Source organism: Oncorhynchus clarkii, chromosome 28, assembly GCF_045791955.1.
Source record: "Oncorhynchus clarkii lewisi isolate Uvic-CL-2024 chromosome 28, UVic_Ocla_1.0, whole genome shotgun sequence".
Classification (NCBI taxonomy): domain Eukaryota; kingdom Metazoa; phylum Chordata; class Actinopteri; order Salmoniformes; family Salmonidae; genus Oncorhynchus; species Oncorhynchus clarkii.
The window spans coordinates 48,164,604-48,308,782 of record NC_092174.1 but is presented as its reverse complement, the minus strand read 5'-3'; the positions used below and the strand labels follow the sequence as shown (position 1 = coordinate 48,308,782).

The 144,179-nt window shown below is 45.3% G+C and overlaps 3 protein-coding genes across 7 annotated transcripts; 1 reads left to right on the top strand and 2 right to left on the bottom strand.

Annotated features, from left to right (window-relative positions):
• Nucleotides 1-45,006: 45,006 nt before the first annotated feature.
• On the bottom strand, nt 45,007-87,656 carry LOC139387585 (MAP kinase-interacting serine/threonine-protein kinase 2-like). 3 transcript variants are annotated; one of them, XR_011629193.1, is made up of 13 exons: nt 87,537-87,656; nt 86,903-87,124; nt 82,705-82,795; nt 81,127-81,228; nt 78,771-78,868; nt 70,376-70,455; nt 69,370-69,443; nt 67,361-67,521; nt 64,094-64,189; nt 49,711-49,905; nt 47,725-47,889; nt 45,809-46,918; nt 45,007-45,696 (listed from the first exon to the last, which is right to left on the bottom strand). XR_011629193.1 is itself a non-coding variant. In XM_071133927.1 (12 exons), exons 2-12 carry the CDS (start codon nt 86,957-86,959, stop codon nt 46,529-46,531), a joined length of 1,509 nt encoding a protein of 502 aa, XP_070990028.1. In that variant the 5' UTR covers nt 86,960-87,124; nt 87,537-87,656; the 3' UTR covers nt 45,007-46,528. The 3 variants fall into 3 exon arrangements, 2 of the variants coding, with proteins under 2 accessions (XP_070990028.1, XP_070990029.1); XM_071133927.1 differs by having other exon boundaries at nt 45,007-46,918; XM_071133928.1 differs by lacking the exon at nt 81,127-81,228 and having other exon boundaries at nt 45,007-46,918.
• Nucleotides 87,657-91,932: 4,276 nt separating this feature from the next.
• Nucleotides 91,933-107,516, bottom strand: LOC139387475 (zinc finger protein ZFMSA12A-like). 2 transcript variants are annotated; one of them, XM_071133712.1, is made up of 9 exons: nt 107,382-107,516; nt 101,712-101,914; nt 101,260-101,352; nt 100,964-101,059; nt 100,304-100,414; nt 99,996-100,125; nt 98,093-98,966; nt 93,275-93,392; nt 91,933-92,537 (listed from the first exon to the last, which is right to left on the bottom strand). In XM_071133712.1, exons 1-9 carry the CDS (start codon nt 107,383-107,385, stop codon nt 91,953-91,955), a joined length of 2,214 nt encoding a protein of 737 aa, XP_070989813.1. In that variant the 5' UTR covers nt 107,386-107,516; the 3' UTR covers nt 91,933-91,952. The 2 variants fall into 2 exon arrangements, with proteins under 2 accessions (XP_070989813.1, XP_070989812.1); XM_071133711.1 differs by lacking the exon at nt 107,382-107,516 and adding an exon at nt 103,296-103,467.
• Nucleotides 107,517-107,744: 228 nt separating this feature from the next.
• LOC139387273 (Yip1 domain family, member 1) lies at nt 107,745-136,635 on the top strand. Of its 2 annotated transcripts, none has more exons than XM_071133387.1 (10): nt 107,745-107,832; nt 120,552-120,608; nt 126,410-126,576; nt 128,019-128,099; nt 128,738-128,825; nt 130,901-131,017; nt 131,188-131,354; nt 131,535-131,717; nt 134,214-134,328; nt 136,002-136,635. In XM_071133387.1, the coding sequence occupies exons 2-9, from the start codon at nt 120,572-120,574 to the stop codon at nt 134,325-134,327; spliced, it is 954 nt and encodes a 317-aa protein (XP_070989488.1). In that variant the 5' UTR covers nt 107,745-107,832; nt 120,552-120,571; the 3' UTR covers nt 134,328; nt 136,002-136,635. The 2 variants fall into 2 exon arrangements, with proteins under 2 accessions (XP_070989488.1, XP_070989487.1); XM_071133386.1 differs by having other exon boundaries at nt 107,751-107,814.
• Nucleotides 136,636-144,179: the final 7,544 nt, after the last annotated feature.

Sequence of the window (144,179 nt, the reverse complement as noted above, 5' to 3'; positions counted from 1 at the left end):
GTAATGATGTCTGAGTGTTGGTGTGCCCCTGACTATCTGTAATGATGTCTGAGTGTTGGTGTGCCCCTGACTATCTGTAATGATGTCTGAGTGTTGGTGTGCCCCTGGCTATCTGTAATGATGTCTGAGTGTTCCCCTGACTATCTGTAAATGATGTCTGAGTGTTGGTGTGCCCCTGACTATCTGTAATGATGTCTGAGTGTTGGAGTGTGCCCCTGACTATCTGTAATGGTGTCTGAGAGTGCCCCTGACTATCTGTAATGATGTCTGAGTGTGCCCCTGGCTATCTGTAATGATGTCTGAGTGTTGGAGTGTGTCCCTGACTATCTGTAATGATGTCTGAGTGTTGGTGTGCCCCTGACTATCTGTAATGATGTCTGAGTGTGTCCCTGACTATCTGTAATGATGTCTGAGTGTTGGAGTGTGCCCCTGACTATCTGTAATGATGTCTGAGTGTTCCCCTGACTATCTGTAAATGATGTCTGAGTGTTGGTGTGCCCCTGACTATCTGTAATGATGTCTGAGTGTTGGAGTGTGCCCCTGACTATCTGTAATGATGTCTGAGAGTGCCCCTGACTATCTGTAATGATGTCTGAGTGTGCCCCTGGCTATCTGTAATGATGTCTGAGTGTTGGAGTGTGTCCCTGACTATCTGTAATGATGTCTGAGTGTTGGTGTGCCCCTGACTATCTGTAATGATGTCTGAGTGTGTCCCTGACTATCTGTAATGATGTCTGAGTGTGTCCCTGACTATCTGTAATGATGTCTGAGTGTTGGTGTGTGCCCCTGACTATCTGTAATGATGTCTGAGTGTTGGTGTGCCCCTGACTATCTGTAAATGATGTCTGAGTGTTGGTGTGCCCCTGACTATCTGTAATGATGTCTGAGTGTTGGAGTGTGCCCCTGACTATCTGTAATGATGTCTGAGTGTTGGTGTGCCCCTGACTATCTGTAATGATGTCTGAGTGTTGGAGTGTGCCCCTGACTATCTGTAATGATGTCTGAGTGTTGGTGTGCCCCTGGCTATCTGTAATGATGTCTGAGTGTTCCCCTGACTATCTGTAAATGATGTCTGAGTGTTGGTGTGCCCCTGACTATCTGTAATGATGTCTGAGTGTTGGAGTGTGTCCCTGACTATCTGTAATGATGTCTGAGAGTGCCCCTGACTATCTGTAATGATGTCTGAGTGTGCCCCTGGCTATCTGTAATGATGTCTGAGTGTTGGAGTGTGTCCCTGACTATCTGTAATGATGTCTGAGTGTTGGTGTGCCCCTGACTATCTGTAATGATGTCTGAGTGTGTCCCTGACTATCTGTAATGATGTCTGAGTGTTGGTGTGTGCCCCTGACTATCTGTAATGATGTCTGAGTGTTGGTGTGCCCCTGACTATCTGTAATGATGTCTGAGTGTTGGTATGTGCCCCTGACTATCTGTAATGATGTCTGAGTGTTGGTGTGCCCCTGACTATCTGTAAATGATGTCTGAGTGTTGGTGTGCCCCTGACTATCTGTAATGATGTCTGAGTGTTGGAGTGTGCCCCTGACTATCTGTAATGATGTCTGAGTGTTGGTGTGCCCCTGACTATCTGTAATGATGTCTGAGTGTTGGTGTGCCCCTGACTATCTGTAATGATGTCTGAGTGTTGGTGTGCCCCTGACTATCTGTAAATGATGTCTGAGTGTTGGTGTGCCCCTGACTATCTGTAATGATGTCTGAGTGTTGGTGTGCCCCTGACTATCTGTAATGATGTCTGAGTGTTGGTGTGCCCCTGACTATCTGTAATGATGTCTGAGTGTTGGAGTGTTCCCCTGACTATCTGTAATGATGTCTGAGTGTTGGAGTGTGCCCCTGACTATCTGTAATGATGTCTGAGTGTTGGAGTGTTCCCCTGACTATCTGTAAATGATGTCTGAGTGTTGGAGTGTGCCCCTGACTATCTGTAATGATGTCTGAGTGTTCCCCTGACTATCTGTAAATGATGTCTGAGTGTTGGAGTGTGCCCCTGACTATCTGTAATGATGTCTGAGTGTTCCCCTGACTATCTGTAAATGATGTCTGAGTGTTGGTGTGCCCCTGACTATCTGTAATGATGTCTGAGTGTGCCCCTGGCTATCTGTAATGATGTCTGAGTGTTGGAGTGTGTCCCTGACTATCTGTAATGATGTCTGAGTGTTGGTGTGTGCCCCTGACTATCTGTAATGATGTCTGAGTGTTGGAGTGTGCCCCTGACTATCTGTAATGATGTCTGAGTGTGCCCCTGGCTATCTGTAATGATGTCTGAGTGTTGGTGTGTGCCCCTGACTATCTGTAATGATGTCTGAGTGTTGGAGTGTGCCCCTGACTATCTGTAATGATGTCTGAGTGTGCCCCTGACTATCTGTAATGATGTCTGAGTGTTGGAGTGTTCCCCTGGCTATCTGTAATGATGTCTGAGTGTTGGAGTGTGCCCCTGACTATCTGTAATGATGTCTGAGTGTGCCCCTGACTATCTGTAATGATGTCTGAGTGTTGGAGTGTGCCCCTGGCTATCTGTAATGATGTCTGAGTGTTGGAGTGTGCCCCTGGCTATCTGTAATGATGTCTGAGTGTTGGAGTGTGCCCCTGGCTATCTGTAATGATGTCTGAGTGTTGGAGTGTTCCCCTGACTATCTGTAAATGATGTCTGAGTGTTGGAGTGTGCCCCTGACTATCTGTAATGATGTCTGAGTGTTCCCCTGACTATCTGTAAATGATGTCTGAGTGTTGGAGTGTGCCCCTGACTATCTGTAATGATGTCTGAGTGTTGGTGTGCCCCTGGCTATCTGTAATGATGTCTGAGTGTTCCCCTGACTATCTGTAAATTATGTCTGAGTGTTGGTGTGCCCCTGACTATCTGTAATGATGTCTGAGTGTGCCCCTGGCTATCTGTAATGATGTCTGAGTGTTGGAGTGTGTCCCTGACTATCTGTAAGGATGTCTGAGTGTTGGTGTGTGCCCCTGACTATCTGTAATGATGTCTGAGTGTTGGAGTGTGCCCCTGACTATCTGTAATGATGTCTGAGTGTTGGAGTGTTCCCCTGACTATCTGTAAATGATGTCTGAGTGTTGGAGTGTGCCCCTGACTATCTGTAATGATGTCTGAGTGTGCCCCTGGCTATCTGTAATGATGTCTGAGTGTTGGAGTGTTCCCCTGACTATCTGTAATGATGTCTGAGTGTTGGAGTGTTCCCCTGACTATCTGTAAATGATGTCTGAGTGTTGGAGTGTGCCCCTGACTATCTGTAATGATGTCTGAGTGTGCCCCTGGCTATCTGTAATGATGTCTGAGTGTTGGTGTGTGCCCCTGACTATCTGTAATGATGTCTGAGTGTTTGAGTGTGCCCCTGACTATCTGTAATGATGTCTGAGAGTGCCCCTGACTATCTGTAATGATGTCTGAGTGTGCCCCTGGCTATCTGTAATGATGTCTGAGTGTTGGAGTGTGTCCCTGACTATCTGTAATGATGTCTGAGTGTTGGTGTGCCCCTGACTATCTGTAATGATGTCTGAGTGTGTCCCTGACTATCTGTAATGATGTCTGAGTGTTGGAGTGTGCCCCTGACTATCTGTAATGATGTCTGAGTGTTCCCCTGACTATCTGTAAATGATGTCTGAGTGTTGGTGTGCCCCTGACTATCTGTAATGATGTCTGAGTGTTGGTGTGCCCCTGGCTATCTGTAATGATGTCTGAGTGTTGGAGTGTGCCCCTGACTATCTGTAATGATGTCTGAGAGTGCCCCTGACTATCTGTAATGATGTCTGAGTGTGCCCCTGGCTATCTGTAATGATGTCTGAGTGTTGGAGTGTGTCCCTGACTATCTGTAATGATGTCTGAGTGTTGGTGTGCCCCTGACTATCTGTAATGATGTCTGAGTGTGTCCCTGACTATCTGTAATGATGTCTGAGTGTGTCCCTGACTATCTGTAATGATGTCTGAGTGTTGGTGTGTGCCCCTGACTATCTGTAATGATGTCTGAGTGTTGGTGTGCCCCTGATTATCTGTAATGATGTCTGAGTGTTGGTGTGTGCCCCTGACTATCTGTAATGATGTCTGAGTGTTGGTGTGCCCCTGACTATCTGTAAATGATGTCTGAGTGTTGGTGTGCCCCTGACTATCTGTAATGATGTCTGAGTGTTGGAGTGTGCCCCTGACTATCTGTAATGATGTCTGAGTGTTGGTGTGCCCCTGACTATCTGTAATGATGTCTGAGTGTTGGTGTGCCCCTGACTATCTGTAATGATGTCTGAGTGTTGGTGTGCCCCTGGCTATCTGTAATGATGTCTGAGTGTTCCCCTGACTATCTGTAAATGATGTCTGAGTGTTGGTGTGCCCCTGACTATCTGTAATGATGTCTGAGTGTTGGAGTGTGCCCCTGACTATCTGTAATGATGTCTGAGAGTGCCCCTGACTATCTGTAATGATGTCTGAGTGTGCCCCTGGCTATCTGTAATGATGTCTGAGTGTTGGAGTGTGTCCCTGACTATCTGTAATGATGTCTGAGTGTTGGTGTGCCCCTGACTATCTGTAATGATGTCTGAGTGTGTCCCTGACTATCTGTAATGATGTCTGAGTGTGTCCCTGACTATCTGTAATGATGTCTGAGTGTTGGAGTGTTCCCCTGACTATCTGTAAATGATGTCTGAGTGTTGGAGTGTGCCCCTGACTATCTGTAATGATGTCTGAGTGTTCCCCTGACTATCTGTAAATGATGTCTGAGTGTTGGAGTGTGCCCCTGACTATCTGTAATGATGTCTGAGTGTTCCCCTGACTATCTGTAAATGATGTCTGAGTGTTGGTGTGCCCCTGGCTATCTGTAATGATGTCTGAGTGTTCCCCTGACTATCTGTAAATGATGTCTGAGTGTTGGTGTGCCCCTGACTATCTGTAATGATGTCTGAGTGTGCCCCTGACTATCTGTAATGATGTCTGAGTGTTGGAGTGTTCCCCTGACTATCTGTAAATGATGTCTGAGTGTTGGAGTGTGCCCCTGACTATCTGTAATGATGTCTGAGTGTGCCCCTGGCTATCTGTAATGATGTCTGAGTGTTGGTGTGTGCCCCTGACTATCTGTAATGATGTCTGAGTGTTGGAGTGTGCCCCTGACTATCTGTAATGATGTCTGAGTGTGCCCCTGACTATCTGTAATGATGTCTGAGTGTTGGAGTGTTCCCCTGGCTATCTGTAATGATGTCTGAGTGTTGGAGTGTGCCCCTGACTATCTGTAATGATGTCTGAGTGTGCCCCTGACTATCTGTAATGATGTCTGAGTGTTGGAGTGTGCCCCTGGCTATCTGTAATGATGTCTGAGTGTTGGAGTGTGCCCCTGGCTATCTGTAATGATGTCTGAGTGTTGGAGTGTGCCCCTGGCTATCTGTAATGATGTCTGAGTGTTGGAGTGTTCCCCTGACTATCTGTAAATGATGTCTGAGTGTTGGAGTGTGCCCCTGACTATCTGTAATGATGTCTGAGTGTTCCCCTGACTATCTGTAAATGATGTCTGAGTGTTGGAGTGTGCCCCTGACTATCTGTAATGATGTCTGAGTGTTGGTGTGCCCCTGGCTATCTGTAATGATGTCTGAGTGTTCCCCTGACTATCTGTAAATGATGTCTGAGTGTTGGTGTGCCCCTGACTATCTGTAATGATGTCTGAGTGTGCCCCTGGCTATCTGTAATGATGTCTGAGTGTTGGAGTGTGTCCCTGACTATCTGTAAGGATGTCTGAGTGTTGGTGTGTGCCCCTGACTATCTGTAATGATGTCTGAGTGTTGGAGTGTGCCCCTGACTATCTGTAATGATGTCTGAGTGTTGGAGTGTTCCCCTGACTATCTGTAAATGATGTCTGAGTGTTGGAGTGTGCCCCTGACTATCTGTAATGATGTCTGAGTGTGCCCCTGGCTATCTGTAATGATGTCTGAGTGTTGGAGTGTTCCCCTGACTATCTGTAATGATGTCTGAGTGTTGGAGTGTTCCCCTGACTATCTGTAAATGATGTCTGAGTGTTGGAGTGTGCCCCTGACTATCTGTAATGATGTCTGAGTGTGCCCCTGGCTATCTGTAATGATGTCTGAGTGTTGGTGTGTGCCCCTGACTATCTGTAATGATGTCTGAGTGTTGGAGTGTGCCCCTGACTATCTGTAATGATGTCTGAGAGTGCCCCTGACTATCTGTAATGATGTCTGAGTGTGCCCCTGGCTATCTGTAATGATGTCTGAGTGTTGGAGTGTGTCCCTGACTATCTGTAATGATGTCTGAGTGTTGGTGTGCCCCTGACTATCTGTAATGATGTCTGAGTGTGTCCCTGACTATCTGTAATGATGTCTGAGTGTTGGAGTGTGCCCCTGACTATCTGTAATGATGTCTGAGTGTTCCCCTGACTATCTGTAAATGATGTCTGAGTGTTGGTGTGCCCCTGACTATCTGTAATGATGTCTGAGTGTTGGTGTGCCCCTGGCTATCTGTAATGATGTCTGAGTGTTGGAGTGTGCCCCTGACTATCTGTAATGATGTCTGAGAGTGCCCCTGACTATCTGTAATGATGTCTGAGTGTGCCCCTGGCTATCTGTAATGATGTCTGAGTGTTGGAGTGTGTCCCTGACTATCTGTAATGATGTCTGAGTGTTGGTGTGCCCCTGACTATCTGTAATGATGTCTGAGTGTGTCCCTGACTATCTGTAATGATGTCTGAGTGTGTCCCTGACTATCTGTAATGATGTCTGAGTGTTGGTGTGTGCCCCTGACTATCTGTAATGATGTCTGAGTGTTGGTGTGCCCCTGATTATCTGTAATGATGTCTGAGTGTTGGTGTGTGCCCCTGACTATCTGTAATGATGTCTGAGTGTTGGTGTGCCCCTGACTATCTGTAAATGATGTCTGAGTGTTGGTGTGCCCCTGACTATCTGTAATGATGTCTGAGTGTTGGAGTGTGCCCCTGACTATCTGTAATGATGTCTGAGTGTTGGTGTGCCCCTGACTATCTGTAATGATGTCTGAGTGTTGGTGTGCCCCTGACTATCTGTAATGATGTCTGAGTGTTGGTGTGCCCCTGGCTATCTGTAATGATGTCTGAGTGTTCCCCTGACTATCTGTAAATGATGTCTGAGTGTTGGTGTGCCCCTGACTATCTGTAATGATGTCTGAGTGTTGGAGTGTGCCCCTGACTATCTGTAATGATGTCTGAGAGTGCCCCTGACTATCTGTAATGATGTCTGAGTGTGCCCCTGGCTATCTGTAATGATGTCTGAGTGTTGGAGTGTGTCCCTGACTATCTGTAATGATGTCTGAGTGTTGGTGTGCCCCTGACTATCTGTAATGATGTCTGAGTGTGTCCCTGACTATCTGTAATGATGTCTGAGTGTGTCCCTGACTATCTGTAATGATGTCTGAGTGTTGGTGTGTGCCCCTGACTATCTGTAATGATGTCTGAGTGTTGGTGTGCCCCTGACTATCTGTAATGATGTCTGAGTGTTGGTGTGTGCCCCTGACTATCTGTAATGATGTCTGAGTGTTGGTGTGCCCCTGACTATCTGTAATGATGTCTGAGTGTTGGTGTGCCCCTGACTATCTGTAAATGATGTCTGAGTGTTGGTGTGCCCCTGACTATCTGTAATGATGTCTGAGTGTTGGTGTGCCCCTGACTATCTGTAATGATGTCTGAGTGTTGGTGTGCCCCTGACTATCTGTAATGATGTCTGAGTGTTGGAGTGTTCCCCTGACTATCTGTAATGATGTCTGAGTGTTGGAGTGTGCCCCTGACTATCTGTAATGATGTCTGAGTGTTGGAGTGCCCATGGCTATCTGTAATGATGTCTGAGTGTTGGAGTGTGCCCCTGACTATCTGTAAATGATGTCTGAGTGTTGGAGTGTTCCCCTGACTATCTGTAAATGATGTCTGAGTGTTGGAGTGTGCCCCTGACTATCTGTAATGATGTCTGAGTGTTCCCCTGACTATCTGTAAATGATGTCTGAGTGTTGGAGTGTGCCCCTGACTATCTGTAATGATGTCTGAGTGTTCCCCTGACTATCTGTAAATGATGTCTGAGTGTTGGTGTGCCCCTGGCTATCTGTAATGATGTCTGAGTGTTCCCCTGACTATCTGTAAATGATGTCTGAGTGTTGGTGTGCCCCTGACTATCTGTAATGATGTCTGAGTGTGCCCCTGGCTATCTGTAATGATGTCTGAGTGTTGGAGTGTGTCCCTGACTATCTGTAATGATGTCTGAGTGTTGGTGTGTGCCCCTGACTATCTGTAATGATGTCTGAGTGTTGGAGTGTGCCCCTGACTATCTGTAATGATGTCTGAGTGTTGGAGTGTGCCCCTGACTATCTGTAATGATGTCTGAGTGTGCCCCTGGCTATCTGTAATGATGTCTGAGTGTTGGAGTGTGTCCCTGACTATCTGTAATGATGTCTGAGTGTTGGTGTGTGCCCCTGACTATCTGTAATGATGTCTGAGTGTTGGAGTGTGCCCCTGACTATCTGTAATGATGTCTGAGTGTTGGAGTGTGCCCCTGACTATCTGTAATGATGTCTGAGTGTGCCCCTGGCTATCTGTAATGATGTCTGAGTGTTGGTGTGTGCCCCTGACTATCTGTAATGATGTCTGAGTGTTGGAGTGTGCCCCTGACTATCTGTAATTATGTCTGAGTGTGCCCCTGACTATCTGTAATGATGTCTGAGTGTTGGAGTGTTCCCCTGGCTATCTGTAATGATGTCTGAGTGTTGGAGTGTGCCCCTGACTATCTGTAATGATGTCTGAGTGTGCCCCTGACTATCTGTAATGATGTCTGAGTGTTGGAGTGTGCCCCTGGCTATCTGTAATGATGTCTGAGTGTTGGAGTGTGCCCCTGGCTATCTGTAATGATGTCTGAGTGTTGGAGTGTGCCCCTGGCTATCTGTAATGATGTCTGAGTGTTGGAGTGTTCCCCTGACTATCTGTAAATGATGTCTGAGTGTTGGAGTGTGCCCCTGACTATCTGTAATGATGTCTGAGTGTTCCCCTGACTATCTGTAAATGATGTCTGAGTGTTGGAGTGTGCCCCTGACTATCTGTAATGATGTCTGAGTGTTGGTGTGCCCCTGGCTATCTGTAATGATGTCTGAGTGTTCCCCTGACTATCTGTAAATGATGTCTGAGTGTTGGTGTGCCCCTGACTATCTGTAATGATGTCTGAGTGTGCCCCTGGCTATCTGTAATGATGTCTGAGTGTTGGAGTGTGTCCCTGACTATCTGTAAGGATGTCTGAGTGTTGGTGTGTGCCCCTGACTATCTGTAATGATGTCTGAGTGTTGGAGTGTGCCCCTGACTATCTGTAATGATGTCTGAGTGTTGGAGTGTTCCCCTGACTATCTGTAAATGATGTCTGAGTGTTGGAGTGTGCCCCTGACTATCTGTAATGATGTCTGAGTGTGCCCCTGGCTATCTGTAATGATGTCTGAGTGTTGGAGTGTTCCCCTGACTATCTGTAATGATGTCTGAGTGTTGGAGTGTTCCCCTGACTATCTGTAAATGATGTCTGAGTGTTGGAGTGTGCCCCTGACTATCTGTAATGATGTCTGAGTGTGCCCCTGGCTATCTGTAATGATGTCTGAGTGTTGGTGTGTGCCCCTGACTATCTGTAATGATGTCTGAGTGTTGGAGTGTGCCCCTGACTATCTGTAATGATGTCTGAGAGTGCCCCTGACTATCTGTAATGATGTCTGAGTGTGCCCCTGGCTATCTGTAATGATGTCTGAGTGTTGGAGTGTGTCCCTGACTATCTGTAATGATGTCTGAGTGTTGGTGTGCCCCTGACTATCTGTAATGATGTCTGAGTGTGTCCCTGACTATCTGTAATGATGTCTGAGTGTTGGAGTGTGCCCCTGACTATCTGTAATGATGTCTGAGTGTTCCCCTGACTATCTGTAAATGATGTCTGAGTGTTGGTGTGCCCCTGACTATCTGTAATGATGTCTGAGTGTTGGTGTGCCCCTGGCTATCTGTAATGATGTCTGAGTGTTGGAGTGTGCCCCTGACTATCTGTAATGATGTCTGAGTGTTGGTGTGCCCCTGACTATCTGTAATGATGTCTGAGAGTGCCCCTGACTATCTGTAATGATGTCTGAGTGTGCCCCTGGCTATCTGTAATGATGTCTGAGTGTTGGAGTGTGTCCCTGACTATCTGTAATGATGTCTGAGTGTTGGTGTGCCCCTGACTATCTGTAATGATGTCTGAGTGTGTCCCCGACTATCTGTAATGATGTCTGAGTGTGTCCCTGACTATCTGTAATGATGTCTGAGTGTTGGTGTGTGCCCCTGACTATCTGTAATGATGTCTGAGTGTTGGTGTGCCCCTGATTATCTGTAATGATGTCTGAGTGTTGGTGTGTGCCCCTGACTATCTGTAATGATGTCTGAGTGTTGGTGTGCCCCTGACTATCTGTAAATGATGTCTGAGTGTTGGTGTGCCCCTGACTATCTGTAATGATGTCTGAGTGTTGGAGTGTGCCCCTGACTATCTGTAATGATGTCTGAGTGTTGGTGTGCCCCTGACTATCTGTAATGATGTCTGAGTGTTGGAGTGTGCCCCTGACTATCTGTAATGATGTCTGAGAGTGCCCCTGACTATCTGTAATGATGTCTGAGTGTGCCCCTGGCTATCTGTAATGATGTCTGAGTGTTGGAGTGTGTCCCTGACTATCTGTAATGATGTCTGAGTGTTGGTGTGCCCCTGACTATCTGTAATGATGTCTGAGTGTGTCCCTGACTATCTGTAATGATGTCTGAGTGTGTCCCTGACTATCTGTAATGATGTCTGAGTGTTGGTGCGTGCCCCTGACTATCTGTAATGATGTCTGAGTGTTGGTGTGCCCCTGACTATCTGTAATGATGTCTGAGTGTTGGTGTGTGCCCCTGACTATCTGTAATGATGTCTGAGTGTTGGTGTGCCCCTGACTATCTGTAATGATGTCTGAGTGTTGGTGTGCCCCTGACTATCTGTAAATGATGTCTGAGTGTTGGTGTGCCCCTGACTATCTGTAATGATGTCTGAGTGTTGGTGTGCCCCTGACTATCTGTAATGATGTCTGAGTGTTGGTGTGCCCCTGACTATCTGTAATGATGTCTGAGTGTTGGAGTGTTCCCCTGACTATCTGTAATGATGTCTGAGTGTTGGAGTGTGCCCCTGACTATCTGTAATGATGTCTGAGTGTTGGAGTGCCCATGGCTATCTGTAATGATGTCTGAGTGTTGGAGTGTGCCCCTGACTATCTGTAAATGATGTCTGAGTGTTGGAGTGTTCCCCTGACTATCTGTAAATGATGTCTGAGTGTTGGAGTGTGCCCCTGACTATCTGTAATGATGTCTGAGTGTTCCCCTGACTATCTGTAAATGATGTCTGAGTGTTGGAGTGTGCCCCTGACTATCTGTAATGATGTCTGAGAGTGCCCCTGACTATCTGTAATGATGTCTGAGTGTGCCCCTGGCTATCTGTAATGATGTCTGAGTGTTGGAGTGTGTCCCTGACTATCTGTAATGATGTCTGAGTGTTGGTGTGCCCCTGACTATCTGTAATGATGTCTGAGTGTTGGTGTGCCCCTGATTATCTGTAATGATGTCTGAGTGTTGGTGTGTGCCCCTGACTATCTGTAATGATGTCTGAGTGTTGGTGTGCCCCTGACTATCTGTAAATGATGTCTGAGTGTTGGTGTGCCCCTGACTATCTGTAATGATGTCTGAGTGTTGGAGTGTGCCCCTGACTATCTGTAATGATGTCTGAGTGTTGGTGTGCCCCTGACTATCTGTAATGATGTCTGAGTGTTGGTGTGCCCCTGACTATCTGTAATGATGTCTGAGTGTTGGTGTGCCCCTGGCTATCTGTAATGATGTCTGAGTGTTCCCCTGACTATCTGTAAATGATGTCTGAGTGTTGGTGTGCCCCTGACTATCTGTAATGATGTCTGAGTGTTGGAGTGTGCCCCTGACTATCTGTAATGATGTCTGAGAGTGCCCCTGACTATCTGTAATGATGTCTGAGTGTGTCCCTGACTATCTGTAATGATGTCTGAGTGTTGGTGTGTGCCCCTGACTATCTGTAATGATGTCTGAGTGTTGGTGTGCCCCTGACTATCTGTAATGATGTCTGAGTGTTGGTGTGTGCCCCTGACTATCTGTAATGATGTCTGAGTGTTGGTGTGCCCCTGACTATCTGTAATGATGTCTGAGTGTTGGTGTGCCCCTGACTATCTGTAAATGATGTCTGAGTGTTGGTGTGCCCCTGACTATCTGTAATGATGTCTGAGTGTTGGTGTGCCCCTGACTATCTGTAATGATGTCTGAGTGTTGGTGTGCCCCTGACTATCTGTAATGATGTCTGAGTGTTGGAGTGTTCCCCTGACTATCTGTAATGATGTCTGAGTGTTGGAGTGTGCCCCTGACTATCTGTAATGATGTCTGAGTGTTGGAGTGTGCCCCTGACTATCTGTAAATGATGTCTGAGTGTTGGAGTGTTCCCCTGACTATCTGTAAATGATGTCTGAGTGTTGGAGTGTGCCCCTGACTATCTGTAATGATGTCTGAGTGTTCCCCTGACTATCTGTAAATGATGTCTGAGTGTTGGAGTGTGCCCCTGACTATCTGTAATGATGTCTGAGTGTTCCCCTGACTATCTGTAAATGATGTCTGAGTGTTGGTGTGCCCCTGGCTATCTGTAATGATGTCTGAGTGTTCCCCTGACTATCTGTAAATGATGTCTGAGTGTTGGTGTGCCCCTGACTATCTGTAATGATGTCTGAGTGTGCCCCTGGCTATCTGTAATGATGTCTGAGTGTTGGAGTGTGTCCCTGACTATCTGTAATGATGTCTGAGTGTTGGTGTGTGCCCCTGACTATCTGTAATGATGTCTGAGTGTTGGAGTGTGCCCCTGACTATCTGTAATGATGTCTGAGTGTTGGAGTGTGCCCCTGACTATCTGTAATGATGTCTGAGTGTGCCCCTGGCTATCTGTAATGATGTCTGAGTGTTGGAGTGTGTCCCTGACTATCTGTAATGATGTCTGAGTGTTGGTGTGTGCCCCTGACTATCTGTAATGATGTCTGAGTGTTGGAGTGTGCCCCTGACTATCTGTAATGATGTCTGAGTGTTGGAGTGTGCCCCTGACTATCTGTAATGATGTCTGAGTGTGCCCCTGGCTATCTGTAATGATGTCTGAGTGTTGGTGTGTGCCCCTGACTATCTGTAATGATGTCTGAGTGTTGGAGTGTGCCCCTGACTATCTGTAATGATGTCTGAGTGTGCCCCTGACTATCTGTAATGATGTCTGAGTGTTGGAGTGTTCCCCTGGCTATCTGTAATGATGTCTGAGTGTTGGAGTGTGCCCCTGACTATCTGTAATGATGTCTGAGTGTGCCCCTGACTATCTGTAATGATGTCTGAGTGTTGGAGTGTGCCCCTGGCTATCTGTAATGATGTCTGAGTGTTGGAGTGTGCCCCTGGCTATCTGTAATGATGTCTGAGTGTTGGAGTGTGCCCCTGGCTATCTGTAATGATGTCTGAGTGTTGGAGTGTTCCCCTGACTATCTGTAAATGATGTCTGAGTGTTGGAGTGTGCCCCTGACTATCTGTAATGATGTCTGAGTGTTCCCCTGACTATCTGTAAATGATGTCTGAGTGTTGGAGTGTGCCCCTGACTATCTGTAATGATGTCTGAGTGTTGGTGTGCCCCTGGCTATCTGTAATGATGTCTGAGTGTTCCCCTGACTATCTGTAAATGATGTCTGAGTGTTGGTGTGCCCCTGACTATCTGTAATGATGTCTGAGTGTGCCCCTGGCTATCTGTAATGATGTCTGAGTGTTGGAGTGTGTCCCTGACTATCTGTAAGGATGTCTGAGTGTTGGTGTGTGCCCCTGACTATCTGTAATGATGTCTGAGTGTTGGAGTGTGCCCCTGACTATCTGTAATGATGTCTGAGTGTTGGAGTGTTCCCCTGACTATCTGTAAATGATGTCTGAGTGTTGGAGTGTGCCCCTGACTATCTGTAATGATGTCTGAGTGTGCCCCTGGCTATCTGTAATGATGTCTGAGTGTTGGAGTGTTCCCCTGACTATCTGTAATGATGTCTGAGTGTTGGAGTGTTCCCCTGACTATCTGTAAATGATGTCTGAGTGTTGGAGTGTGCCCCTGACTATCTGTAATGATGTCTGAGTGTGCCCCTGGCTATCTGTAATGATGTCTGAGTGTTGGTGTGTGCCCCTGACTATCTGTAATGATGTCTGAGTGTTGGAGTGTGCCCCTGACTATCTGTAATGATGTCTGAGAGTGCCCCTGACTATCTGTAATGATGTCTGAGTGTGCCCCTGGCTATCTGTAATGATGTCTGAGTGTTGGAGTGTGTCCCTGACTATCTGTAATGATGTCTGAGTGTTGGTGTGCCCCTGACTATCTGTAATGATGTCTGAGTGTGTCCCTGACTATCTGTAATGATGTCTGAGTGTTGGAGTGTGCCCCTGACTATCTGTAATGATGTCTGAGTGTTCCCCTGACTATCTGTAAATGATGTCTGAGTGTTGGTGTGCCCCTGACTATCTGTAATGATGTCTGAGTGTTGGAGTGTGTCCCTGACTATCTGTAATGATGTCTGAGTGTTGGTGTGCCCCTGACTATCTGTAATGATGTCTGAGTGTGTCCCTGACTATCTGTAATGATGTCTGAGTGTTGGAGTGTGCCCCTGACTATCTGTAATGATGTCTGAGTGTTCCCCTGACTATCTGTAAATGATGTCTGAGTGTTGGTGTGCCCCTGACTATCTGTAATGATGTCTGAGTGTTGGTGTGCCCCTGGCTATCTGTAATGATGTCTGAGTGTTGGAGTGTGCCCCTGACTATCTGTAATGATGTCTGAGTGTTGGTGTGCCCCTGACTATCTGTAATGATGTCTGAGAGTGCCCCTGACTATCTGTAATGATGTCTGAGTGTGCCCCTGGCTATCTGTAATGATGTCTGAGTGTTGGAGTGTGTCCCTGACTATCTGTAATGATGTCTGAGTGTTGGTGTGCCCCTGACTATCTGTAATGATGTCTGAGTGTGTCCCCGACTATCTGTAATGATGTCTGAGTGTGTCCCTGACTATCTGTAATGATGTCTGAGTGTTGGTGTGTGCCCCTGACTATCTGTAATGATGTCTGAGTGTTGGTGTGCCCCTGATTATCTGTAATGATGTCTGAGTGTTGGTGTGTGCCCCTGACTATCTGTAATGATGTCTGAGTGTTGGTGTGCCCCTGACTATCTGTAAATGATGTCTGAGTGTTGGTGTGCCCCTGACTATCTGTAATGATGTCTGAGTGTTGGAGTGTGCCCCTGACTATCTGTAATGATGTCTGAGTGTTGGTGTGCCCCTGACTATCTGTAATGATGTCTGAGTGTTGGAGTGTGCCCCTGACTATCTGTAATGATGTCTGAGAGTGCCCCTGACTATCTGTAATGATGTCTGAGTGTGCCCCTGGCTATCTGTAATGATGTCTGAGTGTTGGAGTGTGTCCCTGACTATCTGTAATGATGTCTGAGTGTTGGTGTGCCCCTGACTATCTGTAATGATGTCTGAGTGTGTCCCTGACTATCTGTAATGATGTCTGAGTGTGTCCCTGACTATCTGTAATGATGTCTGAGTGTTGGTGCGTGCCCCTGACTATCTGTAATGATGTCTGAGTGTTGGTGTGCCCCTGACTATCTGTAATGATGTCTGAGTGTTGGTGTGTGCCCCTGACTATCTGTAATGATGTCTGAGTGTTGGTGTGCCCCTGACTATCTGTAATGATGTCTGAGTGTTGGTGTGCCCCTGACTATCTGTAAATGATGTCTGAGTGTTGGTGTGCCCCTGACTATCTGTAATGATGTCTGAGTGTTGGTGTGCCCCTGACTATCTGTAATGATGTCTGAGTGTTGGTGTGCCCCTGACTATCTGTAATGATGTCTGAGTGTTGGAGTGTTCCCCTGACTATCTGTAATGATGTCTGAGTGTTGGAGTGTGCCCCTGACTATCTGTAATGATGTCTGAGTGTTGGAGTGCCCATGGCTATCTGTAATGATGTCTGAGTGTTGGAGTGTGCCCCTGACTATCTGTAATGATGTCTGAGTGTTGGAGTGTTCCCCTGACTATCTGTAAATGATGTCTGAGTGTTGGAGTGTGCCCCTGACTATCTGTAATGATGTCTGAGTGTTCCCCTGACTATCTGTAAATGATGTCTGAGTGTTGGAGTGTGCCCCTGACTATCTGTAATGATGTCTGAGTGTTCCCCTGACTATCTGTAAATGATGTCTGAGTGTTGGTGTGCCCCTGGCTATCTGTAATGATGTCTGAGTGTTCCCCTGACTATCTGTAAATGATGTCTGAGTGTTGGTGTGCCCCTGACTATCTGTAATGATGTCTGAGTGTGCCCCTGGCTATCTGTAATGATGTCTGAGTGTTGGAGTGTGTCCCTGACTATCTGTAATGATGTCTGAGTGTTGGTGTGTGCCCCTGACTATCTGTAATGATGTCTGAGTGTTGGAGTGTGCCCCTGACTATCTGTAATGATGTCTGAGTGTTGGAGTGTTCCCCTGACTATCTGTAAATGATGTCTGAGTGTTGGAGTGTGCTCCTGACTATCTGTAATGATGTCTGAGTGTGCCCCTGGCTATCTGTAATGATGTCTGAGTGTTGGTGTGTGCCCCTGACTATCTGTAATGATGTCTGAGTGTTGGAGTGTGCCCCTGACTATCTGTAATGATGTCTGAGTGTGCCCCTGACTATCTGTAATGATGTCTGAGTGTTGGAGTGTTCCCCTGGCTATCTGTAATGATGTCTGAGTGTTGGAGTGTGCGCCTGACTATCTGTAATGATGTCTGAGTGTGCCCCTGACTATCTGTAATGATGTCTGAGTGTTGGAGTGTGCCCCTGGCTATCTGTAATGATGTCTGAGTGTTGGAGTGTGCCCCTGGCTATCTGTAATGATGTCTGAGTGTTGGAGTGTTCCCCTGACTATCTGTAAATGATGTCTGAGTGTTGGAGTGTGCCCCTGACTATCTGTAATGATGTCTGAGTGTTCCCCTGACTATCTGTAAATGATGTCTGAGTGTTGGAGTGTGCCCCTGACTATCTGTAATGATGTCTGAGTGTTGGTGTGCCCCTGGCTATCTGTAATGATGTCTGAGTGTTCCCCTGACTATCTGTAAATGATGTCTGAGTGTTGGTGTGCCCCTGACTATCTGTAATGATGTCTGAGTGTGCCCCTGGCTATCTGTAATGATGTCTGAGTTTTGGAGTGTGTCCCTGACTATCTGTAATGATGTCTGAGTGTTGGTGTGTGCCCCTGACTATCTGTAATGATGTCTGAGTGTTGGAGTGTGCCCCTGACTATCTGTAATGATGTCTGAGTGTTGGAGTGTTCCCCTGACTATCTGTAAATGATGTCTGAGTGTTGGAGTGTGCCCCTGACTATCTGTAATGATGTCTGAGTGTGCCCCTGGCTATCTGTAATGATGTCTGAGTGTTGGAGTGTTCCCCTGACTATCTGTAATGATGTCTGAGTGTTGGAGTGTTCCCCTGACTATCTGTAAATGATGTCTGAGTGTTGGAGTGTGCCCCTGACTATCTGTAATGATGTCTGAGTGTGCCCCTGGCTATCTGTAATGATGTCTGAGTGTTGGTGTGTGCCCCTGGCTATCTGTAATGATGTCTGAGTGTTGGTGTGTGCCCCTGACTATCTGTAATGATGTCTGAGTGTTGGAGTGTGCCCCTGACTATCTGTAATGATGTCTGAGTGTTGGTGTGCCCCTGACTATCTGTAATGATGTCTGAGTGTTGGTGTGCCCCTGACTATCTGTAATGATGTCTGAGTGTTGGTGTGCCCCTGACTATCTGTAAATGATGTCTGAGTGTTGGTGTGCCCCTGACTATCTGTAATGATGTCTGAGTGTTGGTGTGCCCCTGACTATCTGTAATGATGTCTGAGTGTTGGTGTGCCCCTGACTATCTGTAATGATGTCTGAGTGTTGGAGTGTTCCCCTGACTATCTGTAATGATGTCTGAGTGTTGGAGTGTGCCCCTGACTATCTGTAATGATGTCTGAGTGTTGGAGTGCCCATGGCTATCTGTAATGATGTCTGAGTGTTGGAGTGTGCCCCTGACTATCTGTAATGATGTCTGAGTGTTCCCCTGACTATCTGTAAATGATGTCTGAGTGTTGGTGTGCCCCTGGCTATCTGTAATGATGTCTGAGTGTTCCCCTGACTATCTGTAAATGATGTCTGAGTGTTGGTGTGCCCCTGACTATCTGTAATGATGTCTGAGTGTGCCCCTGGCTATCTGTAATGATGTCTGAGTGTTGGTGTGTGCCCCTGACTATCTGTAATGATGTCTGAGTGTTGGAGTGTGTCCCTGACTATCTGTAATGATGTCTGAGTGTTGGTGTGTGCCCCTGACTATCTGTAATGATGTCTGAGTGTTGGAGTGTGCCCCTGACTATCTGTAATGATGTCTGAGTGTTGGAGTGTTCCCCTGACTATCTGTAAATGATGTCTGAGTGTTGGAGTGTGCCCCTGACTATCTGTAATGATGTCTGAGTGTGCCCCTGGCTATCTGTAATGATGTCTGAGTGTTGGTGTGTGCCCCTGACTATCTGTAATGATGTCTGAGTGTTGGAGTGTGCCCCTGACTATCTGTAATGATGTCTGAGTGTGCCCCTGACTATCTGTAATGATGTCTGAGTGTTGGAGTGTTCCCCTGGCTATCTGTAATGATGTCTGAGTGTTGGAGTGTGCCCCTGACTATCTGTAATGATGTCTGAGTGTGCCCCTGACTATCTGTAATGATGTCTGAGTGTTGGAGTGTGCCCCTGGCTATCTGTAATGATGTCTGAGTGTTGGAGTGTGCCCCTGGCTATCTGTAATGATGTCTGAGTGTTGGAGTGTGCCCCTGGCTATCTGTAATGATGTCTGAGTGTTGGAGTGTTCCCCTGACTATCTGTAAATGATGTCTGAGTGTTGGAGTGTGCCCCTGACTATCTGTAATGATGTCTGAGTGTTCCCCTGACTATCTGTAAATGATGTCTGAGTGTTGGAGTGTGCCCCTGACTATCTGTAATGATGTCTGAGTGTTGGTGTGCCCCTGGCTATCTGTAATGATGTCTGAGTGTTCCCCTGACTATCTGTAAATGATGTCTGAGTGTTGGTGTGCCCCTGACTATCTGTAATGATGTCTGAGTGTGCCCCTGGCTATCTGTAATGATGTCTGAGTGTTGGAGTGTGTCCCTGACTATCTGTAAGGATGTCTGAGTGTTGGTGTGTGCCCCTGACTATCTGTAATGATGTCTGAGTGTTGGAGTGTGCCCCTGACTATCTGTAATGATGTCTGAGTGTTGGAGTGTTCCCCTGACTATCTGTAAATGATGTCTGAGTGTTGGAGTGTGCCCCTGACTATCTGTAATGATGTCTGAGTGTGCCCCTGGCTATCTGTAATGATGTCTGAGTGTTGGAGTGTTCCCCTGACTATCTGTAATGATGTCTGAGTGTTGGAGTGTTCCCCTGACTATCTGTAAATGATGTCTGAGTGTTGGAGTGTGCCCCTGACTATCTGTAATGATGTCTGAGTGTGCCCCTGGCTATCTGTAATGATGTCTGAGTGTTGGTGTGTGCCCCTGACTATCTGTAATGATGTCTGAGTGTTGGAGTGTGCCCCTGACTATCTGTAATGATGTCTGAGAGTGCCCCTGACTATCTGTAATGATGTCTGAGTGTGCCCCTGGCTATCTGTAATGATGTCTGAGTGTTGGAGTGTGTCCCTGACTATCTGTAATGATGTCTGAGTGTTGGTGTGCCCCTGACTATCTGTAATGATGTCTGAGTGTGTCCCTGACTATCTGTAATGATGTCTGAGTGTTGGTGTGTGCCCCTGACTATCTGTAATGATGTCTGAGTGTTGGTGTGCCCCTGATTATCTGTAATGATGTCTGAGTGTTGGTGTGTGCCCCTGACTATCTGTAATGATGTCTGAGTTTTGGTGTGCCCCTGACTATCTGTAAATGATGTCTGAGTGTTGGTGTGCCCCTGACTATCTGTAATGATGTCTGAGTGTTGGAGTGTGCCCCTGACTATCTGTAATGATGTCTGAGTGTTGGTGTGCCCCTGACTATCTGTAATGATGTCTGAGTGTTGGTGTGCCCCTGACTATCTGTAATGATGTCTGAGTGTTGGTGTGCCCCTGGCTATCTGTAATGATGTCTGAGTGTTCCCCTGACTATCTGTAAATGATGTCTGAGTGTTGGTGTGCCCCTGACTATCTGTAATGATGTCTGAGTGTTGGAGTGTGCCCCTGACTATCTGTAATGATGTCTGAGTGTTCCCCTGACTATCTGTAAATGATGTCTGAGTGTTGGTGTGCCCCTGACTATCTGTAATGATGTCTGAGTGTTGGAGTGTGCCCCTGACTATCTGTAATGATGTCTGAGAGTGCCCCTGACTATCTGTAATGATGTCTGAGTGTGCCCCTGGCTATCTGTAATGATGTCTGAGTGTTGGAGTGTGTCCCTGACTATCTGTAATGATGTCTGAGTGTTGGTGTGCCCCTGACTATCTGTAATGATGTCTGAGTGTGTCCCTGACTATCTGTAATGATGTCTGAGTGTGTCCCTGACTATCTGTAATGATGTCTGAGTGTTGGAGTGTTCCCCTGACTATCTGTAAATGATGTCTGAGTGTTGGAGTGTGCCCCTGACTATCTGTAATGATGTCTGAGTGTTCCCCTGACTATCTGTAAATGATGTCTGAGTGTTGGAGTGTGCCCCTGACTATCTGTAATGATGTCTGAGTGTTCCCCTGACTATCTGTAAATGATGTCTGAGTGTTGGTGTGCCCCTGGCTATCTGTAATGATGTCTGAGTGTTCCCCTGACTATCTGTAAATGATGTCTGAGTGTTGGTGTGCCCCTGACTATCTGTAATGATGTCTGAGTGTGCCCCTGGCTATCTGTAATGATGTCTGAGTGTTGGAGTGTGTCCCTGACTATCTGTAATGATGTCTGAGTGTTGGTGTGTGCCCCTGACTATCTGTAATGATGTCTGAGTGTTGGAGTGTGCCCCTGACTATCTGTAATGATGTCTGAGTGTTGGAGTGTTCCCCTGACTATCTGTAAATGATGTCTGAGTGTTGGAGTGTGCCCCTGACTATCTGTAATGATGTCTGAGTGTGCCCCTGGCTATCTGTAATGATGTCTGAGTGTTGGTGTGTGCCCCTGACTATCTGTAATGATGTCTGAGTGTTGGAGTGTGCCCCTGACTATCTGTAATGATGTCTGAGTGTGCCCCTGACTATCTGTAATGATGTCTGAGTGTTGGAGTGTTCCCCTGGCTATCTGTAATGATGTCTGAGTGTTGGAGTGTGCCCCTGACTATCTGTAATGATGTCTGAGTGTGCCCCTGACTATCTGTAATGATGTCTGAGTGTTGGAGTGTGCCCCTGGCTATCTGTAATGATGTCTGAGTGTTGGAGTGTGCCCCTGGCTATCTGTAATGATGTCTGAGTGTTGGAGTGTGCCCCTGGCTATCTGTAATGATGTCTGAGTGTTGGAGTGTTCCCCTGACTATCTGTAAATGATGTCTGAGTGTTGGAGTGTGCCCCTGACTATCTGTAATGATGTCTGAGTGTTCCCCTGACTATCTGTAAATGATGTCTGAGTGTTGGAGTGTGCCCCTGACTATCTGTAATGATGTCTGAGTGTTGGTGTGCCCCTGGCTATATGTAATGATGTCTGAGTGTTCCCCTGACTATCTGTAAATGATGTCTGAGTGTTGGTGTGCCCCTGACTATCTGTAATGATGTCTGAGTGTGCCCCTGGCTATCTGTAATGATGTCTGAGTGTTGGAGTGTGTCCCTGACTATCTGTAAGGATGTCTGAGTGTTGGTGTGTGCCCCTGACTATCTGTAATGATGTCTGAGTGTTGGAGTGTGCCCCTGACTATCTGTAATGATGTCTGAGTGTTGGAGTGTTCCCCTGACTATCTGTAAATGATGTCTGAGTGTTGGAGTGTGCCCCTGACTATCTGTAATGATGTCTGAGTGTGCCCCTGGCTATCTGTAATGATGTCTGAGTGTTGGAGTGTTCCCCTGACTATCTGTAATGATGTCTGAGTGTTGGAGTGTTCCCCTGACTATCTGTAAATGATGTCTGAGTGTTGGAGTGTGCCCCTGACTATCTGTAATGATGTCTGAGTGTGCCCCTGGCTATCTGTAATGATGTCTGAGTGTTGGTGTGTGCCCCTGACTATCTGTAATGATGTCTGAGTGTTGGAGTGTGCCCCTGACTATCTGTAATGATGTCTGAGAGTGCCCCTGACTATCTGTAATGATGTCTGAGTGTGCCCCTGGCTATCTGTAATGATGTCTGAGTGTTGGAGTGTGTCCCTGACTATCTGTAATGATGTCTGAGTGTTGGTGTGCCCCTGACTATCTGTAATGATGTCTGAGTGTGTCCCTGACTATCTGTAATGATGTCTGAGTGTTGGAGTGTGCCCCTGGCTATCTGTAATGATGTCTGAGTGTTGGAGTGTGTCCCTGACTATCTGTAAGGATGTCTGAGTGTTGGTGTGTGCCCCTGACTATCTGTAATGATGTCTGAGTGTTGGAGTGTGCCCCTGACTATCTGTAATGATGTCTGAGTGTTGGAGTGTTCCCCTGACTATCTGTAAATGATGTCTGAGTGTTGGAGTGTGCCCCTGACTATCTGTAATGATGTCTGAGTGTGCCCCTGGCTATCTGTAATGATGTCTGAGTGTTGGAGTGTTCCCCTGACTATCTGTAATGATGTCTGAGTGTTGGAGTGTTCCCCTGACTATCTGTAAATGATGTCTGAGTGTTGGAGTGTGCCCCTGACTATCTGTAATGATGTCTGAGTGTGCCCCTGGCTATCTGTAATGATGTCTGAGTGTTGGTGTGTGCCCCTGACTATCTGTAATGATGTCTGAGTGTTGGAGTGTGCCCCTGACTATCTGTAATGATGTCTGAGAGTGCCCCTGACTATCTGTAATGATGTCTGAGTGTGCCCCTGGCTATCTGTAATGATGTCTGAGTGTTGGAGTGTGTCCCTGACTATCTGTAATGATGTCTGAGTGTTGGTGTGCCCCTGACTATCTGTAATGATGTCTGAGTGTGTCCCTGACTATCTGTAATGATGTCTGAGTGTTGGAGTGTGCCCCTGACTATCTGTAATGATGTCTGAGTGTTCCCCTGACTATCTGTAAATGATGTCTGAGTGTTGGTGTGCCCCTGACTATCTGTAATGATGTCTGAGTGTTGGTGTGCCCCTGGCTATCTGTAATGATGTTTGAGTGTTGGAGTGTGCCCCTGACTATCTGTAATGATGTCTGAGAGTGCCCCTGACTATCTGTAATGATGTCTGAGTGTGCCCCTGGCTATCTGTAATGATGTCTGAGTGTTGGAGTGTGTCCCTGACTATCTGTAATGATGTCTGAGTGTTGGTGTGCCCCTGACTATCTGTAATGATGTCTGAGTGTGTCCCTGACTATCTGTAATGATGTCTGAGTGTGTCCCTGACTATCTGTAATGATGTCTGAGTGTTGGTGTGTGCCCCTGACTATCTGTAATGATGTCTGAGTGTTGGTGTGCCCCTGATTATCTGTAATGATGTCTGAGTGTTGGTGTGTGCCCCTGACTATCTGTAATGATGTCTGAGTGTTGGTGTGCCCCTGACTATCTGTAAATGATGTCTGAGTGTTGGTGTGCCCCTGACTATCTGTAATGATGTCTGAGTGTTGGAGTGTGCCCCTGACTATCTGTAATGATGTCTGAGTGTTGGTGTGCCCCTGACTATCTGTAATGATGTCTGAGTGTTGGTGTGCCCCTGACTATCTGTAATGATGTCTGAGTGTTGGTGTGCCCCTGGCTATCTGTAATGATGTCTGAGTGTTCCCCTGACTATCTGTAAATGATGTCTGAGTGTTGGTGTGCCCCTGACTATCTGTAATGATGTCTGAGAGTGCCCCTGACTATCTGTAATGATGTCTGAGTGTGCCCCTGGCTATCTGTAATGATGTCTGAGTGTTGGAGTGTGTCCCTGACTATCTGTAATGATGTCTGAGTGTTGGTGTGCCCCTGACTATCTGTAATGATGTCTGAGTGTGTCCCTGACTATCTGTAATGATGTCTGAGTGTGTCCCTGACTATCTGTAATGATGTCTGAGTGTTGGTGTGTGCCCCTGACTATCTGTAATGATGTCTGAGTGTTGGTGTGCCCCTGACTATCTGTAATGATGTCTGAGTGTTGGTGTGTGCCCCTGACTATCTGTAATGATGTCTGAGTGTTGGTGTGCCCCTGACTATCTGTAGTGATGTCTGAGTGTTGGTGTGCCCCTGACTATCTGTAAATGATGTCTGAGTGTTGGTGTGCCCCTGACTATCTGTAATGATGTCTGAGTGTTGGTGTGCCCCTGACTATCTGTAATGATGTCTGAGTGTTGGTGTGCCCCTGACTATCTGTAATGATGTCTGAGTGTTGGAGTGTTCCCCTGACTATCTGTAATGATGTCTGAGTGTTGGAGTGTGCCCCTGACTATCTGTAATGATGTCTGAGTGTTGGAGTGCCCATGGCTATCTGTAATGATGTCTGAGTGTTGGAGTGTGCCCCTGACTATCTGTAAATGATGCCTGAGTGTTGGAGTGTTCCCCTGACTATCTGTAAATGATGTCTGAGTGTTGGAGTGTGCCCCTGACTATCTGTAATGATGTCTGAGTGTTCCCCTGACTATCTGTAAATGATGTCTGAGTGTTGGAGTGTGCCCCTGACTATCTGTAATGATGTCTGAGTGTTCCCCTGACTATCTGTAAATGATGTCTGAGTGTTGGTGTGCCCCTGGCTATCTGTAATGATGTCTGAGTGTTCCCCTGACTATCTGTAAATGATGTCTGAGTGTTGGTGTGCCCCTGACTATCTGTAATGATGTCTGAGTGTGCCCCTGGCTATCTGTAATGATGTCTGAGTGTTGGAGTGTGTCCCTGACTATCTGTAATGATGTCTGAGTGTTGGTGTGTGCCCCTGACTATCTGTAATGATGTCTGAGTGTTGGAGTGTGCCCCTGACTATCTGTAATGATGTCTGAGTGTTGGAGTGTGCCCCTGACTATCTGTAATGATGTCTGAGTGTGCCCCTGGCTATCTGTAATGATGTCTGAGTGTTGGTGTGCCCCTGACTATCTGTAATGATGTCTGAGTGTTGGAGTGTTCCCCTGACTATCTGTAATGATGTCTGAGTGTTGGAGTGTGCCCCTGACTATCTGTAATGATGTCTGAGTGTTGGAGTGCCCATGGCTATCTGTAATGATGTCTGAGTGTTGGAGTGTGCCCCTGACTATCTGTAAATGATGCCTGAGTGTTGGAGTGTTCCCCTGACTATCTGTAAATGATGTCTGAGTGTTGGAGTGTGCCCCTGACTATCTGTAATGATGTCTGAGTGTTCCCCTGACTATCTGTAAATGATGTCTGAGTGTTGGAGTGTGCCCCTGACTATCTGTAATGATGTCTGAGTGTTCCCCTGACTATCTGTAAATGATGTCTGAGTGTTGGTGTGCCCCTGGCTATCTGTAATGATGTCTGAGTGTTCCCCTGACTATCTGTAAATGATGTCTGAGTGTTGGTGTGCCCCTGACTATCTGTAATGATGTCTGAGTGTGCCCCTGGCTATCTGTAATGATGTCTGAGTGTTGGAGTGTGTCCCTGACTATCTGTAATGATGTCTGAGTGTTGGTGTGTGCCCCTGACTATCTGTAATGATGTCTGAGTGTTGGAGTGTGCCCCTGACTATCTGTAATGATGTCTGAGTGTTGGAGTGTGCCCCTGACTATCTGTAATGATGTCTGAGTGTGCCCCTGGCTATCTGTAATGATGTCTGAGTGTTGGAGTGTGTCCCTGACTATCTGTAATGATGTCTGAGTGTTGGTGTGTGCCCCTGACTATCTGTAATGATGTCTGAGTGTTGGAGTGTGCCCCTGACTATCTGTAATGATGTCTGAGTGTTGGAGTGTGCCCCTGACTATCTGTAATGATGTCTGAGTGTGCCCCTGGCTATCTGTAATGATGTCTGAGTGTTGGTGTGTGCCCCTGACTATCTGTAATGATGTCTGAGTGTTGGAGTGTGCCCCTGACTATCTGTAATGATGTCTGAGTGTGCCCCTGACTATCTGTAATGATGTCTGAGTGTTGGAGTGTTCCCCTGGCTATCTGTAATGATGTCTGAGTGTTGGAGTGTGCCCCTGACTATCTGTAATGATGTCTGAGTGTGCCCCTGACTATCTGTAATGATGTCTGAGTGTTGGAGTGTGCCCCTGGCTATCTGTAATGATGTCTGAGTGTTGGAGTGTGCCCCTGGCTATCTGTAATGATGTCTGAGTGTTGGAGTGTGCCCCTGGCTATCTGTAATGATGTCTGAGTGTTGGAGTGTTCCCCTGACTATCTGTAAATGATGTCTGAGTGTTGGAGTGTGCCCCTGACTATCTGTAATGATGTCTGAGTGTTCCCCTGACTATCTGTAAATGATGTCTGAGTGTTGGAGTGTGCCCCTGACTATCTGTAATGATGTCTGAGTGTTGGTGTGCCCCTGGCTATCTGTAATGATGTCTGAGTGTTCCCCTGACTATCTGTAAATGATGTCTGAGTGTTGGTGTGCCCCTGACTATCTGTAATGATGTCTGAGTGTGCCCCTGGCTATCTGTAATGATGTCTGAGTGTTGGAGTGTGTCCCTGACTATCTGTAAGGATGTCTGAGTGTTGGTGTGTGCCCCTGACTATCTGTAATGATGTCTGAGTGTTGGAGTGTGCCCCTGACTATCTGTAATGATGTCTGAGTGTTGGAGTGTTCCCCTGACTATCTGTAAATGATGTCTGAGTGTTGGAGTGTGCCCCTGACTATCTGTAATGATGTCTGAGTGTGCCCCTGGCTGTCTGTAATGATGTCTGAGTGTTGGAGTGTTCCCCTGACTATCTGTAATGATGTCTGAGTGTTGGAGTGTTCCCCTGACTATCTGTAAATGATGTCTGAGTGTTGGAGTGTGCCCCTGACTATCTGTAATGATGTCTGAGTGTGCCCCTGGCTATCTGTAATGATGTCTGAGTGTTGGTGTGTGCCCCTGACTATCTGTAATGATGTCTGAGTGTTGGAGTGTGCCCCTGACTATCTGTAATGATGTCTGAGAGTGCCCCTGACTATCTGTAATGATGTCTGAGTGTGCCCCTGGCTATCTGTAATGATGTCTGAGTGTTGGAGTGTGTCCCTGACTATCTGTAATGATGTCTGAGTGTTGGTGTGCCCCTGACTATCTGTAATGATGTCTGAGTGTGTCCCTGACTATCTGTAATGATGTCTGAGTGTTGGAGTGTGCCCCTGACTATCTGTAATGATGTCTGAGTGTTCCCCTGACTATCTGTAAATGATGTCTGAGTGTTGGTGTGCCCCTGACTATCTGTAATGATGTCTGAGTGTTGGTGTGCCCCTGGCTATCTGTAATGATGTCTGAGTGTTGGAGTGTGCCCCTGACTATCTGTAATGATGTCTGAGTGTTGGTGTGCCCCTGACTATCTGTAATGATGTCTGAGAGTGCCCCTGACTATCTGTAATGATGTCTGAGTGTGCCCCTGGCTATCTGTAATGATGTCTGAGTGTTGGAGTGTGTCCCTGACTATCTGTAATGATGTCTGAGTGTTGGTGTGCCCCTGATTATCTGTAATGATGTCTGAGTGTTGGTGTGTGCCCCTGACTATCTGTAATGATGTCTGAGTGTTGGTGTGCCCCTGACTATCTGTAAATGATGTCTGAGTGTTGGTGTGCCCCTGACTATCTGTAATGATGTCTGAGTGTTGGAGTGTGCCCCTGACTATCTGTAATGATGTCTGAGTGTTGGTGTGCCCCTGACTATCTGTAATGATGTCTGAGTGTTGGTGTGCCCCTGACTATCTGTAATGATGTCTGAGTGTTGGTGTGCCCCTGGCTATCTGTAATGATGTCTGAGTGTTCCCCTGACTATCTGTAAATGATGTCTGAGTGTTGGTGTGCCCCTGACTATCTGTAATGATGTCTGAGTGTTGGAGTGTGCCCCTGACTATCTGTAATGATGTCTGAGAGTGCCCCTGACTATCTGTAATGATGTCTGAGTGTGCCCCTGGCTATCTGTAATGATGTCTGAGTGTTGGAGTGTGTCCCTGACTATCTGTAATGATGTCTGAGTGTTGGTGTGCCCCTGACTATCTGTAATGATGTCTGAGTGTGTCCCTGACTATCTGTAATGATGTCTGAGTGTGTCCCTGACTATCTGTAATGATGTCTGAGTGTTGGTGTGTGCCCCTGACTATCTGTAATGATGTCTGAGTGTTGGTGTGCCCCTGACTATCTGTAATGATGTCTGAGTGTTGGTGTGTGCCCCTGACTATCTGTAATGATGTCTGAGTGTTGGTGTGCCCCTGACTATCTGTAATGATGTCTGAGTGTTGGTGTGCCCCTGACTATCTGTAAATGATGTCTGAGTGTTGGTGTGCCCCTGACTATCTGTAATGATGTCTGAGTGTTGGTGTGCCCCTGACTATCTGTAATGATGTCTGAGTGTTGGTGTGCCCCTGACTATCTGTAATGATGTCTGAGTGTTGGAGTGTTCCCCTGACTATCTGTAATGATGTCTGAGTGTTGGAGTGTGCCCCTGACTATCTGTAATGATGTCTGAGTGTTGGAGTGCCCATGGCTATCTGTAATGATGTCTGAGTGTTGGAGTGTGCCCCTGACTATCTGTAATGATGTCTGAGTGTTGGAGTGTTCCCCTGACTATCTGTAAATGATGTCTGAGTGTTGGAGTGTGCCCCTGACTATCTGTAATGATGTCTGAGTGTTCCCCTGACTATCTGTAAATGATGTCTGAGTGTTGGAGTGTGCCCCTGACTATCTGTAATGATGTCTGAGTGTTCCCCTGACTATCTGTAAATGATGTCTGAGTGTTGGTGTGCCCCTGGCTATCTGTAATGATGTCTGAGTGTTCCCCTGACTATCTGTAAATGATGTCTGAGTGTTGGTGTGCCCCTGACTATCTGTAATGATGTCTGAGTGTGCCCCTGGCTATCTGTAATGATGTCTGAGTGTTGGAGTGTGTCCCTGACTATCTGTAATGATGTCTGAGTGTTGGTGTGTGCCCCTGACTATCTGTAATGATGTCTGAGTGTTGGAGTGTGCCCCTGACTATCTGTAATGATGTCTGAGTGTTGGAGTGTTCCCCTGACTATCTGTAAATGATGTCTGAGTGTTGGAGTGTGCCCCTGACTATCTGTAATGATGTCTGAGTGTGCCCCTGGCTATCTGTAATGATGTCTGAGTGTTGGTGTGTGCCCCTGACTATCTGTAATGATGTCTGAGTGTTGGAGTGTGCCCCTGACTATCTGTAATGATGTCTGAGTGTGCCCCTGACTATCTGTAATGATGTCTGAGTGTTGGAGTGTTCCCCTGGCTATCTGTAATGATGTCTGAGTGTTGGAGTGTGCCCCTGACTATCTGTAATGATGTCTGAGTGTGCCCCTGACTATCTGTAATGATGTCTGAGTGTTGGAGTGTGCCCCTGGCTATCTGTAATGATGTCTGAGTGTTGGAGTGTGCCCCTGGCTATCTGTAATGATGTCTGAGTGTTGGAGTGTGCCCCTGACTATCTGTAATGATGTCTGAGTGTTCCCCTGACTATCTGTAAATGATGTCTGAGTGTTGGAGTGTGCCCCTGACTATCTGTAATGATGTCTGAGTGTTGGTGTGCCCCTGGCTATCTGTAATGATGTCTGAGTGTTCCCCTGACTATCTGTAAATGATGTCTGAGTGTTGGTGTGCCCCTGACTATCTGTAATGATGTCTGAGTGTGCCCCTGGCTATCTGTAATGATGTCTGAGTGTTGGAGTGTGTCCCTGACTATCTGTAATGATGTCTGAGTGTTGGTGTGTGCCCCTGACTATCTGTAATGATGTCTGAGTGTTGGAGTGTGCCCCTGACTATCTGTAATGATGTCTGAGTGTTGGAGTGTTCCCCTGACTATCTGTAAATGATGTCTGAGTGTTGGAGTGTGCCCCTGACTATCTGTAATGATGTCTGAGTGTGCCCCTGGCTATCTGTAATGATGTCTGAGTGTTGGAGTGTTCCCCTGACTATCTGTAATGATGTCTGAGTGTTGGAGTGTTCCCCTGACTATCTGTAAATGATGTCTGAGTGTTGGAGTGTGCCCCTGACTATCTGTAATGATGTCTGAGTGTGCCCCTGGCTATCTGTAATGATGTCTGAGTGTTGGTGTGTGCCCCTGGCTATCTGTAATGATGTCTGAGTGTTGGTGTGTGCCCCTGACTATCTGTAATGATGTCTGAGTGTTGGAGTGTGCCCCTGACTATCTGTAATGATGTCTGAGTGTTGGTGTGCCCCTGACTATCTGTAATGATGTCTGAGTGTTGGTGTGCCCCTGACTATCTGTAATGATGTCTGAGTGTTGGTGTGCCCCTGACTATCTGTAAATGATGTCTGAGTGTTGGTGTGCCCCTGACTATCTGTAATGATGTCTGAGTGTTGGTGTGCCCCTGACTATCTGTAATGATGTCTGAGTGTTGGTGTGCCCCTGACTATCTGTAATGATGTCTGAGTGTTGGAGTGTTCCCCTGACTATCTGTAATGATGTCTGAGTGTTGGAGTGTGCCCCTGACTATCTGTAATGATGTCTGAGTGTTGGAGTGCCCATGGCTATCTGTAATGATGTCTGAGTGTTGGAGTGTGCCCCTGACTATCTGTAATGATGTCTGAGTGTTGGAGTGTTCCCCTGACTATCTGTAAATGATGTCTGAGTGTTGGAGTGTGCCCCTGACTATCTGTAATGATGTCTGAGTGTTCCCCTGACTATCTGTAAATGATGTCTGAGTGTTGGAGTGTGCCCCTGACTATCTGTAATGATGTCTGAGTGTTCCCCTGACTATCTGTAAATGATGTCTGAGTGTTGGTGTGCCCCTGGCTATCTGTAATGATGTCTGAGTGTTCCCCTGACTATCTGTAAATGATGTCTGAGTGTTGGTGTGCCCCTGACTATCTGTAATGATGTCTGAGTGTGCCCCTGGCTATCTGTAATGATGTCTGAGTGTTGGAGTGTGTCCCTGACTATCTGTAATGATGTCTGAGTGTTGGTGTGTGCCCCTGACTATCTGTAATGATGTCTGAGTGTTGGAGTGTGCCCCTGACTATCTGTAATGATGTCTGAGTGTTGGAGTGTTCCCCTGACTATCTGTAAATGATGTCTGAGTGTTGGAGTGTGCCCCTGACTATCTGTAATGATGTCTGAGTGTGCCCCTGGCTATCTGTAATGATGTCTGAGTGTTGGTGTGTGCCCCTGACTATCTGTAATGATGTCTGAGTGTTGGAGTGTGCCCCTGACTATCTGTAATGATGTCTGAGTGTGCCCCTGACTATCTGTAATGATGTCTGAGTGTTGGAGTGTTCCCCTGGCTATCTGTAATGATGTCTGAGTGTTGGAGTGTGCCCCTGACTATCTGTAATGATGTCTGAGTGTGCCCCTGACTATCTGTAATGATGTCTGAGTGTTGGAGTGTGCCCCTGGCTATCTGTAATGATGTCTGAGTGTTGGAGTGTGCCCCTGGCTATCTGTAATGATGTCTGAGTGTTGGAGTGTGCCCCTGGCTATCTGTAATGATGTCTGAGTGTTGGAGTGTTCCCCTGACTATCTGTAAATGATGTCTGAGTGTTGGAGTGTGCCCCTGACTATCTGTAATGATGTCTGAGTGTTCCCCTGACTATCTGTAAATGATGTCTGAGTGTTGGAGTGTGCCCCTGACTATCTGTAATGATGTCTGAGTGTTGGTGTGCCCCTGGCTATCTGTAATGATGTCTGAGTGTTCCCCTGACTATCTGTAAATGATGTCTGAGTGTTGGTGTGCCCCTTACTATCTGTAATGATGTCTGAGTGTGCCCCTGGCTATCTGTAATGATGTCTGAGTGTTGGAGTGTGTCCCTGACTATCTGTAAGGATGTCTGAGTGTTGGTGTGTGCCCCTGACTATCTGTAATGATGTCTGAGTGTTGGAGTGTGCCCCTGACTATCTGTAATGATGTCTGAGTGTTGGAGTGTTCCCCTGACTATCTGTAAATGATGTCTGAGTGTTGGAGTGTGCCCCTGACTATCTGTAATGATGTCTGAGTGTGCCCCTGGCTATCTGTAATGATGTCTGAGTGTTGGAGTGTTCCCCTGACTATCTGTAATGATGTCTGAGTGTTGGAGTGTTCCCCTGACTATCTGTAAATGATGTCTGAGTGTTGGAGTGTGCCCCTGACTATCTGTAATGATGTCTGAGTGTGCCCCTGGCTATCTGTAATGATGTCTGAGTGTTGGTGTGTGCCCCTGACTATCTGTAATGATGTCTGAGTGTTGGAGTGTGCCCCTGACTATCTGTAATGATGTCTGAGAGTGCCCCTGACTATCTGTAATGATGTCTGAGTGTGCCCCTGGCTATCTGTAATGATGTCTGAGTGTTGGAGTGTGTCCCTGACTATCTGTAATGATGTCTGAGTGTTGGTGTGCCCCTGACTATCTGTAATGATGTCTGAGTGTGTCCCTGACTATCTGTAATGATGTCTGAGTGTTGGAGTGTGCCCCTGACTATCTGTAATGATGTCTGAGTGTTCCCTTGACTATCTGTAAATGATGTCTGAGTGTTGGTGTGCCCCTGACTATCTGTAATGATGTCTGAGTGTTGGTGTGCCCCTGGCTATCTGTAATGATGTCTGAGTGTTGGAGTGTGCCCCTGACTATCTGTAATGATGTCTGAGAGTGCCCCTGACTATCTGTAATGATGTCTGAGTGTGCCCTTGGCTATCTGTAATGATGTCTGAGTGTTGGAGTGTGTCCCTGACTATCTGTAATGATGTCTGAGTGTTGGTGTGCCCCTGACTATCTGTAATGATGTCTGAGTGTGTCCCTGACTATCTGTAATGATGTCTGAGTGTGTCCCTGACTATCTGTAATGATGTCTGAGTGTTGGTGTGTGCCCCTGACTATCTGTAATGATGTCTGAGTGTTGGTGTGCCCCTGATTATCTGTAATGATGTCTGAGTGTTGGTGTGTGCCCCTGACTATCTGTAATGATGTCTGAGTGTTGGTGTGCCCCTGACTATCTGTAAATGATGTCTGAGTGTTGGTGTGCCCCTGACTATCTGTAATGATGTCTGAGTGTTGGAGTGTGCCCCTGACTATCTGTAATGATGTCTGAGTGTTGGTGTGCCCCTGACTATCTGTAATGATGTCTGAGTGTTGGTGTGCCCCTGACTATCTGTAATGATGTCTGAGTGTTGGTGTGCCCCTGGCTATCTGTAATGATGTCTGAGTGTTCCCCTGACTATCTGTAAATGATGTCTGAGTGTTGGTGTGCCCCTGACTATCTGTAATGATGTCTGAGTGTTGGAGTGTGCCCCTGACTATCTGTAATGATGTCTGAGATTGCCCCTGACTATCTGTAATGATGTCTGAGTGTGCCCCTGGCTATCTGTAATGATGTCTGAGTGTTGGAGTGTGTCCCTGACTATCTGTAATGATGTCTGAGTGTTGGAGTGTGCACCTGACTATCTGTAATGATGTCTGAGTGTGTCCCTGACTATCTGTAATGATGTCTGAGTGTGTCCCTGACTATCTGTAATGATGTCTGAGTGTTGGTGTGCCCCTGACTATCTGTAATGATGTCTGAGTGTTGGTGTGCCCCTGACTATCTGTAATGATGTCTGAGTGTTGGTGTGTGCCCCTGACTATCTGTAATGATGTCTGAGTGTTGGTGTGCCCCTGACTATCTGTAATGATGTCTGAGTGTTGGTGTGCCCCTGACTATCTGTAAATGATGTCTGAGTGTTGGTGTGCCCCTGACTATCTGTAATGATGTCTGAGTGTTGGTGTGCCCCTGACTATCTGTAATGATGTCTGAGTGTTGGTGTGCCCCTGACTATCTGTAATGATGTCTGAGTGTTGGAGTGTTCCCCTGACTATCTGTAATGATGTCTGAGTGTTGGAGTGTGCCCCTGACTATCTGTAATGATATCTGAGTGTTGGAGTGCCCATGGCTATCTGTAATGATGTCTGAGTGTTGGAGTGTGCCCCTGACTATCTGTAATGATGTCTGAGTGTTGGAGTGTTCCCCTGACTATCTGTAAATGATGTCTGAGTGTTGGAGTGTGCCCCTGACTATCTGTAATGATGTCTGAGTGTTCCCCTGACTATCTGTAAATGATGTCTGAGTGTTGGAGTGTGCCCCTGACTATCTGTAATGATGTCTGAGTGTTCCCCTGACTATCTGTAAATGATGTCTGAGTGTTGGTGTGCCCCTGGCTATCTGTAATGATGTCTGAGTGTTCCCCTGACTATCTGTAAATGATGTCTGAGTGTTGGTGTGCCCCTGACTATCTGTAATGATCTCTGAGTGTGCCCCTGGCTATCTGTAATGATGTCTGAGTGTTGGAGTGTGTCCCTGACTATCTGTAATGATGTCTGAGTGTTGGTGTGTGCCCCTGACTATCTGTAATGATGTCTGAGTGTTGGAGTGTGCCCCTGACTATCTGTAATGATGTCTGAGTGTTGGAGTGTTCCCCTGACTATCTGTAAATGATGTCTGAGTGTTGGAGTGTGCCCCTGACTATCTGTAATGATGTCTGAGTGTGCCCCTGACTATCTGTAATGATGTCTGAGTGTTGGAGTGTTCCCCTGGCTATCTGTAATGATGTCTGAGTGTTGGAGTGTGCCCCTGACTATCTGTAATGATGTCTGAGTGTGCCCCTGACTATCTGTAATGATGTCTGAGTGTTGGAGTGTGCCCCTGGCTATCTGTAATGATGTCTGAGTGTTGGAGTGTGCCCCTGGCTATCTGTAATGATGTCTGAGTGTTGGAGTGTTCCCCTGACTATCTGTAAATGATGTCTGAGTGTTGGAGTGTGCCCCTGACTATCTGTAATGATGTCTGAGTGTTCCCCTGACTATCTGTAAATGATGTCTGAGTGTTGGAGTGTGCCCCTGACTATCTGTAATGATGTCTGAGTGTTGGTGTGCCCCTGGCTATCTGTAATGATGTCTGAGTGTTCCCCTGACTATCTGTAAATGATGTCTGAGTGTTGGTGTGCCCCTGACTATCTGTAATGATGTCTGAGTGTGCCCCTGGCTATCTGTAATGATGTCTGAGTGTTGGTGTGTGCCCCTGACTATCTGTAATGATGTCTGAGTGTTGGAGTGTGCCCCTGACTATCTGTAATGATGTCTGAGTGTTGGAGTGTTCCCCTGACTATCTGTAAATGATGTTGGAGTGTGCCCCTGACTATCTGTAATGATGTCTGAGTGTGCCCCTGGCTATCTGTAATGATGTCTGAGTGTTGGAGTGTGCCCCTGACTATCTGTAATGATGTCTGAGTGTGCCCCTGGCTATCTGTAATGATGTCTGAGTGTTGGTGTGTGCCCCTGACTATCTGTAATGATGTCTGAGTGTTGGAGTGTGCCCCTGACTATCTGTAATGATGTCTGAGAGTGCCCCTGACTATCTGTAATGATGTCTGAGTGTGCCCCTGGCTATCTGTAATGATGTCTGAGTGTTGGTGTGTGCCCCTGACTATCTGTAATGATGTCTGAGTGTTGGAGTGTGCCCCTGACTATCTGTAATGATGTCTGAGTGTTGGAGTGTTCCCCTGGCTATCTGTAATGATGTCTGCGTGTTAGAGTGTGCCCCTGACTATCTGTAATGATGTCTGAGTGTGCCCCTGACTATCTGTAATGATGTCTGAGTGTTGGAGTGTTCCCCTGGCTATCTGTAATGATGTCTGAGTGTTGGAGTGTGCCCCTGGCTATCTGTAATGATGTCTGAGTGTTGGAGTGTGCCCCTGGCTATCTGTAATGATGTCTGAGTGTTGGAGTGTGCCCCTGGCTATCTTAAAATATAAAAAAAACAAGGAAACTGGTTTGCTTAATAAAATGAATTTTTAATTATTTATACTTTTACTTTTGATACTTATAAATGTAATTCCTAAAATATGTTTGTTAGTATATTTAAAACCAAAATACTTTTAGATTTGTATTCATGTAGTATTTTACTGGGTGACTTTCACTTTCACGCTTACTTTACTTTACTTTTATGCAAGTAGGACACCACTAGTATGACGACACTGGCAGGACGACACTGGTATGACATCTGTGGTAGGACACCACTGGTATGACACCCCTGGTAGGACGACACTGGCAGGACGACACTGGTATGACATCTGTGGTAGGACACCACTGGTATGACACCCCTGGTAGGACGACACTGGCAGGACGACACTGGTAGGACGACACTGGCAGGACGACACTGGTAGGACGACACTGGCAGGACGACACTGGTATGACATCTGTGGTAGGACACCACTGGTATGACACCCCTGGTAGGACGACACTGGCAGGACGACACTGGTAGGACGACACTGGCAGGACGACACTGGTATGACATCTGTGGTAGGACACCACTGGTATGACATCTGTGGTAGGACACCACTGGTATGACATCTGTGGTAGGACACCACTGGTATGACATCTGTGGTAGGACACCACTGGTATGACATCTGTGGTAGGACACCACTGGTATGACATCTGTGGTAGGACACCACTGGTATGACATCTGTGGTAGGACACCACTGGTAGGACACCACTGGTATGACACCACTGGTATGACATCTGTGGTAGGACACCACTGGTAGGACACCGTCACAGAAAAGCTTTACACAATAAATCTACATGGACTATTCAGAACTGATTTAATTTCTTTACCAAAATAAAATGTTTTGCATTTCACATGGGTTGACTAAGACTTGATCTCGTAATCTAGACAAAGATTAGTTGTTAAAAGGTATCAACGTGTAATAAGGTATAATAATGCATTATAATAATTTTTTGCTACTAACATGTAAAACGTAACTGTTAGGAGAAAGTTAAACTGGTTGAAAACACATGGTTGGTGCAGGATCACATTGTGAACGCCAGAGGGCGCCAGAGCCTAACAGTCAACCACCATGAAGTACTGAACAGCCAGACGGAGCAACCGAACCTACAGACATATTTACTGATCACTGAGTGAGGACAACATGGGAAGCATCACAGACGCAGGATTCCATCGTAGCTCAGTGGATACACACAGGGAGCATCTAAGATGGCACCCTATTCCCTCTGTAGGCCTATAACACCCTATTCCCTAGATGTAGTCCTATAGCACCCTATTCCCTAGATGTAGTCCTATAACACCCTATTCCCTAGATGTAGTCCTATAGCACCCTATTCCCTAGATGTAGTCCTATAGCACCCTATTCCCTAGATGTAGTCCTATAGCACCCTATTCCCTAGATGTAGTCCTATAGCACCCTATTCCCTAGATGTAGTCCTATAGCACCCTATTCCCTAGATGTAGTCCTATAGCACCCTATTCCCTAGATGTAGTCCTATAGCACCCTATTCCCTAGATGTAGTCCTATAGCACCCTATTCCGTAGATGTAGTCCTATAGCACCCCATTCCCTCTGTAGTCCTATAGCACCCTATTCCTTAGATGTAGTCCTATAGCACCCTATTCCCTCTGTAGTCCTATAGCACCCTATTCCCTAGATGTAGTCCTATAGCACCCTATTCCCTAGATGTAGAGAAGAATTCCAGTGGCCGGCAGTGGGAGAAGGGGAAGCGAGATTTTGGCATCAATTTATTAAAAATATGTATATTTTGTCCGATTTCGATCTGGTCTCATCACTGCAACTCCCCAACGGGCTCTGGAGGCGAAGGTCGAGTCATGCGTCCTCCAAAACACCAAACCGCACTTCTTTAACACCCACCCCCTTAACCCGGAAGCCAGCTGCACCAATGTGTCAGAGGAAACATCGTTCACCTGACGACCGAGGTCAGCCTGCAGGCCCCCGACCCGCCACAAGGAGTCACTAGAGCGAGATGAGCAAAACCCCCCCGGCCAAACCCTCCCCTAACCCGTCCTCCATACAATTCTGTTCCCAGAACTACACTGAACAAAAATATCAAACGCAACACCCAACAATTTCAAAGACTTTACTGAGTTACAGTTCATAAGGAAATCAGTCAATTGAAATAAATGCATTATATATGTCACATGACTGGGAATACAGATCTGCATATGTTGTTCACAGATACCTTAATAAAGAGGTAGGGTGTGGATCAGAACCAGTCAGTATCTGGTGTGACCATTTTCCTAATGCAGCACAACACATCTCCTTCACATAGAGTTAATCAGGCTGTTGATTGTGGCCTGTGGAATGTTGTTCCACTCCTCTTCAATGGCTGTGAGAAGTTGCTGGATATTGGCGGGAACTGGAACATGCTGTCAATCCAGAGCATCCCAAACATGCTCAATTTGTGATGTGTCTGAGTATGCAGGCCATGGAAGAACTGGGACATTTTCAGCTTTCAGGAATTGTCCAGATCCTTGTGACATGGGGTGATGGTGGCAGAGAGAGAGCAACAGCAGAAGGGTGTGAATCCTCATGCCAAGTACAGGGGTGAGGAGAGGGGTGAGGAAGGGTGAGGAGAGGGGTGAGGAGAGGGGTGAGGAGAGGGGTGAGGAGAGGGGTGAGGAGAGGGGTGAGGAGAGGGGTGAGGAGAGGGGTGAGGAGAGGGGTGAGGAGAGGGGTGAGGAGAGGGGTGAGGAGAGGGGCCATGAATAACCATGAGTACTCTGTATTTCTGTCATCACTATTCTAATGGATGAAAGGATGCATCGTCAGTAATTCTCCAGGACCAGAGTTGGAGCCCTACGTTGTTAGTTAATACACTAAAACCCAAATCAATTCCCTATGAGGCTACACACTACAATACTGCAGCGCACATTAAATGATAAAGCTGTGTGCCGGCAGTTGAAAAAGAGCTGTTAGCTACATCTGGTACAGCACATCTTAACCACCTGTTGTACATTGTACCTGGATAAATAAACTCAACTCGGTAAGAAAGGTTAGTTCACACTCATTAAGATTACAATAATAGATATGGATAGGTTTGCTCAGCATTTGATATCATTGAAGACCAGTGGCACATCACGTTATACTTCCCCAACAGTTTCCAGGTGGAGGACTGGGCTGGTGTTACTCGTCAATAAGGTAAACCGTTCAAACCTCCACGTCTGATAAGTCTGGAGCAGGAGTCAATATGTTGGGAGTCAGCAACGACTATGATCCAGTAGGAAGGTAAGTGATTGATCAATGACAATGATGGAGCACAACGAGGTTGTGGTGCAGCTGATTGAACAGGAAACACACGAGGAAGAGCCTGGTTAGAAGGGTGGGTGACAGGATATCAGTAGCTACCTCGCACACAGAAACACAGGTTCCTTCTGCTCCATGAACGTCATGCGTGGGAAGCAGTGTTAATTACCACAGATGTAGTTCTTACTATCCAGAGACGCGTGAAGCCGGGCCAGCTAGCAGACAGGAAATACATCGACTGACAGCGGAGATGAGCGTTTGAGAGAGTTCTGAAGGCCGACATGTGAGTTGCAGGAAGTGAATTTCAGAGTCAAAGGACGACAGAACAAGACAATCTTTTTTTCTGTGGATTAAATTTATTTCAATTTTTTTCCCCAAAAAAGAATTGTACAATACAAAATAGTTTTTGCAACAGCTTGGAGAAAATGGTTTGAGTTGAAGTCTGTCATGACAAAGTGCTTTTTAACATCCATTGTTCTGCTGCTTTGCAGTTTTCATTCCCTCCCCACATTACAGGCTGCTGAGGGAACCAAGCACACAGTGGACCAAACAGAAAGATCAAAATGACTGACTGACGAGCCCCAGAACAGACTGGGGGCCACGACAACTGAACGTCAGTGAGGGTCATAACCAGAACAGACTGGGGGCCACGACAACTGAACGTCAGTGAGGGTCATAACCAGAACAGACTGGGGGCCACGACAACTGAACGTCAGTGAGGGTCATAACCAGAACAGACTGGGGGCCACGACAACTGAACGTCAGTGAGGGTCATAACCAGAACAGACTGGGGGCCACGACAACAGAACGTCAGTGAGGGTCATAACTAAAAATGCATTGTGCCAAAATAAAGTAAGAAAGACATCTGGATAGATCTGCTAGTTCCATTTTCAGATGGAAAAAATGAATTCAGGTTCAATTCAATCGAGGCGTTAATTTCAGGGACTTGTTCAAAACATAATTTAAAAGTGTTTCACGTTCATTCTGACAATATTTGTGGTTTTGAACGGTTTCCAACAGTCTGACCGACACGTAGCCTGAAATCCAGTAATCTTTGTGCTAACATTCCACTCCTTGCCAATCCTTGTCATGCCAAACAGTGGCAAGGAGTGGAATGTTAACACATCCTGGATTCCAGGCTACCCATCAGGCAGGCTGACAGAACAGTGAGGGTGTATCTTAGCAACGAGGGAACATGAACTGAATTATACCATTTTATTACTAAAAACAAAAGGCTTCATCGTGTGTCATCTGAAAACAGGCTTTACATGAGCCTACCCACACGTTAGAAAAATAGAGTTGCAGTTAGGAATATGATGGATATCATAGCAAAAATATACGTGGACCTTTCTCTGTAGGGGGCGGCAGGGTAGCCTCGTGGTTAGCGCGTTGAGCTAGTCACCGAAAGGTTACAAGTTCAAATCCCTGAGCTGACAAGGTACAAATCTGTCGTTCTGCCCCCTGAACAAGGCAGTTAACCCACTGTTCCCCGGTAGGCCGTCATTGAAAATAAGAATTTGTTCTTAACTGACCTTGTTAAACAGAGGTAATAAAAAAAAATGGGTCCTACTTCTCAGGGCTCAGAGGTCAGTCCTACTTCTCAGGGCTCAGAGGTCAGTCCTACTTCTCAGGGCTCAGTCCTATTTCTCAGGGTCAACATACTGCCATCTAACAGGCTCTGTCCAACACACAACATACTGCCATCTATCCTGACAGGCTCTGTCCAACACACAACATACTGCCATCTATCCTGACAGGCTCTGTCCAACACACAACATACTGCCATCTATCCTGACAGGCTCTGTCCAACACACAACATACTGCCATCTATCCTGACAGGCTCTGTCCAACGCACAGCATACTGCCATCTATCCTGACAGGATCTGCCCAACACACAACATACTGCCATCTATCCTGACAGGATCTGCCCAACACACAACATACTGCCATCTATCCTGACAGGCTCTGTCCAACACACAACATACTGCCATCTATCCTGACAGGCTCTGTCCAACACACAACATACTGCCATCTATCCTGACAGGCTCTGTCCAACACACAACATACTGCCATCTATCCTGACAGGCTCTGTCCAACACACAACATACTGCCATCTATCCTGACAGGCTCTGTCCAACACAACATACTGCCATCTATCCTGACAGGATCTGCCCAACACACAACATACTGCCATCTATCCTGACAGGATCTGCCCAACACACAACATACTGCCATCTATCCTGACAGGCTCTGTCCAACACACAACATACTGCCATCTATCCTGACAGGCTCTGTCCAACACACAACATACTGCCATCTATCCTGACAGGCTCTGTCCAACACACAACATACTGCCATCTATCCTGACAGGATCTGCCCAACACACAACATACTGCCATCTATCCTGACAGGCTCTGTCCAACACACAACATACTGCCATCTATCCTGACAGGCTCTGTCCAACACACAACATACTGCCATCTATCCTGACAGGCTCTGTCCAACACACAACATACTGCCATCTATCCTGACAGGCTCTGTCCAACACACAACATACTGCCATCTATCCTGACAGGCTCTGCCCAACACACAACATACTGCCATCTATCCTGACAGGCTCTGTCCAACGCACAGCATACTGCCATCTATCCTGACAGGCTCTGTCCAACGCACAGCATACTGCCATCTATCCTGACAGGCTCTGTCCAACACACAACATACTGCCATCTATCCTGACAGGCTCTGCCCAACACACAACATACTGCCATCTATCCTGACAGGATCTGCCCAACACACAACATACTGCCATCTATCCTGACAGGCTCTGTCCAACGCACAACATACTGCCATCTATCCTGACAGGCTCTGTCCAACACAACATACTGCCATCTATCCTGACAGGATCTGCCCAACACACAACATACTGCCATCTATCCTGACAGGCTCTGTCCAACACACAACATACTGCCATCTATCCTGACAGGCTCTGTCCAACACACAACCTACTGCCATCTATCCTGACAGGCTCTGTCCAACACACAACATACTGCCATCTATCCTGACAGGCTCTGTCCAACACACAACATACTGCCATCTATCCTGACAGGCTCTGTCCAACACACAACATACTGCCATCTATCCTGACAGGCTCTGTCCAACACACAGAGGGGTGTTTTTCTACTGCTTATGAAGCTGCTGGTGACTGGTTGTAGCCTTGGATTCTACATGAAATGCTTCACTTTAGGCTAGACTGGTCTGTGTTAGAGCAGAAACGGTGTGGCAGTGTTTACTAGGGTCTTCCCAGACATACTGTAGTAGATTCATTTTGTGGTCCACATTCAGGATTAAACAGAAGTCCTATCAAACGGATGGATCTGGCTTAAGATGGCACTACGCTAGATTTCTGAGACACACAATTATTCAAGGACGTTACCAGCACAAAGAAACAACTAAAACAAACGGTTTGTAGTTTGATCTGAACAAGATAGACAGAAACACAAGTTAAATAACCATATTCATCTCATTTAGCTCTCCCTCCTCAACATACTGTTCCATCAACCACAGAGTTCAACAACAGAACTATTCTCTGGACCGGGACACAGAACCACTGTCTGTTCCATCAACCAGAGTTCAATAACATAACTATTCTCTGGACCGGGACACAGAACCACTGTCTGTTCCATCAACCACAGAGTTCAACAACAGAACTATTCTCTGGACCGGGACACAGAACCACTGTCTGTTCCATCAACCACAGAGTTCAACAACAGAACTATTCTCTGGACCGGGACACAGAACCACTGTCTGTTCCATCAACCAGAGTTCAACAACAGAACTATTCTCTGGACCGGGACACAGAACCAGTCTGTCTGTTCCCATCAACCAGAGTTCAATAACAGAACTATTCTCTGGACCGGGACACAGAACCACTCTGTCTGTTCCCATCAACCAGAGTTCAATAACAGAACTATTCTCTGGACCGGGACACAGAACCACTCTGTCGGTTCCCATCAACCAGAGTTCAATAACAGAACTATTCTCTGGACCGGGACACAGAACCACACTGTCTGTTCCCATCAACCAGAGTTCAATAACAGAACTATTCTCTGGACCGGGACACAGAACCACTGTCTGTTCCATCAACAATGTAGAAACTTTAAAACAGTAAAACAGAAGCTTAACAGCCGGAGAAACAGCAGCCTGGCACAGTATAGTAGAGAAACATCCCAAACGGTACCCTATTTCCTGTATAGTGCACATAGAGCCCAATGGGCCCTGGTCTGAAGTAGTGCACTATGTAGGGAATAGGGTTCCATAGGGCTCTGGTCTAAAGTAGTGCACTATATAGGGAATAGGGTTCCATAGGGCTCTGGTCTAAAGTAGTGCACTATATAGGGGAATAGGGTGCCTTTGGGACACAGCCCTAGGAGTTCTTGGGAGTGAACCCACCTAAAAATAAAAAGTATGGGTTTATCATTCACATCTGCTTCATATCCTTTAAGATCTGTTGTTTGGAATGCTTTCCCTAATTGGCCCCAAAATTAATCATTTAGATTTTGAGAAATACTGCTGAGAATTTCAAATAACGTATCGTTGTTGCTTTAGGTCCTGCGATAGTAACCTTTATTTTATAGCAACATGTGACATTCCTATACAAAAGTTAATCGGAGCTACGCTGATCTGGGCAGCTGGTTATAACCACAGTACTAGACTGATCTGGGCAGCTGGTTATAGCCACAGTACTAGACTGATCTGGGCAGCTGGTTATAGCCACAGCACTAGACTGATCTGGGCAGCTGGTTATAGCCACAGTACTAGACTGATCTGGGCAGCTGGTTATAGCCACAGTACTAGACTGATCTGGGCAGCTGGTTATAGCCACAGCACTAGACTGATCTGGGCAGCTGGTTATAGCCACAGTCCTAGACTGATCTGGGCAGCTGGTTATAACCACAGCACTAGACTGATCTGGGCAGCTGGTTATAGCCACAGTACTAGACTGATCTGGGCAGCTGGTTATAACCACAGTACTAGACTGATCTGGGCAGCTGGTTATAGCCACAGTACTAGACTGATCTGGGCAGCTGGTTATAACCACAGTACTAGACTGATCTGGGCAGCTGGTTATAGCCACAGTACTAGACTGATCTGGGCTGGGCAGCTGGTTATAGCCAGGGTACTAGACTGATCTGGGCAGGTGGTTATAGCCACAGTACTAGACTGATCTGGGCAGGTGGTTATAACCACAGTACTAGACTGATATGGGACGAAAGCACATGGCCCTGGGCATTCCTTCTACAAGTGGTTAATTTGGTCTTCTTGGAATACCACCAGCTAGCTAGCCATGCTGGAGCCTCGTCTGAACACACTGAAAAGCCAGTCAACCAAGGCCTTGATTATACATTAAATGACTTGTCATCAACATGACAGATGATGACCATTGTCAGGTGTTACCAAGGCCTTTAAAACGTCTTAATTAGGATCTTAGAATGTAGATCGTTTGATCGTGTGATTTGAAGAAAAGAAACTGAGGATCTCTCCCCTCGTCTTTCTTTGACTTCTGTTGATACCTGGAAGGTCAATAACAGTTCTCTTACCTGGCTGATACCTGGCGAGTCAATAACAGTTGTATTGATACCTGGTGACCCACCCCAGCTCTCTCTATATATTTCTAGGTCCTGAGGTATCTGCTGGAAAATAGTTTGTGTTAAAGTTTTAAGTTTCTTCATTGCTGGGACTCCTTCTTGGGTTCAGACCAATTTAAGGCCCGTTTCCCAGACACAGATTAATTAAGCCGTTGCTGGGACTCCCTCTTGGGTTCAGACCAATTTAAGGCCCGTTTCCCAGACACAGATTAATTAAGCCGTTGCTGGGACTCTCTTGGGTTCAGACCAATTTAAGGCCTGTTTCCCAGACACAGATTAATTAAGCCTAGTCCTGGACTAAGAAACATGACTAAAGGATTCTCCATTGAAAGTGATCTTTAGTCCAGGTCTAGGCTAAGCTTAACTTCAGCTCAGGCTACTTTGGCAGGGTCCATGTCTCCCTATTAGTCAGCAACAATGACTGCATCAAACGGCACCCTATTCCCTATATGCCACTTGTGATGCAGCCAGTCAGTGAGCACAACATGTCAATCAGAACGCCTCAGATCTCAGATAATGGATCGATAGTACCACCACAACAGCAGTGGTTCAAGGGGCAGAAATAATGATAACAGACGAGATGTTGTTTGGACTTTGTTAAATCCCAGCAATGAGGAGGTACTACATAGTCAGAGTTGGCTAGCCTAGCGGCCTCGTAAAGAGTTGGCTAGCCTAGCGGCCTCGTAAAGAGTTGGCTAGCCTAGCGGCCTCGTAAAGAGTTGGCTAGCCTAGCTGCCTCGTAAAGAGTTGGCTAGCCTAGCGGCCTCGTAAAGAGTTGGCTAGCCTAGCGGCCTCGTAAAGAGTTGGCTAGCCTAGCGGCCTCGTAAAGAGTTGGCTAGCCTAGCTGCCTCGTAAAGAGTTGGCTAGCCTATCGGCCGGGCCCGGTTATCAGGCCACCCGAGCTCCCACTACAACAAGCAGGAAGGGTTTGAGTGAGCCACTCAGTGAAACTGACAAAGGTCTCAGTTTGGATAAGTGCGTTACAACACTGCTGCTAGCTGGATAGCTGGGCCATCCCGCCCTCGTAGACTGAAGCAGAGGGAAGGTCCTGAGGGGTATACTATAAAGGAGTTAGCCAGCTAACGTGCCTACATATTCTGATACGTTTTATTTTGTAGAAAGATAAGCTTGAAAAACGGCATGTCGAATTGATTTAACAAAAAAACATATCCAAGTTGAGCTTTTTTTTTTATATTAACAATAAAATCAATGTCTATTTCGACTTGTTATCTGGCCAACTCATTGAACCCACTTGGCCTCTAGTATATCTGATGAAGCTGGTTGATGAAGTTTTCAATTCAGAGCGGGAAGACCCACTCTTCAAAATCCCTTTCCCCTCCCTCCCCCACCCCAAGAGTAGAAGAGTCTTCGAATTAGGCAGAGGGTCAATGTGCTTCTTTAAGTGCTGCGAAGACCACATCCCCATCATCCAAGCCACTGAGGTATTGCAGGTGTGGCTTAGTGATGAGAAAGATGATGGGAGGGGGTAGAGAGGAAAAGAGGTGGGAGGAGGAGATGAGCAGTGAATTTTCAGGAGCATTAACAGGTTAGGTTTGCAGTTGGTCGGTCAGTTTAACGGTTAGAGGTTTCAGGCACAGTCCTCCATGATGACCAGGGGTGCAAGGAGCTGCCGGAGCTCCGAGGCACACACTGGCCCTGTGTGGGGGGGCCCTCTCCTCTTTTGCCGGGCCAGCCGAGAGGACAAGGGGGAGAGGGGGCGCAGGGAGCTCTGGGGGCTGAGGCTGCAGCTAGCAGTGGTGCTGGTAGCCATGTGGTGGGGCGAGGGGGACAGAGAGAGGGACCCCAACGACCCTTCTTCCTCAGAATCTTCGTTGCGGTCCTCTCTCTCCTGACGGTCGCTCTCGTCCTGCTCAGCTAGCTGGCGGGTGACGGCCACTGCCTGGCCAGCGAAGAAGGTCAGGTCCTGGGCTCTGCTGCCTCTGTGGTTCAGCCTGGAGGGCACGGTGTTGGGAGCACACTGAGGGAAGAGACAGATGCGGAATGATTAGGTCATGAATTCTAGGCAGCTACCTTTTGTCCCTTCCATTGGAGGTCAAAGTTGCTCCATCTTATAGTTAACCAGAAAGCTGAACTGAGAGATGGAGGGAGAGATCAAAATAAAGATTGAGAGAGACAGACAAGTGAGAGAAAGAGAGCCAGACAGAATGAGAGCCTTCTAACAGTCAAAGCGTCAATACATTACTACGCTGGCTCTGACGCTCCTTGGATGTGGCAGGGCTTTGCAAACTATCATGGCTTACAACAAAGGGAAACCCAGCCACAAGCTGCCCAGTGCCTACCAGATGAGCTAAATTTGAGGCAAGCAACACTGAACCACGCATTTGAGCACCAGCTGTTCCAGACGACTGATCTTGCTCTCCATAGCCGATGTGAATAAGACCTTTAATAAACAGGTCAACTTTCACAAGGCACAGGGGCCAGATGGATTATCAGGACACCTACTTAGAGCATGCCCCGATCAGCTGGCAAGTGTCTTCACTAACATTTTCACCTCTCCCTGACCCAGTGTGTAATACCTACATGTTTCATGCAGACCACCATAGTGCCTGTGCCCAAGAACAGAGACACAGAGAGAGACACAGAGAGAGACACAGAGAGAGACACAGAGAGAGACACAGAGAGACACAGAGAGAGACACAGAGAGAGACACAGAGAGAGACACAGAGAGAGACACAGAGAGAGACACAGAGAGAGCCACAGAGAGAGACACAGAGAGAGACACAGAGAGAGACACAGAGAGAGACAAACAGATAAGAACCGTACCCCTTGGACCCAGGGGTGCTGCAGGACCTGAGCAGCACTGAGGCGGTTCTTGGCGTCTCTGACCAGAAGCCTGGTGATGAGGTCTTTAGCTCCAGAGGAGATCTGCTTCCAGTCCTTCTCAGGGAACTCGTACTTCCCCTCCTGGATGCTCTCAAACAGCATGTTCTGGAGAGAAGCCAAGAGAGAGACTGGGTTTGGGGACAGTTCTGGATTTAAGAAGATGCTCTCAAACAGCATGTTCTGGAGATGTGACAAAAGACATACTGTTGAAGAATTGTTCTTGTTGGTTGTTTTGGTCTGGCCAAACTGGCTTTAAGATCACTAACTGACTGGCAGGATGTAAGATCCCTAACTGACTGGCAGGATGTAAGATCCCTAACTGACGGGCAGGATGTAAGATCCCTAACTGACGGGCAGGATGTAAGATCCCTAACTGACTGGCAGGATGTAAGATCCCTAACTGACGGGCAGGATGTAAGATCCCTAACTGACTGGCAGGATGTAAGATCCCTAACTGACGGGCAGGATGTAAGATCCCTAACTGACTGGCAGGATGTAAGATCCCTAACTGACTGGCAGGATGTAAGATCCCTAACTGACTGACAGGATGTAAGATCCCTAACTGACTGGCAGGATGTAAGATCCCTAACTGACGGGCAGGATGTAAGATCCCTAACTGACGGGCAGGATGTAAGATCCCTAACTGACGGGCAGGATGTAAGATCCCTAACTGACGGGCAGGATGTAAGATCCCTAACTGACGGGCAGGATGTAAGATCCCTAACTGACGGGCAGGATGTAAGATCCCTAACTGACGGGCAGGATGTAAGATCCCTAACTGACGGGCAGGATGTAAGATCCCTAACTGACGGGCAGGATGTAAGATCCCTAACTGACTGGCAGGATGTAAGATCCCTAATTGACTGGCAGGATGTAAGATCCCTAACTGACTGGCAGGATGTAAGATCCCTAACTGACGGGCAGGATGTAAGATCCCTAACTGACGGGCAGGATGTAAGATCCCTAACTGACGGGCAGGATGTAAGATCCCTAACTGACTGGCAGGATGTAAGATCCCTAACTGACTGGCAGGATGTAAGATCCCTAACTGACTGGCAGGATGTAAGATCCCTAACTGACTGGCAGGATGTAAGATCCCTAACTGACTGGCAGGATGTAAGATCCCTAACTGACTGGCAGGATGTAAGATCCCTAACTGACGGGCAGGATGTAAGATCACTACTACTAGTAGCAGTAGTAGTGGTATTAGTGTGTTGTAGTAGTAGTAGTAGTAGTAGTAGTAGTAGTAGTAGTAGTAGTAGTGGTATTAGTGTGTTGTAGTAGTAGTAGTAGTAGTAGTAGTTGTAGTAGTAGTAGTAGCAGTAGCAGTAGTAGTGATATTAGTGTGTTGTAGTAGTAGTAGTAGTAGTGGTATTAGTGTGTTGTAGTAGTAGTCGTAGTAGTGGTATTAGTGTGTTGTAGTAGTAGTTGTAGTAGTGGTATTAGTGTGTTGTAGTAGTAGTAGTAGTGGTGGTAGTAGTAGTAGTAGTAGTAGTTGTAGTAGTAGTAGTGGTATTAGTGTGTTGTAGTAGTAGTAGTAGTAGTAGTAGTAGTAGTAGCAGTAGCAGTAGCAGTAGTAGTGATATTAGTGTGTTGTAGTAGTAGTCGTAGTAGTGGTATTAGTGTGTTGTAGTAGTCGTAGTAGTGGTATTAGTGTGTTGTAGTAGTAGTCGTAGTAGTGGTATTAGTGTGTTGTTGTAGTAGTAGTGATATTAGTGTTGTAGTAGTAGTCGTAGTAGTGGTATTAGTGTGTTGTAGTAGTAGTAGTGGTATTAGTGTGTTGTAGTAGTAGTAGTAGTAGTGGTATTAGTGTGTTGTAGTAGTAGTAGTAGTAGTGGTATTAGTGTGTTGTAGTAGTAGTCGTAGTAGTGGTATTAGTGTGTTGTTGTAGTAGTAGACAACTGTTTGTGGTAGCTCGTATCTTACCTGGCATTCCTGGCAGGGCTCTCCCCAGTCCCAGCCACAGTTGGTGCCACAGCGCCCTACGAAGGGAGGGTACCCACTCAGCATAATGTACAGGATGACCCCCAGACTCCACAGGTCACAGCGCTTATCATAGATCGTAGCCTCCTCACTGAAGGCCACCACCACCTCCGGAGCCATGTACTCTGCTGAACCACACTGGGGAGAGACCAGAGACAGATGTATACTGTTAGTCTGCATTTACACATGCAGCCCAACTGGGACCTTTTTTACATTAGTCTTTTCACAACAGATCAGGAGACGAGGTGAGGAGACGGGGAGACGAGACGGGGTGAGGAGACGAGACGGGTTGAGGAGACGAGACGGGTTGAGGAGACGAGACGGGGCGAGGAGACGAGACGGGGCGAGGAGACGGGGCGAGGAGACGGGGCGAGGAGACGGGGCGAGGAGACGGGGCGAGGAGACGGGGCGAGGAGACGGGGCGAGGAGACGAGGTGAGGAGACGAGGTGAGGAGACAAGGTGAGGAGAAGAGGGGTGTTGCTGTGTTGTAGCGATGGTGTTGTAGTCTCTTCAAGAAGATGATAATGCTAGTCAAATTAGCAACCCATGCTAGTTGATAATCCTAGTCATATTAGCATCCCATGCTAGTTGATGATAATCCTAGTCATATTAGCATCCCATGCTAGTTGATGATAATCCTAGTCATATTAGCATCCCATGCTAGTTGATGATAATCCTAGTCATATTAGCATCCCATGCTAATTGATGATAATCCTAGTCATATTAGCATCCCATGCTAGTTGTTGATAATCCTAGTCATATTAGCATCCCATGCTAGTTGTAGCATATTATCTCTTTCTAAATGTCAAACAGATATTCTCATCTCTGCTACATGTGTTTCCCCACTAATTGCATTCATACAAGTAGCTTTGCTGCGCTTATAATATGAAGAAATAATAATTTATCAACATTCTAAGCTAAACATTTTGATCTGTTGCATCAGACTCATGTAACCCAGGTCTACTGGTTGTATGAATTTGGGATCTACCGTCCCACAACTGTCCCAGGATCTGTTTGGAATAGGCCATTTCTTTCTCACACAGCACAACAAACTGACCAATAGAATAGTTCAATTTTTCTACTATGGGGGATAGTAGATTGACAGGCTAGTGATTCTGCTGTTCGTTACTGGTCTTGTTGGCTAGTGATTGTGCTGTTCGTTACTGGTCTTGTTGGCTAGTCATTGTGCTGTTCGTTACTGGTCTTGTTGACTAGTGATTCTGCTGTTCGTTACTGGTCTTGTTGGCTAGTGATTCTGCTGTTCGTTACTGGTCTTGTTGCTAGTGATTGTGCTGTTCGTTACTGGTCTTGTTGGCTAGTCATTGTGCTGTTCGTTACTGGTCTTGTTGACTAGTGATTCTGCTGTTCGTTACTGGTCTTGTTGACTAGTGATTGTGCTGTTCGTTACTGGTCTTGTTGGCTAGTCATTGTGCTGTTCGTTACTGGTCTTGTTGACTAGTGATTGTGCTGTTCGTTACTGGTCTTGTTGGCTAGTCATTGTGCTGTTCGTTACTGGTCTTGTTGGCTAGTGATTCTGCTGTTCGTTACTGGTCTTGTTGGCTAGTGATTCTGCTGTTCGTTACTGGTCTTGTTGGCTAGTGATTCTGCTGTTCGTTACTGGTCTTGTTGGCTAGTGATTCTGCTGTTCGTTACTGGTCTTGTTGCTAGTGATTGTGCTGTTCGTTACTGGTCTTGTTGGCTAGTCATTGTGCTGTTCGTTACTGGTCTTGTTGGCTAGTGATTCTGCTGTTCGTTACTGGTCTTGTTGACTAGTGATTCTGCTGTTCGTTACTGGTCTTGTTGACTAGTGATTCTGCTGTTCGTTACTGGTCTTGTTGGCTAGTGATTCTGCGGTCACATGGCAATGCTACTAAATACTAAGTGAGTGTATGTAAACTTCTGACCCACTGGGAATGTCATGAAAGAAATAAAAGCTGAAATAATTCTCTCTACTATTATTCTGACATTTCACATTCTTAAAATAAAGTGGTGATCCTAACTGACCAAAGAGAGGGAATTTTTACAACGATTAAATACCAGGAATTGTGAGAAACCGAGTTTAAATGTACACTGCTCAAAAAAATAAAGGGAACACTAAAATAACACTTCCTAGATCTGAATCAATGAAATATTCTTATTAAATACTTTTTTCTTTAAATAGTTGAATGTGCTGACAACAAAAATCACGCAAAAATTATCAATGGAAATCAAATTTATCAACCCATGGAGGTCTGGATTGATACATTTCCTCATGTCAGCATCAGTCTGGATATGATGAGGCTGTAGCCACTGTCAGTCTCATCATACTGTTGAACTGGTCCACCTGAATATGTCAGTCTGTCATCATACTGTTGAACTGGTCCACCTGAATATGTCAGTCTGTCATCATACTGTTGAACTGGTCCACCTGAATATGTCAGTCTGTCATCATACTGTTGAACTGGTCCACCTGAATATGTCAGTCTGTCATCATACTGTTGAACTGGTCCACCTGAATATGTCAGTCTGTCATCATACTGTTGAACTGGTCCACCTGAATATGTCAGTCTGTCATCATACTGTTGAACTGGTCCACCTGAATATGTCAGTCTGTCATCATACTGTTGAACTGGTCCACCTGAATATGTCAGTCTGTCATCATACTGTTGAACTGGTCCACCTGAATATGTCAGTCTGTCATCATACTGTTGAACTGGTCCACCTGAATATGTCAGTCTGTCATCATACTGTTGAACTGGTCCACCTGAATATGTCCGTCTGTCATCATACTGTTGAACTGGTCCACCTGAATATGTCAGTCTGTCATCATACTGTTGAACTGGTCCACCTGAATATGTCAGTCTGTCATCATACTGTTGAACTGGTCCACCTGAATATGTCCGTCTGTCATCATACTGTTGAACTGGTCCACCTGAATATGTCAGTCTGTCATCATACTGTTGAACTGGTCCACCTGAATATGTCAGTCTGTCATCATACTGTTGAACTGGTCCACCTGAATATGTCAGTCTGTCATCATACTGTTGAACTGGTCCACCTGAATATGTCCGTCTGTCATCATACTGTTGAACTGGTCCACCTGAATATGTCCGTCTGTCATCATACTGTTGAACTGGTCCACCTGAATATGTCAGTCTGTCATCATACTGTTGAACTGGTCCACCTGAATATGTCAGTCTGTCATCATACTGTTGAACTGGTCCACCTGAATATGTCCGTCTGTCATCATACTGTTGAACTGGTCCACCTGAATATGTCAGTCTGTCATCATTCTGTTGAACTGGTCCACCTGAATATGTCAGTCTGTCATCATACTGTTGAACTGGTCCACCTGAATATGTCCGTCTGTCATCATACTGTTGAACTGGTCCACCTGAATATGTCAGTCTGTCATCATACTGTTGAACTGGTCCACCTGAATATGTCAGTCTGTCATCATACTGTTGAACTGGTCCACCTGAATATGTCAGTCTGTCATCATACTGTTGAACTGGTCCACCTGAATATGTCAGTCTGTCATCATACTGTTGAACTGGTCCACCTGAATATGTCAGTCTGTCATCATACTGTTGAACTGGTCCACCTGAATATGTCAGTCTGTCATCATACTGTTGAACTGGTCCACCTGAATATGTCAGTCTGTCATCATACTGTTGAACTGGTCCACCTGAATATGTCCGTCTGTCATCATACTGTTGAACTGGTCCACCTGAATATGTCAGTCTGTCATCATACTGTTGAACTGGTCCACCTGAATATGTCAGTCTGTCATCATACTGTTGAACTGGTCCACCTGAATATGTCCGTCTGTCATCATACTGTTGAACTGGTCCACCTGAATATGTCAGTCTGTCATCATACTGTTGAACTGGTCCACCTGAATATGTCAGTCTGTCATCATACTGTTGAACTGGTCCACCTGAATATGTCAGTCTGTCATCATACTGTTGAACTGGTCCACCTGAATATGTCCGTCTGTCATCATACTGTTGAACTGGTCCACCTGAATATGTCCGTCTGTCATCATACTGTTGAACTGGTCCACCTGAATATGTCAGTCTGTCATCATACTGTTGAACTGGTCCACCTGAATATGTCAGTCTGTCATCATACTGTTGAACTGGTCCACCTGAATATGTCCGTCTGTCATCATACTGTTGAACTGGTCCACCTGAATATGTCAGTCTGTCATCATTCTGTTGAACTGGTCCACCTGAATATGTCAGTCTGTCATCATACTGTTGAACTGGTCCACCTGAATATGTCCGTCTGTCATCATACTGTTGAACTGGTCCACCTGAATATGTCAGTCTGTCATCATACTGTTGAACTGGTCCACCTGAATATGTCAGTCTGTCATCATACTGTTGAACTGGTCCACCTGAATATGTCAGTCTGTCATCATACTGTTGAACTGGTCCACCTGAATATGTCCGTCTGTCATCATACTGTTGAACTGGTCCACCTGAATATGTCAGTCTGTCATCATACTGTTGAACTGGTCCACCTGAATATGTCAGTCTGTCATCATACTGTTGAACTGGTCCACCTGAATATGTCAGTCTGTCATCATACTGTTGAACTGGTCCACCTGAATATGTCAGTCTGTCATCATACTGTTGAACTGGTCCACCTGAATATGTCAGTCTGTCATCATACTGTTGAACTGGTCCACCTGAATATGTCAGTCTGTCATCATACTGTTGAACTGGTCCACCTGAATATGTCCGTCTGTCATCATACTGTTGAACTGGTCCACCTGAATATGTCAGTCTGTCATCATACTGTTGAACTGGTCCACCTGAATATGTCCGTCTGTCATCATACTGTTGAACTGGTCCACCTGAATATGTCAGTCTGTCATCATACTGTTGAACTGGTCCACCTGAATATGTCAGTCTGCCATCATACTGTTGAACTGGTCCACCTGAATATGTCCGTCTGTCATCATACTGTTGAACTGGTCCACCTGAATATGTCAGTCTGTCATCATACTGTTGAACTGGTCCACCTGAATATGTCAGTCTGTCATCATACTGTTGAACTGGTCCACCTGAATATGTCCGTCTGTCATCATACTGTTGAACTGGTCCACCTGAATATGTCCGTCTGAACAGCTGTTCAGGACCCCCACTCGGGGAGTGATGCACGTTTTGTTCTAGCCCTGCACTATGATACCCTGACTCAACGAATCGTCATGGCCGTGTGTTAGGGTTGCAAAATTCTGGAACTTAGTGTTTTAAAAACGTTACTAAAGGTTAGGTTAGGTTTTTCTGAAAATCTTGGTTGGAGGATTCCTGGAATCAGGAGGGAATAAGCTCCCACAACAACCAGTAACCACTAGCAGTGGGCTGAAGGGAGGAGTAGATTCTAGCTAGCTACTACCCCCAGGGCCCAGAACATGAAGCTAGACACCACAAACAACTTTAAAAAAACAACTACAGCAGAAACTAAGCCCGTCTCTGTTGTCATTATACTAATCCCCCTTGGCTTTGCTGGAACATGGTGGAATGCCTGGCACACTGTGTGTGTGTGTGTGTGGTTGTGGGCCAAGAAAGTTCTGGAACCCCTGTGATAGTTCTAGGATGAGAATAAAAATACCATAGCTTTGGTGCAGGTACAGCTGACCTGGGCTAGCTAACGCCACCTAGAGTAAAAACCTCCCTTTTAATAGATACTTACGTCAAATAGCAATATATCGTCAAAAAATGAAGTTGTTCTATTGGCTGCAGGCATCAACATTGTCCAACAGTAATAACCTGCCTGTACACTACACTCTAGAATCCACAACAGTCCAACAGTAATAACCTGCCTGTACACTACACTCTAGAATCCACAACAGTAATAACCTGCCTGTACACTACACTCTAGAATCCACAACAGTCCCAACAGTAATAACCTGCCTGTACACTACACTCTAGAATCCACAACAGTAATAACCTGCCTGTACACTACACTCTAGAATCCACAACAGTCCCAACAGTAATAACCTGCCTGTACACTACACTCTAGAATCCAAAACAGTAATAACCTGCCTGTACACTACACTCTAGAATCCACAACAGTAATAACCTGCCTGTACACTACACTCTAGAATCCACAACAGTAATAACCTGCCTGTACACTACACTCTAGAATCTACAACAGTAATAACCTGCCTGTACACTACACTCTAGAATCCACAACAGTAATAACCTGCCTGTACACTACACTCTAGAATCCACAACAGTAATAACCTGCCTGTACACTACACTCTAGAATCCACAACAGTCCAACAGTAATAACCTGCCTGTGCACTACACTCTAGAATCTACAACAGTAATAACATGCCTGTACACTACACTCTAGAATCCACAACAGTAATAACCTGCCTGTACACTACACTCTAGTATCCACAACAGTCCAACAGTAATAACCTGACTGTACACTACACTCTAGAATCCACAACAGTCCAACAGTAATAACCTGCCTGTACACTACACTCTAGAATCCACAACAGTAATAACCTGCCTGTACACTACACTCTAGAATCCACAACAGTAATAACCTGCCTGTACACTACACTCTAGAATCCACAACAGTAATAACCTGCCTGTACACTACACTCTAGAATCCACAACAGTCCAACAGTAATAACCTGCCTGTGCACTACACTCTAGAATCTACAACAGTAATAACATGCCTGTACACTACACTCTAGAATCCACAACAGTAATAACCTGCCTGTACACTACACTCTAGTATCCACAACAGTCCAACAGTAATAACCTGACTGTACACTACACTCTAGAATCCACAACAGTCCAACAGTAATAACCTGCCTGTACACTACACTCTAGAATCCACAACAGTAATAACCTGCCTGTACACTACACTCTAGAATCCACAACAGTAATAACCTGCCTGTACACTACACTCTAGAATCCACAACAGTAATAACCTGCCTGTACACTACACTCTAGAATCCACAACAGTAATAACCTGCCTGTACACTACACTCTAGAATCCACAACAGTAATAACCTGCCTGTACACTACACTCTAGAATCCACAACAGTAATAACCTGCCTGTACACTACACTCTAGAATCCACAACAGTAATAACCTGCCTGTACACTACACTCTAGAATCCACAACAGTAATAACCTGCCTGTACACTACACTCTAGTATCCACAACAGTCCAACAGTAATAACCTGACTGTACACTACACTCTAGAATCCACAACAGTCCAACAGTAATAACCTGCCTGTACACTACACTCTAGAATCCACAAACATCAGTAGAGTCCTGTGACTGGATTCGTCCCAAAGGGAACCTTAAATAATGCACAACTTTTGACCAGGGCCTATAGTGAATAGGGTGTAATTTGGAACACAGCTTCTGAACCAAATCCATCTGGTAAAAAAATAAATCATTAGAGATCAGCTGACACGCCCACTCCCTCCCACTGGCCCAGCCAATCAAAATGTGGTTTCTACATTAAGGTAGGGGCCTTGGAATGAAGCCCAGAACTGGTTTTGTAACAGCAGGAGAAATAAAATATGGATTCTGCTCAAATAAAGGGAGGAGAGGGGGACAGAAGAGAGGGGTGGAGGGTGGTTCGCTAGATGTAACCCCCATGCCAGAGTGAATCCACAGTTTACGGTATCTGGTGGGAAAAAAATTATAATAATATCCAGCACGCTTCCTTTCTCTGGGAACATTCTTCAAGTCTCCAGGCGATAGGGAAGGAAGAGTTTAATTTAGATGTGGTGAAAAAAATACCTCCCTCTCCTCCAGGCTTAGACAGAGGTTATATCTCCCTCTCCTCCAGGCTTAGACAGAGGTTATATCTCCCTCTCCTCCAGGCTTAGACAGAGGTTATATCTCCCTCTCCTCCCGGCTTAGACAGAGGTTATATCTCCCTTTCCTCCAGACTTAGACAGGTCTACACTACACAATTCTGGCCTCGATTTAGCTGTCCCAGACAAGTTTGAGATGAGACAAATTCCCCATGACGTTGCTTACTCTGGGAGAGCGGCCCTGACGACACTAGTTTAACGTGAGCGGGACAGAGACACAATCCGAGGGCTACCGATCCAGCCTGAGCCATCCCAATATTTTCAAACAATTTTAAAAATTGGCACAAAATCTGCAAGACTTAGTGTAGTGCCACCCGGGCATTAGGGGCCCAGTCAGAAACGTGTAGTGTCACAGGGATGTTACATGTTACAGGGAAAGCCTAGAGACCCAGCCATGTTACAGGGAAAGCCTAGAGACCCAGCCATGTTACAGGGAAAGCCTAGAGACCCAGCCATGTTACAGGGAAAGCCTAGAGACCCAGCCATGTTACAGGGAAAGCCTAGAGACCCAGCCATGTTACAGGGAAAGCCTAGAGACCCAGCCATGTTACAGGGAAAGCCTAGAGACCCAGCCATGTTACAGGGAAAGCCTAGAGACCCAGCCATGTTACAGGGAAAGCCTAGAGACCCAGCCATGTTACAGGGAAAGCCTAGAGACCCAGCCATGTTACAGGGAAAGCCTAGAGACCCAGCCATGTTACAGGGAAAGCCTAGAGACACGGCTGCGTTACAGGGAAAGCCAAGGCTGGTTGTTACTTATAGATACAGAATGACTCACAGAACTGCGTGGTCTGAAGGTATATTGTATATTATTAGGGGTCCAGAAGTCAGGCTGCTGTGGAGGAGAATCTAGGCTTTAGAACACCTAAAAAGCTGTGCTGTCCACATCTAAAAAGCTGAGCTAGTGTTCCTGTATGTGTAGCAGAAGAGGAGAATGCAGGAGCTGATTGATAAATATAGACATGACTCACTTAAACAACACTGCTGCATGTTTTATTTAAGTCACTTCAATGCTGGCTTCATACTAGAACTGATAGGCCTTTAAAAAGCCATTTAGACCCTGAAAGAAAAACACGGAGGCTGATTTATAAGTAGAGGACCAGTTTCTGGCTATAAACACGATCATGACTGGTCCTCAGCCCTAAATCAACACGATCATGGCTGGTCCTCAGCCCTAAATCAACACGATCATGGCTGGTCCTCAGCCCTAAATCAACACGATCATGGCTGGTCCTCAGCCCTAAATCAACACGATCATGGCTGGTCCTTTGCCCTAAATCAACACGATCATGGCTGGTCCTCTGCCCTAAATCAACACGGTCATGGCTGGTCCTCAGCCCTAAATCAACACGGTCATGGCTGGTCCTCAGCCCTAAATCAACACGGTCATGGCCGGTCCTTTGCCCTAAATCAACACGGTCATGGCCGGTCCTTTGCCCTAAATCAACACGGTCATGGCCGGTCCTTTGCCCTAAATCAACACGGTCATGGCCGGTCCTTTGCCCTAAATCAACACGGTCATGGCCGGTCCTTTGCCCTAAATCAACACGATCATGGCCGGTCCTTTGCCCTAAATCAACACGATCATGGCTGGTCCTTTGCCCTAAATCAACACGATCATGGCTGGTCCTTTGCCCTAAATCAACACGATCATGGCTGGTCCTTTGCCCTAAATCAACACGATCATGGCTGGTCCTTTGCCCTAAATCAACATGATCATGGCTGGCCCTCAGCCCTAAATCAACATGATCATGGCTGGCTCTCAGCCCTAAATCAACATGATCATGGCTGGCTCTCAGCCCTAAGACAAGTGATGAGCAAGGAGAGGATATCTATTCCCTTTCTGAAACACACTCAGCTGTTTCCAAGTTTTAAAATAAGTTTTCCTGAGGCATTTACTGACTATAGCCATAACTACAGATGTAATTCATACCAACCAATATCACATTCTCCCTGCCTGCGAGGGAAAACCCAATGAGGTAAGGAGCAAGCTGGTCCACAAATTAGCCTGAAAGCTAAACAGCTACCTAGTGGACTGCTGTGGTTAGCTAAAAATAAAAAAAATGTTTTATAAACAATACGAAAACATACACATGACATCACACCTGCCCAGAACTACCTGCTCCCCCCTCCCCCTCCAGCGCCCACATCACTCTCCGCCACATGGCCTCAAACTGCACCATGTAGTTTCTCTCTGTCACCCACACACGTTCAACATTTAGATAATAAACCAGTTCACCTTTCCGTTGTGTTAATGATGGAGGATTGGTTGATTTCCAGTTTTAAGTATATGTTGTTGTTTTTTAAAGATTACTGATGAGAACAGTATCAGCCAACCCAGCAGTTCTCACCACACCATCATATGTCGTGTAATATGGAGACAGATTAAAAGTACATTTCAGTATTCCAAAACTGATTTGAGCATTAAGGCCTGTAGTGTAAATCACAGTTATATATATACATATCTACCCCAATTACCTGGTACTGGACCCTGTGTATGTATCTACCCCAATTACCTGGTACTGGACCCTGTGTATGTATATACCCCAATTACCTGGTACTGGACCCTGTGTATGTATATACCCCAATTACCTGGTACTGGACCCCTGTGTATATATCTACCCCAAGTACCTGGTACTGGACCCCTGTGTATATATCTACCCCAATTACCTGGTAACATGGACCTGGAACCCTGTGTATATATCTACCCCAATTACCTGGTAACATGGACCTGGTACTGGACCCTGTGTATATATCTACCCCAATTACCTGGTACTGGAACCCTGTGTATATATCTACCCCAATTACCTGGTACTGGAACCCTGTGTATATATCTACCCCAATTACCTGGTAACATGGGCCTGGTACTGGAACCCTGTGTATATATCTACCCCAATTACCTGGTAACATGGGCCTGATACCCTGTGTATATATCTACCACAATTACCTGGTACTGGAACCCTGTGTATATATCTACCCCAATTACCTGGTACTGGAACCCTGTGTATATATCTACCCCAATTACCTGGTAACATGGGCCTGGAACCCTGTGTATACATCTACCCCAATTACCTGGTAACATGGGCCTGGTACTGGAACCCTGTGTATATATCTACCCCAATTACCTGGAAAACGGGCCTGGAACCCTGTGTATATATCTACCCCAACTACCTGGTAACATGGGCCTGGAACCCTGTGTATATATCTACCCCAATTACCTGGTAACATGGGCCTGGTACTGGAACCCTGTGTATATATTTTCCCCAATGACCTGGTAACATGGGCCTGGTACTGGAACCCTGTGTATATATCTACCCCAATTACCTGGTAACACGGGCCTGGAACCCTGTGTATATATCTACCCCAATTATCTGGTAACATGGGCCTGGAACCCTGTGTATATATCTACCCCAATTACCTGGAAAACGGGCCTGGAACCCTGTGTATATATCTACCCCAATTACCTGGTACTGGAACCCTGTGTATATATCTACCCCAATTATCTGGTAACATGGGCCTGGAACCCTGTGTATATATCTACCCCAATTACCTGGTACTGGAACCCTGTGTATATATCTACCCCAATTACCTGGTAACATGGGCCTGGTACTGGAACCCTGTGTATATATCTACCCCAATTACCTGGAAAACGGGCCTGGAACCCTGTGTATATATCTACCCCAATTACCTGGTAACATGGGCCTGGTACTGGCACCCTGTGTATATATCTACCCCAATTACCTGGTAACATGGGCCTGGTACTGGAACCCTGTGTACATATCTACCCCAATTACCTGGTAACATGGGCCTGGAACCCTAAGTATATATCTACCCCAATTACCTGGTACTGGAACCCTGTGATATATCTACCCCAATTACCTGGTAACACGGGCCTGGAACCCTGTGTATACATCTACCCCAATTACCTGGTAACATGGGCCTGGTACTGGAACCCTGTGTATATATCTATCCCAGTTACCTGGTAACACGGGCCTGGAACCCTGTGAATATATCTACCCCAATTACCTGGGAACACGGGCCTGGAACCCTGTGTATATATCTACCCCAGTTACCTGGTAACACGGGCCTGGAACCCTGTGAATATATCTACCCCAATTACCTGGTAACACGGGCCTGGAACCCTGTGTATATATCTACCCCATTTACCTGGTAACACGGGCCTGGAACCCTGTGAATATATCTACCCCAATTACCTGGTAACACGGGCCTGGAACCCTGTGTATATATCTACCCCAATTACCTGGTACTGGAACCCTGTGTATATATCTACCCCAATTACCTGGTAACATGGGCCTGGTACTGGAACCCTGTGTATATATTTTCCCCAATTACATGGTAACATGGGTCTGGTACTGGAACCCTGTGTATATATCTACCCCAATTACCTGGTAACATGGGCCTGGTACTGGAACCCTGTGTATATATTTTCCCCAATTACCTGGTAACATGGGCCTGGTACTGGAACCCTGTGTATATATCTACCCCAATTACCTGGTAACACAGGCCTGGAACCCTGTGTATATATCTACCCCAATTACCTGGTAACATGGGCATGGTACTGGAACCCTGTGTATATACAGTGCCTTGCGAAAGTATTCGGCCCCCTTGAACTTTGCGACCTTTTGCCACATTTCAGGCTTCAAACATAAAGATATAAAACTGTATTTTTTTGTGAAGAATCAACAACAAGTGGGACACAATCATGAAGTGGAATGACATTTATTGGATATTTCAAACTTTTTTAACAAATCAAAAACTGAAAAGTTGGGCGTGCAAAATTATTCAGCCCCCTTAAGTTAATACTTTGTAGCGCCACCTTTTGCTGCGATTACAGCTGTAAGTCGCTTGGGGTATGTCTCTATCAGTTTTGCACATCGAGAGACTGACATTTTTTCCCATTCCTCCTTGCAAAACAGCTCGAGCTCAGTGAGGTTGGATGGAGAGCATTTGTGAACAGCAGTTTTCAGTACTTTCCACAGATTCTCGATTGGATTCAGGTCTGGACTTTGACTTGGCCATTCTAACACCTGGATATGTTTATTTTTGAACCATTCCATTGTAGATTTTGCTTTATGTTTTGGATCATTGTCTTGTTGGAAGACAAATCTCCGTCCCAGTCTCAGGTCTTTTGCAGACTCCATCAGGTTTTCTTCCAGAATGGTCCTGTATTTGGCTCCATCCATCTTCCCATCAATTTTAACCATCTTCCCTGTCCCTGCTGAAGAAAAGCAGGCCCAAACCATGATGCTGCCACCACCATGTTTGACAGTGGGGATGGTGTGTTCAGGGTGATGAGCTGTGTTGCTTTTACGCCAAACATAACGTTTTTCATTGTTGCCAAAAAGTTACATTTTGGTTTCATCTGACCAGAGCACCTTCTTCCACATGTTTGGTGTGTCTCCCAGGTGGCTTGTGGCAAACTTTAAACGACACTTTTTATGGATATCTTTAAGAAATGGCTTTCTTCTTGCCACTCTTCCATAAAGGCCAGATTTGTGCAATATACGACTGATTGTTGTCCTATGGACAGAGTCTCCCACCTCAGCTGTAGATCTCTGCAGTTCATCCAGAGTGATCATGGGCCTCTTGGCTGCATCTCTGATCAGTCTTCTCCTTGTATGAGCTGAAAGTTTAGAGGGACGGCCAGGTCTTGGTAGATTTGCAGTGGTCTGATACTCCTTCCATTTCAATATTATCGCTTGCACAGTGCTCCTTGGGATGTTTAAAGCTTGGGAAATATTTTTGTATCCAAATCCGGCTTTAAACTTCTTCACAACAGTATCTCGGACCTGCCTGGTGTGTTCCTTGTTCTTCATGATGCTCTCTGCGCTTTTGACGGACCTCTGAGACTATCACAGTGCAGGTGCATTTATACGGAGACTTGATTACACACAGGTGGATTGTATTTATCATCATTAGTCATTTAGGTCAACATTGGATCATTCAGAGATCCTCACTGAACTTCTGGAGAGAGTTTGCTGCACTGAAAGTAAAGGGGCTGAATAATTTTGCACGCCCAATTTTTCAGTTTTTGATTTGTTAAAAAAGTTTGAAATATCCAATAAATGTCGTTCCACTTCATGATTGTGTCCCACTTGTTGTTGATTCTTCACAAAAAAATACAGTTTTATATCTTTATGTTTGAAGCCTGAAATGTGGCAAAAGGTCGCAAAGTTCAAGGGGGCCGAATACTTTCGCAAGGCACTGTATCTACCCCAATTACCTGGTACTGGAACCCTGTGTATATATCTACCCCAATTACATTGTTGAGAAGGACCCGTTAGTAAGCATTTCACTGTTAGTCTACACCTGTTGTTAACCAAGCATTTCACTGTTAGTCTACCTACACCTGTTGTTTATCAAGCATGTGATGAATAAAAAGGTGCATTTGACAGACGCAGAGAAGAGATGGGAGGAGTGGATCAACAAAGAGACAGAGATCTGAACGTTACGAGGACTCACCGGAGTGATGAGTTCAGGAGTAGAGATAGGGGAGCTGTCACTGTTCAGCCGGATGCCACTGCCCAGGTCAAAATCACAGATCTTCACCGGTGACATCTAGGAGGTTAAAACACACAGCGTAGTCATTTAGACCCCGGACCTTCTCCACAGCATTCAACTAAAGTAGACCCCTGACCTTCTCCACAGCATTCAACTAAAGTAGACCCGTGACCTTCTCCACAGCATTCAACTAAAGTAGACCCCTGACCTTCTTATCCACAGCATTCAACTAAAGTAGACCCCTGACCTTCTCCACAGCATTCAACTAAAGTAGACCCCTGACCTTCTTATCCACAGCATTCAACTAAAGTAGGCCACTGACCTTCTTATCCACAGCATTCAACTAAAGTAGACCACTGACCTTATCCACAGCATTCAACTAAAGTAGGCCACTGACCTTTTTATCCACAGCATTCAACTAAAGTAGGCCCCTGACCTTCTCCACAGCATTCAACTAAAGTAGTCCCCTGACCTTCTCCACAGCATTCAACTAAAGTAGACCACTGACCTTCTCCACAGCATTCAACTAAAGTAGACCCCTGACCTCCACAGCATTCAACTAAAGTAGACCACTGACCTTCTTATCCACAGCATTCAACTAAAGTAGTCCACTGACCTTCTTATCCACCTCATTCAACTAAAGTAGACCCCTGACCTTCTCCACAGCATTCAACTAAAGTAGACCCCTGACCTTCTCCACAGCATTCAACTAAAGTAGGCCACTGACCTTCTCCACAGCATTCAAGTAAAGTAGTCCCCTGACCTTCTTATCCACCTCATTCAACTAAAGTAGACCCCTGACCTTCTTATCCACAGCATTCAACTAAAGTAGTCCACTGACCATCTTATCCACAGCATTCAACTAAAGTAGTCCACTGACCTCCTTATCCACAGCATTCAACTAAAGTAGGCCACTGACCTTTTTATCCACAGCATTCAACTAAAGTAGGCCACTGACCTTTTTATCCACAGCATTCAACTAAAGTAGGCCACTGACCTTTTTATCCACAGCATTCAACTAAAGTAGGCCACTGACCTTTTTATCCACAGCATTCAACTAAAGTAGGCCACTGACCTTTTTATCCACAGCATTCAACTAAAGTAGGTCACTGACCTTCGTATCCACAGCATTCAACTAAAGTAGACCACTGAACTTCTTATCCACAGGATTCAACTAAAGTAGACCGCTGACCTTCTTATCCACAGCATTCAACTAAAGTAGTCCACTGACCTTCTTATCCACAGCATTCAACTAACGTAGGCCACTGACCTTCTTATCCACAGCATTCAACCAAAGGCCACTGACCTTCTTATCCACAGCATTCAACTAAAGTAGTCCCCTGACCTTCTTATCCACAGCATTCAACTAAAGTAGACCACTGACCTTATCCACAGCATTCAACTAAAGTAGGCCACTGACCTTTTTATCCACAGCATTCAACTAAAGTAGACCACTGACCTTTTTATCCACAGCATTCAACTAAAGTAGGCCACTGACCTTTTTATCCACAGCATTCAACTAAAGTTGGCCACTGACCTTTTTATCCACAGCATTCAACTAAAGTAGGCCACTGACCTTTTTATCCACAGCATTCAACTAAAGTAGGCCACTGACCTTTTTATCCACACCATTCAACTAAAGTAGACCCCTGACCTTCTCCACAGCATTCAACTAAAGTAGGCCACTGACCTTTTTATCCACAGCATTCAACTAAAGTAGACCACTGACCTTATCCACAGCATTCAACTAAAGTAGACCACTAACCTTATCCACAGCATTCAACTAAAGTAGGCCACTGACCTTTTTATCCACAGCATTCAACTAAAGTAGACCACTGATCTTCTTATCCACAACATTCAACTAAAGTAGACCACTGACCTTCTTATCCACAGCATTCAACTAATGTAGGCCAGTCAGGTCCATAACACATATCACTAAAACTACTGCCAAGCAAGGTTTTCTACATGGTTATTAAGTTATCCTTATCGTGTCACAGTAATAAACTGCATTAGGATGTAACCAACCATTATTCTATTTACCATAACTATCTATCCAGGTTAGGGCCTGAGTGAACAGATTTGAAGTCTCACTGCTCGTGCAAAACGCATAATACTGTCTGGGTTTTTGTATTTGGCACGTTTTACATCTGGATAACATTTTGGAACTGTGTCAACAGTGGACTAATGAAACAAACAGCAAATATATAAACATTTAGTGGAATTTTCCTTGAAGTCTGGCTCGCCTGTATAATCTGTGCCTGTTCATGGGTGCTTGCAGCAGTGTAGTGTGTTTGGCGTGCACCCTGACTCACCATGCTCTCTCACACTGTTTTCAGGGCCTGAATGACTGACTCACCATGCTCTCTCACTGTTTTCAGGGCCTGAATGACTGACTCACCATGCTCTCTCACACTGTTTTCAGGGCCTGAATGACTGACTCACCATGCTCTCTCACACTGTTTTCAGGGCCTGAATGACTGACTCACCATGCTCTCTCACTGTTTTCAGGGCCTGAATGACTGACTCACCATGCTCTCTCACACTGTTTTCAGGGCCTGAATGACTGACTCACCATGCTCTCTCACTGTTTTCAGGGCCTGAATGACTGACTCACCATGCTCTCTCACTGTTTTCAGGGCCTGAATGACTGACTCACCATGCTCTCTCACACTGTTTTCAGGGCCTGAATGACTGACTCACCCAATCACCATGCTCTCTCACACGGTTCAGGGCCTGAATGACTGACTCACCCAATCACCATGCTCTCTCACACGGTTCAGGGCCTGAATGACTGACTCACCCAATCACCGTGCTCTCTCACGGCCTGAATGACTGACTCACCCAATCACCATGCTCTCTCACACGGTTCAGGGCCTGAATGACTGACTCACCCAATCACCATGCTCTCTCACACTGTTTTCAGGGCCTGAATGACTGACTCACCATGCTCTCTCACTGTTTTCAGGGCCTGAATGACTGACTCACCCAATCACCATGCTCTCTCACACGGTTCAGGGCCTGAATGACTGACTCACCCAATCACCATGCTCTCTCACACTGTTTTCAGGGCCTGAATGACGGCTCTCTCACACTGTTTTCAGGGCCTGAATGACGGGATTAAAAGTCCTACCACTAGTATTTTAGACTGGGCTCAACTCTGGCTCTCCTTCGTCCCCATCAGGAGCCTGTGACGCGATGGGAGGAGTGTTCACGTGCACTCTGACTCACCCGGTCCACGTGCTCACACAGGATGTTTTCAGGCTTCAGGTCCCTGTGTGCCATTCCCTTGTTGTGGAGGTAGTTTAGAGCACTGGCGATGTCCTGCACCACATAACTGGCCTCCTGCTCACTAAAGTGTTGTCTACGATGGATGTGGGTCAACACTGACCCTGCAGGAGGAGAGAGGGAGGGATGGAGAGGTTGATACGGAACAAAACAATGTCACCTTTTAATGAAGACACTGCCTCAAGTTGCTGCATTTCAGAGACTCCAGGGGGGAGAAGATGTGAGACGATTGAACTTGATATATGCACTGAAGACACTGCCTCAAGCGGTCGCATCTTCTGATATAAAACTGACTGACCATAAGTCCAAAACTGGGTGAATTTGAACCATCATTTTCTATGGATGGGAGAGTGAATCATCATTTTCTATGGATGGGAGAGTGAATCATAATTTCCTACGGATGGGAGAGTGAACCATCATTTTCTATGGATGGGAGAGTGAACCATCATTTTCTATGGATGGGAGAGTGAACCATCATTTTCTATGGATGGGAGAGTGAACCATCATTTTCTATGGATGGGAGAGTGAACCATCATTTTCTATGGATGGGAGAGTGAACCATCATTTTCTATGGATGGGAGAGTGAACCATCATTTTCTATGGATGGGAGAGTGAACCATCATTTTCTACGGATGGGAGAGTGAACCATCATTTTCTACAGATGGGAGAGTGAACCATCATTTTCTACGGATGGGAGTGTGAACCATCATTTTCTACGGATGGGAGTGTGAACCATCATTTCCTATGGATGAGAGAGGTTGAACCATCATTTTCTATGGATGGGAGAGTGAACCATCATTTCCTACAGATGGGAGAGGTTGAACCATCATTTCCTACGGATGGGAGAGTGAACCATCATTTTCTATGGATGGGAGAGTGAACCATCATTTTCTACAGATGGGAGAGTGAACCATCATTTTCTACGGATGGGAGTGTGAACCATCATTTCCTATGGATGGGAGAGGTTGAACCATCATTTTCTATGGATGGGAGAGTGAACCATCATTTCCTACGGATGGGAGAGGTTGAACCATCATTTCCTATGGATGGGAGAGGTTGAACCATCATTTTCTATGGATGGGAGAGTGAACCATCATTTCCTACGGATGGGAGAGGTTGAACCATCATTTCCTATGGATGGGAGAGTGAACCATCATTTCCTACGGATGGGAGTGTGAACCATCATTTCCTATGGATGGGAGAGGTTGAACCATAATTTTCTATGGATGGGAGAGTGAACCATAATTTCCTATGGATGGGAGAGTGAACCATCATTTCCTACGGATGGGAGAGGTTGAACCATCATTTCCTATGGATGGGAGAGGTTGAACCATCATTTCCTACGGATGGGAGAGGTTGAACCATCATTTTCTATGGATGGGAGAGTGAACCATCATTTCCTACGGATGGGAGAGTGAACCATAATTTCCTATGGATGGGAGAGGTTGAACCATCATTTTCTACGGATGGGAGAGTGAACCATCATTTCCTACGGATGGGAGAGTGAACCATCATTTCCTATGGATGGGAGAGGTTGAACCATCATTTTCTATGGATGGGAGAGTGAACCATCATTTCCTACGGATGGGAGAGTGAACCATCATTTCCTATGGATGGGAGAGGTTGAACCATCATTTTCTACGGATGGGAGTGTGAACCATAATTTTCTACAGATGGGAGAGGTTGAACCATCATTTCCTATGGATGGGAGAGTGAACCATCATTTCCTATGGATGGGAGAGGTTGAACCATCATTTTCTATGGATGGGAGAGTGAACCATCATTTCCTACGGATGGGAGAGGTTGAACCATCATTTCCTACGGATGGGAGAGGTTGAACCATCATTTCCTATGGATGGGAGAGGTTGAACCATCATTTTCTACGGATGGGAGTGTGAACCATCATTTTCTACAGATGGGAGAGTTTGCAATTAAGATTGATATCCACTAACCTCCTCTTAGTTTCTCAAAAACCAAGTAGAATTTGTCTTCTTCCTCAAAGAACTCGACCAGCTCCAGAATGTTTCTGTGAACAAGAGAGAAATGGTTATAAACAGTGTGAAGGTAATGCCTATATCTATACAGTAGTGAATCTCAGCAGTCCATATTCCTGCTCTGTGTCCCCCCAGTGAGCCTGCTGTACCTGTATCCCCCCACAGTGAGCCTGCTGTACCCCCCCCAGTGAGCCTGCTGTACCTGTATCCCCCCACAGTGAGCCTGCTGTACCCCCCCCCCCCAGTGAGCCTGCTGTACCTGTATCCCCCCACAGTGAGCCTGCTGTACCCCCCCCAGTGAGCCTGCTGTACCTGTATCCCCCCACAGTGAGCCTGCTGTACCCCCCCCCCCCAGTGAGCCTGCTGTACCTGTATCCCCCCACAGTGAGCCTGCTGTACCCCCCCCAGTGAGCCTGCTGTACCTGTATCCCCCCACAGTGAGCCTGCTGTACCCCCCCCCCCAGTGAGCCTGCTGTACCTGTATCCCCCCACAGTGAGCCTGCTGTACCCCCCCCAGTGAGCCTGCTGTACCTGTATCCCCCCACAGTGAGCCTGCTGTACCCCCCCCCCAGTGAGCCTGCTGTACCTGTATCCCCCCACAGTGAGCCTGCTGTACCCCCCCCAGTGAGCCTGCTGTACCTGTATCCCCCCACAGTGAGCCTGCTGTACCCCCCCCAGTGAGCCTGCTGTACCTGTATCCCCCCACAGTGAGCCTGCTGTACCCCCCCCCCCAGTGAGCCTGCTGTACCTGTATCCCCCCACAGTGAGCCTGCTGTACCCCCCCCAGTGAGCCTGCTGTACCTGTATCCCCCCACAGTGAGCCTGCTGTACCCCCCCCCAGTGAGCCTGCTGTACCTGTATCCCCCCACAGTGAGCCTGCTGTACCCCCCCCCCCCCCAGTGAGCCTGCTGTACCTGTGTCCCTCCCCCCCCCCCCCCCCCCCCCCCCAGTGAGCCTGCTGTACCTGTGTCCCTGGCACTGATAGAGCATCTCCACTTCCCTGAAGACTCGGCTCCGACTGAGACCCGCACGCTTCTCGACGATCTGGACAATAAACAAGATTGAACGATGTGTTACTCATTCGTCATTTTCATATTAGAGAATAATGGGCTCTAATTGAAGGAATGAGCCAAGCAGAGCCATCCTACTGTGTCTAGAAAGTCGATCATCAGTGCAGGGTTCTCCCCAAAGGAATGCCAGCATCAAATGTATAGAGATGTTACTTTCCCATTCTTGAATTGCCCTCATGTAACGGATGTGAAACGGCTAGCTTAGTTAGCGTGGGCGCTAAATAGCGTTTCAATCAGTGACGTCACTTGCTCTGAGACCTTGAAGTAGTAGTTCCCCTTGCTCTGCAAGGGCCGCGGCTTTTGTGGAGCGATGGGTAACGAAGCTTCGAGGGTGACTGTTGATGTTTGCAGAAGGTCCCTGGTTCGCGCCCGGGTATGGGCGAGGGGACGGTTTAAAGTTATACTGTTACACTCATACCTATGGGCCCTGTTCTACTGACCATTGAAAAATTAAATACTAGGAAATTACAGGAAAAACTAAAATATTACAATATTAATGCAATAAATCTGTGTTTGCTACTTTATTGATGACTTAAGGCTCAGGCAGAAAATGGGAGCTCCACTGGTTACAGACGTTGAAATATATCCTCAGTCCTCCGGGCCAACCCTTGACTGACTCATGAGCACCACCTTGTTAACGATGAATGGGGCCAACGGTCCCAGAGCAGTCTGACTCCACATCTATCAGAGGAAGACATGGTGGCCTTCCCTGACCAGCTACTGAGGCAGCTGCAGGGAGCCTAGTGGTTAGAGGGGGGGGCAGGGAGCCAAGTGGATAGAGGGGGGGGCAGGGAGCCTAGTGGTTAGAGGGGGGGCAGGTAGTCTCGTGGTTAGAGGGGGGGCCGGGGAGCCTAGTGGTTAGAGGGGGGGCCGGGGAGCCTAGTGGTTAGAGGGGGGGCCGGGGAGCCTAGTGGTTAGAGGGGGGGCCGGGGAGCCTAGTGGTTAGAGGGGGGGCCGGGGAGCCTAGTGGTTAGAGGGGGCAGGTAGTCTCGTGGTTAGAGAGGGGGGGGGGGGGGCAGGGAGCCAAGTGGTTAGGGGGGGGGGGCAGGGAGCCTAGTGGTTAGAGGGGGGGGGGGGGCAGGGAGCCTAGTGGTTAGAGGCGGGGGGGCAGGCAGCCTAGTGGTTAGAGGCGGGGGGCAGGGAGCCTAGTGGTTAGAGGGGGCAGGTAGTCTCGTGGTTAGAGGGGGCAGGTAGTCTCGTGGTTAGAGGGGGCAGGTAGTCTCGTGGTTAGAGGGGGCAGGTAGTCTCGTGGTTAGAGGGGGGGGCCGGGGAGCCTAGTGGTTAGAGGGGGGGGCCGGGGAGCCTAGTGGTTAGAGGGGGGGCCGGGGAGCCTAGTGGTTAGAGGGGGGGCCGGGGAGCCTAGTGGTTAGAGGGGGGGGCCGGGGAGCCTAGTGGTTAGAGGGGGGGCCGGGGAGCCTAGTGGTTAGAGGGGGGGCCGGGGAGCCTAGTGGTTAGAGGGGGGGCCGGGGAGCCTAGTGGTTAGAGGGGGTGCAGGAAACTGAGGGCCAAGAATGCTTTAAACAATGTTGCAAATTTGCTAGGGCTTCGGGCCTGACCATCAATGTTATAAATGTTTCTGGTTCGTTGCAGACAGGCCATGCGTAGCGAATGTGATTTAAAGGACATTTATTTTCTTCAAGATCATTTTCACCTGCAGGCTGTAATGCTTATTGCATCATGATTGCAAGGTGTCCCGACATCTTCTCCAACTGTACCGTTGGTTATCTGGTTATAATGTCCATTCTAGAATGCCCTTCTAACCAATCACAAACGAGAATTCAACAATGCTGTGGTGTAATATAAATTAAATACTACATGAAAATGTGGTTACGAAAAACATACCTGGCACGCAGATCGGGAGAAATGGCCAGAAGAATTGGCATTCCACATGAGGAAAAGTTGCAGACTTCTCGTGTAGCCTATTAACGGCCTGAGTGACCTGCCGGCTGCCATTTGGGGGGGGGGGGGGGGGCTTTCTATTGTGGGCTGAAAGGGTTGTCAGGAAGTAGTACAGACAGCAGTCCACTGCTCGCTCACACAAGCACACCGCATCAGGGGCCTGAGTCAGCAGCGAGTTGAAACTCATTTGTTGCCTAACCATGCACTCCATATGCTCCTGCTTCTAATCCATTTTCCAATTGTATCAACACATAATTACACGAACACCAAGTTACTAGTGGGCCACACTTAGGCAAACAGACGCAGTCAGCTGATGTCTCTAGGGACTGTCTGACTGGAAGAGAAGGTTACCATGGAGCCTTCCCTTTCTTCAAACTACCAGCCATCTGCCTGAGGAAACAGAATGACAGCAGGAGCTAACTAACAAAAGCTGCAATTACTTGTTCAAAACAGTAACAAGTCTTGATACAGAGAAGTACGTCACAAATGGGGAGGCAGGTAGCCTGGCCGGTAGCCTGGAGGGTAGCCTGGAGGGTAGCCTGTCCGGTAGGAGCATCGGGCCCAGTAACCGCAAGGTTGCTCCCGCACCTCTGATTCAGAGGGGTTGGGTTAAATGCAGGAATACTATAATATACTATAATTAGGCTTCTTCGCCTGATGCTTTAATTAAAAATCAAGACAAAATGACTCAAGAGGGAGCCAGAGATCAATATAGCTGCTGTTGCTGGCCTTGGCAGATTCTGCCATGATGTTCCTGACGTTACCAGTAACCGACTACACCAGCGGTCTACAACCTTCTCCATTTGAAGTGCCAAGTTATCCTACCATTTCTACTGATCTGCAAGCCAGTTATGATTTTCATGTGCACATTTTCGTGGAAGTTTTATTTAATTCATAATAAAGTCTTCATAGCTCAAAAATCAATGTCATGTGGTTAATCAAAATGATATCTAAATAATAATATACAAATCTAAAAGATAACTTCTGTTGGCAATATGTAAAAATAGCCTACATAAATGCAACAAATAAGGGCCTCCCGAGTGGTGCAGCGGTCTAAGGCACTGCATCGCAGTGGAAGAGGCATCACTACAGACCCGGGTTTGATCCCGGGCTGTAGCACAACAGGCCGTGATCGGAAGTCCCATAGGGCGGTGTAAAAATTGGCTCAGCGTCGTCCGGGTTTGAGGACTGTTTGTCCAAGGGGGGGCTTTACTTGGCTCATCGCGCTCTAGCGACTACTTGTGGCGGGTCGGGCTCCTGCAGGCGGACCCCGGTAGCCAGTTGAACTGTGTTTCATCTGACACCTTAGTTCCGGGTTAAGTGGGCGTAGTTTAGTGGGTTCATGTTTCGAGGACGCATGACTCGACCTTCGCCTCCCAAGCCCGTTAAGGAGTCGCAGCAATGAGACCATATCGAAATTGGGGAGGAGGAGGTAAAATACAACAAGTTATAAAAATATATATAAAAAAATTGCAGCCCGCAGGTAGAACATTTCCGGATAAAAATAAATATCACATTGGCTATGCATGGTCTGTCTGCAAGGAACTTGAAACATTTGGGTCTGGCCTGAAGCTTGCTAGCAAACCGGCATAAAAAATATTCTGGGCCCTCAGCATTCCCACGACAGAGACACGGCTATAGGCTATTTGAGCAAGGGATAAGAAGTAAACAGGAAGGTCTATTTTATGACATTTCCACTGGATCAGAGAATTAACATTTTTCACTTTTCATGCTGAATGGTTATGGAAAGGGAGCCTGCTAGAACGATTTTTCTAATAGGCTACGTTGATGAACTGTTGGCATTCTCAATGGATGTAAAAAAAATAAACAGTTTGTTTACTAGCTTTTTGAGGCGAAGAAGTGACTGAGACGCGCCACAGTGATAGTGTTTCTGATCAGATCTCCATATGGACACATTCACAGGCCTACAATCACGGGCCTACAGTCACCCCACGGGCCTACAGTCACCCCACGGGCCTACAGTCACCCCACGGGCCTACAGTCACCCCACGGGCCTACAGTCACCCCACGGGCCTACAGTCACCCCACGGGCCTACAGTCACCCACAGGCCAGGTAACCTAGGCATAGTTCTAAGTGTAATCAGGTGCGTGTCCTCACTCGTGATTGACAGGAGCGCAGAACAACAAAAGACAATTAATGAATTGACAACTCGTAAATGGAATGAACTAAACCAAAACATTTTCCTCACAAGTGTAGCCTTGGTTGTGCGCTCTGCCAACGCGTGTCCACTCCTACAATGAGAACAGCAAGACTGTAATAATAATATATTGAATGAATTAACAGAAATTACAGCAACCAAACAAATATGGTAGATTATGGTAATTAATGGTCAATGTACTACTGGTGATACTGGTGGGCCATCCCAGCGTCCTCCACAATGGATTAGTCCACTCACACAGCCGTGAACCAGACGGCCGTGAACCAGACGGCCGTGAACCAGACGGCCGTGAACCAGACGGCCGTGAACCAGACGGCCGTGAACCAGACTGCCGTCTCGTGTGCCACTGCTCAACAACAACAACAAAATCTGTTGACCAACTGCCTATCAACTAAACAATCGTCCAGTCGAATAAATGGGGTAGGACCTACAGAATGGAAACACATGAAGGGATTTAGTCCCCATAGCAGGTGACAACATTTGGAAAGATGGATACATTATCAAGTTTTAAACCCACTAAGGTCAATGTCCTCATCGCCACAGAAATGGAATAAGCATCATTTTAAAAAATCCCCATAAAAATCAGTCAGTTTAAGCTGGTGATTGGTTTGTTTTTCCACCGGCTGGGTCTCAATCCATCACATCTGCCGATGTCGCGTGGTGATTGGTTTGTTTTTCCACCGGCTGGGTCTCAATCCATCACATCTGCCGATGTCGCATGGTGATTGGTTTGTTTTTCCACCGGCTGGGTCTCAATCCATCACATCTGCCGATGTCGCATGGTGATTGGTTTGTTTTTCCACCGGCTGGGTCTCAATCCATCACATCTGCCGATGTCGCATGGTGATTGGTTTGTTTTTCCACCGGCTGGGTCTCAATCCATCACATCTGCCGATGTCGCATGGTGATTGGTTTGTTTTTCCACCGGCTGGGTCTCAATCCATCACATCTGCCGATGTCGCATGGTGATTGGTTTGTTTTTCCACCGGCTGGGTCTCAATCCATCACATCTGCCGATGTCGCATGGTGATTGGTTTGTTTTTCCACCGGCTGGGTCTCAATCCATCACATCTGCCAATGTCGCACTTCAGCAGCGGAAGCTAGAGCGGTGTTTATCAGACCAAAATCATCTGGTTTTATTTGACCTATGAAGAAATGTTTTTTCTCTCTAGAGGACAAGTCAGGGATGTGATCTGAACTTGTTGTTGAACTGCTTTAGTAGAGGACATTTCATAATAGCAGAGAAACTGCCAGAGGGAGTCAGTTGGTTGAATCAACTTATGTAACCCTACCAGCAGCAGCCTGCATGAGGACAAAGGCCTGTTTCAAATTCCCTGGCCCAGTAAGAGACATGCAGAACATGGCAAGATCCCAAATAGCACCCTATTCCCTACATAGTGCACTACTTCTGACCACAGCCCTATGGAAGCCTATTCCCTACTTCTGACCACAGCCCTATGGAACCCTATTCCCTACTTCTGACCAGAGCCCTATGGAACCCTATTCCCTACTTCTGACCAGAGCCCTATGGAACCCTATTCCCTACTTCTGACCAGAGCCCTATATCCCTGGCTCCCTGTTCCTCTCAACACCACCCCTCCCTGATCCTCCCTCTCAACACCACCCCTCCCTGATCCTCCCTCTCAACACCACCCCTCCCTGATCCTCCCTCTCAACACCACCCCTCCCTGATCCTCCCTCTCAACACCACCCCTCCCTGATCCTCCCTCTCAACACCACCCCTCCCTGATCCTCCCTCTCAACACCACCCCTCCCTGATCCTCCCTCTCAACACCACCCCTCCCTGATCCTCCCTCTCAACACCACCCCTCCCTGATCCTCCCTCTCAACACCACCCCTCCCTGATCCTCCCTCTCAACACCACCCCTCCCTGTTCCTCCCTCTCAACACCACCCCTCCCTGTTCCTCCCTCTTAACACCAACCCTTCCCTGTTCCTCCCTCTCAACACCACCCCTCCCTGTTCCTCCCTCTCAACACCACCCCTCCCTGTTCCTCCCTCTCAACACCACCCCTCCCTGATCCTCTCAACACCACCCCTCTCTGATCCTCTCAACACCACCCCTCTCTGATCCTCTCAACACCACCCCTCTCTGATCCTCTCAACACCACCCCTCTCTGATCCTCCCTCTTAACACCAACCCTTCCCTGTTCCTCCCTCTCAACACCACCCCTCCCTGTTCCTCCCTCTCAACACCACCCCTCCCTGTTCCTCCCTCTCAACACCACCCCTCCCTGATCCTCTCAACACCACCCCTCTCTGATCCTCTCAACACCACCCCTCTCTGATCCTCTCAACACCACCCCTCTCTGATCCTCTCAACACCACCCCTCTCTGATCCTCTCAACACCACCCCTCTCTGATCCTCTCAACACCACCCCTCTCTGATCCTCTCAACACCACCCCTCTCTGATCCTCTCAACACCACCCCTCCCTGGCTCCGTTCCTCCCTCTGCAGGTTGTACATTCTGTTCCATGTCATTGGAAGCCTTGACAGCGAATGGGAGGGGATGAAAAAGGAGAAAATGATCACCCACCCTTGGCTGTGATTGGCTGAAAGACAAGGCCTGAGGTTCAGAACAATCACAAGAGGAAGTTAGTGCTGAGTTAGCAGCAGCTGCAGGACAACAGACTATAGCAACAACACTACTGGAGGGCTTGATAACACACTGGCTATAGGGCACCCCACACAGTGATGACCACATCTCACAGCTACCATTTAAATAACATACTGGCTACAGAGCACACCATGCAGTGATGACCACATCTCACAGCTACCATTTAAATAACATACTGGCTACAGAGCACACCATGCAGTGATGACCACATCTCACAGCTACCATGTAAATAACACACTGGCTACAGGGCACACCATGCAGTGATGACCACATCTCACAGCTACCATGTAAATAACACACTGGCTACAGGGCACACCATGCAGTGATGACCACATCTCACAGCTACCATGTAAATAACACACTGGCTACAGGGCACACCACGCAGTGATGACCACATCTCACAGCTACCATGTAAATAACACACTGGCTACAGGGCACACCATGCAGTGATGACCACATCTCACAGCTACCATTTAAATAACATACTGGCTACAGAGCACACCACGCAGTGATGACCACATCTCACAGCTACCATGTAAATAACACACTGGCTACAGGGCACACCATGCAGTGATGACCACATCTCACAGCTACCATGTAAATAACACACTGGCTACAGGGCACACCATGCAGTGATGACCACATCTCACAGCTACCATGTAAATAACACACTGGCTACAGAGCACACCATGCAGTGATGACCACATCTCACAGCTACCATGTAAATAACACACTGGCTACAGGGCACACCATGCAGTGATGACCACATCTCACAGCTACCATGTAAATAACACACTGGCTACAGGGCACACCACGCAGTGATGACCACATCTCACAGCTACCATGTAAATAACACACTGGCTACAGGGCACACCATGCAGTGATGACCACATCTCACAGCTACCATGTAAATAACACACTGGCTACAGGGCACACCACGCACATCTCACAGCTACCATGTAAATAACACACTGGCTACAGGGCACACCACGCACATCTCACAGCTACCACAAAAAAAACATACCTAACCACTTCAAATCTGCACCGAGTCTTCCCACACGGCCTAGATATTCCCCAACAGTCTGAAGGAAGTTTGTGTACATGTTTGATGAAACACAGGGAGTATCTAGAGTTGCATCCCAACTGCCCTCCCCCCATTCACTACATAGTGAGTAGTGTACTGAATGGGATACCATTTGGGACACAGCTCAGGGCTAGTTTTCCAGGTAGCAGAGAATGAAAAGTCACATGGTATCCAGTCCCTAGTTCAGTTCCAGACGAAGGTAAGAGCAGTGCGCAACACGTGGCCCGGCAGCAGTCTAAGCCTTGTGTTGATATCCAAACCTCTGACGTCTTACAACATGAACAAGGTGCTGTAGACTAACAGATACCAACCGTGGGGAAATAAAGTAGCACACTGTCATTTATACTTTATTCATGTCTGAGGCCGAGAGAGGGAGAGGCAGAGAGAGGGTGAGGCAGAGAGAGGGTGAGGCAGAGAGAGGGTGAGGCAGAGAGAGGGTGAGGCAGAGAGAGGGTGAGGCAGAGAGAGGGTGAGGCAGAGAACAGTACCTTGACAGCATATTCCTTCTGGGTGATGAGGTTGATGCAGGTCTGGACGACAGCATAGGCCCCCTCGCCCAGCACCTCCGTCTGCAGCACGTATACATCTGATGACAGAATATTAACATGCTATCAAAATACAGGAGCGTCACTATGTACAGTGCATTTGGAACGTATTCAGACCAATTACAAACTTTGTTACGTTACAGCCTTATTCAAAAATGATATTATTTTTCCCCCTCACCAATCCACACACAATACCCCATAATGATTCATGTTAATTTATTACAAATACAAAACCTTATTTAAATAAGTATTCAGACCCTTTGCTATGAGACTATAAATTGAGCTCAGGACCTTTTGAACCTTTCGTCCGACGTGACCTGAACGCGCTTTTGGATTTGTTGACCAAACGCCCTAACAAAAGAAGATAGTTGGACATAACTGATGGACATTATCGAACAAATCAAACATTTAAGGTGGAACTGGGATTCCTGGGAGTGCATTCTGATGAAGATAATCAAAGGTAAGTGAATATTTAAAATGCTATTTCTGAATAATGTTGACTACCCAACATAGCGGGTATCTTTTTGGCTGCTTTGTTGTCTAAAGGCTGTACTCAGATTATTGCATGGTTTGCTTTCTCTGTAAAGTTTTTTTGAAATCTGACAGCGGTTGCATTAAGAAGTTTATCTAAAGTCCCATGTATAATAGTCGTATCTTTATCAATGTTAATTATGAGTATTTCTGTAAATTGACGTGGCTCTCTGCACAATCTCCGCATGTTTTAGAACTACCTAATGTAACGCGCCAATGTACACTTAGATTTTTTTATATAAATATGAACTTTATCAAACAAAACACACATGTATTGTGTAACAATGAAGTCCTATGAGTGTCATCTGATGAAGATCATCAAAAGTCAGTGATTAATTTTCTATTTCTGCTTTTCGTGAGTCCTCTCTTTGGCTGGAAAAATGGCTGTGTTTTTCTCTGAGTTGGTGGCGACCTAGCAATCGTTTGTGGTGCTTTCGCTGTAAATCATTTTTGAAATTAGACACTGTGGCTGGATTAACGAGAATTGTAATCTTTAAAATGGTGTCAAATACTTGTATTTTGAGGAATTTTAATTAGGAGATTTTTGTTGTTTTGAATTTGGCGCCCTGCACTTTCACTGGCTGTTGCGGGGGGGGGTTCTGCCAGCCCTAGACAGGTTAAGGTCATTTTTCTGAACTGCATTGTTGGTTAAGGGCTTGTTTTCAGCAATTCACTGTAAGGTCTACCTACACCTGTTGTATTCCGCATCGGCCTCGCGGCCTCCGTCAGAGCTTTCCGCATCGGCCTCGCGGCCTCCGTCAGAGCTTTCCGCATCGGCCTCGCGGCCTCCGTCAGAGCTTTCCGCATCGGCCTCGCGGCCTCCGTCAGAGCTTTCCGCATCGGCCTCGCGGCCTCCGTCAGAGCTTTCCGCATCGGCCTCGCGGCCTCCGTCAGAGCTTTCCGCATCGGCCTCGCGGCCTCCGTCAGAGCTTTCCGCATCGGCCTCGCGGCCTCCGTCAGAGCTTTCCGCATCGGCCTCGCGGCCTCCGTCAGAGCTTTCCGCATCGGCCTCGCGGCCTCCGTCAGAGCTTTCCGCATCGGCCTCGCGGCCTCCGTCAGAGCTTTCCGCATCGGCCTCGCGGCCTCCGTCAGAGCTTTCCGCATCGGCCTCGCGGCCTCCGTCAGAGCTTTCCGCATCGGCCTCGCGGCCTCCGTCAGAGCTTTCCGCATCGGCCTCGCGGCCTCCGTCAGAGCTTTCCGCATCGGCCTCGCGGCCTCCGTCAGAGCTTTCCGCATCGGCCTCGCGGCCTCCGTCAGAGCTTTCCGCATCGGCCACGCGGCCTCCGTCAGAGCTTTCCGCATCGGCCTCGCGGCCTCCGTCAGAGCTTTCCGCATCGGCCTCGCGGCCTCCGTCAGAGCTTTCCGCATCGGCCTCGCGGCCTCCGTCAGAGCTTTCCGCATCGGCCTCGCGGCCTCCGTCAGAGCTTTCCGCATCGGCCTCGCGGCCTCCGTCAGAGCTTTCCGCATCGGCCTCGCGGCCTCCGTCAGAGCTTTCCGCATCGGCCTCGCGGCCTCCGTCAGAGCTTTCCGCATCGGCCTCGCGGCCTCCGTCAGAGCTTTCCGCATCGGCCTCGCGGCCTCCGTCAGAGCTTTCCGCATCGGCCTCGCGGCCTCCGTCAGAGCTTTCCGCATCGGCCTCGCGGCCTCCGTCAGAGCTTTCCGCATCGGCCTCGCGGCCTCCGTCAGAGCTTTCCGTATCGGACTCACGGCCTTCGTCAAGAGCTTTTGTAAAAAAAAAATATATATAAATAATTTTCTATTGACTTGCCTTGGAATCGTCCTGTGAAGCTGTCGGTGGCCCTGCATCTCTTCTTCTTCTTGGTCCTCTTCTTGGCATCTGGGATGTTAATCGGCTGGCTGGCTGGCATGTCTAAGGAGGGAGGAGGATAGGAGATGAGGGACATTGTGCAAACGGGGGGACAGTTGATGGCATTCATCCAGAGTCACAGGCCAGCTGGTTGAGTGTCTTCAGAAGAGAGCGGGAGAGAGAGGACAGAATGGAGATGGCACAACAACACATCCTGGGTACAGAATGGGAGGATGGTCACTAAGTGGGTCGTTGCAGAAGTTCCAGGATCGAAAAGAAACGGCACACTGCTCTCGGATCAGCTTTTCTCCATCCCCGCCCACAGCCTACCGCCATCCCCGCCTACTTCCATCCCCTGCCCACAGCCTACCGCCATCCCCGCCCACAGCCTACCGCCATCCCCACCCACACTCTACCGCCATCCCCGCCTACCGCCATCCCCGCCAACAGCCTACCGCCATCCCCGCCTACCGCCATCCCCGCCAACAGCCTACCGCCATCCCCGCCCACAGCCTACCGCCATCCCCGCCCACAGCCTACCGCCATCCCCACCCACACTCTACCGCCATCCCCGCCTACCGCCATCCCCGCCCACAGCCTACCGCCATCCCCGCCTACCGCCATCCCCGCCAACAGCCTACCGCCATCCCCACCCACACTCTACCGCCATCCCGCCTACCGCCATCCCCGCCAACAGCCTACCGCCATCCCCGCCCACAGCCTACCGCCATCCCCACCCACACTCTACCGCCATCCCCGCCTACCGCCATCCCCGCCAACAGCCTACCGCCATCCCCGCCTACTTCCATCCCCGCCCACAGCCTACCTCCATCCCCGCCCACAGCCTACCGCCATCCCCGCCTACCGCCATCCCCGCCCACAGCCTACCGCCATCCCCGCCCACAGCCTACCGCCATCCCCGCCCACAGCCATCCCCGCCTACCGCCATCCCCGCCCACAGCCTACCGCCATCCCCGCCTACCGCCATCCCCGCCCACAGCCTACCGCCATCCCCGCCTACTGTCATCTCGTTTTGCATCAATTGTGCGGTGATATGACAACTTTGTATTTGTAGGCAACTTTGTTCTGAAGTAATCGCTGGTCACAGAGACAGACTTCTAATGACCGACTACGCTGTTCTACGAGTGGTATGGGGCAGGCGTTAGATTACAAGCCTTTTCAAGTGCAATGTTAATAACGATTATTTTGGGAACCAAGGCAGAGATAACGATGCTCCTATGAAGACTAGCGATGAATTCAGCCTTAAGATGGTTTTGGGAAACCGGGCCCGGGGAGAGTTGTGACGGTAGTTCTGTTATCAGGCAGATGAAAGCAGCAGAGGTAGGATATGATATGCCAGCGTCACCCATCTAATCAGGACTGAACTTTGACTGACAGACATAGTGATGATATCCTCAGAGCAAGGTTACTACGAGTCAGATGGCCGGTGTGCGTGTGTGTGTGTGTGTGCCTGTGTGTGAAAATCAAATCAGAAACAGTAAATCCCAAATCAAAGGGACTTTGATGCCAGGAACTTACCAGGTCTTGGGGGACAATCTAAATGTAAGTTTGACTCGTGGAGACTGGAGTCTGTTTTGGTATAATCTTCAGAATTGAACGGGTTTTGGACCTAAGGGAGGAACAGAAACAGACCAGGCTTTGAGTTTGACACAGCCTAGAGGAGAGTCATTCACATCACAAGGCCATTTGAAGCAGCAGGAATGGCTAATCATTGCTCCACGGGTCAAGACACCGATTTAGTCCAAACCAACTCTTCAGACCCTGGCTGACCTCCAGATTAAACTGAACATATCCTTCTCCTGAAGCCCGGGCCATATTTAGGTTGTCATAGCCAAGAGTGGCCTGTAGAAGAAGCAGAGGTGTCATTAAGAGCAATAGAGCTCTATGACAAAACATTAAACCAATATTAGACCTCTGAATAATTTATTAAAAAGGGCATTTGATAGGAACAGGGGGGGTATATGGTCCAATGACTACCCTACCCGCTAAACGGTTCTGTGACAGGGGGGTGGGGGGGTGGTATATGGTCCAATGACTACCCTACCTGTTAAACGGTTCTGTGACAGGGTGGGGGGGGGGGGGGGTATATGGTCCATTGACCAACCTACATGCTAAATGGTTCTGTGACAGGGTGGGGTGGGGGAGGTATGGTCCATTGACCAACCTACCTGCTAAACAGTTCTGTGACAGGGTGGGGGGGGGGGGTGGGGGGGGGGGGGGGTGTATATGGTCCAATGACCAACCTACCTGCTAAACGGTTCTGTGACAGGGGGGTGGGGGGGGGGGGGGGTATATGGTCCAATGACTACCCTACCTGCTAAATGGTTCTGTGACAGGGTAGGGTGGGGGAGGTATGGTCCAATGACTAACCTACCTGCTAAACGGTTCTGTGACAGGGGGGTGGGGGAGGTATGGTCCAATGACTAACCTACCTGCTAAACGGTTCTGTGACAGGGGGGTGGGGTGGGGGGGGGGGGTATATGGTCCAATGACCAACCTACCTGCTAAACGGTTCTGTGACAGGGTGGGGGGGGTATATGGTCCAATGACTAACCTACCTGCTAAATGGTTCTGTGACAGGGTAGGGTGGGGGGTATATGGTCCAATGACTAACCTACCTGCTAAATGGTTCTGTGACAGGGTGGGGGGGGGGGGTGTATATGGTCCAGAGGCACAGAAACTCACAGCAATACCTTTGTCAGAAAGCATAAATTCTTAATCTAACAGTTATTGTTAGCAGTCAAGAGGAAACTGACCGAACGACTCAAGCTCCCAGCTTATGCTGTCCAAATGGACTTTCGCTGTGAGGGCTGAAATGCCCATGCATTGACTTTTGTTTTCTCTGCAGTGCCTTCACAAGGTATTCAGCCCCCTTGACTTTTACAGCCTTATTCTAAAATACATTTGTTTTTTCCCTCATCAATCTACACACAACTCCATAATAACAAAGCAAAAACCGATTCAGACATTTTTGTCAAATTAGAAAGACAACTGAAAAAAAAAAACACTATTCAGACTCTTTACTCAGTACTTTGTTGAAGCACCTTTGGCAGCGATTACAGCCTCAAGTCTTCTTGGGTATGACGCTACAAGCTTGGCACACCTGTATTTGCGGAGTGTCTCCCATTCTTCTCTGCAGATCCTCTCAAGTTCCCCCAGGTTGGATGGGGAGCGTCGCTGCACAGCTATTTTCAAGTCTCTCCAGAGATGTTAGTTCGGGTTCAAGTCCGGGCTCTGGCTGGGCCACTCAAAGACATTCAGAGACGTGTCCCATAGCCACGCCTGCGTGGTCTTGGCTGTGTGCTTAGGGTTGTAACAAAATGTGGAAAGGGTCTGAAAACCCTTTCTGGGGCACAGTAAATGTTGAGGGGGATGCTCTTTTACGAGGCCACAGTACATGTTGAGGGGGATGCTCTTCACGAGGGCACAGTACATGTTGAGGGGGATGCTCTTCACGAGGGCACAGTACATGTTGAGGGGGATGCTACACAGAGAGCAACTGGCGGCAAAAGAGCTGAGCACAGAAATCCGATATCCTCTTGATACTACCCATCCCGGGTCCGGGAGCGTTGTCATCAACTGACACTAATTAGCATAACGCAACCGACATAGATATTACTAGAAAATATTCCTATTCATGAAATCACAAGTGAAATATATTGAAACACAGCTTAGCCTTTTGTTAATCACCCTGTCATCTCAGATTTTGAAAATATGCTTTACAGCCAAAGCAAGACAAGCATTTGTGTAAGTTTATTGAAAAATATTCCAAATTAGCTCCATAATATCGACAGAAACATGGCAAACGTTGTTTATAATCAATCCTCAAGGTATTTTTCAAATATCTATTCGATAATATATCAACCGGAACTGGTGGCTTCTTGGTAGGAGAGAGAGAAACAATGGCCGCATTTGTCCTTTACGCACAAAACACAGACTTCAGCTGACCACTGACGCAATGTTGACGTTCAGGCTCATTTTTCAAAATAAAAGCCTGAAACTATGTATTGTGACACTAGACACATTAGGGAAGCCATAGAAAAAGGAATCTGATTGATATCCCTTTCACTGCTCAATAGGGCAGGAACGCAGAGGTTTCTAAATAAGAGTCACTTCCTGATTGGATTTTTCTCAGGCTTTCGCCTGCAATATCAGTTCTGTTATACTCACAGACAACATTTTTACAGTTTTGGAAACTTTAGAGTGTTTTCTATCCTAAGCTGTCAATTATATGCATATTCTAGCATCTTGTCCTGACAAAATAGCCCGTTTACCTTGGAGACGTTTTTTTCCCAAAAATGAAAATAGTGCCCCCTAGATTCAGGAGGATAATATACTGAGGCAGGTAATTTGGATTGTAAACTACATCTAAACACATCCACTGCGCGCCTGTTTGCAAAACTATGTGGCCATATGGGATTAGAGCATGACCATATTCCATTTCACAGAGGCTTGGTGGTTATCGACGAGGAGACTTGGAAAAATGTTCACATTGCTAGAGGAACTGTTGTCATTCACAATAGATGTTTTTAAAGAAATATATTTTAAAAACTTGCTTGACTTTCTGTGTAATGAAAAGAGAGTGTCCCCTTGCCTATGTAACAGGGATATTTGGGGACCTGAACAAACGCAACGCAAGCACGCAGGGGAAATTCAAAAACATTCTACAGATGAGTGACCGAATCAGTGGATTCAGAGGATAAAATTCTTATAGGAGAGACTCTTTCAAAAGCAAACAATGCCTCCTTCCCTCGGCTGTGTACGTTTCGGTTTGCCTCCTTCCCTCGGCTGTGCACGTTTCGGTTTGCCTCCTTCCCTCGGCTGTGCACGTTTCGGTTTGCCTCCTTCCCTCGGCTGTGCATGTTTCTAACAGAAAACAACATCGGTACGTGTCCCACACCAGTGATGACTGCTCACCTCCAAGGCTTGGAAGAGCACATTGGGACCTTCTTCCCAATCCGTTTGACTGTGATCCTGGCTCGGTTGACATCCCTGTAAGTAAAATCGAACAGCTGGTCGAGCTGTGATGAGACCGAATGCATTTACTTGTCACTATGGAGGAGTTTAGTTCCTGACTCAAAGGCACCTCTAAACATTAATGCAGACTACTGTGAACCCCCGAAGACAAACAAGCTCCAACTGGGAATATACTTTTTGTCATCCAACTCGGGCCTCTTTCTAGACCGCCGACTTTCCGACCTGAAGATCACTGACACCATGATTTGACCTCGTATTTTTTTTAAATGTTTTTCAATTGCCTGCCATAGCCCCAAATATAAAAGTAAACATGGGCTGTTAATTACAATTTTTTTTTTTACATGGTTAGGGTCACAAGAACTTTCAGATATGAAAATGGGTTTGTGGGGCAAAACAAATTGGAACCCCTGTCTAATACCCTGTCTCAATTAATTAGGAGGTCTAATATTGGGCTAGGGCCAACGTGAGACACCACAGTTACACTTCTGCTCTCTCCCCAAGAAAGTATACATACCTAGCTGTCACTGACTGAAATAGCTTTTTCTTGGATACCGACTGACTGGGCTAAAATTAACACAGAAGACGTGCAATGACTGAGCAACATCCGTTCACAATAATGCGATGCATGTTCCTCCAGCCTTTGAATCAGGTCGGTTCTTCAATACTTTTAATCAATTAAGAAACACATTTGGCTAACGACTTTTAGAAGCAGTAATTACAAACAAAAACAGCAACTCACATTAAAAGAGCGGTGGAAGCCAGTGACTTCTGGGGTGTTATTCTTATTCTGAACCATTCTGGACGTCGGTCTTGGTTAAACCGATACTCTGCTTTAGATTAGGTATGCACTGTCACTGTGGTCCAATGCGAGACAGAAGACACGGCAGCTAGATGTGGTCCGTTGGCAGTCTTGACATAGATGTTTGTTGGATGGTTAAGTGCTCATTTATAAACGGGATTCCTGTGTGAGACAGTAAAACATTGGTCACTAGCTGATATAACCGAGTCAAGTGGACACGGTAGAGCATTCAAATTTTACTTGAGTGTACTAACGTTACAGTTGAAATGAAACAAAAGTTAACACAAACGCTTGATATTTTCAACAACAAAAATTGTAAAAGCGCATTGATAATGTCTACATTACCCAAAGAGGTATCGAGACTGAACTAGGTCTAACGTCCATTGAGCTTCCATTGTTTTTAAAAACACGTCAGGTTCACCAACAGTAACTTTAGCTAGCCAGGCTAACCGCGTTAACTAGACTACAATAGGGTTGAAGTTGACTCAACTCTTGACAACTGGAACATATTCGTCACGGTCGATAACCCAAACTTTATGTCATATAATAAAACCAGATATTTCATTTAGCTTACCCCGTTATTGTCCGTGTTAGTCCAGCCTTGACGCCGTTTCGATGCCTTTGTTGAACGGATGTTGATTATTTCGGGAAGCAGCGAACGTCTATGAGGGCTGGCATTTTATAACCTCTGCTGATCCCCCGCCCACTCTGGTCCGGTTCATCCAATCAGCTCGCAGTAAACGCGGACCAATATAACATTAGGACACACATGATAGGATAGTTTACCGAGGAGGGCGGAGCACCGTTTTTCATACGCAACTGCAATGCAACCGAGTGCAACCCAAGCTGCACGTATCTATAGCCTAGTTTCATCCGTGGCATGTTTTCGAATAAGCTGTAGGGTCATTAGGCAATCTGATACGAGTTTCCATAAGTGGGTGCCTGTTTTCTTACTTTTTAACCTCTGCATTGTTGTTAAAGGGCTCAGGAACACGTCGTTTGTTTTGCTCTAGGATTATTATTTATTCAACGAGGCAACGAACCAATTCTTATTTTCAATGACGGCCTAGTGGGTTAACTGCCTGTTCAGGGGCAGAATGACAGATTTGTACCTTGTCAGCTCGGGGATTTGAACTTGCAACCTTTCGGGTACTAGTCCAACACTCTAACCACTAGGCTACCCTGCCCAAAAGCTTCACAAGACTCGTCTGAAGGTCCCAGGTACCAGTTGAAAAAAAAACGGTACCTGCAGAGAAGCATTCACACAGACCCGGTACCTGCAGAGAAGCATTCACACAGACCCGGTACCTGCAGAGGTACCGTCTGTCTGAAGTGTTTTAGTAGAGGTCTGTCTGGAGGGTTTTAGTAGAGAGTTCTGTCTGAAGTGTTTTAGTAGAGAGGTCTGTCTGAAGTGTTTTAGTAGAGAGGTCTGTCTGGAGGGTTTTAGTAGAGAGGTCTGTCTGAAGTGTTTTAGTAGAGGTCTGTCTGGAGGGTTTTAGTAGAGGTCAGTCTAGTGTGGCTTCACTGTGTTTCTGGTTGCTGTTATTCCTCTGTTGAATCGTGTTCACCAGCCTTCACTTTGTCCCTTGTCAATAACCTTGATCTGTTTGTTTAGGTTGTACATGCTTTGACCCAAATTAGAACTACTTGCCACTGTCCTAATGATACTACATGTACCCTAACCCTCGAGTCGTGTCCCAATTACCTGTCCTTCTTCAAAGTGTGCACTTCTCCTCACTGATTTGAAAGCAAACGACTGGTATCGGAGATATGGTGGAAACTGCCACAAGCTCAAGCCTCCACCAATACAATGCTTTTATATTTGTGGGAAGTAGTGAATACACTTCAGGAGATAATTGGGACTCACCCCCCTTGTTCATCCTCCCCTCCACCCCAGGTCGTTCCTTCGACAGCTGCATTCTGTGGAAGCACACCAGGGGGCGCTACCAGCTGTGTCCAGTGTGTTCCCTACCCACAACAGGAAGGAGATGATGTCCAACGAGCCCTGACACAAAATCCAGCACGGACAACGACTAAAACTGCCCTGCTAGCTGTCTGATGTCTAGAGCAGGGTCTCTCAACCCCCCTGGGGGGCCTTCAGGAATGGAGTGAGAAACAAATCTGTAAATTGGGGGGGGGGGATCTCAATTGCATACTCCTTGAGTCCTCTCTCCTCAACCTCATTCTCAAAACTCATTGGAGGGGATGGTCAGAGGGGAGGGACCTCTCTCACTGAACCCTCTCTCTCCTCAACCTCGTTCTCAAAACTCATTGGAGGAGATGGTCAGAGGGGGAGGGACCTCTGGCTTTCTCATCTAATGGGTTTTGAGAAGGAGGCGAGGATTCTGAAAAGGATTTTCTCACGTAGTCTTTCTCTCACTGAACCCTCTCTCCTCAACCTCGTTCTCAAAACTCATTGGAGGAGATGGTCAGAGGGGAGGGACCTCTCTTACTGAACCCTCTCTCTCCTCAACCTCGTTCTCAAAACTCATTGGAGGAGATGGTCAGAGGGGAGGGACCTCTCTCACTGAACCCTCTCTCTCCTCAACCTCGTTCTCAAAACTCATTGGAGGAGATGGTCAGAGGGGAGGGACCTCTCTCCTCAAAGACCAATGCCTCATCAGACACAGTGGCTTCCACCTACACCCACCTCTGCGTTCGACTTGCCATCCAATGGGAGTGGAGACAGAAGCTGAGGATAAAGAACTTATTTTTCTACATTGATATTGGACTCTGTTAAACAGTATTATACTATAGTAGCCTTATGTAAGAAGCTTAATATAAATGCCAATAGTCAAGAAATCATTTAATATTTTCATTTCAATTAACATATTCAAAACAATCATACGTCCTTTCTTTGTAAAATACATTTTGACCAAGATCAAGTCAGTGTGAAATTGAGTTTAAGTGAGTTATTTTTTTCTGCAGAAAATGTGGTTATTGGAAAAATAGGGTCAAACATGATTGCATACCCTCTAATTAAGGTGGGTTGGGAGAGACCTTCATGCATCTCCTCACAACTAAGAGTTCCATTAGTCAACAAACCACTTTCCATTGCTGATTAACTTGGCATCTGAGATGAACAGACATGGATTAATTTGGCATGTGATGGGGTCAAATTGGGGTCATGATAGGGGCTGCACCAAATGAGTGATGTATTATAATAATTGATTATGCTTATGTTGTATTAATAGAAGGGGAGGGGCTATTGGACCCCACCTCCTCTACATTTATAGGATCCTAGACTACAGATTAACAATATTTATATATTCATTATAATGTTTTAAAATTGTTCCAAAGTCTTTCAGGGGAGTAGAAGAGATAAGAGTCTAGTCAGACAGACCTCTATAAATCAACTTGGGGACATTTACTGCTGAGGCCTTAGAAAACACTGGAACTATTGTATCTCTCTTGCAAGTTTGTATAGCTGTGTATGCATAGGCTTGGTCTGATGAGTAGCAGGTAATGACGTATGCAGTGACATCACAAGGGGGTTGACTACAAGCATGACAAAAGCAACTTGGACTTTTCCTATGGGGCAGAACTCAGGAGAGACATCAGTTGTATGTGTGATGTTTGATCTTGGACTTCTGTCTACAGATGTATTTTTTGATTAAAATTGTTAATGAGTTATAAGTGCACACATGTTGAGTATTCCTTATTTGTTAAGTAAACAGAACCAACACATGTGAGATGAACAGAAATGGCTTAACTCGGCATGTGAGATGAACAGAAATGGCTTAACACGGCATGTGAGATGAACAGAAATGGCTTAACACGGCATGTGAGATGAACAGAAATGGCTTAACTCGGCATGTGAGATGAACAGAAATGGCTTAACTCGGCATGTGAGATGAACAGAAATGGATTAACTCGGCATGTGAGATGAACAGACACGGATTAACTCGGCATGTGAGATTTACAGACACGGATTAACTCGGCATGTGAGATGAACAGACACGGATTAACTTGGCATGTGAGATGAACAGAAACACTAGCTACTGCAACTATCCAAAAGCCTCAATCTAAGACATGATCAAAAGGATTATAAAAACGCCTAGAACTGCAACAAAGAAACATTTATTGTTCTAGAAGCAACACTCGTCTTGTTCTAGAAGCAACACTCGTCTTGTTCTAGAAGCAACACTCGTCTTGTTCTAGAAGCAACACTCGTCTTGTTCTAGAAGCAACACTCGTCTTGTTCTAGAAGCAACACTCGTCTTGTTCTAGAAGCAACACTCGTCTTGTTCTAGAAGCAACACTCGTCTTGTTCTAGAAGCAACACTCGTCTTGATCTAGAAGCAACACTCGTCTTGTTCTAGAAGCAACACTCGTCTTGTTCTAGAAGCAACACTCGTCTTGTTCTAGAAGCAACACTCGTCTTGTTCTAGAAGCAACACTCGTCTTGTTCTAGAAGCAACACTCGTCTTGTTCTAGAAGCAACACTCGTCTTGTTCTAGAAGCAACACTCGTCTTGTTCTAGAAGCAACACTCGTCTTGTTCTAGAAGCAACACTCGTCTTGTTCTAGAAGCAACACTCGTCTTGTTCTAGAAGCAACACTCGTCTTGTTCTAGAAGCAACACTCGTCTTGTTCTAGAAGCAACACTCGTCTTGTTCTAGAAGCAACACTCGTCTTGTTCTAGAAGCAACACTCGTCTTGTTCTAGAAGCAACACTCGTCTTGTTCTAGAAGCAACACTCGTCTTGTTCTAGAAGCAACACTCGTCTTGTTCTAGAAGCAACACTCGTCTTGTTCTAGAAGCAACACTCGTCTTGTTCTAGAAGCAACACTCGTCTTGTTCTAGAAGCAACACTCGTCTTGTTCTAGAAGCAACAGTCTTAGTCCTGATAGTAGCAATAAGCAAACATGGCGATGATCCTTACGGAGTTCAGTCAACCTCTTAATATAAGTAGCCGTCAGAAAATGAAATATGCACCTTATTATATTGACAGCACGGTGTTAAAAGGTGTTTTCTATTCAAGTGGTTTATTATACAGCAGATACAGACAACTCACTGCTCATATCCACCGACTGGTCCCCGTGAGTCTTCAAATGTCTTTTCAGGTGACTAAGGCAGGTGTAGGTCTTGGAACAGAGACGACAGGGGTACGGTCTCACCCCACTGTGATTCAGGATGTGTGTCTTCAGCTCCGCACCACGACGAAATGCCTTTCCACACTCATGACACACGTAGGGACGTTCCCCCGTGTGTACCCGCATGTGAAGAGTCACCTGACTAGCCATGGTAAAGCCTTTCTCACAGACGGTGCATTTGTACGGCCTCTCCCCAGTGTGTGTTCTCCTGTGGATCTGCAGCTCTCCTGCAGAGCAGAAGGCCTTGCCGCAGTCAGAGCAGAGGAAAGGTTTCTCCCCTGTGTGAGTCCTGATGTGTATCGTCAGGTTTCCGTTCACAGAGAACCGCTTGGTGCAGTAGGTACACTGGTACGGCCTCTCGCCGGTGTGAGTCCGCATGTGGAGCTTCAGGTCTCCTTTGCACCGGAAGGCCTTTCCACAGCTGGGGCAGATCTTGGACCTCTCTTGGGAGTGGCGCTGCTCGTGGCCATGGAGCCAGCCCTAAATACATTTTATAAGACATATTTAAGCTGAACGCAACAGAATACCTAGGAGATGAATACAATAGAATACCTAGGAGATGAATACAACAGAATACCTGGGAGATGAATACAACAGAATACCTGGGAGATGAATACAATAGAATACCTGGGAGATGAATACAATAGAATACCTGGGAGATGAATACAACAGAATACCTGGGAGATGAATACAACAGAATACCTGGGAGATGAATACAACAGAATACCTGGGAGATGAATACAATAGAATACCTGGGAGATGAATACCTGGGAGATGACTATCTGGGAGATGAATACAACAGAATACCTGGGAGATGAATACCTGGGAGATGACTATCTGGGAGATGAATACAACAGAATACCTGGGAGATGAATACAACAGAATACCTGGGAGATGAATACAACAGAATACCTGGGAGATGAATACAACAGAATACCTGGGAGATGAATACCTGGGAGATGAATACAACAGAATACCTGGGAGATGAATACAACAGAATACCTGGGAGATGAATACAACAGAATACCTGGGAGATGAATACAACAGAATACCTGGGAGATGAATACAACAGAATACCTGGGAGATGAATACAACAGAATACCTGGGAGATGAATACAATAGAATACCTGGGAGATGAATACCTGGGAGATGAATACAACAGAATACCTGGGAGATGAATACAACAGAATACCTGGGATATGAATACAACAGAATACCTGGGAGCTGAAGCCCTTCCCACACTGTTCACACTTGTAGGGCTTCTCTTCTCCATCATGGACCTTCTGGTGGGTCCTCAGCTCAGCGATACCTGGGAACGGCCCCTCACCACAGTACCTTAGAATACATAGGATAGCGCTTTATGGAAGATAGCCTTTATCGGCCGTGTCCCAAGTGACTTCCTGTTCCCCTTTTTAGTGCACTACTGTTGACCTGGGCCCATAGAGCTCTATAAAAGGTACTAGGCTGCTATCTGGGCCACAGCTATAGTCTTTTCAAAGATATTTGCTTTTCCATTACAGGACATTAAATATAAAACATGATTTACATGAGTCACCAATCATGAATCACAGTGTAGCTTCCCAAATGCCATACCATTCCCTATATAGTGCACTACTTTTGACCAAATTCCTATGGGACCTGGTCATAAGTATACTGAAAAATATACATAAAACGCAAGATGTTAAGTGTTGGTCCCATGTTTCATGAGCTGAAAAAAAAAAAAATCACAGAAATGTTGCATACTCACAAAAAGATGATTAAAAGAAAAATGGCACAATTTGTTTACACCCCCGTTATTTAGAATTTATATTTCGCCAAGATAATCCATCCACCTGACAGGTGTGGCATATCAAGAAGCTGATTAAACAGCATGATCATAACACAGGTGCACCTTGTGCTGGGGACAATAAAAGGCCACTCTAAAATGTGCAGTTTTGTCTCAACACAATGCCACAGATGTCTCAAGTTGAGGGAGCGTGCAATTGGCATGAATGTTAATTTCTCTACCATAAGCCGCCTCCAACATCGTTTTACAGAATTTGGCAGTACGTCCAACCGGCCTCACAACCGCAGACCACGTGTCACCACGCCAGCCCAGGACCTCCACATCCGGCCTCTGAGACCAGCCACCCAGACAGCTGATGAAACTGAGGAGTATTTCTGTCTGTAATAAAGCCCTTTTGTGAAAAAAAAACTAATTCTGATTGGCTGTGCCCCTGCCCAGTCATGTGAAATCCATAGATTAGGGCCTAATGAATTTATTTAAATGGACTGATTTCCTCATATGAACTGTAACATTTCTTTCTGGAGAGAGAGAGGGGAGAAATAGCTCAAGGAGTAGTTCTGTGTGAATGGGACCAGTGGACTCAATAGGCCAAGGAGTAGTTGTGTGTGAATGGGACCAGTGGACTCAATAGGTCAAGGAGTAGTTGTGTGTGAATGGGACCAGTGGACTCAATAGGCCAAGGAGTAGTTGTGTGTGAATGGGACCAGTGGACTCAATAGGTCAAGGAGTAGTTCTGTGTGAATGGGACCAGTGGACTCAATAGGCCAAGGAGTAGTTCTGTGTGAATGGGACCAGTGGACTCAATAGGCCAAGGAGTAGTTCTGTGTGAATGGGACCAGTGGACTCAATAGGTCAAGGAGTAGTTCTGTGTGAATGGGACCAGTGGACTCAATAGGTCAAGGAGTAGTTCTGTGTGAATGGGACCAGTGGACTCAATAGGCCAAGGAGTAGTTGTGTGTGAATGGGACCAGTGGACTCAATAGGCCAAGCAGTAGTTCTGTGTGAATGGGACCAGTGGACTCAATAGGCCAAGGAGTAGTTCTGTGTGAATGGGACCAGTGGACTCAATAGGTCAAGGAGTAGTTCTGTGTGAATGGGACCAGTGGACTCAATAGGCCAAGGAGTAGTTCTGTGTGAATGGGACCAGTGGACTCAATAGGTCAAGGAGTAGTTCTGTGTGAATGGGACCAGTGGACTCAATAGGTCAAGGAGTAGTTCTGTGTGAATGGGACCAGTGGACTCAATAGGCCAAGGAGTAGTTGTGTGTGAATGGGACCAGTGGACTCAATAGGCCAAGCAGTAGTTCTGTGTGAATGGGACCAGTGGACTCAATAGGCCAAGGAGTAGTTCTGTGTGAATGGGACCAGTGGACTCAATAGACTGAGTGAATGAGGAGCGGATGTCGCCAACCTTCTTTTTGAAGTGGTTGGCAAGGCAGACATTTCAGAGTGATAGAAAGTGGCTTTAGCAGCAGACACAGAGGAAGAGAAGGTAAAGAGGAGAGAGTGAAAGGATGATAGGTCCTCCGAAAGTTTAGTTTTTCTCCATTTTAGCTCAGCTGTCCGCAGCCCTGTTCTGTAAGCAATGAGTCACTCAGCCACGGAGCAGGAGGTGAGGGTCTAGCAGGCCGGTAGGAAAGGGGACAGTGAAAGTCGAAGGATGTGGAAAGGAAAAAGAGTAAGGTTGAAGAGGCAGAATCAGGAGACAGGAGGGAAAAATGATAGAGGGAGACAGAAAAGGAAACTAAGTAGTGATCAGAGACCTGGAGGGGGTTGCAGTGAGATTAGTAGGGGAACAACCTCCAGTAAAGATGAGGTCAAGCATATGGCAAGGAGGGGAAAGAAAGAGGTGGAAAGAAAGTCAAAGTCAGAAGGTTGAAGTCGCCCAGTACGAAGAGCAGCGAGCCTTCGTCAGGAAATGAGCTCAACAAATCCGGTGGCGATTTTATTAATTGTTCAGCAATCTTATGGCTTGGAGGTAGAAGCTATTGAGGAGCCTTTTGGCCCTAAACTTGGCGCTCCGGTACCGCTTGCCGTGCGGAAGCAGAGAAAACTTGGGTGACTGGAGTCTGACGATTTTATGGGCTTTCCTCTGGCACCGCCTATTATATAGGTCCTGGATGGCAGGAAGCTTGGCCCCAGTGATGTACTGGGCCGTTTGCACTGTAGTGCCTTACGGTCAGATGCAGAGCAGTTGCCATACCAGGCGGTGATGCAACCGGTCAGGATGCTCCTGATGGTGCAGCTGTAGAACCTTTTAAGGATCTGGGGACACGTGCCAAGTCTTTTCTATCTCCTGAGGGGAAAAGGTTTTGTCGTGCCCTATCATGTTTGGACCATGATAGATTGTTGGTGATGTGGACACCAAGGAACTTGAAACTCTCGACTAATGTACATACCCCTGAGGGGCCCCAGTGTTGAGGATCAGTGTGGCAGACATGTTGCCTACCCTTAGCACCTGGGGGCAGGCCATCAGGAAGTCCAGGATCCAGTTGCAGAGGGAGGTGTTTAGTCCCAGAGTCCTCAGCTTGTGTGATGAGCTTCGTGGGCACTATGGTGTTGAATGCTGAGCTGAAGTCAATGAACAGCATTCTCACATAGGTGTTCCTTTTGTCCAGGTGTGAAAGGGCAGTGTGGAGTGCGATTGAGATTGCGTCATCTGTGGATCTGTTGGGGCAGTATACGAATTGGAGTGGGTCTAGGGTGTCCGGGAGGATGCTGTTGATGTGAGCCATGACCAGCCTTTCAAAGCACTTCATGGCTACCGACGTGAGTGCTATGGGGCGGTAATCATTTAGGCAGGTTACCTTCACTTCCTTGGGCACAAGGACTATTATGGTGGTCTACTTGAAACATGTAGGTATTACAGACTCAGTCAGGGACAGGTTGAAAATGTCAGTGAAGACACTTGCCAGTTGGTCAGCGCATGCACCGAGTACACGTCCTGGTAATCTGTCTGGCCCTGCGGCCTTGTGAATGTTGACCTGTTTAAAGGTTCAGGTGTCAAGCTCATTGAGGAACTCTAAGGGCAACATGGTGGGCGATAAATAACAACGATGTTAAGCTTGAGTGGTCAAGAGACAGTGACAACATGGAATTGAAATGAGGAGATGGACAGGTGAGAGAGGGAGAATAGAGAATCTCCAGTCAGGAGAAATGAGAAGCCCTGTGCCATCACTGTGACGACCAGATGCTCTCGGACTATGAGAGAAAACATAGTCAGATGAAGACAGGGCAAATGGAGTAGCAGTGTTCTCTGGGGTGATCAATGTCTGTGTCAGGGCCAAAAAGTATAGGGACTGAAGGAGAAACCAGTCCCCCTCCAATACAGCCACTGATTATCTAGGAGAGGAGAAACCAGTCCCCCTTCAATACAGCCACTGATTACCTAGGAGAGGAGAAACCACTCCCCCTTCAATACAGCCACTGATTACCTAGGAGAGGAGAAACCACTCCCCCTCCAATACAGCCACTGATTACCTAGGAGAGGAGAAACCACTCCCCCTTCAATACAGCCACTGATTACCTAGGAGAGGAGAAACCACTCCCCCTTCAATACAGCCACTGATTACCTAGGAGAGGAGAAACCACTCCCCCTTCAATACAGCCACTGATTACCTAGGAGAGGAGAAACCACTCCCCCTCCAATACAGCCACTGATTACCTAGGAGAGGAGAAACCACTCCCCCTTCAATACAGCCACTGATTACCTAGGAGAGGAGAAACCACTCCCCCTTCAATACAGCCACTGGGAGTGATTTCTCCTCTCTAGAACCAGTCCTGGAGATATCAGGAGTCCTCTAGCTCTAGAACCAGTCCTGGAGATATCAGGAGTCCTCTAGCTCTAGAACCAGTCCTGGAGATATCAGGAGTCCTCTAGCTCTAGAACCAGTCCTGGAGATATCAGGAGTCCTCTAGCTACAGCAGGTAGCCTAGTGGTTAGAGTGTTGGGCCTGAGCTGACAAGGGAAAAATATGTTGTTCTGTCAATGAGCAAGGCAGTTAACCCACTGTTCCCCACTGTTCCCCGCGTGCTGAAGACGTGGATGTCGATTAAGGCAGCCCCCCCCCCCCCCCCCGCTCCTCTCTGATTCAGAGGGGTTGGGTTAAATGCGGAAGACACATTTCAGTTGAAGGCATTCAGTTCTCCAACTGACTAGGTATCCCCCTTTCCCCTTATAGAATGAAGCACTATATAGGGAATACGGTGTCATTAGGGAAGATAATCGTGTCATGTTAATGTTAACGTACCTGCAATTGAAGCCCTTCTTCCTGGTGTGGGTTACCAGGTGTTTCTTTAACGAGTTGTGCCACTTGAAGTTCTTCCCACACTGCGGACATTCAAACTTCGGCGCCGCCGCCGCTTTGCTACCACAACACCGGTGGCTGACCCGCTCTCTGACCGACCCGAAACTGCTTCCACATTTAATACAGACATAGGCAGCGTTGGAGCACTGCGTTCTGCGGTGGGTGGACATCTCCGAGGACCTTCTGAAGGTCTTACCACACTGGGAACACTTGTAAGGGTTCTCCCCTGTGTGGAGTCTCTGGTGCTCCAGCATCTTGTAGCGGTAGATGAAACAGCGGCCGCACTGGGGGCACCTGTGGGCCACGCGCCGCCGCGGCTGCTCGGGTGACACACCGGAGGAGGACGACAGGGTGCCCGAGGTGGATGTTGAGGTGGTGTCCTGGGCAGAGACTGAGGTGGAGGCTGAGGCAGCTTGTTGGCTGGCTGATGGTGCCGTGTCTTGGTCAGCAGTTTGAGGAGCAGTATTGGTGCTCAGACAGTATTGGTGCTCCGTGTCTACTGCTTTCCTTCCTGCACTTTGTCTTTCCACATCTTTCTCCTTCACGTCCTTCTGGTTGTCCGTTCTTTGAGAACCTCCTTGGTTTTCTACTGAATCTGTTCCAATCACGTTTTGATCTATACTTGTTTTGGACTCATCCCATTGGCCACTCAAATTGTCAGTCATAGTCCCCTGGTTATCTCTGACCTGCAGGGGCGGGTTCTCACAGTCAGGGAAGGCTTTGGATTCGCTGGCGCTGTGGTGCGAGGCATTGCCCAGTCTCAGTGAGGGAGGAAGGGATAAGGAGAAGAGGAGATGGTCCTCTATCTGCGAAGGAGCTGAACAGTGACAACCAGGACCAATGGAAAGAAGATGGGAAACAATTGTGAGATTATTATATAGATTATTAGATGATTAAGGTTATATTGTGAGATTATTATATAGATTATTAGATGATTACGGTTATGTGGGGGGTGTGTACCGGGTGGTTGGTGTGTGTACCGGGTGGGGGGTGTGTACCGGGTGGGGGGTGTGTACCGGGTGGGGGGTGTGTACCGGGTGGGGGGTGTGTACCGGGCGGGGTGTGTGTACCGGGCGGGGGGTGTGTACCGGGTGGTGTGTGTACCGGGTGGGGGGTGTGTTCCGGGCGGGGTGTGTGTACCAGACGGGGGGTGTACCGGGTGGGGTGTGTTCCGGGCGGGGTGTGTGTACCAGACGGGGGGGGTGTGTTCCGGGCGGGGTGTGTGTACCAGACAGAGGATGTGTACCGGGTGGGGTGTGTGTACCGGGCAGGGTGTGTGTACCGGGTGGGGTGTGTGTACCAGACTGGGGGTGTACCGGGTGGGGTGTGTTCCGGGCGGGGGGTGTGTTCCGGGCGGGGGGTGTGTTCCGGGCGGGGTGTGTGTACCAGACGGGGGGGGTGTACCGGGTGGGGTGTGTTCCGGGCGGGGTGTGTGTACCAGACAGGGGGGGTGTGTTCCGGGCGGGGTGTGTGTACCAGACAGAGGATGTGTACCGGGTGGGGTGTGTGTACCAGACGGGGGGGGTGTACCGGGTGGGGTGTGTACCGGGTGGGGTGTGTGTACCTAATGGCAGCGGATTCCCTCCATCAAAGGTGTCAAACTATTCCATGGTGGGCCCGGTCTTCCACTCCTCCCTTGTACTCCATTGATCTATTAAGGTCACTGATTAGCTACCCTCACCTGCATGTCAAAATTCATTGGACACAAACTGAAAGGAAATAACAAAGACCAGCACTGTCAGCCCTCCATGGAATGAGTTTGACACCCCTTCCCTATAGAGAACACTACTTTTAAGCAGAGGCGCTAAGGGAAGAGAGCCATTTGGAACTCAGACAAGAGGCTTACCGCTCTTGGGCAGCTTGAGTTTCCCGTGGCACTGTGGGTTCTGTAGCAGGGACTTCAGATCCTCTGCATGGGAGACACTGCACATGAAGTCCTCCAGGACAGATGGGGCACCACTGATCAACAGAGCAGTCTAGAGACAGCAGAGAGAACGGTGGTGAAAATGACAGTATTGTGATGACAAAGATTTACATATATGCAATTTTCCTTAAATGTTTTACTTTCGTGAACCCAGTTGACTGTTCAGAACTAGAAATAGCTATTGTTTCTCTATCTCACTGTGGTTCTGGGTCAGCTCAGTCTGTCTGTACCTGTTTGAAGTCAGGGACGGGCAGCAGCTCCTCCAGTCTGGACAGCAAATGACACACCAGAGTCTGCAGCGCCGAGTCAAAGCTCGGTCCATACTCCACGGGGAACACAACCTATTGTACAAGAGAGACAGCCTGTTTCAATAGTCTAAAACTGCATACGTCCTTGTATTTAGGTTAGCACTAAACATGAGGTCAACTTGATCTGATTATGTGCAGTGCATCAGTTGGGGATTTGTATCGGTGTGACTTGGAGAAGCATCTTACCTTGGAAGTGTTCCCTCCTATCTGGGTCTTCCACTAGGCTCTATCATACCTTGAAGAAGTGTTCCCTCCTATCTGGGTCTTCCACTAGGCTCTATCATACCTTGGAGAAGTGTTCCCTCCTATCTGGGTCTTCCACTAGGCTCTATCTTACCTTGAAGTGTTCCCTCCTATCTGGGTCTTCCACTAGGCTCTATCATACCTTGGAGAAGTGTTCCCTCCTATCTGGGTCTTCCACTAGGCTCTATCTTACCTTGAAGTGTTCCCTCCTATCTGGGTCTTCCACTAGGCTCTATCATACCTTGAAGAAGTGTTCCCTCCTATCTGGTCTTCCACGAGGCTCTATAATACCTTGAAGTGTTCCCTCCTATCTGGGTCTTCCACTAGGCTCTATCATACCTTGAAGAAGTGTTCCCTCCTATCTGGGTCTTCCACTAGGCTCTGGATCAGCTTCAGGAAGTTGGATTCAGCAAATTCAATCGCGGCATCGTTTGACTGCAACACATAAGAGTCCAGACAAACATCACAAGCTGCACAGTGGCGGTTTCTAGGACACAGACTGACCCTCGTCCTGGAGAATCTCCTTTGAAAGTGCTTTTTAGGCTTAGTCTGTGTCTGGGAAACCGGCCCTTACTGCTTACTGTTTAAGAGAGCAGGCTTGTCAGAATTACGCACCAGTTGATTAAAACCCTCACCTGTTTGAGACCAGATGCTGTGATTCTATCCAGGTGGGTTTGAACAGCCTTGAGGTCATCAGGATGTCCAGACCCTAATAGCTGTAGACTCACCTGAGACAAGAACCAAACAGCTACCAACTGTTACATGAATTCAACCCATATGTAGCCTCCAATCACACAACCTTAATAAACCATAAGTGATACTAGCAAGAGCAGTGGGTATTTATTCTATCCCCATACACCCGCAACAAGCAAACTTATATGTGCAACCTCCTATTTTTAGCCTCCAATCACAAACAGAACCTTCCAGGTGATTGGCCGGAGCAAACTGCTAATCTGGACCCCAGATTGAATTTGAGTGAGTTTGTTATTTAGGGTGCAAGCTCAGTGATTCTGCACTGAGCCTTGCTGAAACCTAGACTCTCGAAACATGCTGGGAATCTCTTACAATCTATCAGGGAGTCTCTTACCCGTCCTCTGAGTGCCAGGGTCAGCAGCCACCTCTGTCTGTTGGACAGGAGATCTGGAACCGCCTCTGTGACCATGGAAACAAACTCCTCCAATTTCCCATACTGACTTATGTTGCCCAGGCGCACCACCTGCCACATGAGTGCTGACATCATCCGGAGAGGAGGGACCAGGACACCCAGGGAGAGCAGAGGAAATGGGGGTTCTGCCAGGAGGGGGAAAGAGATGAGAGAGATGGAGGAGGTTGGGTCACAATTAGAGGTCGACCGATTATGATTTTTCAACGGCGATACCGATTATTGGAGAACCAAAAAAAAGCAGATACCGATTAATCGGCCGATTGTTATATATATTTATATTTGTAATAATGACAATTACAACAATACTGAATGAACACATTTATTTTACCTTAATATAATACATCAATAAAATCTATTTAGTCTCAAATAAATAATGACATGTTCAATTTGGTTTAAATAATGCAAAAACTAAGTTTTGGATAAGAAAGTAAAAGTGCAATATGTGTCATGTAAGAAAGCTAACGTTTCAGTTCCTTGCTCAGAACATGAGAACATATGAAAGCTGGTGGTTCCTTTTAACATGAGTCTTCAATATTCCCAGGTAAGAAGTGTTAGGTTGTAGTTATTATAGGAATTATAGGACTATTTCCCTCTCTACCATTTGTATTTCATATACCTTTGACTATTGGATGTTCTAATAGGTACTTTAGTATTGCCAGTCTAATCTCAGGAGTTGATAGGCTTGAAGTCATAAACAGTGCAATGCTTGTAGCACAGCGAAGAGCTGGTGGCAAATGCAGGAAAGTGCTGTTTGAATGAATGCTTACGGGCCTGCTGCTGCCTACCACCGCTCAGTCAGACTGCTCTATCAAATATCAAATCATAGACTTAATTATAACATAATAACACACAGAAATACGAGCCTTAGGTCATTATGGTCAAATCCGGAAACTATCATTTCGAAAACAAAATGTTTATTCTTTCAGTGAAATACGGAACCGTTCGGTATTTTATCTAACGGGTGGCATCCCGAAGTCTAAATATTGCTGTTACATTGTACAACCTTCAATGTTATGTCATAATTACGTACAATTCTGGCAAATTAATTACTGTCTTTGTTTGGAAGAAATGGTCTTCACACAATTCGCAACGAGCCAGGCGGCCCAAACTGCTGCATATACCCTGACTGCTTGCACAGAATGCAAGAGAAGTGACACAATTGCCCTAGTTAAAATAAATTAATGTTAACAGGCAATATTAACTAAATATGCAGGTTTAAAAATATATACTTGTGTATTGATTTTAAGAAAGGCATTGATGGTTATGGTTAGGTACACATTGGTGCAACGACAGTGCTTTTTTCGCAAATGCGCTTGTTAAATCATCATCGTCACCCGTTTGGCGAAGTCGAAGTAGGCTGTGATTCGATGGTAAATTAACAGGCACCGCATCGATTATGTGCAACGCAGGACAAGCTACATAAACTGGTAATATACAGTGTAGTTAACTAGTGATTATGATTGATTGATTTTTATAAGATACGTTTAATGCTAGCTAGCAACTTACCTTGGCTCCTTGCTGCACTCTCATACGCAGTCTCCTCGTGGAGTGCAATGTAATCGGCCATAATCGGTTTCCAAAAATGCTGATTACCGATTGTTATGAAAACTTGAAATCGGCCCTAATTAATCAGCAATTCCGATTAATCGGGCCACCTCTAGTTGACACTCATCTTTTCACATTGGCACCCCAAAGCCTGCTGGGAGCATAGCCAATTGACAAATGTATCAATTGTTTGATTCTAAACTATTTGCAAAAATGTGACAGGATGACATTTTCCTATGATATCATGTTGGCAGAACATACTGTAGCGACATTTTCCTATGATATCATAGGAAAACGTCATCCTGTCACATTTTATACGCGTTTATAAACACGGATAAATTGTTACCACTGTTGTTCAATGGAATATGCACGTTGCTGCTCACTGAAACCCTTTTGTCTTGAACAACACACATGTAGTTTGGCTACTGTAGCTAGCGAGAAGTGTGAAATTGCAGCCCATAATTTGGGGCTTTCCTGCATGTGGGCATTCCTGCATCTGCAGGAACCCCTCTCTATTCTTCTATTGGTCCATTTTTTAGCTAGGACTCCGGTACAGATGTGGGGGCGCTCCAGTACAGAAGGAGGCAGTAATGTACCATAGCGTTGGATGCCAACAGACCCCACAGAAGAAGAGGCGGGTGCGACAATGGTAGCGTGTACTTAGTGTACTTCGCCCCCGCCCGCTGAGTACCGGAGAACTCCTAGCTAGGACAGTGTACTTCGTCCCCGCCCGCTGAGTACCGGAGTCCTCCTAGCTAGGACAGTGTACTTCGTCCCCGCCAGCTGAGTACCGGAGTCCTCCTAGCTAGGACAGTGTACTTCGTCCCCGCCCGCTGAGTACCGGAGTCCTCCTAGCTAGGACAGTGTACTTCGTCCCCGCCCGCTGAGTACAGGAGCCCTCCTAGCTAGGACAGTGTACTTCGCCCCCGCCCGCTGAGTACCGGAGTCCTCCTAGCTAGGACAGTGTACTTCGCCCCCGCCCGCTGAGTACAGGAGTCCTCCTAGCTAGGACAGTGTACTTCGCCCCCGCCCGCTGAGTACAGGAGTCCTCCTAGCTAGGACAGTGTACTTCGCCCCCGCCCGCTGAGTACAGGAGTCCTCCTAGCTAGGACAGTGTACTTCGCCCCCGCCCGCTGAGTACAGGAGTTCTCCTAGCTAGGACAGTGTACTTCGCCCCCGCCTGTGGGGTACAGTTCTGTTAACGACGGTGAGGACAGGTGTTCGGGAGGCGTTAGCAAAGGACTCTGGGTGCTAGCAAGCTAGAACTCTGGTAAACAGCAGGTGGGAGGCAGGATAAGTAGCTAGCCAGCTAGGACACCAGTAGATAGTTTCCTTTACCCCAGCCTGTCGGGCACTGCTTTTCTGTTAATGTTATTGAGGGCAGGCGGGAGTGAAGGTCACTGTGCTAGCTAGGAGAACTCCGGTACACAGCAGGCGGGAACGAAGGCCACTGTGCTAGCTAGGAGGACTCCGGTACTCAGCGGGCAGAAGCGAAGGCCACTGTGCTAGCTAGGAGGACTCCGGTACTCAGCGGGCAGAAGCGAAGGCCACTGTGCTAGCTAGGAGGACTCCGGTACTGTTACACTAATTTAATTATGCCAATGTGCTTTCATCAATTGAAAGCCCTTAATCTGTTTTATGAGAATTTGTAAGATTTCTTGTTTGCATAAAATAGACGCAGACCAGTCTTTCAATAATAGGTCATATAATTTATTCCCGGAGCACGCTCCCGCTTAATCACGTGCAGCAGTTTATATACAGATCATGACGTCATTTCATTGCTTTAACAGAATCCCCTCCTCTCGACCGGGACAAAGTAAGGTGAAAAGTTCATTCTAACTTACTAACACACTCCCAGATACCTTTTGACCCCTCAACATTATCGATCACCACTGAACTGACAGTTTTAATTAACAGAAAAGGCAGTGAGTGCATTCCTAGGTTATCTAAAAACCCCAGAGCTAAGTTTCTGTAGGGTCAACTATAGGCTAACGACCTTCTGTTTTCACAGTCCACAACCCATTTGTTTCTTCCTAGTTGGAATGGTGTTCATTAACTAGATATAATAAAACAGAGTATAAGTTGACTTAGTTACAGTTCCATTTAAAATGATTTGTTCAGTCATTTAATCATAATTTCCTAACAGGTGCACAGCAGGCGGAAGCGAAGGCCAATGTGCTAGCTAGGAGGACTCCAGTACACAGCAGGCGGAAGCGAAGGCCAATGTGCTAGCTATGAGGACTCCGGTACTCAGCAGGCGGAAGCGAAGGCCAATGTGCTAGCTATGAGGACTCCGGTACTCAGCAGGCGGAAGCGAAGGCCAATGTGCTAGCTATGAGGACTCCGGTACTCAGCAGGCGGAAGCGAAGGCCAATGTGCTAGCTATGAGGACTCCGGTACTCAGCAGGCGGAAGCGAAGGCCAATGTGCTAGCTAGGATGACTCCGGTACTCAGCAGGCGGAAGCGAAGGCCAATGTGCTAGCTAGGAGGACTCCGGTACTCAGCAGGCGGAAGCGAAGGCCAATGTGCTAGCTATGAGGACTCCGGTACTCAGCAGGCGGAAGTGAAGGCCAATGTGCTAGCTAGGAGGACTCCAGTACACAGCAGGCGGAAGCGAAGGCCAATGAGCTAGCTATGGGGACTCCGGTACTCAGCAGGTGGAAGCGAAGGCCAATGTGCTAGCTATGAGGACTCCGGTACGCAGCAGGCGGAAGCGAAGGCCAATGTGCTAGCTATGAGGACTCCGGTACTCAGCAGGCGGAAGCGAAGGCCAATGTGCTAGCTATGAGGACTCCGGTACTCAGCAGGCGGAAGCGAAGGCCAATGTGCTAGCTATGAGGACTCCGGTACTCAGCAGGCGGAAGCGAAGGCCAATGTGCTAGCTAGGATGACTCCGGTACACAGCAGGCGGAAGCGAAGGCCAATGTGCTAGCTAGGAGGACTCCGGTACACAGCAGGCGGAAGCGAAGGCCAATGTGCTAGCTAGGAGGACTCCGGTACTCAGCAGGCGCAAGCGAAGGCCAATGTGCTAGCTAGGAGGACTCCGGTACTCAGCAGGCGGAAGCGAAGGCCAATGTGCTAGCTAGGAGGACTCCAGGACTCAGCGGGCGGAAGCGAAGGCCAATGTGCTAGCTATGAGGACTCCAGGACTCAGCGGGTGGGGGGCAGGGGCAATATATGTAGCTTGCTAGGACACCGGTAGTCAAGTGTCATTCGCCCCCCGAAAAACTCACATAGTACTTTTATTTCCTTTTTGACCCACATTTTAAATCACATAGACAATGGGGAAATCCATCATATCAAAAGTGTAACACAAGCATGATGATGGCGTGCTCGAGGGCGGTGTTCATACAGGAACCAATGGAATGCTCGGGGGGGGGGGGGGGGGCAGTAATCATGCAAGGAACGCCCAAATTGTTGGCAGTAATCACACACTATTGTCACAGATAGAACAATGAGGCAGATATTTCACCGGATGTACAAATGTAAAGCGTCCTGTTGGCGATTCCACTTACTACAAAATAAGGTGCTGAGAGGAAGCCCAGTGGCTGGCAGTAGGAAACGATGAAGCGAGATTAATTATGGCCAACATTCTGCTAATTTTCTCATCGATAAAACATTTGGATCTCCATACAGTTTTGTGTTTCCAAAACTTAAATCTGTAACAAACTGATTTTTTGTAGACTTTACCCTTCGCTTTGCCAAAGTTTCAAAAAATATATATTTCCAAGGAGCGCAAGGACGAATTGAGTTACCGCACATGCGCACTTCACAGCGTAGGCGTTCCCTAACGGAAATATACAAATAAATGCTAGAATGCGCCAATAGGATGTCAGTAGGTCGTCCTTGGCTCAGCCCACCTCCTTGCTTGTCCTGCCCATTATGATTAGTTTGCTCCCATTGGAAACAACAGGCTCTGGTCAATCTTGGGTTAGTTATAAACATATGTCCTATTGTAGCTAGCTAACACAAGCCTTGGCTTGAGGGCCGAAGCAACTGATAGTTACCAAAAAAAACTATGCAATGTGTACATCAGCTAATACATACCCATATTTCACCTCCAAAGAACTTCTTGCTTCGGATTTTTATGAAGAGAAAGGGAAGGAATTACTTATCTAATAAATATACTAGCTAGTTAGCTATCCTAGCAGGCAAAGAAAACACCTTTTCGGCTTCTTCTTCATTCGGCGAAGAACGCGTATTTCCGTAAACGGTCCTGCTGCTTCATGTCAAAATAAAAGTCCCATGTTTCTTTAGGAGGTATTTTCTCTATGATAAAGAACATTTCTCCACCTTCAATCATTTTATTTCAAATCATAATCAGGAATACAATATTTATAAAATGAGAATATGCGATGATTTTTATGTACTGTTTCGAGATCAGATCATTTGACTATTATTTAGAAAAACGAAAATGCGACCGGAAAAGGGAGCTGAGTTTACCTTACACATATTTTCTTACTTCTTAACTGCTGAGAGGGTAAAGTATATATTGATGGTAATTTGGTTATTTAATAGTTAGTGGAGTTATTATTCACAATGTAGCTAATGAAATGCAATGCCTTCCTTGTATTTGGCATAGGATTAGAGAGTGAACGTTATTTATATTAAGCGTTACATCGGGCCTCTGAAATGAAAATGGATGGCCCTCCACACACATTGTATAAAGAAAAGTTTCACTTTTGAATACCCTCAAACACGAAGTTAAGCATAAGCTACCTAATTTCTAAATAGACCATCATCACTGAGTACGGTTACATGCACACAATAATGGTGTTATTGTTTATCGTCAGATTAATATAATAGTTAAATTGAAACGTTTACATGCATTGCAACGAACGATAACCCCTAATAATTATGTCTACAACTGACGGTACTCTGATAAATACAGACTATCGCCAATCAAAATAAACGTTCTACCACAGTAAACATGTTATTTATGCGAACCATATTTTCTTCTGAGTTCGGACATAGAAAGTTTTTATGTGAAAACTACTTCTACTTCGCATACATTCAGTTGTTCTGGACTCGTTCGGCTGCTCGCAGGTGCGCAGATCAAATCCACCGCTGCAACGCGATGTTGTTGAATTAAAGAAGGAGACTCGTTTAACTCGCTGTGATAACAACTCGTACTTCCCGAGGTTTTACAGTTCAAAGCCATTTTCATTATCTAGTTCTAGTCACGTCTTCATCACTATAACAGGTAGGTAGTCTTGCAATAGTACTATACTACCTCCCTTCCCTTGCAATAGTACTTACTATACTACCTCCCTTCCCTTGCAATAGTACTATACTACCTCCCTTCCCTTGCAATAGTACTATACTACCTCCCTTCCCTTGCAATAGTACTATACTACCTCCCTTCCCTTGCAATAGTACTATACTACCTCCCTTCCCTTGCAATAGTACTATACCACCTCCCTTCCCTTGCAATAGTACTATACCACCTCCCTTCCCTTGCAATAGTACTATACTACCTCCCTTCCCTTGCAATAGTACTATACTACCTCCCTTCCCTTGCAATAGTACTATACTACCTCCCTTCCCTTGCAATAGTACTATACTACCTCCCTTCCCTTGCAATAGTACTATACTACCTCCCTTCCCTTGCAATAGTACTATACTACCTCCCTTCCCTTGCAATAGTACTATACCACCTCCCTTCCCTTGCAATAGTACTATACTACCTCCCTTCCCTTGCAATAATACTATACTACCTCCCTTCCCTTGTTAGATTTAAAGTGCACAACTTTAACAATCAAATTGAATTACCGTTTCTAACATTGTTGTTACAATAGCTTACACATTAAATATGGTTTTCTTTTACATTCAAAAAGTACTTTTTTTTTCACATAAATAAAAGTTAAAACTGCAATTTTTCAGTGCTTCCATATATAAAAAAAATAATCACCTTCATTTAACCAGGTAAGCCAGTTGAGAACAAGTTCTCATTTACAACTGCGACCTGGCCAAGATAAAGCAAAGCAGTGCGACACATACAACAACACAGAGTTACACATGGAATAAACAAAACCTACAGTCAATAATACAGTAGAAGAAAGTCTATATACAGCATGTGGATTGGAGGTAGGATAAGAGAGGTAAGGCAATAAATAGGCCATGGTGGTGAAGTAATTACAATATACCAATTAGACACTAGAGTGATTGATGTGCAGAAGATTAATGTGCAAGTAGAGATACAGGGGTGCAAAGGAGCAAGATAAATAAATACAGTATGGGGATGAGGTAGTTGGATGGGCTATTTACAGATGGGCTATGTACAGGTGCTATGAGCTGGTGCTTAAAGCTAGTGAGGGAGGTAAGAGTCTCCAGCTTCAGAGATTTTTGCAGTTAGTTCCAGTCATTGGCAGCAGAGAACTGGAAGGAAAGGCGGCCAGAGGAGGAATTGGCTTTGGGGGTGACCAGTGAAATATACCTGCTGGAGCACGTGCTACAGGTGGGTGCTGCTATGGTGACCAGTGAGCTGAGATAAGGCGGGGCCTTCCCTATCAGAGACTTGTAGATGACCTGAAAACAGTGGGTTTGGTGAGGAGTATGAAGCGAGTGCCAGCCAACGAGAGCGTACAGGTCGCAGTGGTGGGTAGTATATGGGGCTTTGGTGACAAAACGGATGGCACTGTGATAGACTGCATCCAATTTGTTGAGTAGCGTGTTGGAGGCTATTTTGTAAATTACATCGCCGAAGTCGAGGATCGGTAGGATGGTCAGTTTTACGAGGGTATGTTTGGCAACGTGAGTGAAGCAGGCTTTGTTGTGAAATAGGAAGCCGATTCTAGATTTAATTTGGGATTGGAGATGCTTATTGTGAGTCTGGAAGGAGAGTTTACAGTCTAACCACCTAGGTATTTGTAGTTGTCCACATATTCTAAGTCTGAACCGTCCAGAGTAGTGATGCTGGGCGGGCGGGCAGGTGTGGGCAGCGATTGTTTGAAGAGCATGCATTGAGTTTTACTTGTATTTAAGAGCAATTGGAGGCCACGGAAGGAGAGTTGTATGGCATTGAAGCTCGTCTGGAGGTTAGTTAACAGTGTCCAAAGAAGGGCCAGAAGTATACAGCATGGTGTCGTCTGCGTAGAGGTGGATCACCAGTACCAAGAGCGACATCATTGATGTATACAGAGAAGAGAGTCAGCCCGAGAATTGAACCCTGTGGCACCCCCATAGAGACTGCCAGATGTCTGGAGAACAGGCCCTCCGATTTGACATACTGAACTCTATCAGAGAAGTAGTTGGTGAACCAGGCGAGGCAGTCATTTGAGAAACCAAGGCTGTTTAGTCTGCCGATGAGAATGTGGTGATTGACAGAGTCGAAAGCCTTGGTCAGGTCGATGAATACGGCTGCACAGTAATGTCTCTTATCGATGGCAGTTATGATATCGTTTAGGACCTTAAGCGTGGCTGAGGAGCACCCATGACCAGCTCTGAAACCAGATTGCATAGCGGAGAAGGTACGGTGGGATTCGAAATGGTCAGTAATCTGTTTGTTAACTTGGCTTTCAAATACCTTAGAAAGACAGGATTGGATAGATATAGGTCTGTAACAGTTTGGGTCTAGAGTGTCTCCCCCTTTGAGGCAGCTTTCCAATCTTTGGGGTTCTCAGACGATACGAAAGAGAGGTTGAACAGGCTAGTAATAGGGGTTGCAACAATTTCGGCAGATCATTTTAGAAAGAGAGGGTCCAGATTGTCTAGCCCGGCTGAATTGTAGGGGGTCCAGATTCTACAGCTCTTTCAGAACATCAGCTGACTGGATTTGGGAGAAGGAGAAATGGGGAAGGCTTGTGCGGTTTGCTGTGGAGGGTGCCGGGCAGTTGACCGGGGTAGGGGTTGCCAGGTGGAAAGCATGGCCAGCTGTAGAGAAATGCTTATTTATTTTATTTATTTATCGGTGGTGACAGTGTTTCCTAGCCTCAGTGCAGTGGGCAGCTGGGAGGAGGTGCTCTTATTCTCCATCATTATTCAACAGTCAAATTGAACATTTCAGGAACCCTTGATACAAATCTTCTTTTATATCAGTTATTTTGATTTCAGACCTTTTTACATTACCATGTCCCTAAACCATGCTGGCTTTCTAGATCCATCTTCTGTGCTCACTACTTTAAATGAGGTTTGTCACAGTAACACTGTGTCTCGGAACGTGGCAACTTTCCATTCTCCATGTTTACAATGTACACAATTATATCCAATAGAGGTCGACCAATATAATATATATATATAATATAATATCCAACATCAAAGTTGTGTTCTTTGGCTCTGTTTGTTTTGTCAGCGTATTGTTTCATTTTCTGTTTGTGGGTTTTGTGGTGATTTTGTCTATTTCCTTTTACGTCTCAATACTTGCCAACTTTGTTTGAATGTCTCTTCCAAACATGAGAAAGGCTGGTGTTTCCCCTGAAGCACGTTGAGGCGATTAGCAAGGGTAATCATTTTTGGTAGCTCCTCTTTCCGGCTTTTCCCCTCACTGTTGGCTGTTCTTCTGCTTTCTTCACATATCAATGGAATCGCTCAGTTTTTCCATTGCTCTTAGGATAATATGGCGATGCTCTAATGTCAACAAGTTTTCAAAAGTCTGTCCAACGAATTGTCTGGCATTATCTATAACCACCTCTAGGGGGTACCCAACACCTACAAAGACACCGTACTTGAAGACATGTCAGATATGACAACGGCTTCTGGATAACAGGTGTAATAGTCAGTTACGGTAATGATGCATTCATTATGGATCCCACTAAGTCAATACCTAGTTTAATGCAGTGTCTTGGTGGTTGGTCTTCGTGCAGTGGCTGGTTTAGCACAGATGCCGTACAATTTCTTATCAGTCTTTCAGCATCAAAGTGCTGCTTCTTTGCTACTGTTTTGTACAAACCATTCCTTGATGAGTTTTGTGTGCGATGTCTATGTTTTTGGTAACACAATCCTGTGTCCTCTTAGAATACGTCATGTGTTGTCCATTCTGTTGTATGTAGATCCTCTGGAACTGAATTTGGCCATTTTTCCTTTCCACAGTTTGAATCAACTTTGTCAAATTTTTATCCTGTTTTGTTGCTTCTTTCAGATCCTTGATTGTCAATGCAGGTAGGTTGCTAACTGAAAGCACTCTCTGCACATAATCATCAACATATCCATTTTCTTCAGTTTCAGGATAGGGAAAGCGAGATAGGGAATCTGCAACGTTTGTTTTTCCCTTGATGTGCTCAATCTTGTGGTCCAAGTCTTTGAATTCTCAGACATAGCGTAAGTGTCAAAGGCTTTCATTGACAATTACATGAAGTTGATGCAAAGAGTCAATATTTGCAGTGTTGACCCTTCTTTTTCAAGACCTCTGCAATCTGCCCTGGCACTCTGTCAATTAACTTCTGGGCCACATCCTGACTGCATAATCAATGCTTGGAGTTTGTCAGAATTTAGTTTGTCCACCCGCCTCTTGAGGATTGACCACAAGTTCTCAATGGGATTATGGTCTGGGGAGTTTCCTGGCCATGGACCCAAAATATCGATGTTTTGTTCCCCGAGCCACTTAGTTATCACTTTTGCCTAATGTCAAGATGCTCCATCGTGCTGGAAAAGGCATTATTCATAAACCAAACTGTTCCTGGATGGTTGGGAGAAGTTGCTTTCGGAGGATGTGTTGGTACCATTCTTTATTCATGGCTGTGTTCTGAGGCAAAATTGTGAGTGAGCCCACTCCCTTGGTTGAGAAGCAACCCCACACATGAATGGTCTCGGGATGCTTTCTGTTGGCATGACACAGGACTGATGGTAGCGCTCACCTTGTCTTCTCCGGACAAGCTTTTTTCCAGATGCCCCAAACAATCGGAAAGGGGATTCATCAGAGAAAATGACTTTACCTCAGTCCTCAGCAGTCCAATCCCTTTACCTTTTGGAGAATATCAGTCTGTCCCTGATGTTTTTCCTGGAGAGAAGTGGCTTCTTTGCTACCCTTCTTGACACCAGGCCATCCTCCAAAAGTCTTCACCTCACTGTGCATGCAGATGCATTCACACCTGCCTGCTGCCATTCCTGAGCAAGCTCTGTACTAGTGATGCCCCGATCCTGCAGCTGAATCAACTTTAGGAGACGGTCCTGGCGCTTGCTGGATTTTCTTGGGCGCCCTGAAGCCTTCTTCACAACAATTGAACCGCTCTCCTTGAAGTTCTTGATGATCCGATTAATGGTTGATTTAGGTGCAATCTTACTTGCAGCAATATCCTTGCCTGTGAAGCCCTTTTTGTGTAAAGCAATGATGACGGCACGTGTTTCCTTGCAGGTAACCATGGTTGACAGAGGAAGAACAATGATTCCAAGCACCACCCTCCTTTTGAAGCTTCCAGTCTTTTATTCAAACTCAATCAGCATGACAGAATGATCTCCAGCCTTGTCCTCATCAACACTCACACCTGTGTTAACGAGAGAATCACTGACATTATGTCAGCTGGTCCTTTTGTGGCAGGGTTGAAATGCAGTGGAAATGTTTTTGGGGGATTCAGTTCATTTGCATGGCAAAGAGGGACTTTGCAATTAATTGTAATTCATCTGATCACTCTTCATAACATTCTGGAGTATATGCAAATTGCCATCATACAAACTGAGGCAGCAGACTTTGTGAAAATTTATATTTGTGTCATTCTCAAAACTTTTGTCCACGACTTGCCTCCAAATCCAACATGTAGATCAGTGGTTTGGGATCAGTTTGTAGTACAAACTGGCCTCCATATATAAAAGTTATGAAGTGTTCTATTGCCCTTACGCACCCAAGAGCTTCTCACTCGATCTGAGAATATCTTGTCTCTCTAGAGGTCAGTGAACGACTTGCATAAGCAATTGGCTTGTTCTGTTAATTTTCTCTTGCTGTAGCAATATATCTTCAAGTCCTACTGGGTTTGTGTCAATAATCACTACTGTTAAAAATGGTGCCGATAGAGATGGCAGCTCCGCTTCTAGTCCTTAGGAAACTGTGCAGTATTTTTCTCTATTTTTTCATGTATTATTTCTTGCATTGTATTGCCCAGAAAACCTTAAGTGTTATAACATACAGCCGGGAAGAACTATTGGATATCAGAGAGACGTCAACTTACCAGCACAATGACCAGGTTTACGACTTTCCCAAAGTGAATCCTTTGTCTGTACCACCCAGGGTATTTGAACTGATTCCAGAGGCCAACCCAAAACAACACCGTCGGAGGAGAGGGTGCCGGAGCGGTCTTCTAGTGAGGCTTCGGAAGCGCACACACCACCCACCGCTTCCCAGTATATTACTCGCTAATGTCCAGTCCCCAGTTAACAAAGTCGCTGAAATCAGTGCAAGAGTTACTTCCCAAAGAGATATCTGGGATTGGGATTCTGTTTCACGGAAACATGGCTAGCTTGGGACATGCTGTCAGAATTCGGATTTTCAGTGAATCGCTCCGACAGGAATAAACATCTCTCCGGTAAGACGAAGGGCGGGGGTGTAGGTTTCATGATTAACGACAATCATGGTGTAATTTTAGCAACATACAGTGTAAATGATTAGTTATTGGAGAAACAAGACCAAGATGAGACTCTGGACAAGGCGGATACGGTATATTAGAGGCCTTTAATCAAGCATAATAATATCTGGCAAACGTGCAGCACGGCTCCTATTCGTCCAACCCTTAGGGAGCTTTCGGAAAAAGAGGAGGTACAACATATTTGGGCAGTACATTTATACATTGAAATGACGTAGGTAGATTCTAGTAGTCCTGGCTCCTGGTTGGTTGTTCGTAGGTGATAGACAGTCCTCTCCAGCCTGGCGTCAGTATCCCATTGGTTCTTGACAGAGTTCTTTGTCTTTGGAGCCCATCCCAAAGGGTTTTGAGCAGTGTATATTTATGGGTTGTCAGTGTGTTTTATCTTAAACCCCCACCCTGGTGGGGGTTTCCCGTGCAGTTAGTATATTGAGAAACAGAGAGAGAGGGAGGGTATAACACAGAGTACAAGACAAAATTGTATGGTTAAGCCCAGGCAGACAACAGTCAGTGAATGCGTCATTACATGTTTTAATATGTTATTACAACAACAGGAACTCAAGTCCTTTTGTTCACCTGACCTAGAATTCAATAAGCATTTCGCTTCACTGGCAATAACATCTGCTAACCAGGTGTATGTGACCAATACAATTTGATTTGAATGTTGTTAATCCACATAGCATAAAGTCCATGTCTTTCTGGTATGCCTCAGGTGCGCTTGATAATCTGAAAGGAAATTTATTGAATCTGTAGTATCCACTGTGTATGATGAATGTTGTCAGGTTTCTTGATTCTGAGGCTAGTTCAACTTGCCATGATCCTTTTTCGCATCCAGTTTTGCGAACACTTTCGCTCCTTGCAATGCTTGCAGTATACTGTCTACTGTGGGAACTTGGTGTCGTTCTCTATGACAGCTTTGTTCTCATAAGTCAGCACAAACTCTGACTTCTTTTGTCTTTCTTTGGAATGTGGAGAATATTGGAAATCCTTTCTGATCTTTGATTCACTTCTTGTATGATGTCATCATCTAATATCGAGTCCAGTTCTTGATTGACAGCTTCCAGCATTGGATAAGGAAACACATCTCAGGCCTTGAGCTACAGGGACTATTTGCTCATTCACCGTACCTTTTGTGAGCGTATCCACTGATATGTCCAAGTCCTTGGAAAAGGGACTCCTATTCCTGTGCTAGCTGCATGAATATGCCCGGTGATTGCTCTACTGAATTGACATTATCTCTTGTGCTCTGTATTTTCAAGTCAAAACATATTTTCCTTCCTATCAATGCTTCTACGTTTCCTCTGAGCACCAATATCTGGTATGTCGATGCACTTTTATTCCAAAGTTCTGCTTTCAAATAACCTACACATTGTAGTGGAGTAGTCTGAGCAGAAACATAGCACTTTTTCTTACTCTCTAAGTTCCATTCCTGCAAACGTTCTCTTGAACAGGGCTTCTCCGATGAAATTCCTTCCACTGACTGTATTAAGGATCATTTTCAGATATTGTCCATTGACTTGCACTGTTTATTTTCCTTCCTGATAGATTGAATAGAGAAACTGGAGTCAGATTCAGGTTCCTTCACAGCTCTAACTGGGTTGTCACTTTTAGCTTTGTCTCTATTTATTTTTGTCACCTTGATTTTGTTCTTTTCAATGGTCTTTCTTTTCTCTACGGACCACAATGGACTGTTTTCTCTACGGACCACAATGGACTGTTCTCTCTACGGACCACAATGGACTGTTTTCTCTACGGACCACAATGGACTGTTCTCTCTACGGACCACAATGGACTGTTTTCTCTACGGACCACAATGGACTGTTCTCTCTACGGACCACAATGGACTGTTTTCTCTACGGACCACAATGGACTGTTCTCTCTACGGACCACAATGGACAGTTTTCTCTACGGAACACAATGGACTGTTCTCTCTACGGACCACAATGGACTGTTCTCTCTACGGACCACAATGGACTGTTTTCTCTACGGACCACAATGGACTGTTCTCTCTACGGACCACAATGGACTGTTTTCTCTACGGACCACAATGGACTGTTCTCTCTACGGACCACAATGGACTGTTCTCTCTACGGACCACAATGGACTGTTTTCTCTACGGACCACAATGGACTGTTCTCTCTACGGACCACAATGGACTGTTTTCTCTACGGACCACAATGGACTGTTCTCTCTACGGACCACAATGGACTGTTTTCTCTACGGACCACAATGGACTGTTTTGTCTACGGACCACAATGGACTGTTTTCTCTACGGAACACAATGGACTGTTCTCTCTACGGAACACAATGGACTGTTCTCTCTACGGAACACAATGGACTGTTCTCTCTACGGAACACAATGGACTGTTTTCTCTACGGACCACAATGGTCTTTCTTTTCTCTACGGAACACAATGGACTGTTCTCTCTACGGACCACAATGGACTGTTTTCTCTACGGACCACAATGGACTGTTTTCTCTACGGACCACAATGGACTGTTTTCTCTACGGACCACAATGGACTGTTTTCTCTACGGAACACAATGGACTGTTCTCTCTACGGACCACAATGGACTGTTTTCTCTACGGACCACAATGGACTGTTCTCTCTACGGACCACAATGGACTGTTTTCTCTACGGACCACAATGGACTGTTCTCTCTACGGACCACAATGGACAGTTTTCTCTACGGACCACAATGGACTGTTCTCTCTACGGACCACAATGGACTGTTTTCTCTACGGACCACAATGGTCTTTCTTTTCTCTACGGAACACAATGGACTGTTCTCTCTACGGAACACAATGGACTTTTTTCTCTACGGAACACAATGGACTGTTTTCTCTACGGACCACAATGGACTGTTTTCTCTACGGACCACAATGGACTGTTTTCTCTACGGAACACAATGGACTGTTTTCTCTACGGACCACAATGGACTGTTTTCTCTACGGACCACAATGGACTGTTTTCTCTACAGACCACAATGGACTGTTTTCTCTACGGACCACAATGGACTGTTTTCTCTACGGACCACAATGGACTGTTTTCTTTACGGACCACAATGGACTGTTTTCTCTACGGACCACAATGGACTGTTTTGTCTACGGACCACAATGGACTGTTTTCTCTACGGACCACAATGGACTGTTTTCTCTACGGACCACAATGGACTGTTTTCTCTACGGACCACAATGGACTGTTTTCTTTACGGACCACAATGGACTGTTTTCTCTACGGACCACAATGGACTGTTTTGTCTACGGACCACAATGGACTGTTCTCTCTACGGAACACAATGGACTGTTTTCTCTACGGACCACAATGGTCTTTCTTTTCTCTACGGAACACAATGGACTGTTCTCTCTACGGACCACAATGGACTGTTTTCTCTACGGACCACAATGGACTGTTTTCACAACAATGGACTGTTTTCTCTACGGACCACAATGGACTGTTTTCTCTACGGACCACAATGGACTGTTTTCTCTACGGACCACAATGGACTGTTTTCTCTACGGACCACAATGGACTGTTCTCTCTACGGACTACGGACCACAATGGACTGTTTTCTCTACGGACCACAATGGACTGTTTTCTCTACGGACCACAATGGACTGTTTTCTCTACGGAACACAATGGACTGTTTTCTCTACGGACCACAATGGACTGTTTTCTCTACTGACCACAATGGACTGTTTTCTCTACGGACCACAATGGACTGTTTTCTCTACGGACCACAATGGACTGTTTTCTCTACGGACCACAATGGACTGTTTTCTCTACGGACCACAATGGACTGTTTTCTCTACGGACCACAATGGACTGTTTTGTCTACGGACCACAATGGACTGTTTTGTCTACGGACCACAATGGACTGTTTTCTCTACGGAACACAATGGACTGTTTTGTCTACGGACCACAATGGACTGTTTTCTCTACGGACCACAATGGACTGTTTTCTCTACGGACCACAATGGACTGTTTTCTCTACGGACCACAATGGACTGTTTTCTCTACGGACCACAATGGACTGTTTTCTCTACGGACCACAATGGACTGTTCTCTCTACGGACCACAATTGACTGTCTTCTTACAGTTTAAGCATTTAGCTGTGTTGGTGCTTTTCTTTCCATTTCGTGCATTGCCTCTCCGTTTATTAGTGTTTACACGTCCTCCAGTAAAATAACATGACTGTCTTTAGCCTTGCCAAAATGATCAGAAAGCACTTCTGATTCTGCCTGTGCTCCTTCAAATATTGTAGCAATGGTGAGATCACCTAGTAGTGTTAATCCTTCTGCCTGGAGAAATGAATCTCAGGCTTTTGTTTGCACATCTTTCCACTAGCTGCTCCCTCAACATGTCTGAGTCCAGAGCATCTCACATGACGTAGCCACTTCTCTTGGGCGGCAGGGTAGCCTAGTGGTTAGAGTGTAGAGGCGGCAGGGTAGCCTAGTGGTTAGAGTGTAGAGGCAGCAGGGTAGCCTACTGGTTAGAGCGTTGGACTAGTATCCGGAAGGTTGCAAGTTCAAATCCCCGAGCTGACAAGGTACAAATCTGTCGTTCTGCCCCTGAACAGGCAGTTAACCCACTGTTCCAAGGCCGTCATTGAAAATAAGAATTTGTTCTTAACTGACTTGCCTAGTAAAATAAAGGTAAAATAAATAAAATAAAAAAAATGTATTCACACAGCCATTGATAGTTTCTCTTAATGCATTCACACAGCCATCGATAGTTTCTGTTAATGCATTCACACAGCCATCGATAGTTTCTGTTAATGCATTCACACAGCCATCGATAGTTTTGTCTCGATCCGGTGTTCTTTGTCTAAACTTGAGACTTTCCAACCCCACATTTCTCAGCGGTGTAAAGCATCAAGCACGGCTACGGTTTGCAAATGTACCTTTTTCTCCTGGTTGAAATAGATTCCACTTTAAACAAGGTACACCTGTTAATTGAAATGCATTCCAGGTGACTACCTCATGAAACTGGTTGAGAGAATTCCAAGAGTGTGTAAAGCTGTCATCAAGGCAAAGGGTGGCTACTTTGAAGAATCTAAAATATATTTTGATTTGTTTAACACTTTGTTGCTTACTACATGATTCCATGTGTGTTATTACATAGTGTTGATGTCTTCACTGTTATTCTACAATGTAGAAAATAGAAACAATAAAGAACCCTTGGATGAGTAGCTGTCCAAACTTTTGACTGTGTGTGTGTGTGTGTGTGTGTGTGTGTGTGTGTGTGTGTGTGTGTGTGTGTGTGTGTGTGTGTGTGTGTGTAAATAGATATATTTAAAACACAAAATATTACATGACCCTCCCCTGGACCAGATTAAAATAATACTAAACCCTTCCCTTGACTGAAATTGAAATAACATGACCCTCCCCCAATTTCCTCCGGGTACCCATCCTGTAAATGTTGATCCGACCGACACTGATTGAGCTAGCAGTGCTGAGTTAGTTTTATCATCTGCATTCAATCGTAGTGAACAAACAAAACTGTACTTACATTTACTATACACTGTATATGTTTACATGGTATTGTTAGCCTGTCAACCTCTATCCTCTGAAAAAGCTACTGAGTGATGATCATCGAATCCCATTGAACAAGTCTATCCACATTTCCTGCATCGTTACAGTGCCAGCAGCGTAATGGATCTCTATGGAGAAGCGTGTATCTTGACACTAATCTTCTTTGTCTCCACAGACTCTTGATTAGTCTCCTACATGGCGGCTAACAGCGATTTCCTCTTAACATTTCAAGGTGAGTGTTTATAGCCTGTGATGCCATTCAGATACAGCATGACACCACTGCTGCTCAGTCTTATAGACTGTATACATTATTATAATAATAATGCCATTCAGGTCAGTGGCGGCTCCTCTGAGGAGGAAGAGCAGGACCATCCTCTTCAGTGAATTTCATAAAAATAGAAATAGTGAAGCGTTAAAAAGTTATTATTATTATTAGATACAACTATACTAAATATGTTCACATCACCAAATAACTGATTAAAATACACTGTTTTTCAATGAATATCTGCAGTAGCCTCAACAGAACTCTGTAGGGTAGCACCATGATGTAGCCGGAGGACAGCTAGCTTCCATCCTCCTCTTGGTACATTGACTTTAATACGAAACCAAGGAGGCTCATGGTTCTCACCACCTTCCATAGACTTACACAGTGATTATGACAACTTCCAGAGGATGTCCTCCAACCTATCAGAGCTCTTGCTGACAAGTCCACCCAATCAAAGGATCAAAAAATGTATCTAGTACTGAAAGCATAAGCTACAGCTAGCTATCACTGTAGTGCATAAAATGTGAGTAATTAACCAAAGAGAGAGACAATATTTTAATAGTTTTGAAAAAAATAATTTCTTCAAAAATCCTGATATTACCAGGTTGTGCCCACTAGATGGTGGTATTAGGAATTTTTTCTGAATCAGAATCTCATAACCTTTCTCTTTACAAACATTCTGAATCAGAATCTTTGTCATAACCTTTCTCTTTACTAACATTCTGAATCAGAATCTCATAACCTTTCTCTTTACTAACATTCTGAATCAGATCTTTGTCATAACCTTTTTCTTTACTGACATTCTGAATCAGAATCTTTGTCATAACCTTTCTCTTTACTGACATTCTGAATCAGAATCTCATAACCTTCCTCTTTACTAACATTCTGAATCGGAATCTTTGTCATAATCTTCCTCTTTACTAACATTCTGAATCAGAATATTTGTCATAACCTTTCTCTTTACTAACATTCTGAATCAGAATCTTTGTCATAACCTTTCTCTTTACTAACATTCTGAATCAGAATCTCATAACCTTTCTCTTTACTAACATTCTGAATCAGAATCTCATAAACTTTATCTTTACTAACATTCTGAATCAGAATCTTTGTCATAACCTTCCTCTTTACTGACATTCTGAATCAGAATCTTTGTCATAACCTTTTTCTTTACTAACATTCTGAATCAGAATCTCATAACCTTTCTCTTTACTGACATTCTGAATCAGAATCTTTGTCATAACCTTTTTCTTTACTAACATTCTGAATCAGAATCTCATAACCTTCCTCTTTACTGACATTCTGAATCAGAATCTTTGTCATAACCTTTATCTTTACTAACATTCTGAATCGGAATCTTTGTCATAATCTTCCTCTTTACTAACATTCTGAATCAGAATCTTTGTCATAACCTTTCTCTTTACTAACATTCTGAATCAGAATCTCATAACCTTCCTCTTTACTAACATTCTGAATCAGAATCTTTGTCATAACCTTTTTCTTTACTAACATTCTGAATCAGAATCTCATAACCTTCCTCTTTACTAACATTCTGAATCAGAATCTTTGTCATAACCTTCCTCTTTACTAACATTCTGAATCAGAGTCTTTGTCATAATCTTTCTCTTTACTAACATTCTGAATCAGAATCTCACAACCTTCCTCTTTACTGACATTCTGTATCAGAATCTTTGTCATAACCTTTCTCTTTACTAACATTCTGAATCAGATCCTTTGTCATAATCTTTCTCTTTACTAACATTCTGAATCAGAATCTCACAACCTTCCTCTTTACTGACATTCTGTATCAGAATCTTTGTCATAACCTTTCTCTTTACTAACATTCTGAATCAGATCCTTTGTCATAATCTTTCTCTTTACTAACATTCTGAATCAGAATCGTTGTCATAACCTTTCTCTTTACTAACATTCTGAATCAGAATCTTTGTCATAACCTTTCTCTTTACTAACATTCTTTATCAGAATCTCATCAACTTTCTCTTTACTTACATTCTGAATCAGAATCTTTGTCATAACCTTCCTCTTTACTGACATTCTAAATCAGAATCTTTGTCATAATCTTCCTCTTTACTAACATTCTGAATCAGAATCTCATAAACTTTCTCTTTACTAACATTCTGAATCAGAATCTTATAACCTTTCTCTTTACAAACATTCTGAATCAGAATCTCACAACCTTCCTCTTTACTGACATTCTGTATCAGAATCTTTGTCATAACCTTCCTCTTTACTAACATTCTGAATCAGAATCTTTGTCATAATCTTCCTCTTTACTAACATTCTGAATCAGAATCTTTGTCGTAACATTTCTCTTTACTAACATTCTGAATCAGAATCTTTGTCATAACCTTCCTCTTTACTAACATTCTGAATCAGAATCTTTGTCATAACTTACCTCTTTACTAACATTCTGAATCAGAATCTTTGTCATAACCTTTATCTTTACTAACATTCTGTATCAGAATCTCATAACCTTTATCTTTACTAACATTCTGAATCAGAATCTTTGTCATAACCTTTCTCTTTACTAACATTCTGAATCAGAATCTTTGTCATAACCTTTCTCTTTACTAACATTCTTTATCAGAATCTCATAAACTTTCTCTTTACTTACATTCTGAATCAGAATCTTTGTCATAACCTTCCTCTTTACTGACATTCTGAATCAGAATCTTTGTCATAATCTTCCTCTTTACTAACATTCTGAATCAGAATCTCATAAACTTTCTCTTTACTAACATTCTGAATCAGAATCTCATAAACTTTCTCTTTACTAACATTCTGAATCAGAATCTCATAACCTTTCTCTTTACTCACATTCTGAATCTGAATCTTTGTCATAACCTTTCTCTTTACTAACATTCTGATTGAGAATCTTTGTCATAACTTTTTTCTTTACTGACATTCTGAATCAGAATCTTTGTCATAACCTTCCTCTTTACTAACATTCTGAATCAGAATCTTTGTCATAACCTTCCTCTTTACTGACATTCTGAATCAGAATCTCACAACCTTCCTCTTTACTGACATTCTGTATCAGAATCTTTGTCATAACCTTCCTCTTTACTAACATTCTGAATCAGAATCTTTGTCATAACCTTTCTCTTTACTAACATTCTGAATCTGAATCTTTGTCATAACCTTTCTCTTTACTAACATTCTGAATCAGAATCTTTGTCATAACCTTTCTCTTTACTAACATTCTGAATCAGAATCTTTGTCATAACCTTTCTCTTTACTAACATTCTGAATCAGAATCTTTGTCATAACCTTTCTCTTTACTAACATTCTGAATCAGAATCTTTGTCATAACCTTTCTCTTTACTTACATTCTGAATCAGAATCTTTGTCATAACCTTTTTCTTTACTAACATTCTGAATCAGAATCTCATAAACGTTCTCTTTACTAACATTCTGAATCAGAATCTCACAACCTTCCTCTTTACTAACATTCTGAATCAGAATCTTTGTCATAATCTTCCTCTTTACTAACATTCTGAATCAGAATCTTTGTCGTAACATTTCTCTTTACTAACATTCTGAATCAGAATCTTTGTCATAACCTTCCTCTTTACTAACATCAGAATCTTTGTCATAACCTTTCTCTTTACTAACATTCTGAATCAGAATCTTTGTCATAACCTTTCTCTTTACTAACATTCTGAATCAGAATCTTTGTCATAACCTTTCTCTTTACTTACATTCTGAATCAGAATCTTTGTCATAACCTTTTTCTTTACTAACATTCTGAATCAGAATCTCATAAACGTTCTCTTTACTAACATTCTGAATCAGAATCTCACAACCTTCCTCTTTACTAACATTCTGAATCAGAATCTTTGTCATAATCTTCCTCTTTACTAACATTCTGAATCAGAATCTTTGTCATAACCTTTCTCTTTACTAACATTCTGAATCAGAAGCTTTGTCATAACCTTTCTCTTTACAAACATTCTGAATCAGAATCTCATAACCTTTCTCTTTACTAACATTCTGAATCAGAATCTCATAACCTTTCTCTTTACTACCATTCTGAATCAGATCCTTTGTCATAACCTTTCTCTTTACTGACATTCTGAATCAGAATCTCACAACCTTCCTCTTTACTGACATTCTGTATCAGAATCTCATAACCTTTCTCTTTACTAACATTCTGAATCAGAATCTTTGTCATTAACTTTCTCTTTACTGACATTCTGAATCAGAATCTCGTAACCTTTCTCTTTACTAACATTCTGAATCAGAATCTTTGTCATAACCTTTCTCTTTACTGACATTCTGAATCAGAATCTTTGTCATAACCTTTCTCTTTACTAACATTCTGAATCAGAATCTCACAACCTTCCTCTTTACTGACATTCTGTATCAGAATCTTTGTCATAACCTTCCTCTTTACTAACATTCTGAATCAGAATCTTTGTCATAATCTTCCTCTTTACTAACATTCTGAATCAGAATCTTTGTCATAACCTTTCTCTTTACTAACATTCTGAATCTGAATCTTTGCCATAACCTTTCTCTTTACTAACATTCTGAATCAGAATCTTTGTCATAACCTTTCTCTTTACTAACATTCTGTATCAGAATCTCATAACCTTTATCTTTACTAACATTCTGAATCAGAATCTTTGTCATAACCTTCCTCTTTACTAACATTCTGAATCAGAATCTTTGTCATAACTTTCCTCTTTACTAACATTCTGAATCAGAATCTTTGTCATAACCTTTATCTTTACTAACATTCTGTATCAGAATCTCATAACCTTTATCTTTACTAACATTCTGAATCAGAATCTTTGTCATAACCTTTCTCTTTACTAACATTCTGAATCAGAATCTTTGTCATAACCTTTCTCTTTACTAACATTCTTTATCAGAATCTCACAAACTTTCTCTTTACTTACATTCTGAATCAGAATCTTTGTCATAACCTTCCTCTTTACTGACATTCTGAATCAGAATCTGTCATAATCTTCCTCTTTACTAACATTCTCAATCAGAATCTCATAAACTTTCTCTTTACTAACATTCTGAATCAGAATCTCATAACCTTTCTCTTTACTCACATTCTGAATCTGAATCTTTGTCATAACCTTTCTCTTTACTAACATTCTGAATGAGAATCTTTGTCATAACCTTTCTCTTTACTAACATTCTGAATCAGAATCTCACAACCTTCCTCTTTACTGACATTCTGAATCAGAATCTTTGTCATAACCTTTCTCTTTACTAACATTCTGAATCAGAATCTCATAACCTTTCTCTTTACTGACATTCTGAATCAGAATCTTTGTCATAACCTTTCTCTTTACTGACATTCTGAATCAGAATCTTTGTCATAACCTTTCTCTTTACTAACATTCTGAATCAGAATCTTTGTCATAACCTTTCTCTTTACTAACATTCTGAATCAGAATCTTTGTCATAATCTTTCTCTTTACTAACATTCTGAATCAGAATCTTTGTCATAACCTTTCTCTTTACTAACATTCTGAATCAGAATCTTTGTCATAACCTTTCTCTTTACTAACATTCTGAATCAGAATCTCATAAACGTTCTCTTTACTTACATTCTGAATCAGAATCTTTGTCATAACCTTTCTCTTTACTAACATTCTGTATCAGAATCTCATAAACTTTCTCTTTACTAACATTCTGAATCAGAATCTTTGTCATAACCTTCCTCTTTACTAACATTCTGAATCAGATCCTTTGTCATAACCTTTGTCTTTACTAACATTCTGAATCAGAATTTGACAGTTCTGAGAGCCATTTGGGAGGGAACGGAGATGCGACTACCATCAGTATGGAGGACACAGGGGCAGGAAGTCACAAACCTCAGAAACAGAGGAGATCTGCACCGGTGACATCCTTCGAAGAGGACAATGACCCATTGGCTAATGACGACAAGACTGAGGTCAGAAAAATACATACACTATATGACCAAAAATATGTGGACACCTATTGGTTGAACATCTCATTCCAAAATGATGGGTATTAATATGGAGTTGGTCCCCCCTTTGCTGCTATAACAGCCTCCACTCCTCTGGGAATGCTTTCTACTAGATGTTGGAACATTGCTACGGGGACTTGCTTCTAATCAGCCACAAGCATTAGTGAGGTCGGGCACTGATGTTGGGTGATTAGGCCTGGTCTTGCAGTCGGCGTTCAAATTCATCCCAAAGGTGTTCAATAGGGTTGAGTTCAGGGCTTTGTGCAGGCCAGTCAAGTTCCTCTACACTGATCTCGACAAACCATTTCTGTATGGACCTCACTTTGTGCACGGGGCATTGTCATGCTGAAACAGGAAAGGTCCTTCTTCCCCAAACTGTTGCCACAAAGTTGGAAACACAGAGTGGTCTAGAATGTCATTGTATGCTGTAGCGTAAAGATTTCCCTTCACTGGAACTAAGGGGCCTAGCCTGAACCTTGAAAAACAGCCCCAGACCACTATTCCTCCTCCACCAAACTTTACAGTTGGCACTATGCATCCGGGCATGTAGCGTTCTCCTGGCATTCCCCAAACCCAGATTCGTCTTGTTGGACTGCCAGATGGTGAAGCGTGATTCATCACTCCAGAGAAAGCGTTTCCACTGCTTCAGAGTCCAATGGCGGTGAGCTTTACACCACTCCGGCCGATGCTTGGCATTGCGCATGGTGATTTTAGGCTTGTGTGCGGCTGCTCGTCCATGGAAACCCATTTCGTGATGCTCTCGACGAATAGTTCTTGTGCTGATGTTGCTTCCAGAGGCAGTTTGGAACTCGGTAGTGATTGTTGGTTGTAACCGAGGACAGATCATTTTTATGCGCTTCAGCGCTCCAAGGTCCTGTTCTGTGACCTTGTGTGGCCTACCACTTCACGGCTGAGCCGTTGTTGCTCCTATCTGTTTCCACTTCACAACAACAGCACTTACAGTTGACTGGGGCAGCTCTAGTAGGGCGGAAATTTGATGAACTGACTTGTTGGCAATGTGGCGTCCTATAACAATGCCACGTAGAAAGTCACTGAGCTCTTAAGTAAGGGCATTCTACTGCCAATGTTTGTCTATGGAGATTGCATGGCTTTGTGCTCGATTTTATACACCTGTCAGCAACGGGTGTGTCTGAAAGGGGTGTACATATACATGTGTATATATAGTATAGTTTACCACGTTATAACGTAACATTGACAACATATAGGCTGTAGTCGGTAAGCACTTAGTTGCAGCCCAGATGTTGTCCATGTTTGGTTCAGAAAATAAAGCACATGCCATATAAAAGCCCATTTTGATGTTTCTGATAATTAATATGATTCTGTGATTGTTTTGTTACCTGATGTGAGTTCTAACCTGTATTTTATAACGATTTCTTTTCCTACAGCTGTTGTCTGGGCAGAAGAGAAGTGCTCCTTTCTGGACCTTTGAATATTATCAGAGATTCTTTGACGTAGAGACACACCAGGTACTTCATCTGTTCATCTGAATTGAATCGGCCAAACAAATAGGCCTTTGAAAACATAATAAATGTTTTTGTAATGACATTTTCAATATGTTTTTAAGAACGAATTAAGTTACATTGGATCAGGACCTGATTTTTATTTGCGGGGGTAAACGGCTAACTTCCTGCATTTCAACACACGGTTTGTGTAGAAAGAATTGCACTTTTATAATGCTATTCTACACATTTTGTCATGAGGCGAAGAGAAAATGTTGCAGTTTAAAAGCACATTTCCTGCAATTCTACACTTGTTGGCATAGGTCAGAGAGAGACATTTGTTGTTTTATAGCTTGTCTCATGCTATTGTTCACATTCGGCATTGAGGCTGAGAGATTTAAAAAAAATAATAATAATAATAAAAACAGTTTTCTTAGTTGTCCTGCATTTTTACACATATGCTATCAAGGGGGCCCACGACCTCCAGGTGACCCATAACCCCAAAAAGGTGACCCAGATGACCCATAACCCCAAAAACAGAACAAAAAGTTGGAGGCCCCATGCCCTGTGTGCCCTTTCCATCCCTGCGTCCGCCTTGGGTTTGTAATCATGTATTTATTATATTTCTGTGTTGTAATGACTTTGTCGTAATGTGTTTCCTCTAGGTGAGAGAGAGAATCCTGGGGTCGTTATTGCCATGGCCAGGGAAGAACTTTGTCCATCTCTACATCCGCAACAACCCTGATCTTTATGGTGAGCATGCATCCTTCCTACCAGTCATGACCTGAAGTGTTGTTATCCTCACCTAAATGTTTAACGTTAGCGCCAGCTGTCGGCTAATCAGCCACTTAGAGACTTATTTTCAGCCGTCTACTTTTTCCACTTCATATAAACTAGGTTACTGTTAATTAAACTTTTTTTTTTTTTGGTTAGTCCGTCGATCCCACTCTCGCTACAATGAACGATTCTTCTACCAATCTATTGATAGGATAGGCGCCTCTCAGTCACGAAGCGAGCGTTGACATGGTTACGTAGCCTGCGGTCTGTCCCACCTCCCGGTACACTTTGTGTGCGTTGTGGTTGGTTGCAGTAGAATTTCTTTACACAGAGGAGGGGGAGAGCATGACGTCCCATGTAGTAACGATGATGCTAAAAATCCACGACTTAATTATTGTTTTCTGACACATGAATTGATTTTCTTGTGCGTGTTTCACAGAGCCAGCCACGTGGAGTCATGGTGCTATTTACTGTGTGTTGATTTGCAGCTGAACAGCCAGTGTTTACTAGTTTATAAAAGGTGTCGAAATGACTGAATAAAATTGATCTCATACAGTGCATTCGGAAAGCATTCAGACCCCTTCCCTTTATCCACATGTTGTTACGTTACAGCCTTATTCTAAAATGGATTTAATCGTTTTTTCCCCCTCATCAATCTACACACAATACCCCATAATGACATCACAATACCCCATAATGACATCCTATACCCCATAATGACATCACAATGCCCCATAATGACATCACAATACCCCATAATGACAAAGCATAAAAAAAAAAAAAAATGTTTACATTTTTGCAAATGTATTAAAAATTAAACTGAAATATCACATTTCCATAACTATTCAGACCCTGTACTCAGTACTTTGTTGAAGCACCTTTGGCAGCGATTACAGCCTCGAGTCTTTTGGGTATGATGCTGCCTGAGAAGTTTCCCCCATTCCTCTCCACAGATCCTCTCAAGCTCTGTCCGGTTGGATGGTGAGCATCGCTGCACAGCTATTTTAATGTCTCTCCAGAGACTAAAACATACTTGCCGACTTTTCTTAATGAGATGTCAAATTGCGGGACTTAAACATTCTTGGCCAAAACGTAAATTAATAACAGTTTTCTTGAGGTATCTTAGATTCATTCTGGGGATTTTGAGGAAGTGAAAGAGACTACATGGGGGACAAACATCATTCCAGTGTTTGTTTTTACTCTACAATCACATGTGTTCTACAAAAACACGCTAACAGCCTCTTGCTAGGTGCTCACTGGAATTAACAAGCCGTCTTCTAATGAGTTTTAAGCATTGTTGTGGGCTTAGAACATCCAATTATGTTGTTTTTCTATTAAAAAAGTGTGATTTTTAAAGAGTGAAAACCTGGAAAAAACTGTGTATAAACGCGAACCTGGAAAAACAAATCCTTTAATTAATTTTTCAAGATAATATAGGATATTTACTTAATTTTTCTGTTTTAATAAAATACATAATTTGAAGAGAAAACATAATTGTGGCAATTAATATCTTGCAGGGAGACTATAAATGAGACTTTAATCTCAAGAGAAGACAAGATTCAATGTTAAAACAAGTTTAAATAGTTTTGTTCGTCTAGTCCTAGACCGAGACAAAACAACACACACACACCGAACATTTTCACTAATTTCAATGGTAAAGTCATGTCTTTCTTGACAATACCACAACACATTTTTGTCAATGTGAGAGGTAAACTCGATAAAGTATTCAATAATTTTGCTGTGTATTTCGGATGGAATTAAGGCATAAGAATGTACCAGAGGCCACCAACATAGAGCTCCTTCTGCAAAACATTTTGAACGCAGAGGGGCACCAGTCTGGCTACTTTTTCTATTTGTCTGGCTACTCTATGTACTTGTGGATAACACTGAGTGTATAATGGCACCTGTGTCTTGATGAGGGCATTCAACAAGTGGCAGAATAACATTCAATCTCGTCAAGTGGATTCAGGGACGTGGAAGCAGCATTTGAAACGGGCCGTGATGCATCGTCAAATACTACAGATTACTGATACCGTCTCTGTGTCCTCCAGGTCCCTTCTGGATCTGTGCTACTCTGGTTTTTGTCATTGTCATCTGTGGAAACATCTCTGACTTCCTGGTTTACCTGGGGAATCCACAGTATAAATACGTCCCAGAGTTCCGGAAAGGTGAGTGTCATTTTAAGTTTTTCAAGGGTCAAACAAAACACAGGATAAAACTGACTCCTCCACTTCCCAAGACTCAAATAGATACTGAACACAACAAAAAAGTCCCGTAAATGTTTTAGAAAATAATGTGATTGTTGCTACTGTTTCTCTTGTGTGTTTTTATTTCCCAGTGACCATTGCGGCCACGGCGATCTACAGCTATGCGTGGCTGGTTCCCCTGGCCCTGTGGGGCCTGCTGGTCTGGAGGAACTCCAAGGTTATGAACAGAGTTTCTTACTCATTCCTGGAGATCGTCTGTGTCTACGGATACTCCCTGGCCGTCTACATACCTGCTGTGGTAAGACATGACAGATCACATTGTTTTATGTCTGATTATGTCGCATTGTTTATATTTTATTAGGTTCAATAGTGTCACATTTACTTTGTTGCAATGCAAATGTTGAGGACATGTTTATTCCAGTCTTTTTTTTAAATGTTATATAATGTTGTAGTTATTGACAAGTGTTGTTGTTGACAGGTGTTGTGGATCATCCCGAACGAGGCCGTTAGGTGGTTTTCCATTGTTGTGGCTCTCTGTCTCTCTGGTTCCATCCTGGTCTTGACCTTCTGGCCCGCCGTCCGTGACGACCAGCCCCGGGTTGCCATAGCGATCATGACGGCCATCGTGGCACTCCACATCCTCTTGGCGTTCGGTTGTAAGGTAAACATTCCGGGGAAAAAACACACCTGGGCCGTGTTCATTAGGGCACAGTGTAGCAAAACGTTTCTAAACGTTGTGCACCATGGAAAAACAAAATGAGTGTTTCTTATTGGCCAAGTGCAGACAGCTTTTTTTTTCTTTTCGTGCCTAGTGAACACGACACCAGCCTTACGGAGTTGGGTTGTTCCTGGTCATGTAATACAATGTCCTGATTTAACAATCATCGACTTGACTGACCCAGTTTACATAACCTCACCTGGCTGCACCAATGGTTCCATCTCCAAATGGGACCCACACAATGACTTAATTAGCTCAGTTACCTACTCACTATTCTACTGGAGCCTTGTAGCGTGGCAACTGCCTGAGCGCTACACCACAGACCATAGTATCTTTGGCTACACTCCCTCTTGACAGCGCATGAAAGGAGTCAAGTTAGTTAGTTTATCTCAGGGGAAGGAAGGAAGGAAGGAAGGAAGGAAGGAAGGAAGGAAGGAAGGAAGGAAGGAAGGCGAGTTTGAGCAGGAAGAAAAGGGGGAGGGTGAAGGAGGTTGCTTTTCAGAAACAATGACTGACTGGAAAATGGACAGTCATTCCACTTCGACGTGTGACTACAGCCAGCTAGCTACTCAGGAGAATCACATGTCCCTGGGTCGTTCCACGAAATGGGTGCCTTTTTGGACATGCAAACTTCTAAAAAGAAAAATGATATATATATCTTTCAACATTCAATTGCATGGAGGATATGTTTAGCCTACAGAAAATACTGTGAAATTGTAAAAATAATTATGATAATGCCCTTACACTAAAAGTAAGTGCTGTTTGAAAATACATTTCAGCCTGTTTTGGTGGGATGGAGTTTTGTATTGCCTGGTGACATCACCAGGTGGTAAATGTGTTAATAGACCAATAAGAAAGAGTTCCAAATCTCTCTGCCAATAACAGCTAGTTTTCAGTTTTCCCCTCCCCACTCATAGCACTCCCAGACAGTCCAAGCAAAATTATTGCTTAATAAATTGCTCTTTTACTAAGAATCTATTTTTGTTTCTTTTTGACCATTGTAATTTAAAATAGTCACAGTAAGGTACTTAATTGTTACCTAGAAAAAATTATTTACTATTGGATAAAAAAAAAAAAAATCCCAACTTTCAATTGAGTGAACAGGGTTGACATGTTGAGCTTGACCACCTTAGTCAAAGATGATAAAATCATTTATAAATAGACCAAAAAGAGAGAGAAGACTTACTTCCTTTTCCACCATGCTGTTCAGAAGACCCAAACGATGTCACCTGCTGTGAATCATTTAACTAGGTAGTGGAATGGTCCAATATACTGCTTTCACATATGATTCTCAGTATGTTTCCTGTTTCTTTCAAACAGCTCTATTTTTTACATTTTTCTTGTCGGCATTCACCTTTTATATAGCCACTGTTTTTGCCGGGTAGGAGCAAGAGACATTCAACTTTGACCTTATTGTTGTGACCGTTGTCATGGTAACCTGACAGCTGGAGTATTGTGTGTAGATTGATGAAGAAATATTTGTTTATTTAATCAATTTTAGAATGAGCTGTAATGTAACAAAAAAAGGTCAAGGGGTCTGAATACTTTCTGAATGCACTGTATATAAAGTTTCCTATGGTATGTATTCATGGTATTCCTATGGTATGACTGGTACATAGACGGGGTCTGAATACTTTCTGAATGCACTGTATATAAAGTTTCTGAAGGCTCTGTATATAAAGTTTCTGAAGGCTCTGTATATAAAGTTTCTGAAGGCTCTGTATATAAAGTTTCCTATGGTATGTATTCACTTGTGGATGTCCATTATCCATTTTGTATGGTGTGTTACGAATTGCTTAAAATGAGGGACAGACATAAATAATCATCTTCAGAAATTACGCAAAAGGCACCGACTTCATGGAACGACCCGTCTACTTACAGAGAGAGATTGGGTGTCAGAAGGGCTTAATAAGAAAAAAAAGACTGACAGGAAATGAGGTTCATCCAAAATGGCACCCTATTCCCTATCTAGCGCACTACTTTAGATCAGAGCCCCATGGAAGCCTATTCCCTATATAGTGCACTACTTTAGACCAGTTTCCCATGGAAGCCTATTCCCTATATAGTGCACTACTTTAGACCAGAGCCCTATGGAACCCTATTCCCTGCATAGTGCACTACTTTAGACCAGAGCCCTATGGCACCCTATTCCCTACATAGTGCACTACTTTAGATCAGAGTCCTATGGGACCCTATTCCCTACATAGTGCACTACTTTAGACCAAAGCTCTATGGCACCCTATTCCTTATATAGTGCACTACTTTTGACCAGAGCCCCTGTTCCTCTCTAGCTTGTTGGTCTCGAATGTGTCCCAAATGGCACCCTATTCCCTATTCCTGGTCAAAAGTAGTGCACTATAAAGGGAATGGGGGTGTCATTTGGGGCAGAACCCGGTGTTCTCTCAGAATAAATGATTTGCTGTGTTTATTTTCATCCAGGCTTACTTCTTCAGTACGTTGGAGGTTAAACACACTGCTGTTGATGCTGCGGTGGACCATGGAACCAAGTCGTCTCCAACCATGAAGATGCACAGAACTAATACAATGTCCTGAGGTAAATGGTGGAACTAAAGATATTTGCGTTGTAGACATTCATACCTCTACTGGTGGTCTTATATAGCCACTTGTGTAACTAATATAATAATAACATGTTAGCGGCTCCTTCACCGCAGCCAACGTGAGTAAAATATAATAACATATACCGTTTACTAGATGCTTTTGGTCAAAGCGATTTAGTCATGTGTGCATTACAGGTTATTGAACTAACCTGTAATTAGTGCTGAGCGATTAACCAACATGTCTTTTTTTTTGGGTGGGGGGGGTTATTAAACAACTTATTGACGGACTCCGGTTCGATTACTTGAATTCCATTTAGATTGTTTTGTTTTGTGAGCCCAACGCTCCATTTCTTTAGAGAGAAATCAAATCATTCATGAGAGAACTTTGGAGAAATCAAGTCAAGAACTCTGTGGGACGTTGAACTGAATGGAGTTGTAGTTTTCATACAGCAAATATTCAGCCTAGCTTAGCAAAGACACTTGGTAATTAACTACAATGACCACAATCCATTGCGCCATTTTTTTCCCCAGCTGAGAGACGAATCAGAGAAAAAGAGGCGACGCGAGAGGTTTCACTCTCACCAAAATAAGCCCAATACATTTCTTTGGGGTTATTTTGGACCTAACCTTGTCGCCTGCCTTCCCGCCTTCGGGACAACAACTCCCATTGTTAGGGGCGGAGACATAAGCATTTCGTCATTATATACAGATCTCTGGGTGGATGTCCTTTTACACCTGCAACTACGTTACGTTACATACACACAGGCCGCATGTGAGAGGAATGTTCACAACACAACGACGAGGGACAGAGACAGTTTGTGAAAGTATGCCTTATCTACTTTAAAGAACTAGTCAAATTATTTTAGTCAGACAGCTTTGCAGCATCCTAGTTAAATAGGATGACTACAGACAGTACAGTTTGGGGAACATAACGTTAGATGGTCTGACTGCTGACTTCCTGTCTGATCAGCGATGAGGTGAGAACTTTGAGGATTTAAAAAATAATAAAGTCATCAAATAAAAAAAGAAGCAATATACACAACTGAAATATCTTATTATTTCATAGTAATTTCCTATGTTTCTATTCATGTCGACCCAATGTGGACCTGACAGAGACATTGGAATATTTTAAATGTTTTGGCAATTGAATGTTCATTATTTTTGGGCTTTGGAATTTGCGTTAAAAAGCTCTTGAATAATTTGAACGTTATTATTTGATAATACATTTGATGTTAAAAAATAAATAAATCATTGAAAGAAAAAAAAACATTATAATTGAAACTGAACTGAACTCAAAAAGCAGTAATCGCTCAGCACTTCCTGTAATACACGTGAAAAGACTTGTGAATGTTTCATGTGGTTTTCCAACACTTCCTGTAACACGTGAAAAGACTAGTGAATGTTTCATGTGGTTTTCCATGTCACTGTACATCCTGTTGGAGTTGTCATGATTAGATAAGGCTTTAGTGGTGGATATTTGATGTTTTTTTTTTACTTATTGTCTACAAATGTGTGAGTTAGCATAAAACCATTTCTTATTTATCTACCACCACCTGTTTTGTCCAACGTCATCTGACACCAGACTTCCTGTCCTGGAAATTATTTTTCCTTCCCACAGTGAACAAGTGTTATTATCTTTTAATTGCAACGTCTCCTGTTACCTTATTAGGTAGAATCAAGTTGCCGTGGCGATGGTGTCATGGTGTCGTCTTGGTTACCGACCTGCTGCACCGACCTTGCCTGGGTGGGTCTTCCTGCTAAAAGCCCTTAAAGACACAGTAACGTGTTACAGCACGACACACACACACACACACCTGGATTGTAATCATTTGGTACCAAATGGAAGAAAATGGTCTGAAACAATAATAAACGCATATTTGCGTTTTCTTTTGCATAGTGTTTTAAAATGTTTTTCATGTGTATGTACTAATGAACACGACCCTGGTCCGAAGACCTGGGTTATTTACCAATTGGCACCCTATTCCCTATATAGTGCACTGCTTTTGACCAGGAACCCTATAATGCACTATAGAGGGAATAGGGTGCCATTTGGAACTTCTGGAAATGGACACTGGGTGACAACATAATGTTTTGTCTAATGGGATGGTGTCAGAACTGTCTGCCTTAACGATATAGAACTAAACATGAGTTGTGTTACTGGGTAGAGCCAGTCCCTTCCTTGTTTAACTAGTCATAGTTTTACTGTTATATATATAAATATACAACTTGATATTGATAAGACACTTCACAAAAAAATGTCATTTGAAAGACGCTTCTTTGTATTAAAATGTTTTTCATTGTTACCGAGTCATTACTATTGCATATACTAAATGTACAGAAAAGATCTGCTAGAGGTCCAGATACTGCCAGTCCTCTGTCTCCATTATACACTGCTAGAGGTCCAGTTCTCTGTCTCCATTATACACTGCTAGAGGTCCAGTCCTCTGTCTTCATTATACACTGCTAGAGGTCCAGTCCTCTGTCTCCATTATACACTGCTAGAGGTCCAGTCCTCTGTCTTCATTATACACTGCTAGAGGTCCAGTCCTCTGTCTTCATTATACACTGCTAGAGGTCCAGTTCTCTGTCTCCATTATACACTGCTAAAGGTCCAGATACTGCCAGTCCTCTGTCTCCATTATACACTGCTAGAGGTCCAGTTCTCTGTCTCAATTATACACTGCTAGAGGTCCAGTCCTCTGTCTTCATTATACACTGCTAGAGGTCCAGTCCTCTGTCTCCATTATACACTGCTAGAGGTCCAGATACTGCCAGTCCTCTGTCTTCATTATACACTGCTAGAGGTCCAGTCCTCTGTCTTCATTATATACTGCTAGAGGTCCAGATACTGCCAGTCCTCTGTCTCCATTATACACTGCTAGAGGTCCAGATACTGCCAGTCCTCTGTCTCCATTATACACTGCTAGAGGTCCAGATACTGCCAGTCCTCTGTCTTCATTATACACTGCTAGAGGTCCAGTTCTCTGTCTCCATTATACACTGCTAGAGGTCCAGTCCTCTGTCTTCATTATACACTGCTAGAGGTCCAGTCCTCTGTCTCCATTATACACTGCTAGAGGTCCAGATACTGCCAGTCGTCTGTCTTCATTATACACTGCTAGAGGTCCAGTCCTCTGTCTTCATTATACACTGCTAGAGGTCCAGATACTGCCAGTCCTCTGTCTTCATTATACACTGCTAGAGGTCCAGTCCTCTGTCTTCATTATACACTGCTAGAGGTCCAGTCCTCTGTCTCCATTATACACTGCTAGAGGTCCAGATACTGCCAGTCCTCTGTCTTCATTATACACTGCTAGAGGTCCAGTCCTCTGTCTTCATTATACACTGCTAGAGGTCCAGATACTGCCAGTCCTCTGTCTTCATTATACACTGCTAGAGGTCCAGTCCTCTGTCTTCATTATACACTGCTAGAGGTCCAGTCCTCTGTCTTCATTATACACTGCTAGAGGTCCAGTCCTCTGTCTCCATTATACACTGCTAGAGGTCCAGATACTGCCAGTCCTCTGTCTTCATTATACACTGCTAGAGGTCCAGTCCTCTGTCTCCATTATACACTGCTAGAGGTCCAGTCCTCTGTCTTCATTATACACTGCTAGAGGTCCAGATACTGCCAGTCCTCTGTCTTCATTATACACTGCTAGAGGTCCAGTCCTCTGTCTCCATTATACACTGCTAGAGGTCCAGATACTGCCAGTCCTCTGTCTCCATTATACACTGCTAGAGGTCCAGTCCTCTGTCTTCATTATACACTGCTAGAGGTCCAGATACTGCCAGTCCTCTGTCTTCATTATACACTGCTAGAGGTCCAGTCCTCTGTCTTCATTATACACTGCTAGAGGTCCAGTCCTCTGTCTCCATTATACACTGCTAGAGGTCCAGATACTGCCAGTCCTCTGTCTTCATTATACACTGCTAGAGGTCCAGTCCTCTGTCTTCATTATACACTGCTAGAGGTCCAGATACTGCCAGTCCTCTGTCTTCATTATACACTGCTAGAGGTCCAGTCCTCTGTCTTCATTATACACTGCTAGAGGTCCAGTCCTCTGTCTCCATTATACAGTGCTAGAGGTCCAGTCCTCTGTCTCCATTATACACTGCTAGAGGTCCAGTCCTCTGTCTCCATTATACAGTGCTAGAGGTCCAGTCCTCTGTCTTCATTATACACTGCTAGAGGTCCAGATACTGCCAGTCCTCTGTCTTCATTATACACTGCTAGAGGTCCAGTCCTCTGTCTTCATTATACACTGCTAGAGGTCCAGTAGATCATTTGTAGATTGTAATGTAGTTGTCTGCATCACTTCCAGATGCACCTCATCCCAGTTGGGTTGAGGTCAGGTGATCTGATGCAGCACTCCATCACTCTCCTTCTTGGTCAAACAGCCCTTACACAGCCTGGAGGTGTGTTTTGGGTCATTGCCCTCTTGAAAAACAAATGATAGTCCCACTAAGGGCAAACCAGATGGGATTGCTATTGGCTGCAGAATACAGTGGTAGCCACGCTGGTTAAGCGTGCCTTGAATTCTAAATAAATCACTGACAGAATCACGAGCAAAGCACCATTACACTTCCTCCTCCAAGCTTCACAGTGGGAACCACACGTGCAAAGCACCATTACACCTCCTCCTCCAAGTTTCACAGTGGGAACCACACGTGCAAAGCACCATTACACCTCCTCCTCCAAGCTTCACAGTGGGAACCACACGTGCAAAGATGATCCGTTCACCTGTGTCTCTCTGTCTCTCACAAAGACACAAAAATCTCAAATTTGGACTCAACAGACCAAAAGACAGATTTCCACCGGTCTAATGTATATTGCTCGTGTTTCTTGGCCCAAGCAAGTCTCTTCTTATTATTGGTGTCCTTTAGTAGTGGTTTCTTTGCAGCAATTCGACAATGAAGGCCTGATTCACGTAGTCACATGTGAACAGTTGATGTTGAGATGTGTCTTGAACTCTGTGAAGCATTTATTTGGGCTGCAATTTCTGAGGCTGGTATCTCTAATAAACTTATTCTCTGCAGCAGAGGTAACTCTGGGTCTTCCTTTCTTGTGACAGTCCTCATGAGAGCCAGTTTCATCATAGCACTTGATGTTTTTTGTGACTGCACTTAAAGTAACATTAAAAGTTCTTGAAAGGTTCTGGATTGACTGACCTTCATGTCTTAAAGTAATGATGGACTGTCATTTCTCTTTGCTTATTTGAGCTGTTCTTGCCATAATATGGACTTGGTGTTTTACCAAATAGGGCTATCTTCTGTATACCACCCCTAACTTGTCACAACAGAAATGATTGGCTCAAACACATAAAGAAGGAAAGAAATTCCACATATTAACTTTTAACAAGGCACACCTTGTAATTGAAATGCATTCCAGGTGACTACCTCATGAAGCTGGTTGAGAGAATGCCAGGAGTGTGCAAAGCTGTCATCAAGGCAAAGGGTGGCTACTTTGAAATATAAAATATATTTTTGAATTGTTTAACACTTGTTTTGGTTACTATATGATTCCATGTGTATAAAAACCCTGGAATGTGTAGGTGTGTCCAAACTTTTGACTGGTAAATATATTTTCCTTTATTACCTTCTAACCCTACCACCCCTCACCTAATTGGAGGAAACTAGAGAACAACAACGCTTAGGCTTCTACTTCAGCTTATACAGACTGTGTACATTTTATGGTCACAGTCTATTTTACAGTAGTTCTATCTTGTTCGTTTTTAACTCCTGTCCTTCCTCTAATCTCAACCTCTCCCATCTATTTATTTCACAAAGGTTCTGAAATATGTTTTACAGACACAATATGTTTTACATGAGTTATCTAGTTGTTATTAATTATTATTCCCAACCTTCAGCTCCATTCAACCCCTCCCATCTATCTCTTAACACCATCCAGTCCCATCCTTCAGCTCCATTCAACCCCTCACATCTGTCTCTTAACACCATCCAGTCCCTTCAGCAACCCTCAACCCCTCCCATCTATCTCTTAACACCATCCAGTCCCTTCAGCAACCCTCAACCCCTCCCATCTATCTCTTAACACCATCCAGTCCCTTCAGCAACCCTCAACCCCTCCCATCTATATTTTAACACCATCCAGTCCCTTCAGCTCCATTCAACCCCTCCCATCTATCTCTCAACACCATCCAGTCCCACCCTTCAGCTCCATTCAACCCCTCCCATCTATCTATTAACACCATCCAGTCCCACCCTTCAGCTCCATTCAACCCCTCCCATCTATCTCTTAACACCATCCAGTCCCACCCTTCAGCTCCATTCAACCCCTCCCATCTATCTCTTAACACCATCCAGTCCCACCCTTCAGCTCCATTCAACCCCTCTGATGTGGACAGTACCAAAATAAATTATCTAATGAATCTGTCTCTTCGTAGCAAAATGTGCAGAGCTGGGAAGGTTGTATCCCCCCATATAGAGTTGAAGTCTGAAGTTTACATCCACCTTAGCCAAATATATTTAAACTCAGTTTTTCACAATTCCTGACATTTAATCCCAGTAAAAAAATCATGTTTTAGGTCAGTTAGGATCAACACTTTATTTTAAGAATGTGAAATGTCAGAATAATAGAGAATTATATATTTCAGCTTGTATTTCTTTCATCACATTCTCAGTAGGTCAGAAGTTTACATACTGTCACGACCGTCTGAAGAAGTGGACCAAAGCGCAGCGTTGTGAGCGTACATTTCTTTATTTATAATGTCGACAACAAAAACAACAAAACGACCGTAAAGCTTACGAGAGCTATAGTGCCCCTAACAAAGACAACTTCCCACAATAACAAAAGGGAAAGAGCTGCCTAAGTATGATTCCCAATCAGAGACAACGATAGACAGCTGACCCTGATTGAGAACCATACCCGGCCAAAACATAGAAACACAAAACATAGAAATCAGAACCTAGAATGCCCACCCAAATCACACAAAGGCTCTGTAAGGTCAGGGCGTGACACATACACTCAATTAGTATTTGGTAGCATTGCCTTTAAATTGTTTAACTGGGGTCAAACGTTTCAGGTAGCCTTCCACAAGCTTCCCACAATAAGTTGGATGAATTTTGGCCCATTCCTCCTGACAGAGCTGGTGTAATTGAGTCAGGTTTGTAGGCCACCTTGCTCTCACACGCTTTTTCAGTTCTGCCCACAAATTATCTATGGGATTGAGGTCAGGGCTTTGTGATGGCCACTCCAATACCTTGACTTTGTTGTCCTTCAGCCATTTTGCCAAACCTTTGGAAGTACGCTTGGGGTCATTGGCCATTTAGAAGACCCATTTGCGACCAAGCTTTAACTTCCTGACTGATGTCTTGAGATGTTGCTTCAATATATCCACATAATTTTCCTGCCTCATAATGCCATCTATTTTGTGAAGTGCACCACTCCCTCCTGCAGCAAAGCACCCCCACAACATGATGCTGCCACCCTCGTGCTTCACAGTTGGGATGGTGTTCTTCGGCATGCAAGCCTCCCCCTTTTTCCTCCAAACATAGTGATGGTCATTATGGCCAAACAGTTCTATTTTTGTTTCATCAGACCAGAGGATATTTCTCCAAAAAGTATGATCTTTGTCCCACTGTGCAGTTGCAAACCGTAGTCTGGCTTTTTTAATGGCAGTTTTGCAGTGGCTTCTTCCTTGCTGAGTGGCCTTTCAGGTTATGTCAATATAGGACTCATTTTACTGTGGATATAGATACTTTTGTACCTGTTTCCTCCAGCATCTTCACCAAGTCCTTTGCTGCTGTTCTGGGATTGATTTGCACTTTTCGCACCAAAGTACGTTCATCTCTAGGAGACAGAACGCGTCTCCTTCCTGAGCGGTATGACGGCTGCGAGGTCCCATGGTGTTTATTCTTGCGTACTATTGTTTGTACAGATGAACGTGGTACCTTCAGGCGGATGAACCAGACTTGTGGAGGTCTACAATTTTTTTTCTGAGGTCTTGACTGATTTCTTTAGATTTTCCCATGATGTCAAGCAAAGAGGCACTGAGTTTGAAGGTAGCCCTTGATAAACATCCACAGGTACACCTCCAATTGACTCAAATTATGTAAATTAGCCTATCAGAAACTTCTAAAGCCATGACATCATATTCTGGAATTTTACAAGCTGTTTAGAGACACAGTCAACTTAGTGTATGTAAACTTCTGACCCACTGGAATTGTGATACAGTGAATTGTAAGTGAAATAATCTGTCTTTAAACAATTGTTGGAAAAATTACTTGTGTCATGCACATAGTAGATGTCCTAACCGACTTGCCAAAACTATAGTTTGTTAACAAGACATTTGTGGAGTGGTTGAAAAACAAGTTTTAATGACTCCAACCTAAGTGTATGTAAACTTCCGACTTCAATTATATATAACATTCTATTGGTTGCAAAAATGTTGTATAATATTTTAAATTGAACGTTTTTTGAATCCGGCTTCATTTCATAAACCATGTGCCATGGAATCAGAACGTCGATAATCTATTTTCAATTATTTTACAATGTATTTGGCACAGCTGTCAACCTGTATGGTACAGCTGTCAACCTGTATGGTACAGCTGTCAACCTGTATGGTACAGCTGTCAACCTGTATGGTACAGCTGTCAACCTGTATGGTACAGCTGTCAACCTGTATGGTACAGCTGTCCATTTTTTGGTCTTTAAATGAAACTGGTATACTTTTTTATTTATCACAATTTTATTTAACCAATTATGGTCTTTAATGGCCAACAGACAAGTTCCATACGTTCCCCCCTTACACTTTCCTCTAACATTTTTGCGGTAATGCTGCAATTAGTTGTTGTAATTTTGGGTAGAGCAGACATTTCCATATATATTTTTCAAAAAAAGTATCTAGATCCTCTTAGAGGCTGTGGAGGGATCCAGATTCTGGATTTAAAAGAAGACATGAATCATCAGCGTACCATGACACCTTTGTTTTTAGTCCCTGGATTTCTAGCCCCTTGATATTATTGTTGGATCTGTTTTTAATAACTAACATTTTGATGGCCATAATAAATAGATATGCTGATAGTGGACAACCTTGTTTTATTCCACTTGACAGTTTTAAACTTAATGAGAAGTAGCCATTATTTACTATTTTACACCTAGAGTTACTTACTATACATGACTTTAAGCCATTTTATAAGAGATTCACCAAAATGAAGATCTTCCAATCATTTATATATAAACTCCAGTCGTACTTTATCAAAAGCATTTTCAAAGTCAGCTGTGAATACCAGGCCTGGTTTCCCAGATTTTTCATAGTGTTCTATTGTTTCCAGTACTTGTTTTATATTATCTCCAATGTATCGTCCATGTAAAAAACCTGTCTGATCAGAATTAATAATATCTGACAAAACCTTTTTAATTCTATGCACTATACATTTTCCTAGCATTCTTACTGAAGTGTAAGGGGCCTCCAATTTTTTATATGTACTGGATCTTTATATTTACCACTTGGATTCTGTTCCAGTAGTAATGAAATCAGACCTCGTTGAGTGTCTGATAATCTACTATTTATATAGGAGTGGTTAAAACATTGTACCTAGCATCGAGCACGGTGGAGACACAGTAAAGAGGCTCAGAGAGAATGCCTGTTAAAGAAGTAGCGGTCCTTGTACCTAGCATCGAGCATCGTGGAGACACAGTAAAGAGAGAATGCCTGTTATAGAAGTAGCGGTCCTTGTACCTAGCATCGAGCATGGTGGAGACACAGTAAAGAGAGAATGCCTGTTATAGAAGTAGCGGCCCTTGTACCTATCATCGAGCATGGTGGTGACACAGTAAAGAGAGAATGCCTGTTATAGAAGTAGCGGTCCTTGTACCTAGCAT

Bases quoted from the DNA above. Each gene is read 5' to 3' on its own strand.
- LOC139387585 (XM_071133927.1), bottom strand. From the start codon at position 86,959: ATGGTTCAGAATAAGAATAACACCCCAGAAGTCACTGGCTTCCACCGC. The intron at 82,796-86,902 runs GTGAGTTGCTGT...TTCCTCCCTTAG, and splicing joins GCTTCCACCGCTCTTTTAAT to GTCCAAAACCCGTTCAATTC. The intron at 67,522-69,369 runs GTTAGTGGATAT...CTCCTCCTGCAG, and splicing joins TTTTGAGAAACTAAGAGGAG to GGTCAGTGTTGACCCACATC.
- LOC139387475 (XM_071133711.1), bottom strand. From the start codon at position 103,356: ATGGCCGATTACATTGCACTCCACGAGGAGACTGCGTATGAGAGTGCA. The intron at 100,126-100,303 runs GTACAGACAGAC...TGCTGTCTCTAG, and splicing joins CCGTCCCTGACTTCAAACAG to ACTGCTCTGTTGATCAGTGG. The intron at 98,967-99,995 runs GTAAGCCTCTTG...GTCACTGTTCAG, and splicing joins ACTCAAGCTGCCCAAGAGCG to CTCCTTCGCAGATAGAGGAC.
- LOC139387273 (XM_071133387.1), top strand. From the start codon at position 120,572: ATGGCGGCTAACAGCGATTTCCTCTTAACATTTCAAG. The intron at 128,826-130,900 runs GTGAGCATGCAT...TGTGTCCTCCAG, and splicing joins CAACAACCCTGATCTTTATG to GTCCCTTCTGGATCTGTGCT. The intron at 131,018-131,187 runs GTGAGTGTCATT...TTTATTTCCCAG, and splicing joins CGTCCCAGAGTTCCGGAAAG to TGACCATTGCGGCCACGGCG.